The 131,639-nt window shown below is 45.7% G+C and overlaps 2 protein-coding genes and 3 non-coding genes across 5 annotated transcripts; all 5 read right to left on the bottom strand.

Moving 5' to 3' along the window:
• Positions 1-12,307: 12,307 nt before the first annotated feature.
• On the bottom strand, positions 12,308-17,381 carry HSPA8 (heat shock protein family A (Hsp70) member 8). Its single transcript, XM_077788003.1, has 9 exons — positions 17,204-17,381; positions 16,150-16,359; positions 15,493-15,698; positions 15,256-15,408; positions 14,614-15,169; positions 14,137-14,339; positions 13,653-13,851; positions 13,178-13,410; positions 12,308-12,799 (listed from the first exon to the last, which is right to left on the bottom strand). The coding sequence occupies exons 1-9, from the start codon at positions 17,364-17,366 to the stop codon at positions 12,614-12,616; spliced, it is 2,109 nt and encodes a 702-aa protein (XP_077644129.1). The 5' UTR covers positions 17,367-17,381; the 3' UTR covers positions 12,308-12,613.
• LOC144247429 (small nucleolar RNA SNORD14) lies at positions 13,007-13,103 on the bottom strand. The gene has a single exon (XR_013341139.1). It is a non-coding gene; the product is annotated as a small nucleolar RNA SNORD14 (small nucleolar RNA).
• On the bottom strand, positions 13,927-14,023 carry LOC144247428 (small nucleolar RNA SNORD14). The gene has a single exon (XR_013341138.1). It is a non-coding gene; the product is annotated as a small nucleolar RNA SNORD14 (small nucleolar RNA).
• LOC116184460 (small nucleolar RNA SNORD14) lies at positions 14,408-14,504 on the bottom strand. Its single transcript, XR_004149229.2, has one exon. It is a non-coding gene; the product is annotated as a small nucleolar RNA SNORD14 (small nucleolar RNA).
• A 7,520-nt stretch (positions 17,382-24,901) lies between the features above and the next one.
• Positions 24,902-80,663, bottom strand: CLMP (CXADR like cell adhesion molecule). The gene is given in 9 exon segments (XM_021541631.2): positions 24,902-25,228; positions 28,036-28,177; positions 30,145-30,267; positions 31,603-31,770; positions 33,484-33,685; positions 34,592-34,749; positions 79,548-79,592; positions 79,595-79,909; positions 80,605-80,663. Coding segments are annotated over 8 exon segments (1,221 nt in total). The 5' UTR covers positions 79,695-79,909; positions 80,605-80,663; the 3' UTR covers positions 24,902-24,945.
• Between the last annotated feature and the right edge of the window lie 50,976 nt (positions 80,664-131,639).

Raw genomic sequence — 131,639 nt, 5'->3', positions numbered from 1 at the left:
AGGAGATTTGGGGTGTTTGAGGCCTAAAAACAGGTAATTTGGGGTGCTTGGGCACCTAAAAAGAGGAAATTTGGGGTGATTGAGGACAAGACCAGGAAATCTGGGGTGCTTGAGGGCCTAAAAACAGGAAAATTTGGGTAATTTGGGACCAAAAAACCAGGAAATTTGGGGTAATTTGGGACCAAAACCCAGGAAATCTGGGATATCTGAGGACCTAAACCAGGAAATTTGAGTTGCTTGAGGACAAAACCAGGAAATTTGGGGTGTTTGAGGCCTAAAAACAGGAAATTTGGGATGCCTGGGGGCAAAACCAGGAAATTTGGGTTTCTTGGGGACTAAAAATCAGGAAATTTGGGCTGCTTGGAGACAAAATCAGGAAATTTGGGGTGCCTGGGGAGCCCAGGCTCTCCCTGGCAGTGCCCAGCATCCCCTCATCCCCCAAAACAGGAGAAGGAAATTTTGCAAATTGAAGTTTGCAGAGGTGAGGACTCCCAGAATTCCTCAGGGACTGACACCGAAATTCCAGGTTAAAGCTGCTGGGGGTTTATTTTTATTTTTTGGCTGGCAGCCTCATTTTCCCCCCATTCCTGGCACAAAAAAGGTGATTTCTCCACCTTCTTTTATGAATTAAATCTCTTCTATGAATGCCTTTTAATGAGAATATTTTCCATTTGATTTTTTGTCGAGAATGCCTTTTAAATGAGAATATTTTCCATTTGATTTTTTGTCAAGAATGCCTTTTAAATTAAAATATTTTCCATTTGATTTTTGTCAGCTGCTCAATGAAAATTGGGAAGAAGCAGCTAATTACAGCTCTCCTAATTAAGCTCGTACAATAACCCCATAATTATGCCCATATTTATCACCTTGGTGCTGGACACTTTAACCTGTTGTGCTTTGCAATTAGCCAGGGGCTCTGAGGTTCTCTCTCTTGGTCTGGGTAAAAATTTGAATTTAAAGCGTGGAAATGAACTCTGTGCTTATCAAAGTGTAATTGGGGTAATTTAGGAGGGGTTTTGGGGAATTTAGGAGGGGCTTTTATCAGCAGCAAGGCCAGGGCTGGGTTTAAACACAATTAAAATGTGTTTTATTAACGAGGAGTTGGTGCAACGCTGCTGAGCAGCACAAAAAAATTTTTTTTCCAAAAAAATCTTGGAGAAAAGCTCCAAAAATCCTGGAATTGCAGGCAGAGCAAAGTGCAGGAGATGCCAGCCCCTTTTTTTAGAAGCTTTTGCTTTATTTTTACGTGCTGGGGAGGATGCTTGAGGAGTAGGGGCTGAAGGGAAGCGTTTTCCTTCTCCTTTAATGGAGAAAAAAAGTGAATTTATAAGGAAAAAACTCTCCTGGGCTGATATTTGCTCAATTCTATCCATGCTGACTGCCAGGGGGAAAAATCCCTTTCCTTCTGGTGCCTGAATGACCCATAAATCCCACTTTTCCCCCACTTTTTGCCCAAATTTTCCCACTTTTCCCCACTTTTTCCCGACTTTTCCCCCACTTTTTTCCCACTTCCCCCCCCTTTTTCCCCCTCTTTTTCCCCCACTTTTTTCCCACTTTTTCCCACTATTTTCCCCATTTTCCCCCACTATTTCCCTACATTTTCCCCACTTTTCCCCCACATTTTCCCCACTTTCCCCCCCACTTTTTTCCCACTTTCCCCCCAATTTTCCCCCCCTTTTCCCCCACTATTTCCCCACATTTTCCCCACTTCCCCATCCCTTTTTTCCCCACATTTTACCCCCACTTTTTTCCCACTTTTTTTTCCCCACTTTTTTTTCCCCACTTTTTATTCCCCACTTTTCCCCACTTTTTTTCCCCACTTTTTTCCCACTTTTTTTCCCACATATTCCCACTTTTTCCCCCATTTTTTTTTCCCTGTTTCTCCCATTTTTTTCTGGGAAAAGCCAATTCCCAGCAGCTCCCTGGAGGCAGCAGGTGAAGATCCTCTGCAGGGAGACCTTGGCTCCTGCAGCCTGAGGGGTCAAAGGAGTAAGAAAAAGGATTTTTTTTCCTGCTAAAATATTCACATTTCACGATTTATGACAGTTGGGGTTACAGGAATAATTTGATTTCTCAAAGCACTGTAAGAATTCAACGCTCCTGGGATGAAAAATTGGAGAATTCTTCTTTCCCCAAAAAAAAGAAAGGAAGGGAGCTGCTTTTCCCCAAAGGAAAAAGACTAAAAACCACCAAACACCCAACAAAGTTGGGCTTTGATTTCTGGATCCTTTTCTTGAAAAAAAGAATAAATTAAATCTGCACAATGAGACAGCAAATGGGGTCAGATAAATGGGTTTTATCCAGCAAAGTCACCTCAGTGGAATTGTGGGGATCATCCGTTTTTTGAGGACAAATTGGGGAATTTAGGAGGGGCTTGAGGAGGTTTTTGAGGACAAATAGTGGAATATTCTGGGTTGGAAAGCACCCACAGGGATCAGCCCCAAAATTCTAAACCAACCCCACAGTCAGAGATTGAGGAGGACTCGGTGCCACAGGGTTGATTAATTGTGAAGAAGTTCATGGTGGGAGATAAAAATTCCAGAAATCCGAGGGAGAAGGTGATTTTTGTGCTAAACCTTCCTGGAAATACTGAGAAATTTGTGAAATCCTGACATTTTCCTGCTCTGAAATGAGGAGCACCCAGCACTGCCCCCACTTCCGAGGCCATTTAGAGCTGATTTCTTTCTCCAGGCTACAGAGCCCACAAAAATCAAGCCATTAGAACCTTTTAAAGGCTTTCTTGCCACAAACTAAAAATATCCCTGGCTGACAGATGCGAGCTGTCAATAAAGAATTTAAGAACTCAGTATGGAGAGTGGAAAGAGTGCAAAGTCTTGATAAACATCTCAAATTGGGTCTTACTCAGTGGGAAATAAGTAGTTTATAGTGGTAATTGTAAAGGGCATTTTACATGGAATCAATTAAATGAAAATCTTTTAAACCCTTTTTAAAAAGAGACCTTTTTAAGTTAACAGGTGATTTTAATTGGAACCATGGGACTTGCAGCCCGGGAGGTGGGTTGGGGTTTTTTTTTTGTTGAGGAGGGTTTTTTTTATTATTATTTTTTTGGAAGCTTTCAATATAGGGGAAAATCGATCCACTTCCATCAGCATCTGAACTCCCAGAGCCCTGCAAGTTGAGGAGTGAGGCTGAGCAAGAAAATTACAGTTTGCTCTGGTTTGTGAAGCTTTTCCTCACCATTAAATGTGTCTCCATCACTCCCTAATTGTGAAAGGAAAATGTATCAAGGATTAATTATTTTCAGTCAGAATCCTCTGTCATAACCTACTGCAAAACTTTAGAGCTGTTTCATGTTTAAATTTGAGTTCAAACACCACAGCTGACACAAGCAGTAATTCCATGTGAGTAAAATTCCAAGAACTTTATTTATCAATCCCTTTCCCTACTTTTTAACCACCCTGAAGATGCTCTGCAGGATTATCTGGAGCAGGCAGGGAGAGCTGGGTTTGATGTGTTGCAGAGAGTTGGGAAGGGGAAGAATTCACCAGATTAAGAAACAATGATTAAAATATCATTTCCTCTGAGGGAAGGAAGTTTTTGTGCTTGTGGAATTTGTCCCTCGTTGCCTGCTTCAGATAATCCAGAAGCAGAAATTTACTGGGTTAAGTTGTGAGTCTTTTATTCCTCAAAAATCAACTTCAGCTCCTGAAAGTCCAAGGGAAACGTCCGCTGTGTCTCATTCCAAGAGCTCAGCTCCAGAGGGAAGGAGAGGCAGAAAATAAATCACAAAACCTGCATTTGTTTCCCAGCTTTGGGTGGGCAAAAACCCTTGAAGCAGCACTGAGAAATTCCCTGGGGGAAAAAAGAACAAAATCTCAAAGGAGCACTGAGAAATTCCCTGGTGGGGAAAAGAACAAACCCCAAAGGAGCACTGAGAAGTTCCCCAGGAGAAAAAAGAAGAGAATCTCAAAGGAGCACTGAGAATTTCCTCAGGGGGAAACAAAAAACCCTCCAAGGAGCACTGAGAAGTTCCCCAGAGGGAAAAAAGAAAACCCCAAAGGAGCAGCGAGAAGTTCCCCAGGGAGGTCCGGAGGGGGAGAACAAGGACAGCCTGATGGATCAGGGAGGGAGGGATGCCTCAGGTTTAGATTTTCTATTTTTCACATTCTGTGCTGCTTCAGTGTGTAATTCTGAGCTTCACATGAGGGGATGCTGAGCTCTGTGCACAGAGCAGGGACACAAAACAATTCCTGCTCCAGCTGGGCACCAAGGACAAATGATCCAAACCTCAGCCCAGGAGCACAAACACCGTGGGCTGGAGAGAGAAAAACAAGCAGGATGGGACTGATGGGCTGGAGCTGGAATGGGACAATGAACTCCAAGGTGCCAATGGAGCAGAACTGATCCCAGGGAGAGCCCCGGGAGCGCTCGTGCATTTTGGGACCATTTGGGTTCATTTTGGGACCATTTTGGGACCATTTTGGTTCATCTTGGGTGCAGCCCTGGCTGGGCTCTGGAAATGTGGAAAAAATTCAAACTCTACAGTTTTAATAAAGATTTGTAGGGAATGTTTATTTACAGTGTTGTGGACACGTGGGAATTCATTGTCCTTTCATGGACACGCACCTTTTGAGAAGTCTTGATCTTTTTTATTACTTTGACTAATTTCTATATGTATAGAATTTCACAATATGTTTGTGCATATTTATTTTGTTGATTTTACATTATACTTATAGCTAGTTACACTTGTATTTAGTTTTTGTTAGAAAGTATAGAAAGAACTCTTGGATTACTCCTCCCTGTTTTAAGGTTCGAGGAGTCTTTTTTACCTCTTATCTTTTTAGTGTGGAAATTTGTATTTTTTCTCTTTAGCTGGGGTAGTTTACTCAGTTTAAAGCAGTACATTTCACCTAAATCTCAATAGATTTTTACCCCGTTAAATTTTCACTCTCTCTCATTCTTGTGCTGCCCAAGGCGGATCCATGGAGGAGATCCTTTTAATGAATTGAATAAATTTATTCTTTATTCTATCCAGCTCTGTTCTAGCTCAGCCTGCACAAGGAGGGGAAACTGAGGCACGGCCAGCAGGAGAGGCAGCAGCATCCATCCACGCCCTGCATCCCCAGCTCCTGGCACCCTTCCTCCATGGAATTGCTGTGCTCCTGGCGTGCTCGGAGTGATTAGAGGCAGTGTGAAGTTATGGAGTGGGGATCCAATCCCACAGCCCTCTTTGGAGGGGTGAGCGTTCCGCAGGTTTTTTTCCCTGCCTGCGACAATCTGCACAAATAGGCTTTTAAATTAAGCAGTGATTTGGAATATAAGTGAGTGCATTTAAGCTGCTAAGAGATGGAAAGATCCTAATGGCTGAAATATTTGTCATATCACAAATAAACTGGCTGGATCGGGAGCCACTAATATAACTAATTTTTACCAAATCCTTCACTGCTCTGTGAGAGAAAATGAGGTCAGCACAGGTTGAGGCAACAGCAAATGAGCAGCTGCCAGGAGGCAGCACAGAATACTGATAAAGGACTCTGCAGGAACTGCACTGCCTGCCCACAGAAACTGGAATCACTTTGTTCAAATTAAGATATAGCTTCTTCCAGAGCATCCAGGGCTTTCATGGAAAGGTGCCAACGAATGCGGGCTCCAATGGATCTGGAATACAAATGCATTCCAGAGGCTCCCCACGCCTGGGCTCATCCAGGTTTTGTCCAGAGGTGTGATTTGGGCTGGGAGAGAGGGCACGGTGCTCCCCACACCCTGGGGCAGCTGAGGAGAGGCCCTGCCATTCCCACAGCTCCTCTGGAACTTCCCAGTTCCAGGAATTAAACCCTGACTTCATGTGCCGTTCACGAGGAGGAGAAGTGAGGTGAAGAGGAGCTCACAGTTCACTTTAACGGGAAAAAACCAAGCCCAAATCCCACAAAGATTGTGCTGATGTTCGAACTCAGAATGTCCCTCAGACATTTTTGGAGGTTCCAGGCCTTGGTCAGAAGCATTTGAGACCCTGGCAGGCAGCTGGAAACAGCTGTGATTTTGGGTTTGAGCCATGGAATGAGTTACCAACTTTGGAGGTGGAACAAGCAGTCACAAAGGATTAGATAGGAGAGTAAAAGTAGTTACAAAACAGAGGGGAATTTTTTAGTATTGTACAGGGGGGTTTTAGCACCTGTACAGGGGGATTTTACTTCGTACATGGAGGTCAGAAGTTCTAAGATGGAGGAAAGTGGGCTGATCTTGTTCTTCCTCCTTCTTCTTCCTTATCTCCATGTTCTTAATGATGCTGGCATTTATGGATTCATTTAGAATAAAAAAGCACTTTATAATATAAGTAGTAAGTATTGAGAAAAAACTATAAACATATAATATGTAATATATCATATAAAAAATAGCAACAACCCTAGGCAAAGGGAGAGAAAAAAGAGACAGCAAACAGAAAAAATGTCAGGGTGTGTGTGTGTCTCTGCCTGGGCCACTGACCAAACAGCTGCAGCCCAAGAAAACAATCTTTTAGATAACTTGCAATAAGCTGCCTTAAGACCAAACAACAAAAAGCTACAGAATTTTTCTTTAAAAGCACAAATTAGAAGAAAAACTTTACCAGCACGTGAAACCAAGTCCAAAGTTCTCCCATGCCAGGAGCAACTCCTGCACTTCTGGAGGGTGAGGAGCCAAGAGGAGCCCCCAAAGTCCCCTGGGCTGGGCCAGTTCTGGGTGCTCATGTGGAGAAAAACAGACCTTGGGAGAAGGGAAATGCTCCTGCAGCAGCAGCCTGTGCTCCCAAAGCTGCCTCAAACCCCCGGGACCAGGGAAAAACAACAGAATTGTTTGTGCTCTTATACAGGATTCAACAACACTTTGGAAGGGGAATTTTCTCCCTCCTTTACAGGCATGAACAGCCTGTCTGAAAGTGAGGAGGATTTTGGTCATAATTTGCCCCTCTCATCCCTAAACCACAGAAGAGTTAAAAACCCTAATTCCATGGGTCACATGGGAAACTGAGGCACGGAATGTGTTCCAAAAGAGTAATGGAATATCCTAAATTGGCAGGGACTCACAAGGATCGAGCCCAACCCCTGGCCATGCACAGACACCCAAACAACCCCACAAAATCCAGATATCCCTGGAGCTCGGGCAGCCCCGGGGCTGTGCCCATGCCCTGGGGAGCCTGGGGGAAGAACCTTTCCCTAAAATCCAGCCTGACCTGCCCAGGCCCAGCTCCAATCCATCCCTCCAGGTTCTGGTGTAAGGAAAGAGCCTGAGCATCTCACCCCTGTCACCCCAGCAGGGCAAAACCAGCTCTGAGGTGGGTCCAGGGTGTCCTGCTCTTATTTGGGATGATCTGATGTCAGAATCTGTGGTATTGATAATTCTGAGACTGTAGAAAGTCTCTGTCTGTCAGCCCCCTGCCAAAGCAGAAGCCATAATTGGTCTGTGCTGGTTTCCAGGTTGTTTATTCTGTTTATCTCTCACATGTTCTGCTGCCCTGCCCAGCTCTGTCCTGCAGGGCAGCGTGTGGGGCTCTGCCCTCAGTGGGATGTGACAAACATTAAATACCAGAAACTCCCTGGGCTGCATTTACAAGAACGGGCCAATATTTGTCACCTACGTTGGACAGTGTGTCCCCAGCCTGAACCAACAGAAAAATGCCAACACCACAGTGACACATGGAGGGCATGAAGAAGGAGAAAAAGGACAAGGCACACCCAATTTCCTCCATCTTGTCCCTTTGGACCCCTCATCTAGAATCCTAAAATTTTACTTTTGCACCCGTGCCACACTTAATTATTACTGATATCAAACACTCAGAGCTGGTAATTCATCCTGTAAGATTGAAAACTCTTTTCCATGGACAGAGATCACAGCCAGTGTCTCTGGGGGCTCTGTCCAGGGGGGTTCTGACCCTGCCAGGGTCCCAGGGCAGCCAGAGGGAAGCTCTGGGTTCCCACAATCTGCAATGCAGGATCACTGGGCTACAACCCCAAATCCCCGTGCCAGGGCAGAGGGGCTCTCCTGGGATCCATCCACAGCGAGGGGCACAGCGAGCACTTGGGAGCATCAGCCAATTTCAGCAAAATAAGCTCGACATGGATTAACAATTGCAACAATTCCTAAATGGAGCAGGAGAGGGGCTCATATTTGATAACCATTAAATGGTTTAATGAAATAATTATAACCCAGAGCCCTGAGCCTGGCCAGGATCAATACCTATGAGCTCTGAGCAGCAGCCTGACCCCAGCGCTGCCGCCCTGCCAGCAGGCAGAGTGGGGCTGGAAATGTGATTGACACTGAAGTTGCATTAAACCCCCCCATCAAGGGCAGTAATAGATTAAAGGCCGCTGTGGCACTGCAGTGGGCTGGTCAATACCCTTTATTTCCTGCATCAGCCCCAATTTTGCCACCCTCCCCGGTGCTATTAGTGGGAGTCGATGCCTGGTGCTGGCAGAGCTGCATTAATGCAGGCTCACAAAAGCAGGGAGCGTGGCATTATCACTTCACTCACTTTCAAATTACAGCCTAATGCTGTCTGCAGGCAGCTTGTGACACGTTAACACTCGGTGTGCTTTGCTGGGGCCGGGCTAAATATTTCATGTGGAAAGATTGCAGGGAGATTTGATGAGTGAAATAAGTCCTGCCGCCCGGTGGGAAATCATTCCCGGGAAGAGAGGCAGGCATCGGTGGGAAATCAGCAGGGAAGGGATGGTGGTGATGAGGGAGAGTGGAAGAAGAGCAGGAAGGAGGAGGAGGAGGGTGCTGAGTGCTGTGGGTGCTGGGTAAAGAGTGGGGTGAATAAACCCACGCCTTGGTAGGTACAGGATGAGGAATAAACCCATTCCTTATTAGGTACAGGATTAGGAATAAACCCACACCTTGTTAGGTACAGAATTAGGAATAAACCCATTCCTTCTTAGGTACAGGATTAGGAATAAACCCACACCTTGTTAGGTACAGAATTAGGAATAAAACCATTCTTGTTAGGTACAGGATGAGGAATAAACCCATTCCTTGTTAGGTACAGAATTAGGAATAAAACCATTCTTGTTAGGTACAGGATGAGGAATAAACCCATTCCTTGTTAGGTACAGAATTAGGAATAAAACCATTCTTGTTAGGTACAGGATGAGGAATAAACCCATTCCTTGTTAGGTACAGAATTAGGAATAAACCCACACCTTGCCCCCAGGTACCAGGATAAGGAATAAACTCACACCATGTTAGGTACAGAATTAGTAATAAACCCATTCCTTGTTAGGTACAGGATTAGGAATAAACCCATTCCTTGTTAGGTACAGAATTAGGAATAAACCCATTCCTTCTTAGGTACAGGATTAGGAATAAACCCACACCTTGTTAGGTACAGAATTAGGAATAAAACCATTCTTGTTAGGTACAGGATGAGGAATAAACCCATTCCTTGTTAGGTACAGAATTAGGAATAAACCCACACCTTGCCCCCAGGTACCAGGATAAGGAATAAACTCACACCATGTTAGGTACAGAATTAGTAATAAACCCATTCCTTGTTAGGTACAGGATTAGGAATAAACCCATTCCTTGTTAGGTACAGAATTAGGAATAAACCCACACTTTGTTAGGTACAGGATGAGGAATAAACCCATTCCTTGTTAGGTACAGAATTAGGAATAAACCCATTCCTTCTTAGGTACAGGATTAGGAATAAACCCATTCCTTGTTAGGTACAGGATGAGGAATAAACCCATTCCTTGTTAGGTACAGAATTAGGAATAAACCCATTCCTTCTTAGGTACAGGATTAGGAATAAACCCATTCCTTGTTAGGTACAGGATGAGGAATAAACCCATTCCTTGTTAGGTACAGGATTAGAATTAACACCTTGTTAAGTACAGGATTAGGTATAAACTCATTCCTTGTTAGGTACAGGATTAGGTAAAACCCATGCCTTGTTAGGTACAGGATTAGGAAAACCCCCACACCATGTTACGCACCAGGATTAGGAATAAACCCAGACCTTGTTAGGTACAGAATTAGGTAAAATCTGTGCCTTGTTTGTTACAGGATTAGGAATAAACTCACACCTGGTTAGGTACCAGGACTAGGTATAAACCCACACTTTGTTAGGTACAGGTTTAGGCGTAAAACCACACCTTGTCCCCAGGAACCAGGATTAGGAATAAACCCACACCTTGTTAGGTACAGGATTAGGGATAAATCCACACTTTATTGGGTACTAGGATTAGGAATAAACCCACATTTTGTTAGGTACAGGATTAGGGATAAACCCACGCCTTGCCCCAGGTGCCAGGATTAGCTGTCCTGGTGCTGCTTTTAAATGCTGGATAATCCCCAAAAGTACATGGAACACGTGGATGTGTCCAGGAAAACTCTGTGTTTCAGTGATTTTCTGCTGTGGCTCATCCCGTGCCACCCCTGAGGTGCCAGCCCCACCTGAGGCACCCCGGGCTCTGGCTGGCAGGGAAAGAAATCCCTGATTTGCTGCTGCCCTGGCTCAAAGCCACCGGTCCTGGCTTGTCACCTGTGCATGGACTGCTGCTGCAGCACGGCTGAACATTGCAGCTGAACAAAAAAACTGCAGCCCCGGAGGCATCGGGGATGGAAAAGCAGGGACAGGAGAGGGAGGCTCAGCAGGGCTGCTGCACTCCTGCCTCAGCCTCATTGCGTCTTTAAATCCCTCCTGAAATGAGAATTTCCAACCACAATCTCAGACTGTGCCTTTCCTTACACCCAGCCCTCACCTTTCCCGATGGGTTTTTTAAATTTTTTTTTTACAGGTTTCCTTTTTTTTGAGAGTTTCCTTGTTGTGATAAATGCAAAAATCCCATCAATTCGATATTTTCACTCATTTGTTCACCTGCTGCCCTGGCTCAGGTGCTGCTGTCCCCTGTGTGTCCCCAGACCCTCAGCCTGTGCTGTGCTTGGATTTTTCCTCTGAGCCCCTGTGGGTTTGCACCAGAACTCTGGCAGCCCCAGATCTCCCTTCCCCCACTAAATACCCCAAACCAACATTTTCCAAACCCCATTTCCACCCCGTGGCCCTCAAGGCAACAAGAACCTCACACACTATTAATGGGAGGTGCTGCTCTGGATCATATCCAACGCCATAAATATTTTGGGGTGATGTTATTCATACCTAGAGGGGCAACCAAAAAAAGGGACCCAAAAAAGTGACATCCCAAAAACAAAAACAAAGGGACTTTGCCATTCTATGGGCAGGTGCTGCTATCTGGTGGCCCAGCACCAGCAGTGCCAGCAGGGTCCCCAAACCAAAACGTATTTAATCCCTAATTTCCCTCCCTGTTTTGTGTGATTAATTTAATTTTTCATCACTCCCTGGTTGTTATTAGGGGATTCTCAGAGCTGGTATGGGGACACCAAGGGACAGCCCTGCCTGCCAAAGGCACCTGGATTGGGCTGGGAGAGTGAATTTCTGCAGGATTGTCCAGAGGTGTTTGGGATAAAACAGGGATGAGCACTCCGGAATGTTTTTGACCCCAAATCAGCCCAGGGATGCTTCAGATCATGCTCAGTAAGGAGGGGACACAGGAATTTTGGTGATGCATCTCAGCCTGCCTAGGAGCAAGGAAAGAATTCCATGATTAAGTCTCCATTTTCCCCATTAAATTTTCATGTAAATCTCAGTGCTCAGGCACCAGCAGCTCTGAACAACCCAAAAATGAAGGTGAACGTTTGGAATTTGAGGGATCAGGTTTGCCCTCGGGGAGGGGAGGATTTTGCTGGGATCCCGGGGCAGGGGAATCACTGTGGTGCCCCACACTGGGCATTTGAGAGGGTCCCCAACACAAAATATTTTCCATCTCTCCCAAGCTCCTTCCAACTGGTAGTGCTCTAGGAATTTTCTGATTTTAGTTTCATTGGTCCTCCACTGGTATTTATATATATATATAAGTAGTATTTATATATCAAGCAGTGGGATTTTCTTATAAAATATTACAAGACATTGCCCATTATTCCTGAAAATTCAACTCAGTCACCTCTGAACTGTCCTGGAAGTTGAGATACTTCAACTAGTTTTTATTCAAGAAGTACTAATGATCCAGTATTTTTGTACTTTCAAGATTTAACTTATAGGTTGGACTTGACCTAAAAGGTCTTTTCCAACTTAGTTCTGAGATTTCCTGCCACAAGTCAGTAACAACGTAGTTTCAGTTCTCTCAAAAATCCACTAAATGCTGAAGCACCACCTGGTTCAAACTTCTTTTCCCACTGCAAAACCCACCTGGATCACGCTCAGTTCAGCACCAATTATCTGTGTTTAGAGGTTTTATTTCCCTGTATTTACACTGGTCAGTTGGTACAAACAAGTGAGGCAGAGACAGTGTGATGCCCATTAAATAGTTTTTATTCTTTAGGACATGAACTGCATTTCCACTCATTTACAGTACTGTAAAGTGCAATGGTATTCATCTCCCACCTGTGCACATTTTCAAGTATTTAAAATGCCCAGAAAAGAAAATGGTTTTGTTCAGTTTTGGATTTTTTTCTCTTTTTAACAGCAGCTGAGTTATGGAGTTTTTTAATCTGGCAAAATAAACCCAGATGTGCCTACAGGATTGGGTCCTTCACTCCAACCCCCAGCTGGGGGTTTCCTCCAACACTAACTGCTAGTGGAATGCATTTCCAGGTGTCCTTAGTCCACCTCCTCGATGGTGGGGCCGGAGGAGGCTCCCCCGGAGGGAGGAGCTCCACCCCCAGGGAATCCTCCAGGCATCCCCCCGGGCATCCCTCCTGCGCTCTGGTACAGCTTGGTGATGATGGGGTTGCAAACCTTCTCCAGCTCCTTCTGCTGGTGCTCAAACTCCTCCTTCTCGGCCGTCTGCAAGGGAAAGAAAACAAGGGCTCAGCTGCTTCTGCTGCCGGGCAGAGCCCAGGAGGGAGGCAGCACTCCCTGGGGCACACCCTGCAGCAGTTCTGGGCTGGGTTAAATTATTCCTGCTTGGTTTGGCAGCTCACACTGCTCCTGAACAGCATCATCCCGAAGGCAGGAGGGATAAACCCAGCTACCTGTGCTGCCCAGCTGTGGTCGCTCAGACATCCAAGGAAGGAACTTGGACCAACACCAGTCTTTTGACTTCTGGTGGAAACTACGAATGGCTTTGGAGTCACTTTCATCACAGCAACCAGCGCTTCTCCTCCAGCCTCACTGTCCCCGTGGCTCAGCCTGACCTGGAGCTGAACACAGCGTCTGACATACCTGGTTCTTGTCCAGCCAGTTGATGATCTCATTGCATTTGTCCAGGATTTTCTGCTTGTCATCGTCAGAGATCTTGCCCTGGAGCTTCTCATCTTCCACGGTGGCTTTCATGTTGAAGGCGTAGGACTCCAGGGAATTCTTGGAGGACACCTTGTCCCGCTGCTTCTCATCCTCTGCCTTGTACTTCTCTGCCTCCTGCACCATCCTCTCAATGTCCTCCTTGCTCAGCCGGCCTGCAGAGAACACAAGTCATGAGCATGGATTGTGCTATTTAGGGAATGATCTCCAATTCCCAAACACTTTAAATCTAGGGAGGCAGAAGAGGCCCCAGAACATTAAATCCTTAAATACTGTAACTTAAAAAAAGGCTGACAGATACAAATCTGATTAGAGGCAAATTCTGACTGGAACAGCAGGCAGAGCTTGGCAAATGCATTTTTAGTGCTCTCCCATGCTCAGGACAGCAGGTCCTTACCCTTGTCATTTGTGATGGTGATCTTGTTCTCCTTGCCAGTGCTCTTATCCACAGCAGACACGTTCAGGATGCCGTTGGCATCGATATCGAAGGTGACCTCGATCTGAGGGACCCCTCTGGGAGCAGGGGGAATGCCAGTCAGCTCAAACTTGCCCAGCAAGTTGTTGTCCTTAGTCATGGCACGCTCTCCTTCATACACCTGAGGAGAAAAAGCATCACATTATGTCACTGAAGTTTTAATGGGTTATTGGATTATTAACCTGAAGGGATGTGGTCGCTCAGACATCCAAGGAAGGAACTTGGACCAACACCAGTCTTTTGACTTCTGGTGGAAACTACGAATGGCTTTGGAGTCACTTTCATCACAGCAACCAGGAATTTCCAAATTACAGGAATTTAACTCCTCTGGCCTAGGAATTATTCAAGTACCAAGCAGTGAAAGCACTGACAGTGTCCTGTCCCCGCCCCAGAGCTCCCTGCTCACCTGGATCAGCACCCCGGGCTGGTTGTCAGAGTAAGTTGTGAAGGTCTGGGTCTGCTTGGTGGGGATGGTGGTGTTGCGCTTGATCAGGACTGTCATGACCCCTCCGGCTGTCTCAATGCCCAGGGACAGGGGAGTCACGTCCAGCAGCAGCAGGTCCTGCACGTTCTCGGACTTGTCTCCAGACAGGATAGCAGCCTGCACAGCTGGGGGAGAGACACAGCGTTAGAACCCCTGCAGGACATACCCTGTGAGCCGTGATGGTGCACAGGGCTCGCTCAGACATCCAAGGAAGGTACTTGCACCATCACCAGTCTTTCGACCTCTGGTGGAAACTACGAATGGCTTTGGAATCTGATTCATCATTGCAAGTCCAATGGGAATTCCTACAGCTTTGCCAAGCTCTAGTGATCGGGGTGGAAAACCCAGTGCCTACACCACTTTGTACCACCGAGAGCTGCAGAGTGAGCGATCAATTACCTGCCCCATACGCCACAGCCTCGTCAGGGTTGATGCTCTTGTTGAGCTCTTTGCCGTTGAAGAAGTCCTGCAGCAGCTTCTGGATCTTGGGGATGCGCGTGGAGCCCCCCACCAGCACGATGTCGTGGATCTGCGACTTGTCCAGCTTGGCGTCCCTCAGGGCCTTCTCCACGGGGTCCAGGGTGCCGCGGAACAGGTCGGCGTTGAGCTCCTCGAAGCGAGCCCTGGTGATGGAGGTGTAGAAGTCGATGCCCTCGTAGAGGGAGTCGATCTCGATGCTGGCCTGGGTGGAGGAGGACAGGGTGCGCTTGGCGCGCTCACAGGCGGTGCGCAGGCGGCGCACGGCGCGCTTGTTCTCGCTGATGTCCTTCTTGTGCTTGCGCTTGAACTCGGCGATGAAGTGGTTCACCATGCGGTTGTCGAAGTCCTCCCCACCCAGGTGGGTGTCCCCTGCTGTGGATTTCACCTCGAAGATGCCATCTTCGATGGTCAGGATGGACACATCGAAGGTGCCGCCGCCCAGGTCGAAGATGAGGACGTTCCTTTCAGCACCAACCTGCAGGAAACACCCACTTCCATTACTCCATTCCTACTACTACTGGAGTAAAACACCTTACTCACTGGGCAGTGACCCCTCCATACCTTCTTGTCCAGCCCATAGGCAATGGCAGCTGCTGTGGGCTCGTTGATGATTCGCAGGACGTTCAGCCCTGCAATAGTTCCAGCATCTTTCGTGGCCTGGCGCTGGGAGTCGTTGAAATAGGCTGGGACAGTCACTACTGCATTGGTAACAGTCTGCAAACACAGCAAACAGCTCATTAGGGATGGCAACCCTCACACAGAACTGCTCACCAGATTTCCCGTTGGTCCTGGACTCACCTTGCCGAGATAGGCTTCTGCGATTTCCTTCATTTTGGTTAAAACCATGGAAGAGATTTCTTCTGGGTAGAAACTCTTTGTCTCGCCTTTGTACTCCACCTGCACCTTGGGTCTGCCAGCATCGTTCACCACAGTGAAGGGCCAGTGCTTCATGTCAGACTGCACCACAGAGTCATCGAATCTGCGCCCAATCAACCGCTTTGCATCTGAAAGACAGGATTTACACATTAATAGCAATCATTCCTAACTAAACTTTTAAATTCTTATTAAAAATACACGAAATCCTATATCACAACCCTTAACCTTGTATTATTATTACCTTGTTAAGACTTAAGATGGCAAACACCAAATGCCATCTCATCGAATATGCAAACCCAGCGCTATCAGCTCTGAAATACTGAGCCATAAACCATGTTAAGACAACTGGTTAAGATTAAAAACTGACCACCCTGAAAAAACCTACTACAGTGCAAATATTTTTCCTGCCTCTGATAAATTTTAGCTTTTACCAATGCAACTTTATTCTGGCTAAACATAATTTAGATATATTAATATCTATGCAAGGTTTTTTAAGTTTTGCTTTTAGTAATTCACACAACTAGAAAAAAAAAAAAATCTGTTGAATCACTGAAGAGCCTGCCAACCCTGCAGCCTTACCAAAGACTGTGTTGGTTGGGTTCATGGCCACCTGGTTCTTGGCAGCATCGCCGATGAGCCTCTCTGTGTCTGTGAAGGCCACGTAGCTCGGCGTGGTGCGGTTGCCCTGGTCATTGGCAATGATCTCCACCTTCCCATGCTGGAACACGCCAACACAGGAATAGGTGGTGCCAAGATCAATCCCGACAGCTGGTCCCTTCGACATCTTGCCTGGAAAAAAAAAAAAAAATTTTTTAGGGCGATTTCATTTTTAAAATATTTTAGGGCAGGGTGGTGGGGGTAGGAGCAGCGTGGCCTAGTGAGATCCCATTACAAGGGGCGGTAAGTGGATCCTCCGGCCGCTCCGGGAACTGCGGCTGATCCCCGGAATTCCAGCCCCGTTATCCCACGTGGCCCCGCCGCGCACACCGGGTGCATTCCCCGCCTCCGCCGCTTGGCGTCCCCCGCACCACGCGGCTGGAGACTCCAACTCCCAGCGCGCCCCGCGCCGCCCGCGCCGCGTGACCGCGGCGGCGGGGCGTGCCCGGGGGCTGCCGGGAAATGGAGTCCCCGGCGGGCGGGCCGCGTGTGCCAGCTCAACCACAGCCCCAGCCCCGCGCGACTCCAACCCCCCCTTCGCCCGGGAGCCATCCCCTCCGCATCCCACACGCGTCCGCTCCCCTCCCCCGGGCGCTGCAGCACCCGGCACCGCCCCAGGCTGCCACCCAGCGAGGTAAGATGGGCGCTGCGTCTCCTTGAGCCGTCCCCTCCCCCGTCTCAGCAGAAACTAATGGCCGGGGGGGGGGGAGAGAGAAAGCGGACCGCCCGCTCTTCCCCCCCCCCCTCCCGCGGCACATTACATTTAGCAGACAAGCCTGCTAGCACCAGGGAGAAAAAAAACAGCACGCAGCGTCCCAAAATGGATCAGTACCCGCTATCCCCTCCCTATCCCCGCAGCACAATGTCCCCTAAGGGCACAAAATCACTCGGGAGGGCGCTCCGCCTTTCCCAAGGCTACCCCAAAGCTGCCTCCCACACCCCCGCAAGGCAGCCGCGTCCCGACCCGCCCCGTTACCCGCAGTCCGGCCCGGTCGCTCGTTCCCACGCTGGACAGGCTCTCGGCTCAGCTCCGGCTCGCTCAATGCCCCGCGACCGCCGCGCCGCACTTTTATACCCGCCCAGAACCTTCCAGAAGGCCACGCCTCCCCCGCACGGCTCTGACCAATCAGCGCGCGCATCCCGCCCCTCCGCTCACCGGTGATTGGTCGCTGCCGTGCGTGACGCACGCCGGAAGGGGGCGTTGCGCGCCGGCCGGGCCCGCGTTCTCGAACCTTCATGCGCTTTCCCCGCGCCCCCCCAAACCCCGCGGTGGGCGCGGCTTGCGAGCGCTTTGCCCAATCAGAGCCCGCACTGCCGGTGACGACACGGGCTGGGGGGCGTGGCGGGTGGAGCTGGCGGGCTTTTTAGCCAATGGGCGCGCGGCGCGCCAGCTCTTTCTTTGCATATTTCGCAATGGGGCGGGAGGGGCCAATGGGCGCGCGGGAATGGCGGGTGATTTGCATAGAGGGCGGTGGAGAAGGAGCGCGGAGGGGAAGCGCAAGATGGCGGCGGCGCCATGAGGGGCGGCCCCGTGAGGGGCGGCCCTGGCGCGGCCCCGGGGCTCCCCCCGTGCCCGCCGAGTCCCCTCCTGCCCCCAGCGCTGCCGGCAGCCCCCGTTCTCCTGCCCGCAGCCATCGCCTGCCCGGTGCTTAGTGCCCAGCGCGCCCCCGAGTACAACACTCCGCATCCTCCATGTTCCCTCTGCAGCGCATTCCCGCTTCACCCCGCGGGCTGCGCTTTGGGGACTGGGGCTGCTAATTCCACTGAGTAAAAGCTGCCCCAGCCCCGCCAGGCTTTATAATCTGTGAAAAATGCCTATTTTATGACTGGCTTTTCGCAAATCTTACAATGATTATTATATGTGTAATGTTAGAAAGTTATGCTGTATTAATTCCCTTAAGTAGTGCGTTAAATATAGTTTTAAGTTCCAACATATTGTTAAAATAGAGACTATGTATGTGGGAGGAGTTTGTTGGGTTTTTTTTTGTTTTTTTTTTAGAATGACATGCTCGCTTCAAAAAACATCTAAATCTTCCAAAGAAAAGGAATTTATGGTTTTCTTATCAGAAGCGAATTTCTTCAGGCCTTGCTCAGACTCGAAGACACCACAGAGATTAAAAGAAACAGTTAACATACAACAGACAAGAGTTTCTTATTTTAAATAGGATGAATGCATAACCATGAAGGATATATGAATATGCAGCAGGCTATTGCTTTTAAAGTTATTCTTTTGTCCATAAAGTATCCTTCTCATAACATAGTGTCCGAGAGCATCTGGATGTCTATAATTATTTACTTTTTATTGTCTTATAGCTGTCCTAATTCTAAACTTTATTGCTCTAATAGTATTATTTTTATAACCATTTTATTTTTATTAAACTTTTAAAATTTTAAAGAACCAAGTGATTGGCGTTTTTCCACATAATCCATCCTAAATGTTCTCATCCAGCAGCAGCAGGCTCAGTCCAGGCTGAGGACAGGGTGGCACCCATGGGTGCCTTGGGGGTAATCCGGCTCCCAGCGTGGATTTATTTATTTGGAGAGGGAAATGGGGGGAAAACGGGGTTTTTTGGTGTCCTGAGGGATGAGGGGAGCTGGGCAGAGGTTGGGAATCAGCTGAGGTCACGCTCAGGGCTGTGGCCTGCAGCCAATGTTTGCAGGGAATAAAGGCCAGGGAGGCACTGGGAGCACAAACACAACCCCTGAGTCCTGCCCAGGCTCTGGGACACACGGGGAAAACAAACAAGGAACTTTCCATTTTAATGGGTAAAAACTTCGCAAAAAAGCATTTCAGCTTCTCCCAGGTTGACTTCAGACAAAAATGCTCTTGGTGTCACTTAAAAATCCAATCTGGGGACACAGGAACGGGTCCCTCAGGCTGCTCCTTGCGTGTGTCTGTGATAATTCCCGTGTGCAAGCCACATCCTGGGATGAGGGTGGCACCGTGGCTTGTCCTGGCACTCCGGGGTGACCACGACGAGGGGATGTGACGAAATGCCAGCCCACAAAACCCGTCCCACACCAGAGGCACTGGGCACACAGGAGTCACTGCTGTCCGGCCAGTTTGTGGCTCCTGTTCTTGCTCAGGGTGAAAAACCCAGCGGGGATTTTGGGGTGGCATCCAAGGCGTTATGTGTGGTAGATATAATCCGTGCCATTTCTAATATGATCTATGTGATATTGAATATTTGTTGGGAGTATGTACGTTTGTATTAGGAGTACCCCCACCTTCACAGGCGAAACCTGGTGTGTGTTGAAACCTGATTTACAGGTAAAAGGATGTGGCTGGCCAGGAGATGGGGATGAGCCATGGCTGGAGAGATACAGGGATGCCCAGGCGCTGATCATCACATGAAGGACCCGGGATGGATCTCATGGAAATCCTCGGGCAGATCCATGGGAATGCAGCGTTCCGTAAATTTCATTAAGGGATTCAACAGCTCCGGACACTGAATTGTTCTTCCTCATCACCAAAAAACAAAATCTTAACCTATGGACTCTGAATAGAAGAAAAGACTGATTGCTGAAATCTTGGCCTCAGGTGGAATTTTCCCTATAAAAACCACTTGTGCCAGGATGGAGGTGTGTGGGCACAGAGGAAACCTCTGCTGAGGCTGACTCCTTGTTGCACACCCAGAGCTGACCCCGGGCTCGGCTCTGTTCTTTCCTTGTGGCTGGCTGGATAGAATTTGATTGCAAAATAAATATTTTATTTTTTCATATTAATTTGTGTCTGGACAAATTTTCATTTCTAACAAAGGGGTGGCTCTGGAGCTGGAATTTGGGTGTAGAAGGGGCTCTGTCTCTGGAGGTAAGGCACAAAGCGTGGCACACACACGTGCAAAGCACACTCCACCTGCCCAGAGCCCAGCCTGCCCTGGTGTTCTGCTCCGAGGTTACTCCAGGGATGCTCCTCAGCGTAACTCACACCGAGCCCACCACGGCGCCCTGGCTGTTCGCCCTTGGCGGTGGTTTTTTGGGGTTGCTTTTTTTAAAAGCAGGGGCAGGATTTCGGCAGGAGCTAAGAATAGCAGCTTGGGCTGCCACGGTGACATTTAGACGTGCAAGGGGAAGTGCCTGGGAGTGCGGGGAGGAGGGCAGTTTGCAAATGACTCATCCCACCAGAAATTAGGGGCTGTTAAACTGGACAAAAGGAGCTCATTGACTTGATATCACATCAATCAAAACCTGGCAGGCTGAAGTATTTCCTTTAAGTATTTAGCGTGGAGTTGTTTTTTTTTTTTTTTAATTATGGATTGAAGCGTTATTTTTGGGAGTGAATTTAGTGTTTCAAGGATCTAGCACTGCTTCTCCTTTCAGTGTTCAAAACAGAACTGGGAGGAGAAGGGAGATTATCAAAGGCATTCCTCCTGCTCACCACAGCAGCACTTATATTTATATAACACTTGCATTTGAAAATCACCCTTTTCCAAGGCCCTCCCTTCCCTTTCCCACGGGGTTCTCCCCCTCTCAGCGTGTCAGGACAAACTGCTCCCGGTTACAAATAACCCCAAATTCCTGATCCTGTACAAAAGTCTGCAAGTGCACAACTCCTCTGGAAACGTGTGTCACCTAATCAGGGTTTTTAATGTCATCAACTCCAATGGGACGGGAACAGTTTGCTCTTGAATTAGGGACAGGACACACCTGTGAGCCCACCGTGTTGTCTCCCTATTTTGTTTTAAACGCTGCCTGGTTATGTTGCAATTTTTGTTCCAAATTTCAGCAAGGAGAATTACTGATGTCTGGACACCTCTGCAAAACACCCTGGGGGTGTGGGGGGAAGATGCTGAGAGAAACCAAGCCCAGCACTTTTAGCTCCCCTAAATCCCAGCGCCAGCTGCTGGATCCCTGTGAGCTGCCTCCAAAGGTTGATCTGCAGAGATCTGAACGGGCTGAACGCAGCTCAAGGTTTCCTCATGAGGAGAGCCAAGCACATGGGCAGCTTCAGCAGGAAGGTCACAGCAGGGCGAGGATGAATTCACCACGGCTTGTTGTGCTGGCATTATTTATTTACCAGGCTGGCTTCCAGCAGCACCTGCATCCTCAGCCAAAATATCCCAGGTCATACCCCAGATATATCCTAACATCTGGGGTCTATCCCCGGATAAAACCACATTGACTTCCATGCATCACGCAGGGTTTCACATATTTTGTGAAATGTCACCTAAGTTAGTCTCAAAAGTACCCAGGGAAAAAAGCCCAGCTTCCCCACGCTTCCCATGCAAATATGCACAGTCGCCTGCTTAGCTTAAAAATGGTATTTTTAACTCCATCCTTTTTTTCTTCCCCCTTGGATTCAGCTTGACAGCACGAAACCCATCACACCACAGAAAATGGCACTAGTTGAGTTGAGCTGCAGCTCCTCAGCTGCAGCACCTTTATTTATAAAACAACCAACCAAAAAAAAAAATTATTAAAGCATTGATTCAAAGGAATCAATAATAAATATTTGCTTTCCTCTGAGTTGTTCAGACACAGTACAAGTACACCAATCATAGCAGGTAGCAGAGATGGAAGCTTAGTTTAGCTGCTGAGAAACAAAAAGCTACATAACATGGTCGGCATTTAATCACACAATTAATAGCTGGTATATGACAGTAAGTGCTTTAATACACTATTTTACAAACAGGGTTTGGCTTATTTGCTTCCCTTGTGCAACTCCTGACGGGCTGGAGCTTGGAAAATAGAATACCTTTGGAATGATCCCTTTCTCCTGCTCCCTTTGGTGATGAACTTTTCCCTTCCCTGTGAGTCACTGAGGTGTGGGCTGAAGCAGATACCTGGACAGCGCCTGCATCCCAAAAATTCTGTTTCCATTCTGTCTCCAGGGCTTGGAGCAGCCAGGATGGATCCCCCAGAGCAGGCTCAGCCACTGCCCCTCTGCGTGACCATCCCCAGAGCTCACAGCACCAGCAGTGGTTTCACAGCAGGAGAGGCTGCCCAAAGGCTCCAGGATTCCTGCCAGGGCCAATTCTCCTCCCTCCAGGCTGCAGAGCCTCCTCTCTGCTAATTACCAGCCTGGGCTGGGACTCCAAGCTGCCCCAGAGCCTTTGGCCAGCTCAGCTGGTGGAAGTGTCACACGCTGGGTTTGTGGTGAGGAAAAACTCCTGGCTCCCTGTGCAGGCTCAGCACAGGGAGTGGTCAGCACAGTGAGCACCCACAAGCTGCTTCCACCCTCCTGTCCCCACTTTTGGGATTTTCCCAGCACCTGAACCTTCAGGGCTCAGGAAAAAAAACAACTGCAGGGGAATCCCACACACACAGAGCTGCAGTGTGATTTTTCAGACTAATTTTTCCCACCCTGCTGGTCCAGGGATGTGCTGCTGGAGCATCCAGGGTGGAATGATAGAATATCCACCACCAGCAGCTGGCACGGGAGGAGCAGCTTATCAAACACCTCGTACCAGGTCTCCCTTATTAAAACTGGGAGTGTTTTCCCTGCACAGCATCAGTAATTTGTCCTGCCAAGGGTTAAATCTGGGGTAGAGAGAGCAATGGGATTTTGAGTGACTGCTCCTAGGAAGAGAAGTTCTCACATAGTGTAGGGCAAGTTTGAAAACTCTTCCCCAAATGGAAGTAGCCCAAACTGGGCTTGGTTTTGATCAGGTTGTCAAAAATCTCAAATAAAGAATTTAGAATTCTGGGTCTCAGTCAGAAGAGGAGATTAATGACAATCCTGGTGTGAAAGAATTATAGATCTGTGGTACATCTCATCCATCTTCTTTAGGCTCTTTCCACAAATTGGAGAATCCCTTTCCCTCCCTCCAGTGGGGAAAAAAACCTCAAACACCCTCATTTTTGAAACAGAAAAACACCAGTCTAGGAATACAGGAATCTAGAACCTACAAGCTCAGTGTCTTGTGTGTAGCAGTGGTCAGAGCCAAGTCCTTCAGAGGAAAACATCAATGACAGAATTCTGCATCTGTCCCTACCTCCCCTCCTCTCCTAACTTCATATTTTGTGGAAACGCTTAACCTGGTTGCTCACAAAAAATCTTTTTTACAATTCTTGCCATCTTTTTAAGAGTCTTGCTAAAGGTTTAAGCCTCAGCTCCGGCAGCATTTGGTGTAGGAGTGGGACAACACACGCAAAATGTCCTGAGGGGAGCAGCTTTTGTGCTTGTTTACCTGTGCCAGGTGTGATTTCCTCTGGCAGGAACCTTCAGGCCTTCCCTGGGGCTCAGCTGGGCAGTGCTGCTCACTCAGTCTGGGGAAGGACTTTCCACAAAGCTTCTCCAGCACAGCTCCCCCAGACCTGGCCAATGACTGAGAGCTCTTCCCAATGTTCCATCCAGGCTTTTTGGCACTTGGGGGTCCTCCCCACTGGGTTCAGTGCCCAGTTCTCCCCTCCTAAGGCTCAGTAGCCACGGGCACCCCTCCAGTGGCCCCTGTGGCTCTGCAGGGCTGCCCGTGGAAGCAGAGCCAGCCTCCCGGCCCCAAGTTTATTCAGCAATTAAAGCACCTCTGTTTCCTTGATGGAAAAGGTTCTTTCTCTTTAGTTCAGACACCTTAAAAGTGCATTTCTTGGCCTTTGGGAGTGATCCTTTAAGTTCCACTTTAGTTACAGCCTCCGGTATGTCACCGAATGCAGAAAATGTGAAGCACCTGTCAGTTCCCTTTGAGGCTGGACAGCCTCAGCCTCAAAATTTTCACTTAAGACAACACATCTTGGAGAAACTTCTCCAAAACCAGTCCAAGAGATGTTTCCCTGCCCACAAAACCTCTCTGGAATATTATGCATCTTTAAGTCTTTGTTGATCCCTTTTAAAAAAATAATCCTGAGGTTTGGCTTCTTTTCACTCACAGTTTCACTCGACAGCACAGCTTTGCTGTCGTAGGTTTTAAATCTCAGCGTTTCATTTTCAAAGGAAAAAAAAACAAACAAAAAAAGAAAAAAAGATGATTTAAAAAGAAGCTCCCTTTTCGTTCCAATAAATCGTTCTCAAGTGTGTATCAGCACCTCGGTGACGCTCAGAAAGAATCGAGTGGGAGGGCTTCTGGTGGTGTGGAGAATCCCGAGTGAGGAGGATGAAGGTGACGATGAAGAGGGCGAGCTGCCCGAGCGATGCGAAGTAGCCGGGGCTGTGAGAGGTGGCGCTGCGAGCCGGGGATGCTCCGAGCCGGAGGGATGCTGCGGGGGATGCTCCGGGCCGGGGGATGCTCTAGGCCGGGGGATGCTGCGGGCCGGGGATGCTCCAGGCCGGGGGATGCTCCGGGGGATGCTCCGGGGGATGCTGCGGGCAGGGGATGCTCCAGGCCGGGGGATGCTCCAGGCCGGGGGATGCTCCGAGCCGGGGGATGCTCCGAGCCAGGGGGATGCTGCGGGCAGGGGATGCTCCGGGGGATGCTGCGGAGCTCCGGCCCGGGGATGCTCCTGGCCGGGAATTCTCCGGAGGATGCTCCGAGCCGGGGGGATGCTGCGGGCCGGGGGATGCTGCGGAGCTCCTGGCCGGGGATGCTCCTGGCCGGGGATGTTCCGGGGGATGCTCCTGGCCGGGGATGCTCCTGGCCGGGAATGCTCCGGGGGATGCTCCGGGCCGGGGGATGCTCCTGGCCGGGAATGCTCCGGGGGATGCTCCGGGCCGGGGGATGCTCCAGGCCGGGGGATGCTGCGGAGCTCCGGGCCGGGGATGCTCCTGGCCGGGGATGTTCCGGGGGATGCTCCGAGCCGGGGGGATGCTGCGGAGCTCCGGGCTGGAGGATGCACCGGGCCGGCTCACACGGTTTGGAAGGCTCGGCTCTGCGCTGCCACCATCGCTGCCACCTTCACCTGGCCGCAGTCCCCCCTCCGCAGCTCCGGCTCCCTCCTCTCCGCCGGCCGCTGGCCGCACTGCGGAGGGGTCAGGTGCGGGGTGGCCTCGGTGGACAAAGTCCGCTGGCTGCGGGAGGCACTGTTGGCGGTGGATCTGGTGGAGGAAGAGCCCGAGCGGGAGCTGCGGGAGCCGGAGGAGGAGGAGCTGGGTTTGACCAGGTGCGCCTTGGGTGCCTCGGCATCTTCCCTGCGAGGGAGGGAACACAGCGATGAAACAGCGCGGGGATGCTCGGGTCACCCCTACGGATTGATGCGGGGGGGAGCCGGGAATGCGGGAAAGAGGGGGAAAAGAGGGGGAAAAGAGGGGGGGAAAGAGGGGGAAAAGAGGGGGAAGAGAGGGGGGAAAGAGGGGGAAAAGAGAGGGGGAAAGAGGGGGAAAAGAGGGGGGAAAGAGGGGGGAAAGAGGGGGAAAAGAAGGGGAAAAGAGGGGGGAAAAGAGGGGGGAAAGAGGGGGAAAAGATGGGGGAAAAGAGAGGGGGAAAAGAGAGGGGGAAAGAGGGGGAAAAGAAGGGGAAAAGAGGGGGGAAAAGAGGGGGGAAAGAGGGGGAAAAGAGGGGGAAAAGAGGGGGAAAAGAGAGGGGGAAAGAGAGGGGGAAAGAGGGGGGGAAAGAGGGGGAAAAGAGAGGGGGAAAGAGGGGGAAAAGAGAGGGGGAAAGAGGGGGGAAAGAGGGGGGAAAAGGGGGAAGAGAGGGGGAAAGAGGGGGGAAAGAGGAGGAAAAGAGGGGGGAAAAGGAGGGGGAAAAGAAAGGGAAAAGAGGGGGGAAAGAAGGAGGAAAAGAGGGGGGAAAATAAGGGAGGAAAAGAAGGGGGAAGAGGGGGAGAAGAAGAGAGAAAGAAGAGGAAAGAGAAGGGGTAAAGAAGAGGAAAAAGAATGGGAGAAATAAGAGAAGGAGGAAAGGAGGAATAAGAAGACGAGAAAAGAGAAGGGGGAAAGAAGAAGGAAAAGAAAGGGATGATAAGGGGGAAAGAAGAGGGAAAAGGCAGAAAGAAGGTGGGAAGAGGGGGGAAAGAAGGAAGGAAGGAAGAAAGGAAGGAAGGAAGAAAGGAAGGAAGGAAGGAAGGAAGGAAGGAAGGAAGGAAGGAAGGAAGGAAGGAAGGAAGGAAGGAAGGAAGGAAGGAAGGAAGGAAACCACCCCAAAACCATCTCAGGGCCACAACGGACGGACAAGCAGCCTTAATTTATCACCATAAAAGATAATTTTATTAATTTATTAATAAATTTTCTTTATTACCATAAAAGCATATGCAAATTATTCATAATACTGGCATCGCAAATATGAGAGAAAACAGTTGGTTGACGTCTGTGCTAATTTGCCAGGGAAAGAAGGGGGGACTTTAATACCCTGCAATTTGTCCAAACTCTGCTCTGTAACTTGATGGATTAAAGTCCCCATTGCCCTGCAGAGTGTTGGTAAATGAATTTGGAATAAACACACGCTGCTCACGGCCGGCTCTGTGTGTGTGCAGCGAGCACCGAGTGTCAGAGCAAACAGGTTGAGCTGTCTGCTCTGCAATCCTCAGCCAGAACCACAAAGGGCCTGAAACAGGTTTTTCCACCTAAAACCAGCCCTGTGGGTAGGGAGAGAAGCGCCAAACCGGGTCCTGACAGGGAGAGAGAGGAGGAGGGCGAGGATGCAACAGGCAGGCGTGAAAGGGTGGTACAAGAGAGGCGCCAAGTGAAAAGGCAAGGATAACAAAAGGAAAAAAAAAGGGGGAAAAAATCATCAGAGAACGCCTTTGTGCCGGCAGACTGGGAGTGATCAGCAGCTGAAGGGATTGTGGAAGGGCAGAGATGTCACACAGATAAACGTAAAGATGGATCAAGGGTTTATTTCTTGGAGGGCAGCAGCAGCAGCTCGAACTCGTTCCTGGAAATAGATCTTTGAGTAGATCTTTGAATAGATCTTTGCAGCGCTTTCCTTCCCGAGGAGTTCAGGCTGGCTTGACTGGAGCCCAGATTGAGCTTAGGGGAGATGAGCAGGGCAGAGATGAGCTCCAGGAGCAGGAGTCGGCTTCACCGTGCTCCTGCTCCCCTCCCTGCTCAGCCGGGGTGAAATCCGGGGCAAGTTGTTCAAAAAGCTCAGGGAAGGATCAGAGGTGTCTGCCAAACTGTGTGCCAAATTGGAGCTGCCATTGAAAGGAAAAAAGGGGGAAAGAAGGAAGGAAGAAGAGGGGAAAAGGGGGAAAAGAAAGGGAAAATAAGGGAGAAAAGAAAGGAAAAGAAGGGGGGAAAGAAAGGGAAAATAAGGGAGAAAAGAAAGGAAAAGAAGGGGGAAAAGAAAGGGAAAAGAAGGGAGAAAAGAAAGGAAAAGAAGGGGGAAAAGAAAGGGAAAAGAAGGGAGAAAAGAAAGGAAAAGAAGGGAGGGGGGAAGGAGAAAATAAGGGAGAAAAGAAAGGAAAAGAATGGGGGAAAAGAAAGGGAAAATAAGGGAGAAAATAAAAGAAAAGAAAGTGGAAAGAAGGGGGAAATAAGGGAGTAAATTAGGTGGAAAGGGAAAAGTGGGAAGGAAAGGGGAAAGAGGAGAAGGAAGAGGAAAAGAAGGAAGAAAGAAGGGGAAAAGAGGGGGGAAGGAGGAGGGGAAAGAAGGGAAGAAGAGGGGGAAAGAACAAAAAAAGAAAGAAAAGAAAGAAGGAAAGGAAACCACCCCCAAACCCTCTCAAAACCACAACGGACAAGCAGCTTCAATTTGACACCATAAAAGAATATGCAAATGTTTCGAACTACCGAAATTACAAATGTGAGAGAAAAACAGTTGGTTGAGCTCTGTGCTAATTTGCTGGGGTGACTTTTAATCTGATTTTCTGGAAAGTCTTCACGAAGATTCTCACCGTCAAAAAATTTGTCAGTGACATTTCACGGAGGCTTAAAAAGCTTTTTCCGAGCAACCTCTGCAGACACTTAAAGCTGCTTACAGCTGGCTAAAACCTGGGTGCAAAGGCGTGGGAGAGCGCAGGAAGGGAGTGTGGGAGGTGGGATGAAACGAAAGGCGTTACCTGATTTCATTCGGTGCCTCCTCTTCCTCGTATCTCTTCTTTTCTTTCCTCCTGATGGTCAACCTCACCACCAGGAGCAGGAGGGAGAGCCCCACCACCACTCCACACACTGCCCCGGCGATCATGCTGATGTTCTGTGCGTCTGTTGTCCAAAAAAAAACCAAATTTATCGCTGAGCCCTTGTTGGCGTGGTCAGGTTCTAGTCCTCCCTACAAGTCCCAGCACTGGGGATAACTCAGGACAGAAGGCTGGAGATGATTTTTTTTTTTGGGTGTGTCTCCACACAGAAGTTGAACCAGTTCATCCCCAGGCAGGGAGTGAAGCAATCGCCTGTGCAAAGGTGAAAGTATGGGTGCTGTGCCCTCAGCTGTGGGGCAGAGTTGAAATAAGGAGGGAAAATCCCTTTCTAACAGCGTAAAAATACAGAAAATACAAATACAGGCCAGCCCCCATGTGAAACACGGCGCCAGGCTGCACCCAAGGCAGGGGAATGTTTGATCTGTTCACATATTGTTTTCCCCTTTAACTCCCCGTGAATAATTACAGCCTAATTCTGGCATGAATTATTCAAATGTGGAGGAAAAGTGACCTGGCTGAGGCACACAAAGCAGGAAAGGAAACCATCCTGGGCAGGGCTTTGTTCATCCAAAGCAGCCGAGATAATGAGAGAACATTTCCCATGGGTTATGGGCCCTTGCTGAGAGTTTATGACCTTTTCGGATAAAAGTGGTCAGGCTGGGCTTGGCTGAAAGTTGTTTCCTTAAACTCAGTCCCTCAGGAGGGTTTAGCAAAGCCGAGGGAGGTTTTAAACCAGTTCAGTTCAATTGCCATAAAAGCTGCCTGGACGCTTTCACTTCACATGCCCGAGGCAAACCGGTTTTCCTCATTCCGTATTCCAGTTATTTCAGGCTTGGCCGGGCAGAGAAATTCCAAAGCTGTGGAATCTTCAGGAGGAGACTTCTTTTATCACAGCAGGCCCAGCTTTGAGAGCTGCAGAGCGGCATTGTTTGGCTTTGGGTGATAACCCCCACCCTTTTCCTGGTATGTGAGGGACACCCTGCACACACCCTTTGGGGTTAATCAGGCGACTTTGCCCTCTGCTGTTCAGGACACAAACGACTAAACTATGTCAAAAGTTGCTTTTTATCCTGCAAATTCGTCCCTGTCCCAGCCAGCCTTTCCAACTGCCTTTAGATATTTTGCTGTCCCAAGTGCAGCAAATCCATAATTTGGAGAGAGAATTCATACCTGAGAGTCATGCAATCACTCCAGAACCCCTCACTTACCATTTTCCCTGCTTGTGTTTCATGAATCCTTCTGAAAAATCAACTTTTCTAAGAGACCCAGACATCTAAAGTGATAAAACCATCATCTGGAATCAGGCTGTGTGATGTTATTTTAGGTGAGGGCTGCTGTGTGAATCAAAAATGCAAGAAATGAGAGTTATTTTATGGGATTAAAGTATGAAAGGGCAAAGGAGCAGCACAGAATTTTCCAGGTGGGAGAGCTGGGAAGCAGCCGGTCCCGGTTCTGGCTGGAAGGAGGGAGGGATTTCTCTTTACAAACTGTGGTTCTGCTGGGAGATAAACCCAGCCCTGAGAGATAAAAGAAACAAAGGGGAAGATCCCATTGATGAATAGGTGAAAAGAATGAGAGAGATTTGTCTTTGCAAACAAACTGTCAGCTGATAAATAAAATTGGATGCTGAGAGACAAAAGGAAACAATGGGAAGAAGCATAAATTCCATGGGAATTCCATTGATTGGAAAGGCAGGGCAGATGACGGTTTTATCACTTCAGACGTCTGGGTCTGTTAGAAACCTTGATTGACACAAGGAAAAGGAAAAAGGAGGGCTGTGTTAGAAGGGGCTGTGTGTTAGGTGATTTGGGAAGTCTGAACCTCTCCAATATCTCAAACAGTGGGGAAGAGAAAGGGAAATGTGGCCGGGAAATTGGGATTAAAAGGAGGCCGTGCTCTCTACAAATTGTAGAGACCACAGGGAAATGCCCCATGGTTTGTCCCTTTGTTGGGATGAAGTACGAGGAGCCCTCGGTCTCGTTTTTGGGCGGCAGGGAGGAGGGCTGGGCTCCCTGCCGGGGCGGTACTTACGCTGCACCATCACCCGCAGCTCGCAGCTCTCCTGGCCCGCCTCGTTGGTGGCCAGGCAGCGGTACAGCCCCGTGCTCAGCCCGGTGAGGTTCTTCAGCAGCACCTGCCCGGGGTTCGAGATGTCTGCGAGGGGAAAAACCACGGGAATGAGCCAGCGGAGCCGGGAAGTGGCAGCTGCGGGCAGGGCACAGGGGCACGGGTGGGTGTGGGGGGAAATCAGCGGCAGGGCATGGCGAGCGGGAAGGGAAGGAGAAAGAAGGGAGAAGGGGAAAGAAGGGGAAAGGGAGAAAGAAGGGAGAAAGAGAAGGAAGGGAGAAAAAGGGGGAAAGAAGGGAGAAATAAGGGGAAAGGGAGAAAGAAGGAAGAAAGAAGGGAGAAAGTAAAGAGAAAGAAGGGGAAAGAGAAGGAAGGGAGAAAAAGGGGGAAAGAAGGAAGAAAGAAGGGAGAAAGAAGAGGGAAATAGAGAAAGAAGGGAGAAAAAGGGGGAAAGAAGGAAGAAATAAGGGGAAAGGGAGAAAGAAGGGAGAAAGAAAAGGGAAATGGAGAAAGAAGGGAGAAAAATGGGGAAAGAAGGGGAAAGAAGGAAGAAAGAAGGGGGAAAGGGAGAAAGAAGGAAGAAAGGAGAAAGAAGGTGGAAAGGAAGAAGGAAGGGAGAAAAAGGGGGAAAGAAGGGAGAAAGAAGGGGAAAGGGAGAAAGAAGGAAGAAAGAAGTGAGAAAAAAGAGGGAAATGGAGAAAGAAGGGAGAAAAAGGGAGAAAGAAGGGGAAAGGGAGAAGGAAGGGAGAAAAAGGGGGAAAGAAGGAAGAAATAAGGGGAAAGGGAGAAAGAAGGAAGAAAGAAGTGAGAAAAAAGAGGGAAATGGAGAAAGAAGGGAGAAAGAAGGGGAAAGAGAAGGAAGGGAGAAAGAAGAGGAAAGAGAGAAAAAAGCAAGAAAGAAGGGAGAAAGAAGGGGGAAAGTGAGAAGGAAGGGAGAAAAAGGGGGAAAAAAGGAAGAAAGAAGGGAGAAAGGGAGAAAGAAGGGGGCAAGGGAGAAAGGAGGGAGAAAGGTTGAGCATCCCCCCAGGTGCAGCCGCAGCAGTGGGAGGAGTGTTGGAGCATCCCCGCAGTGATCGCAGAGCTGGGGGAAGGGATGCCCGACTCACTGACTGGAGCTGGGGGAAGGAATGCCCGACTCACTGACTGGAGCTGGAGGAAGGAATGCCCGACTCACTGACTCTGGAGCTGGAGGAAGGAATGCCCGACTCACTGACTCTGGAGCTGGGGGAAGGAATGCCCGACTCACTGACTGGAGCTGGGGGAAGGAATGCCCGACTCACTGACTGGAGCTGGGGGAAGGAATGCCCGACTCACTGACTCTGGAGCTGGGGGAAGGAATGCCCGACTCACTGACTCTGGAGCTGGGGGAAGGAATGCCCGACTCACTGACTCTGGAGCTGGGGGAAGGAATGCCCGACTCACTGACTCTGGAGCTGGGCGGGAGGGGCTCGGCTCTCTCGTCCTCCTCGCTGATGCGCTGCCAGCGGTAGGAGATGGGGGCCGTGCCCGAGGCGGAGCGGCACTGCAGGGACAGCTCCTTCCCTTCCAGCATCTCCCCCTCCAGCCAGCACTTGGGCTTGGAGGGTTTCTCTAGAAGGAGAAGACAGGTCATGCCGTCACAGCAGAGTTTGCTCACTGGGAACCCTTCATTTGGCATTTAAACATCTTCCAAGAGCTGCCTTCCCTGGGATACGTTAAGGAATCACACCAGTGATGGCTTTTAGGGGAAAACGAAACCCCCTGATGGTTTTTAGGGGAAAACTAAACCCCTTCCCTTCGTCTTTCCTTTCCTTTTCCTTTCCCTTTCCTTTCCTTTCCTTTCCTTTCCTTTCCTTTCCTTTCCTTTCCTTTCCTTTCCTTTCCTTTCCTTTCCTTTCCTTTCCTTTCCTTTCCTTTCCTTTCCTTTCCTTTCCTTTCCTTTCCTTTCCTTTCCTTTCCTTTCCTTTCCTTTCCTTTCCTTTCCTTTCCTTTCCTTTCCTTTCCCACTCTTTTGCCTCATGATCACTTGCATCAGTGCAGCTCTATCATCACACTCTTCACAATTTCCTCACCATTTCCAGAACATCTTTCCCTCCCTTCCCTTCTTTCTGCCCACAGCAGCTGCAGGATCCTTCCAGGGATCACAGTGTGTGAAAAGCAATGAACTGCAATCAGGGAGGGAAATGCCACCCCCAGCTGCTCATTTGTCACCCCAGCAGGTGACGGCCAGCTGAGACAGGGCATCAGCCTGCTTTGGGGGATGAGATCAGAGCCATCATTTGGAAAGAATGGCTTTGCATATTTGTGCCTATTTGTGTCCTAATTTGCTGCCAGGAAGTGGAGAGATGAACAGAGGAACAACTTTTGCAAATGACACCTCTGGAAGCACTAAGCAGCAACCTACTGGAGACATAATCAGATGGGAACCTTGATATTTTCATGGTGCATGAGATGATCCTTGTGAATTTGTTTTAGGGTTCAGTACTTAGTTCAGTGCTATCACACCAACCTCAAACTAGTTTTTTAGGCTCTTCCTGTGGCCAAAAAATGCCAAGGCAGATATAAAGTTGAGCACTGAAACCCAATCTTGAGGTGTCTTTGTATATTTATACCCTCCTGAAACCAATCTCTGCCCAGGAGGTGAGTCTGGATTTCTTGGTCTCCCTTTAGGAGAACAAGTGAAATGTACATTTTAAGGAATTTAGAGATTTTAGAGGAGCTAAGATTTCAGTGAGAAATAAGCCTTACTAGAGTTAATTAAAATAAATGAGTAGGCCTTGATGAAGTTAAGAGTTAGTAGTTAACTAATAACTGATTGCTTGTCAGCACAATGTTGAGTTAGCTGGGTTTATAATGAAGAATATAAACTGACAAAGAGCTTTTAGGAACATCAGACAATTGTGGCCTCCTCTGTTCCAAAACCAACTGAAGACAAGGAATGGGAGTTCTACCAAGAGTTCATTTGTCATATTGGCATTGAAAAGGTGGAAAGGTCAGAAGGAGGAAGACTTCATTGACTTCCTCATTTTGGGACCCCTCCCCATGGAAGGGACACCGACCCATTCCAAGGAACAAACCACGCATGCTGAATGGCTTTTGGAGTGATCAGCAGAGGAAGTGAGGAATGGGATGTACCAAAATGATGAATATGGATTTGTATTTTGGGTATTCAACACTTGGATGGATAAAAGGGCTCTGTAACCACCTGGAAGCTGCGGTGTGGATTTGGGAGCGATCCCACACACAATAAACACACACTGTCTAACTTTATCGGTACTAGATCAATATCCATATTTTTAATAAATCACAGGCAGCTGTCCTTACCCACAACCTTGAGGGTGATGTGAGCCCACTCGTACTGCCCGGCGTTCTTGACCTTGCAGATGTACTTCCCTGCATCGCTGGACTGCAGCGAGATGATCTGCAAGGATGCATCTCCAGCAAGGAAATTGGAGGTGAAGGAGACTCGGCCCTTCTGCTCCTCGTTCAGGTCATCATAAACACGGCCTCCAGAGTAGGTGATCACCTGAGCAGCAGAGCAGGCACTGAGTTATTGTTTGATTTTCTCATTCAACAACAAATCCGAGCGTTTCCAGGAGCTGCACAAGTGACTTGTCAAAGGTCACACAGGAAGCTTGGAGCAGGGTGTGAAAGCAAACCTGGGTTTCTATGCTGAGAATGATGCAAAAAGTGGATTTATTTCTGCTGGAGGTTTATATTGGGCACTTGTACAAGTGTAAAAACAGGCGTCAGTTTGTGCCACAACACGTCAAAGCAGTCTGCAGGTTTGGCTGTGCTAATTTAGGTTGATGCAGACCTCATTTTTAAAAGGACTAAGCTACTGTTTAGTCTGTGTCGTGCTGAAACCAAGGATTCGAAAACTGGGCCTGCAAAATCCAAGGTTACTTTAAAAGCCTGAAGAGCACTTCTGAACTCGATCTAATGAAGACTGACTACATTAAAACAAACAAAAAATATTGTAACTGAACCTGGTCTGTGTTGGATATCAAATAATTGTTCCACATTCTAAATCTCTCTAAATCAGCTCTGGTTTCCAAACCCTGCTCTCATCACCAGAACAACCTGCAAAATTCAGCACAGCAGTGCTGTTAAATGGAGGGCTGGTGGCGTGAAGGCAGGAATAAAGTGATTTTCTCAGCAACCCTGATGCTGTAGAGCCAGGGAAGGGTGAAATGACTTGCATGATTTCGGAAGGTAATGGAAGTTTATTCAAAAGCACTTTTCTCTTTTATAGAGAACATCATGAACATTGATTCCTTTGGTCTTGGAGTAAAAACATTTCACCTGATTGGTGCACTGGGCTTAGGTCAGTGTGGCAGAACATATTGATACATGAACAAACAGACTTTTTCCCTGGCTGAAATCTTTCTTTTTCTCCCTGACTGGAGTGAGGGTGTGCACACAAACCCACCGCTTTCTGCACGGTCTCGGAGATGTGCAGCAGCCACTCGATGTCCAGGCTGCCCTGCTCCAGCAGCCCCAGGCGGTGGTGGCAGGGCAGGGTCACGTTGTCCTCGGCCACCCTCTTGAACTCGGTCTGAGCCTCGCACAGCCAAACGGAACAGGAGGCTGGAAGGCAAAATAAAATTCCATTTTCAAAGTGGTCAGAATGTGGAAGAGGTTTTAACAGCAATTCTGTCAGCCAGAGAGAAGTTTGAGGAGAGAATCCACCTTTACACCTGAAAGAATTCTCTACCAAGGTCACTGACATAGAAACCAAGAAAGAAAGGAGGATAAATAAGAGATATATGAGAGATAAATAAGGGATAAATAAGAGATAAATGAGAGATAAATAAGAGATAAATAAGAGATAAATAAGAGAAACCTGAAGCTGCCTATTCCAATGAGCACTTTGTTTGTCTTTCCTGACCAATGAGTAAAGTTTAAACTGAAGAGATTTGTAAGAATGTATAAAAATCATGCATGCTGTAATAAAAACAGGTGTGAAGCCTTCTGAAAATAGAGTGTTGCTCTGTGTTGTCTCCATCTCAATTATGACACCAGGGTATTGTAAATGCAGGTGAACCCAGTGGGAAGAAATGCTGATGTCTGACTCAATTCAGAAGGCTGAATTATTTCTTTATTATAACTATGCTAAAATACATTAATATACTATATAAAAGGAGGATACTAAAACTACATACTATTTTTTCTGACTCTAACTCTCACACAACTCGTGCCCCTCTCTGAGAGCCCAGCCCCAGGTGGGTTGGATTGGCCACCAGGCTCAAACAATCCTCACCAGAATCCAACCAAGCATCACCCCAGGGAAACAATTCTCCAAACACATTCCACATGGAAAAAACAAGAAGCAGAAACAGAAATTGTTTTCTCTTTCATTTCTCTCTGTGCACCTCTATGAAGAATCCTGAGAGGGAGAGAAATGTGCTGCCACACCAGGGTACACCTCTGGAGGGATTTTTTGCTGGATTTTTCCTCATTTTCTTCACAGCATCCGAGCGAACAGCCCAGCTCTGCTCCCTGCACAGAGCGCAGCTTTAATGTGAGGATTTCAGGAGCCATCTCTGCAAACCCAGAATTTATTGTCACCCTGATCCTGCAGCAGGAGCAGATGGCCTTGCACTCGGAGCTCTCGGTGCTCCCACACCCCCTGCACACCCCAAATTTCACACAGCCTCCCCGGCTCTGCCTCTCCTTTAGTGTTGAAATCTCCTGATGCTAAAAGCGTCATTGCCACCCAAAAAGGCTCCACTTTATCCCTTCAGCAGTCTGCCAAAGGCTTGGAGTCGCTGCCCTAACACCAGGTGATATTTGTGTATCTCAGAAATAAGAAATATGTATAGCAGAAATTGATATATATTAGAAATATTATGTATGATAGAAATATATATATCAGAAATATTATATATATCAGAAATGTTATGTATGTCAGAAATAAATACCAGAAATATGTATATCAGAAATACGATGTATGTCAGAAATAAGAAAGCAGCCTGGGAAGAAGAGGGTTAAACTTACGAAAAGCGTAGAATTAGTAGGATTGGGAAGAAACTTTGAATAGCAATGCCACGAAAAATAAAAAATAGAGTTGTCAGAAATAGTCTGTCAGGATGTAAAAAAGAATACAAAGGGAAGTGCCGAGCGAACCCGCTAGAGGGAAGCAGAGCCCTTGGAATGTGAGACAAAATCCCGCAAAACGCCCTAAAAAGCGACCCGGGAGGTGCTGCGGGGCGGGGATTGGGATGCTGAGAACAACCTGCTCCAGCTTTATCCTGGATTGGGATGCTGAGCAGTGGCTGCTCCAGCTTTATCCTGGGTTGGGATGCTGAGCAGTGCCTGATCCAGCTTTATCCTGGGTTGGGATGCTGAGCAGTGCCTGCTCCAGCTTTATCCTGGATTGGGATGCTGAGCAGTGCCTGCTCCAGCTTTATCCTGGGTTGGGATGCTGAGCAGTGGCTCCAGCTTTATCCTGGGTTGGGATGCTGAGCAGTGGTTCCAGCTTTATCCTGGATTGGGATGCTGAGCAGTGCCTGCCCCAGCTTTATCCTGGATTGGGATGCTGAGCAGTGCCTGCCCCAGCTTTATCCTGGGTTGGGATGCTGAGCAGTGGCTCCAGCTTTATCCTGGGTTGGGATGCTGAGCAGTGGCTCCAGCTTTATCCTGGATTGGGATGCTGAGCAGTGGCTGCTCCAGCCTTATCCTGGGTTGGGATGCTGAGCAGTGGCTCCAGCTTTATCCTGGATTGGGATGCTGAGCAGTGGCTCCAGCTTTATCCTGGATTGGGATGCTGAGCAGTGGTTCCAGCTTTATCCTGGATTGGGATGCTGAGCAGTGGCTCCAGCTTTATCCTGCACCCACACGGAACCAGGCACAAATCCACCAGCACCTCTTGCCTTTGCCCATCTCCCACTCCTAAACGTGGACTCAGCATGGAAAATTCAAACTCACTTAAAACCGCCCCAGGAGAGCAGAGAAAGGGAAATTCCCGGGTCAGGGGTCAAAATCAAAAATTCCCCAGCCAAATTCCCATGGGGCAGCGATGCCCTTTGCCTTTGGAGTGTCAATCTTTGCAGGGCACTTGAGTTGTTCTGCAGTTTTGGTGTTCAAGACAAAACCCTAAAATTGTTGTTTGTTTTGTTGTTTCTTTTTTCCCTGTGAAATGAAGTGGAGGAAATATTTTGTTTCCTGGGCCAAATATTGCGAAAGTTGCTGAAAATTGGGGAAGTTCAGAGCACTGGGAAGTCCCAGTGTGACTGAACACAAAATCCTGGGAGGACACAGCAGGAGCACAAGAGGTTCCAGTTCCTCAGGCTGGATTTATTCCTAGATTTTTAATACTATTATATACTAGAATATACTTTTTAAAGAGTGGATACTGAAATTTCAAGTGAAAAACAGACAGAAAATTGACATCAAACATGACTCTCCCTCATTTTTTCCACTTCTTCAGGACCAATTTTAGAAAATTCCTTCTATTCCTGCTCCCATTCTTAGATCTGCCTCTGAATTACCATGAGCATCCCTCAGCTGCTGAGATTTGGAGATTTAATTTCTCCTCCCCAACCACTTTATCAAGAATTCTCATCCACTACATGAAATACCCAGAATTTTAGGACAGGTGGAGCCTTGCCAATGCTTCAGCTCACCTCCAGTGAAAGCTCCCTCCCAGCCACATTAGCTGCTTTCTTTAAAGGGAAAAATAATCCAGTTTATCACTGGATTCTCTGCTCCCAAAGCTCCAGCTGCCAAATAGAATTAGAATTCCTGCCCAGGACGAGCCCAGCTTTTCCCTGGAGCCGGGGCTGCCCTCATTAGCGCCACATCACTGATCAATAATCTTAATTTAGGCACCACAACAGGGACATTCACGCGACATTTGCGACGTTTTCCAAGCCCTGTGGAGCTCTGTGGGTTCATGTACAACCTCGCAGGTGTTTTGAGTTTTTAAGTTTAATCCTGCTCGAGGTTTTTTGTGTAAAATTCGAAATTTTCTGTGAGATTATGGCAGAGTTTTCGTTCCTTTCTGGCTTAGACAGGCTGGGTTTAGCAGAGCTTACACTTTAGAGGGATTCTTGCTGCTCCCAGGAATTCTCTGTGGATTTGAGGAGGAGCCCTGTGCTTACAGACTCATCATCTAAACAGGGAGAAAAACCAGGGATACATCCAGTGGAATGGATGTCTCATCCAGTGACAAATTCCTACAGCACCCTGTATTTTTTCAAAGAATTAGAAATAATTTGGAGCTGACTCATCACTGAAACAATAACCAAACTCACACACAGTGCAAACTGTTCCTTAACATTATTATTAGGAAAAAAAAAATCTTATTTACAACCCCCTGATTTATCAATGCCTGAAAACTCCCACAGGAGTTTAAATTTTGCAGGTTCTCTAGACGGGAGTGTCACTTTATTTCCTATGTTGAAAGGAAGATAAAACAGCCTATTACAGCAACCCAACATAAGAGCCAGGTGTAGAAATTACCCACAGAAAAACCCCAAAAGACTTCAACATGAACAAATCTCACATTTTCCACAGTTTGAGTAGGGTCTTGCTGCAGAAAATAGTGATTTAGGTGTAGAAATGTGCAGGAATTTATGGCACAGGAGAGAAAAAGGAGCCAGAAACAGATGCAGGTCCCTTCTAGGTTTCATTATTCCAAACATTCCCTGAAGTTGTATTTGCGTAGGTGAGACCTTGCAAGGAAAGTCCAAATCAATGAGATTTTTAATAAGTAGATAAGGTTTGAATAATTTTCATGGTTAAAAGTTGAAGTTTCATTTAAAGGATGGCGCTGCCCAGCACACAGGGCCGGGCTTGCAAAGGGATTTATTTATTTATCCCTGCCCTGTTCCAAACCTTCCCCCACAGAGCTCCCCAGCCCTGGGTGGCCTCAAGGGCTGGATCCTGCACACAATGGATGAAAAAAAAGGGATGATTTTCCCAGAAATCACGTCCAAAAGCCATGGCACATTTCTGCAGGCTCCGCAGTTCTTGCCCACCAAACCCTCCAGCCCCTTCCACATCCTGTGGGCAGCTCTTTGTGCTGTCAAGAATTTTTGGGAATCGCTGCTTGTGGCTTTGTGCAGCTCCCTCCCCTGACTCCAGGAGGAGGTGGCATTGCTTTTCCTGCTTATTCCAACTCTTTTTTCTGTTTTGTTTTGTTTTGTTTTTAAATGCTTTGGGAAGCTTTGGGTGGTGTCCAAATCTGAGGTATTGATGGTTCTGAGATTGCAGAAAGTCTCTGTCTGTCAGCCCCCTGCCAAAGCAGAAGCCATAATTGGTCTGTGCTGGTTTCCAGGTTGTTTATTCTGTTTATCTCTCACATGTTCTGCTGCCCTGCCCAGCTCTGTCCTGCAGGGCAGCGTGTGGGGCTCTGCCCTCAGTGGGATGTGACAAACATTAAATACCAGAAACTCCCTGGGCTGCATTTACAAGAACGTGCCAATATCTGTCACCTACGTTGGACAGTGTGTGCCCAGCCTGAACCAACAGAAAAATGCCAACACCACAGTGAGACATGGAGGGCATGAAGAAGGAGAAAAAGGACAAGGCACACCCAATTTCCTCCATCTTGTCCCCTTTGGACCCCTAATCTAGAATCCTAAAATTTTACTTTTGCGCCCGTGCCACACTTAATTATTACTGATATCAAACACTCAGAGCTGGTAATTGATCCTGTAGGATTGAAAACTCTTTTCCATGGGCAGAGATCACAGCCAGTGTCTCTGGGGCTCTGTCCAGGGGGGTTCCTGACCCTGCCAGGGTCCCAGGGCAGCCAGAGGGAAGCCCTGGGTTCCCACAGGGTGGCACAGCAGAGACCCTGTGTGAGCATTCCCTGCATTGTTCCCAGGACAATAACTCACCCCACACCCTCCAGACCATCCTCTCATCCCTCCCTGGGTTGAAAACTCCAAGGAAAAGCAAGAAGATTTTAATAAATCTTTCTTGCTGTTGAGATTTTAGCAGCAAGGAAGATTTTAATCAAGCCCAAAGCCCTCCAGACATGGCCCAGGTTGACCAGGGGAAGGACTCAAAGGAGTTTTTAGCCCTCTCAGCCCCTTCTGCCTTGCACACATGGCAGAGTTTAAATTAAAAAAAAATAAAATATGGACAACAGGCTGGATCCCTCAGCAAAGATGTCAAGCATGAGGAATTCCTCAGAACTCGTTTCAACATTTGAAGGAGTTCTCATTGTGAGTGTGTGTCATAAAAGGGGTTGAATTTCAGCAGAATCAGCCCTTTGAAATGGGTGCAGAGGGAGGCAGCAAATGCTGAGTGAACCGAGGCTGTGTTTGGCCTTATCACGAATCCTGTCCCCCCAAAGCAGAGTTTTCATGCCTGAATCCCTCCAGGATCTCACATTTTCATGTCCATGCTGTGCTGAAGCCCTGAGAGTTTCCATACCCATTACAATGATCTGTATGTACACACCCCCCACATATCCCAACATCAAATATACATTACCAGACAAGCAGAATCAAAGGGGAAATACATGCTCTGCTGGCGTTTTTATTTGTAGGCAAATTCCCATCCTAAAAGCTAAAGAGCTTCCAGACTTAAATCTTTCATTAGGTTCAGAAGGTTTGAATTAGGGAGCAATGCTAAAAATAGATTCTGCTATTTAAAAAGTAATAGGTTGTGCTGTATCACTTAACTGCTGGAATTAGGAGGAACAGCCTAGAAAAGATTCTGAGAATCAAGATAAAATAAATTCACAATAAACCTTTGTAAACTTAGCCCAAATCATACCTACACCAAGCTCACTTAAAATGTGAATATCCAGAACAGGTTTTCAAAAATTTCAGCTTCTTCAGGAACATCTGTGCAGTTTGTCCTTCAGGAACACTTTTTATTATTTATTTTGGCTTTTTATCAAAGATGAGATTTGCAACAGGATACTCCTGATGTCCAGGAAGGAGGAGTAATGCAACCTGTGATTTTTCCTGCAGCTCCAGAGGTCAGGAGTGACTCAGGAAACACTTGGAATCTGCTGCTGAGGGAGCAGCAAGGCAGGAATTCCAGTGGTACCCACAGTTTGTACCCTGTCTGAGCAATTCCCAGTCACCTGTGATGGTTTCCTTGCCTGCTTTTGTCCCCTAAGCTCACAAGGTTTGCTGCGTGCAGGTGTGACAGGAGCAGCAGCAGCCCTGGTGCCAGGGCACATCCCATCCTCCCTGCACAGGAGCTGTTCCCTGCAGACAGGGCTTCATCCCTCGGATCCTCCAAAAAATCATCCTCACATCCCTGCCACTCCCCTGAGGGAAAATGGGATCTTTCCAAGAAGGAAGGCTGGATTTTAGGAAAAGGTTTTTTACAGAAAGGGTGATAAAGTTCTGGAATGGCCGCACAGGATGGTGGAGTCACCACCCCTGGGTGTGTTTAAACAAGCCTGGAGGTGGCACTGGGTGCCAGGGTTGGGTTGAGGTGTTGGGGCTGGGACTTGATGATCTTGAAGGTCTCTTCCAACCTGGTGATTCTGTGATTTGTGAATTCCCTGTGGTCCTGACTCACCCATTCTTCCTAAAATCCGGGCTGTTGGAAGAAAACGCCTCAGTTCATGCAGAAATCTATGTGAGAGCTGCTCTCAGCCAGACCTGAACTGCTGAAATACTTCATTTTAATATGTATGAAGTATATAATACTTCATTTTAGCCCAAGTAAGCAAGAACTTCCTACTTAAATCAGTCCAGAGAGAAAAAACACCCACAGAACTACACCAGAGTGTTCCTTCAGCTGGACAATCCTTCATTTGCCTCACTGTTTTGTGCTAAAATCAAAGTGTTTGAAAACAGGATGTGTCTAAATTAGGCATGTGCAGGAATAATGTGTTTGGGAGTTAAAAACAAAGAGGACAGCCCGCCATGTTGCAGCTCTGAACCACTCCCTCATGCCAGGAATTTAAGATGTTTCACATCTGTTGGAGTCTCCTGTTGCTGGAGTCTTATAGAAATGATTTACTAATTTTTTCTGTGAAAAAAAAACAAGAGCTTCCCCCCCCCATCCAGTGCTAAGGAGAAAAACCCTGAGTGTTTTGCAATCAGCAGATTCAGACTTTTAGCTGCTGGAGCAGGAGGCTGACAATGACTTTTATGGCCAAGGAATTCCATCTCCAAGTCTGGATCTGCCAGATTTGCAGGGTGTGAGTGGGGAGTCGGAGCAGTGGAGCGCTGAGCACAGCGCAGAGTACACCATGCTCCAGTATTTAAGGCTCAGTGGGCCTTAAAATTAAACTCTTGAGAAAGCACAAACATCTTCCCCCGCTGGTGCTGCCCAGCACTGGTGACACACACCACACACGGAGCCGTTTGTGTCCCCTTGGACTCCCTTATTGTGAGTGCAGGTGAACACAATGGGAAGAAATGCTGATGTCTGACTCAATTCAGAAGGCTGAATGATTTCTTTATTATAACTATACTAAAATGCATTAATATACTATATAAAAGGAGGATACTAAAACTACATACTATTTTCTCTCACTCTAACACAACTCGTGCCCCTCTCTGAGAGCCCAGCCCCAGGTGGGTTGGATTGGCCACCAGGCTCAAACAATCCTCACCAGAATCCAACCAAGCATCACCCCAGGGAAACAATTCTCCACACACATTCCACATGGGAAAAACTAGGAGCAGAAACAGAAATTGTTTTCTCTTTCATTTCTCTCTGTGCACCTCTATGAAAAATCCTGAGAGGGAGAGAAACGTGCTGCCACACTCCCTTCCCCAGATTTTGCTGCGGGTGAAGCAGGACGGAGGGAAAGCTGCATTGTTTCATCGCAGAGTTATGAGCAGAACCCAAAAAAGGTCGACAGCCCCGCTCATGCTCAGCCTGAGCAGTCACCCTGACAGCATTTTCAGGCCAAAATAAACAGCAGGCAGCGTCTCCTTGCAGACAGCTCGGTGCATTCCTCGCACGGCGAGGGGCGGCTGGAGGCGGCCGCAGTCTCCTGAGGGCCATTGAGGCAGCGCCCTGGGACCTCTGCTCGCTGTGTTCCTTGGCTGGCACAGCCACACAGGCCAAGGGTTGCCTTCTCCCCAGAGCCCCAGTGCTCCCAGTGACCACGGCCGGCCCCAGCACGCTGCCTGCAGCCGCCTCCCGTCCGCCCGCGGGGCGGAAGCGTCCCAAATTGGACAGACACCCCTCCCTGAGGTGGAGGAGAGGGGTCAGGGCAGCCCCATCCCCATCCACACAGCCCTGCAGAGCCTCTGGAATTGGAAGCACATGTGCCGGGGCCGGGGGAGCTGTGCAAGCACAGCGCAGCCCTGCACGCGGCCCAGCTTCCAAGTGGTGACGTGAGGAGTTTGGAATTGAGGCTGCAGAGGAGGGAGCAAAAACCAACATTTCACAGAGAAAAACCTCTGTTTTTTAGAGCTTTGCAACAGCAGCGAGGCTGGAATTGGGCTGGTGATGTTTTACCAGCAGGAATGTCAACGGTGCCCAGCAATCCTTAACTTGGAAATCTTGGAAAGGGGTGTGGGATGGCTGTACCAGCACAGCATCAGTGCACGCCCTGTGTGAGTAAATTCACTCTTCCTGGTGTCTAAATGAGGTGGTTCATCAAATGCCCCCAGAGGAAGGGTTCAATATTCCTCAGGGAAATCTTCAGGATTCCCTTATGGATTAAAGACAAGCAAAAAACAAATCCTGCAGTACCCAGCGACCACAAGCAACTAGAAATCCTACCTGCAATAAGAAAGCAAAATTCTGCCTCTGAAAATGGCAGAGTTAACTTTCAGCACCGACCCACATGGAATCCAAAATCTAGAGAGGCTTGGGAATGCAGGGAAATAAAGCATGGAAGCCTTCCCTTAGCCAAGGAGCCTCCCAGGCAGCCAGCAGCTCTGGATGTGCTTTCCTTGCCCTCATTGCACTTCAAAAATTCCAGCGCAAGCTGGAGATTCTGGCTTTCCATCCCTGGAGGCTCAAGAACAGAAAACAAGGCCCCAGCACTGCATCTCCCAGTTTAGTGGTTCAGGGAGTGCCCGTGCACAGAGATGTGTGAAATCCCTTTGCCTTTGGTCCAGGTAATTTTAGCAGGGAATTGGTCCAGGTGTCTCCTGCTCACAGCAGCAGCTCAGCCAAGCCTTTCAGTGGTGCAGCTTGGCAGATCTCAGACTCCTGGAGGGAAGAAGCACCAATGGCTCTCTGATATTCCCTTTTTTTCTCCAGGCATTTTTGGGTTTCTTTGTGTACCTTAAAGATTTGGAGGCAAGAAAACCTAAACATTCCATCCCTAAACATCAGAAATTTCACTCCTTTCACCTGGTTTCAAAAGGATTAAGAGGAGGAAGACGGTTTCAGTGATAGTTTCAAGGATTTCTTTTGTCTGAGGAATATTCTTAGGCCTCAGTCTCCCAGGGAATCTCTTGTTGCTGTCAGTTCAGGAACACACAAATGAAGGCATACAGAAATGAAGTTCTCTGCCCAAGGCAGACACGGAGCAGAATCCAGAATACAAACCCAAAGAGACAGCAACAAAACTGTTTTCAAAGCAGTATTTGTCCATCAGATCTTTCCTCACCCATTTTGAAATCCAGGGAGAAGGTTGCATCAGCTGAGTCTGAAAATTGAGGAGATTGGAAGAGACTTGAGAGATTGATAAAGATTCCTCATAAAAATGTTACTGTGCTGAGGATTTCCTCTCCCTTTTTTGTCCTTTTGCATCAAGGTGTAAGATTTTAATAAGAAGGCAGTGAGCTGGTTGTGCTTTTCTGCTGCTGGAAATTCAGCTTGTTCTAAACTTGCCCAAAAAGGGACCAGGAAACTCAAGGTATTCACAGGTGAGCTTCATCCCTCCCAGCAGGAGGGAACTGAGGCAACTGGGGAGCTCAACCAGCCCAGTTTGTTCCTTTGGCTCCATTCCCTCTTGTGATCCTGGAAATGCAAACGACCTCATGTTTACATCTGCAAACCCCACAAAATTTCCTTTCCTGCGAGGAATTTGAATTATTGCAATTTGCTGTTCCAACGGGTTCATTTTGGCTCTGGAAATTTGTACATTCCTGATGTTCTGGAGGCAGAATTGCCACGAGAAGCCACTGAAATCTTTGGCTGCTCTCTGCAGCTTTCCCCCCGATCCCACTGCCAGCAGGGTTTGGTGCAGTTTTGAGGCTCAGCCTTCCCTCCCTGCTCTGCCCATCTCTGTTACCTCCACGGGATGTTCAGCTGTGGGCTCCTAATTGCACCTAACAGGCTCTGACATCTCACTCACCCACTACAAGCACCACTAAGACGATACAAAAGGAATGCCTCATGTATTAACACTCTGTCACTTTTCATCTCCACTCAGCCTCCCAGCCTCGGCCACAGCTGCCCTAAGGCACAAAATGAACAGCAGCAGCTCCTCCCCATCACCCCCAGAAGTTTTGTAAGGGAGATGTTCAACCCTGCAAGGCTTCAGGGATGGAGCCAAGGTGCAAACTGCAGGGGCTGAGCAGCAGCAGCTTCGCTCAGGGTAGGGGTAGTCACGCTGATGCCTCTTTGGGCTACCTAAAAACAGAGGCCAGACAAAATCAAGAGAATAAAAATCTGTTATTCCTTCAGGTCTTCAGGTATATTTAGGGCAGATGAAGCCCCCCAAGGGGCTACACCCAAAAATGGACTCGTGGGTTTTCACCCTTTTATAAGTTTGGTCGATTTGCATATTGAGGTTTAATCTGCCAATTCCAGCTTCAGCTAATGAAGTCATTTAGCCCAAGTTTGCTCCCCAAACTCACTTTTGTTTCCATCTCTGGCCTGAGGCAGTGAGGTGTCCTTGATTGCCAGGCCTGGAGAGGAATTGTTGTGTCTGCCCCAATGGGGAAGCAGCAGCTCACACTGGATATGGAGTTTGGAGTTCTACACTAAAGAACTGCAGGTTACAAATAGATGGAAAATATAAAATCTGAAATCCTAAGGCATCAACAGTGTCAATCCACTGCTTGCAGCCTCTTTCTCCTCAATTCTATTGTAGGCAGGGTCAATTATTTTGTACTAATCCAGAGGTAAGAAAATGAAAGGAAACTCATTCTTCAATCCTCATCTTCCACTGGCTTCAGTATGAACCAGAAACTCAAATTAAGGATCGAGTTTTAATTCTCATCACTGAGGTTCAGCTCCCTCCCTGCACTTTCCCTGGAGTTTGGCACAGCCCTGTACCAGCTGCAAGCAGACTCTGTGAATATGAACAGCTTTTCTCTCACTTTTTCCACTCTTGGCAGGGTTTGAAGCATCTGGACATGACATTGAGCTCTGAGTGGAGGTGGAGCTCTGAATCCAGTTTGTGAATCAGCACTGCCAGTGGGGATGGCTGAGGAATGCAAACCCCACTGGAAAGGCTGGAAGCTGCATTTTAGGGAGCTGGGATCTCACAGGGAATTCACTGCAGCCCTGCACACCCTGCTTGAGCTCACACTGCACCGAGCTCAGCCTCACCTGGCCTTTGGAGAGGCTCCAAGTGATCCCAAATTCTTGCCCAACAACACTTACCAGTCAAGGACTGGAGTGAACACTGTACCCCTGAGAAATTAAAATGAGACAAAACACAATTTGGAAAGAATTCTCCCTTTCCAAAGGGGAACACAGCAGCTTTTTAAACTGGCAGCACTGCACAGCTGCTGCAAGTGATCCCAAAATCCTGAAATTCGAGGAAACTCAGACACAGGAAACAAAGAAATGTTGTTAACACAAAGTATGATCGATTCCTGCATGTCTATATAAGTTTATGTGTTTGTTTTCTGTGACCCAAGGTGTTCTCCTGTAGTGAAAAAAGCCTGAGGGGGATTCTGCTCCCCACCTCTGGCAGCTGAGGATGCCAAATTCCAACTGCTGGATCCATTCCACTTGACAACAGCCCACAAACCTAAAAAGGACACGACCATGCAAAACAAAAAGTGCAGCAACACTGCTGCAGCCTAAGAAACAGTAAAAAAAAAAAAAAAAGAAGAAATAGTGATTTTTTTTTCTTCAATTCTGTTAAAATTTTGGGAGATTTGAAAACTTCTGGGAAATTCTGTTTGTTGGTTGTTTATTGGTTGGCTTTGGGGTTTTTACTTATTTACTTAGAAACCTGTGCAGTTTTAGTGTAGATATACCAAAATCCTGATCTTTAAAAGTTCAAAGCACAAGTTAAGTCACCAAGTAAGATGCTTGAAAAAGTCATAAGGACTAAAGCAGAAAGCAGCTCCATTTCCTTTCTCTCAGAAAGACTCTCAGATTACAACTTTTCAATTCCAATTTTAGCAGCCTGTCAAAAATCCAGGTGGGAAGGCTGAAAATATAGATTTGATATTCCTCGAGTTAAAATAAAAGCTGCAAATTGTTGGAGGGGCCAGAGAGGGATGATGTTGCAGAGGCAGGGAGCTCAGCCCAGCGCTCTGAGCTCACTCCTGGTGTCACACCCGACACTTTTGGTGTTGGGGATGAGCTTGGGAAGGGAGCAGCAGTTCCTCCCTGCCCACCACGGGCTGCCCTGCCAGCAGCTGAGATGTTACATGGATTTTTCATCTTTGCAAATACCAAGGGTCCTGCAGAGCCAGCGGGTCTGTGCAAGACCAAGGCCATGTGATTTATTAAAAATACAGATGTTGATCTAGCACCGATATCCAGCTGTGACGGACAGAAGCTCTCTAAGAGTTTAAAGTCAGTGTGTGTTTATTGTGTGTGGGATCGCTCCCAAATCCACACCGCAGCTTCCAGTTGATTACAGAGCCCTTTTATCCATACAAGTGTTGAATACCCAAAATACAAATACATATTCATCATTTTGGTACATCCCATTCCTCCCTTCCTCTGCTGATCACTCCAAAAGCCATTCAGCATGCGTGGTTTGTTCCTTGGAATGGGTCGGTGTCCCTTCCATGGGGAGGGGTCCCAAAATGAGGAAGTCAATGAAGTCTTCCTCCTTCTGACCTTTCCACCTTTTCAATGCCAATATGACAAATGAACTCTTGGTAGAACTCCCATTCCTTGTCTTCAGTTGGTTTCAGAACAGAGGAGGCCACAATTGTCTGATGTTCCTAAAAGCTCTTTGTCAGTTTGTGTATTCTTCATTATAAACCCAGCTAACTCAACATTGTGCTGACAAGCAATCAGTTATTAGTTAACTACTAACTCCTAACTTCATCAAGGCCTACTTATTTATTTTAATTAATTCTAGTGAGGCTTATTTCTATCTAAAATCTTAGCTCCTCTAAAATCTTTAAATTCCTTAAAATTTACGTTTCACATGGCTGGGGGCGACCCCGAGCGAAAAGATTCCGAGCGTCGCGCCTGCCAAAATGTTCCTGTGACCTTTTGCTGGGAAAGAGCAAAGCAGCTCCCTGGCACAGGGCCCTTCCTGCAGCCAGGGATGCCCCGAGTGAGGCAGAGCCCTTTGGAAGGACAGGAATTGGGGATCAGCCTAAAAAACCCCTGGCTGAGAGCTACAGCGCGTCATGGAGCCCTGGAGAGGCAGCACGGAGCTTCCAGGATCTGAGCAGGGCTTGGAGAGGAGGAGGAGGAGGAGGTGAAAATGGGATTCAGGCAGCAGCTGGAGCGTTCTGCTGATGGGATGTGAAAAGGTCAGGATCTGATGGAAACCCTCCGGGAAGGTCAGAGCAGTGAGGCCGGGAGGAACGGGGGTCTCAGGAGCAGCCCCACCACCAGGCTGGGGCTCCATCCTCCTTCCCAGCCCATCTCCCACGCCTTGAAACCATCACTTATGGGAGTAAATCACTTGCACTCCATTTCCTTCACAGTGGAAAAATCCCTTTTTTTATTCACACAACTCATACAGATTTACAGACCTCGTGTGGTACTCCAATCGGTCAGCAGCTTCCTTGCCAATTATTTTTTATTAACAAGTTGTTTTTCTGTATTGATTGGTCACTCAAACCCCCAGGGGTGTACATGCAGGAAAAGTTGTTTGTGAGAGGTAGTTTTCATTTTTCTTACAGTGTAAAACCAGTTTATACAGGTGCTGGTTGTTTTTCACCCAGGAATAGATTGTTATGCTAACAAACTGCTCACACCAGCATTGCTTTCACGTGGGAACTTGCAAAGTGCCAGCTGGCCTTAGAAGAAATGACAGGCCAGCCAGATTTTGTGAAGCTTTTCTTTGTGATTTTTCTACCTTACTGCAACCATCACCGTGTCCTGAGTGAGGCTGAGGTCCCCACCAGGCTTGACCAGCTGATTTCTGATTTCCTCAGCACCAAGAAGGTTTTTAGCCACAGCCCTGAATTATCACGAAGCTGAAGAAATATTGGAAAGCTCTGGAGGAAACACCAACCAGACTGTACCACACCATTCCCTTCGTGGGAACAGCTATTTTGGATTTTGTTTGATCCAAACATCATCGTTGAGAGTCACCTTTTGAGGACAACAGATTAGCTGTAACACCTGCCATAAAGTGAGATCTCAGTTTTAGGACTGCTTTAGAACATCAGGGCAGAGAAGTCAGAAGGGACCTCCTAAGAAGCTCCAATCCAAAATCCTGCTCCGAGCAGACACTCAGTCCCTTGATGCTCTTTAGCTGGGCTCATTCCAACATTTATTTCACACTGGGGAGCCCCAGACTGGGCAATGTTTTAGCTCAAATTAAAAGAGAACTTGAAGCCCTGCTGCACAAGCTGGGTTTCCTGGACAAGCTGCAGCTTCTCTGCTCTCACTTCTGTCCTTTCCAATCTGTGTAAGAAAAGCTGCAGTGCCTCGGGGGGGAATGTGTAAAGCTGACAGAGGGAACAAGAAAATGAAAGGAATCAGAGCCAGACTTCTCAGAGGTGGATGAGAGAAATCCTAAACAGGGGAATCCCAGTCAGATTTTAGGGAAAGAAATCACGGTGAGAGCAGTCAAGCACTGGAATGAGGGCTCAGAGGTTGTGGAATCATGGAATGGGGGGTCACAGGGAGTGGAATCATGGAATAGGGGCTCACAAGTGATGGAATCATGGAATAGGGGCTCACAAGTGGTGGAATCATGGAATAAGGGCTCACAAGTGGTGGAATCATGGAATAGGGGCTCACAAGTGATGGAATCATGGAATGGGGGGTCACAAGTGGTGGAATCATGGAATAAAGGCTCACAAGTGGTGGAATCATGGAATAAGGGCTCACAAGTGGTGGAATCATGGAATAAAGGCTCACAAGTGGTGGAATCATGGAATGGGGTGTCACAGGTTGTAGAATCATGGAATGAGGGCTCACAGGAGGTGGAATCATGGAATAAGGGCTCACAAGTGGTGGAATCATGGAATAAAGGCTCACAAGTGGTGGAATCATGGAATGGGGGGTCACAGGTTGTAGAATCATGGAATGAGGGCTCACAGGGGGTGGAATCATGGAATGGGGGGTCACAGGTTATGGAATCATGGAACGAGGGCTCACAGGTGGTGGAATCATCATCCTTGGGGCTGTTCCAAACTGGACTGGCTGAGCTGGTGTGAACTGGTCCTGCTTCGAGCCAGCCACCCTCAAAAACCCCTTCCAATTCACTGCCCTGTGTTCAATTTAACCCTCAGCTCCAAGTCTGGAGTCAGAGACAGATCCCTGAGAGTCAAATCCTATTTTTAAACCTTCGGCTTTCACTGCAACTCCTAAACTGCCCCAAAGAGCACAGAAAGCTCTTTCCCCACTGCAGAGAAGCCAAAATCAGAGAATTTCAGAGCAGAGAAATTAGAGAGTCATGGAATTTCAGCAGGGACAGCCCAGGCAGCTCCCAGCAGGGAGGAGGGGGCTCCCCAAAGAGCTCCAAACTCAGCCTGGGTGGTCTGTGGGGTAGCTGAGCACAGAATGTGAGGAATTCAACCTCTGTCCTGCTGAAATTCGATGATTTCAGCCTCTTTTTGTGCTGACAGTATCTGTGAACAGCTCCCAGCTGTCCCCACTTTCACTCCAACTTTCAGACCGGTTGTTTCCTATCACACAGAGAGAAAAATAAACAAGTGAGTGATCAGATCCACCACCTGATATTGTTTTATGATTTTGCAAGTACAAACTTGCACATATTGGGTTTTCCCAATATTTACTTGGGCAGCACTGAAATTTCAAGGTGCCAGAAAAATGACTGTTAATAAATCATGAACTGGCCACAAAGCAGCACAAAAAGGGGCACAGAATGTGCAAATATTAAGGTTTCACCTTAGTAGAGTATCTGATATCATTCAAAGCTTTAATTTGGGGAACTGAGGCAAGAACTGGGGAGCTCAACCAGCCCAGTTTGTTCCTTTGGCTCCATTCCCTCTTGTGATCCTGGAAATGCAAAAAAAAAATGCCAGGTTTGCATCTGCAAACCCCACAAAAATCTCCTTTCCTGCAGGAAATTTGAATTATTGCAATTTCCCGTTCCAACTGGTTAATTTTGGCTTTGAAAATTCCTGATGTTCTGGAGCCAGAATTGCCATGAGAAGCCACCACAATATTTGGCTGCTCTCTGCAGCACTCATGGGGTTTTTTTGCTGTGGGAAAAGCCAATTTCTGTAATAGGAGCTGACCCAGCTTCTCCCCCTTGCTTCAAAAAGGCATTTTCAGGGAGAAGAAATCCCAGATAAAAGCACTGAGCACTCTGGGCTTTGCTGTTCGCCCTCACCCCTTCATCCCCTGCTGGAAATCTCCTGCACCTCTGCAGAACACCCCCAAAAAAGCTCATCTCTAACTGGTTTTTACCTCCCAAATCTGGGAATTTTTGATAACTTCCCAGGGGGGATTTTTGGGATGTCCTGTGCAGGGCCAGAGGCTGGATTTGATGATCCTGATGGGCCCCTTCCAATTCTAAGCCTCTCTCAGGGATGTAATACCAAAGATAAGCAGAAAATTGCCCAGAAAAGGAAATACTGTGTTCATATTGTCATTATTTACTGTTTTAAACCTCCTTATTTTCACTTTTCCTTCTTGGATGAGCAAAGACATCTCACAGTGCCACCTGGACAGCAAAAAAGGACAAAAATCACAACTCCCCCTGCTAAAACCTCTGTGTTCTCTTCACTGAAGCTCCCAACTCTCCCTGTTTTCAGTTTGCAAGGGAAAAAAACAGATGTTGAAAACACAGTGGATAAGTCAGGATGCAACAAGACTGACCAAGGTTGGGAGGGACCCAACGTGTGGCAGATTTTGGGCTAAATCTACAATCCACAAGGAAACCTTTCACCTGGCTGCTTGCAGATTTCAGTCCCCTAACCACGAGTCCAAGCTTTAACTCCAGATTCATTTATGGCCCAGTCTTTCTGCTTTAAAAAATTACACATTTTATGGAGTTTCTGCGAGGTACCTGTGGGAAAAAAAGCTGTACACCCGCTGTGCTGACATCCAGAGATTGGCATCTTACACAGCCCACAGTGGGAAGGGAAAAAACCCCAAAATCAGCTCATTCCTCCTGGTTTCCAGCTAGGAGAGTGAGTGAAGCCAGCCCTGAGCTCAGGCTGTGAGGAGGTACCTGGCTTCCTGCCCAAAACATCCCTTCCTTTTTCTGAGGCCCCTCCAGCTCCACATGGCTAAAAAAGGCAGCTGGAAAATGTCCTGGAAGCAAAAAAAAAATCTGCATTTCTGCCTCCCTCCCTGCCTGCCTGCAGGGAACAGCTCTAGGTGAGCTCTGGGTGAGTTCTTCCCACTTTGGAAGAGGTTTTGCACAGTTCTTGCCCCCAAAAATATGGAATTAATAATTATTCCTGGCACTCCCATACTCCTGGCTGTAAAATCCAGGTGTCAGGTTATAGCACAGCCCCTGCAGCTTCGAGGAACTCTGAAAAAACCTCAATTTCTTTTCACTCCGTGCTGGTGCTGCAGGAGTTGAGCTGACAGCTGGGAATATTTCCTCCTGAACCTGGCACTGTTGTACAGGGACAAAATATTTCCCCATTATTACTAAAAATGGCAACAAAAAATGGCACTATTTACACTGCAAGGGCCAAGGGGGGTTGGTTTGGGGTTTAGGGGTTTCTTCTTGTGAGTTTTTTCTGTCTGGAATTGTCACAGCACAGGGAACAAAGGCTCCACACCAACGCCAGCAGCTCTGCTCCAAGATCCCAAGGATGGATGAGCAAAATGATCCCTTCTATCTTCATCTCACAATGCTGATTAAGAACCCAAAATTATCCTTTTTATCTTCATCTCATGGTGCTGATCAGGAACCCAAAATGATCCATTTTATCTTCATCTCATGGTGATTAAGAACCCAAAATGATCCTTTTTATCTTCATCTTCTGGTGCTGATTAAGAACCGAAAATCATCTCTTCCATTTCATCTCATGGTGCGTATTAAGAACACAAAATAATACTTTTTATCTCCATTTCATGGTGATTAAGAACCCAAAATGATCCATTTTATCTTCATCTCATGGTGCTGATGAGGAACACAAAATGATCCTTTTTATCTTCATGTCTTGGTGCTGATTAAGAACTCAAAATGATCCTTTTACTCTTTATTTCATAGTGCTGATGAAGAACCCAAAATGATCCTTTTTGTTTTCATCTTGTGGTGCTGATCAAGAACCCATAATGATCCCCTCTATCTTCATTTCATGGTGCTGATGAGGAATCTGAAATGATCCTTTTAATCTTCATCTCATGGTGCTGATGAAGAACCCAAAATGATCCTTTTTATCTTTGTCTCAAGGTGATTAAGAACCCAAAATGTTCCTTTTTGTCTTCATCTCATGGTGATTGAGACCCCAACGTGGCCATTTCTGTGCCAACCCTGAATACCTGACACAGATTTACTGGACAGGGACTGAAGGAGCTCTTCTACCTCCCATTCCCAGCTGGAGAATTCCAAAGAAATTCCTTCTCCTTTGCCACCCAGCGCCCTCCAGGAGCTCCCAATTTTGGGTGCAGAATTCCAAGAAAATCCCTTCTCCTTCCCTCCAGGAACTCCCAGTTTTGGGTGAAGAATTTCAGGGAAATCCCTTCTCCAGCCCCCTCCAGGAACTCCCAATTTCAGATGGAGAATTCCAAGGAAATCCCTTCTCCTTCCCTCCAGGAACTCCCAGTTTTGGGTGGAGAATTCCAAGGAAATCCCTTCTCCTTCCCTCCAGGAACTCCCAGTTTTGGGTGAAGAATTTCAGGGAAATCCCTTCTCCAGCCCCCTGCAGGAGCTCCCAGTTTTGGGACCAGTGGTGGGGAAAGCAGTTACATAAATGCTGCAGGAACTGAGGGGGAAAATGAATGTCAAAGCTTGCTGGAACATGAACCCGGGAGCCCTGTGGATTCAGTCTCTAGCATCCATCAAACATGATTAATTTTAATGTCACAACATTTTAATGTCAATTACTTTTAATGTCACAGCTTCCTATTTACTACCGCAGCCACATTTCCGAGCTGATACAGAGATTCCCCCAAAGAACTTTTAAGTTAAAATAAATAAACAATTCAGGATAAATGCTACAAACAAGCCTCCCTGTTTTTGGAAGGATGTGGGGAATCTATTCCAAAGACATTAAAAAATAGAGCATCCGAAGCTTTCACGTTTAAGGCCAAATTACTACTTAGTAAAAATTCTCTTCTGCTCCTTTTTCTGGCTAAAAATGTGGCAAATTCCAGATGCCAGCTGGAGATGTGGCTTGATATTATTTGCATTAGCCTAGGGTATCTTTTATTTAGGTGCTGCATAAAGAATATCCAAGTTGTGATTGTGGCATCTTAAAATTTGTGTGCAAGAAGAGACACCAGGCAAGTTAAGACTGATTAAGGAACTCATAAAAGAGAATTTGAGACTTAAAATTTTCAGGTTATCGAGTGGCTGGGGAAAAAAAACAAACAGCTGAATTTTTTTTTAAATTGCCAAGGGTATATTTTATTTAGGTGCTGTATAAAGAATGTCCAGGTTGTGATTGTGACATCTTAAAATTTGTGTGCAAAAAGAGACACTAGGCAGTAAAGACTGATGAAGGAACTCATAAAAGAGAATTTGAGACTTAAAATCTTTAGGTTATCAAGTGGCTGGGGGAAAAAACAGCTGAAAAACCAAACATATGAAGGTTTTTTGGAGTGCCAAGGATATATTTTATTTAGGTGCTGTATAAAGAATATCCAAGTTGTGATTGTGGTACTTTAAAATTTCTGTGCAAAAGGAGACACCAGGCAAGTTAAGACTTTAACTTTAATCCTCCTTGATGAAGGAACTCATAAAAGAGAATTTGAGACATAAAACCTTTAGGTTATTGAGTGGCTGGGGGGAAAAAATCAAATATCGGAAGTTTTTTTTTGCAGTGCAACTCCTCACAATTTCAAACCCATTTAAATGCCACCCCTTTAGCAGCCTGGACTTTCATTCCAGTTCCTGTGGCTTTCTATTTTTCCTCAACTTGTGTTTGCTAAATGTTATTTTAAAAAGCTGGTGAGGTTGACAAAGCCTCAAACTCCCTGGGGTTTCTCATGAGAACAAAAGCAGCCTTGTGGATATCTTTAGAACAAATTATAAGATTGAGGAGAAGTCAAGCCTCTAATATGAAACTGAGATGGGTCACAAAAGATATTTGAAGAGACAAACTAAAGTAAAACAGGAAAGCGAATCAGACACCTGCATGGCCTTTTTTAGAGTCCAGGAACTGACTTGGTGCAGTCATTAAAACAAACTTCTGTACCTATATTTTCCTTTCCTTTTTCCTTTCCTTTCTCCCTTTCCTTTCCTTTCCTTTCCTTTCCTTTCCTTTCCTTTCCTTTCCTTTCCTTTCCTTTCCTTTCCTTTCCTTTCCTTTCCTTTCCTTTCCTTTCCTTTCCTTTCCTTTCCTTTCCTTTCCTTTCCTTTCCTTTCCTTTCCTTCCCTTTCCTTATGCACGAGGCAGATTTAGCTCAGAATTAACTGGGATTTTAAGCCCATAACAGTTCAATGGGGCCTTCTAAGAGCACAACTTAAGTCTCAACCAATAATCAAACTGCAAGAATGAAATGCATTGATAGATCTGCAGCAACAGATCTGTCAAAACAGAACGGGTGATTTGGATGGAGTTTCTGCAGTTTTTAGTGCAGCAGGGAGCACACAACATCACCACAGTGTTTGCAGCTCCAGCAGCATCTTTTTCTGTGAAACAGAAAATTGAAACAGAAAATTACTTGAAATTTGGTTTCTAGCCTGCATTTGCCAAAGTTCCAGCTAGCAGAGCTAAAATTCCCATTCTGAAGAGTTCTCAGAGGGCTCTGCAAAGGCAGCAGGGGCTGTCCTGCTCCCCGGAGCTCAGCAAGGACCAGCCCCAGCTGTCAGATGCTGTTAGGATCCAGGGCTCATTAAGAACTCAGGCTGGAATTTCCGTGACTCAATGGGTTTAGATTCCCTGAAAAGAGGGAGGATTATCCCAGCACTCTCCATCTGGGCTGAGTGCAACCCAGCCTGGGGCTCACCTGGACACTCATCTGTGGCAGGAACATTCTTCTCTCTTTCAGGGTTTTTCATAGAGGTGCACAGAGAGACAGAAAGAGAAAACAATTTCTGTTTCTGCTCCTTGTTTATCCCATGTGGGATGTGTGTGGAGAATTGTTTCCCTGGGGTGATGCTTGGTTGGATTCTGGTGAGCATTGTTTGAGCCTGGTGGCCAATCCAACCCACCTGGGGCTGGACTCTCAGAGAGGGGCACGAGTTGGGAGTTAGATTTGGTAGTTAGAAAAAGTAGGTTTGTAGATTTAGTATCTCCTTTAAATAGTATATTAATGTATTTTAGCATAGTTATAATTAAGAAATCATTCAGCCTTCTGAGCTGGAGTCAGACATCAGCATTTCTTCCCACCACATTCACCTACATTTACAATACTTATCCAGGAATATTTACCTTAAAAGGTAATAAAAACGTGAGCAGGTAAAGCAAGAGGTGCCAGAGAGCAGAATATGACAAAACCCTGTGTGTGTGACAGCAAGCACAGCCTGGAGCCATCCCCAGCCTGCCCCAGCTCCCATCCCTGGAGCTGCTGAGAGCTGCAGGGACCTTTTCCTGACCCAGACTAAGCAAAAGCTCTGCAGGCACCAGCTCCTAAACAAAGCCCCACATTCTGATTAATTCTGATTATTTACACATCTCTCGTGTCCTCAGGCAGCCAGGGACTGAGAGCGTGCCTGGGAGGCTGCAGGGAGAGGTGGAGGGCAGCTCCTCACCCCAGGCTGCACAAAACTCCCCCAAAGCCAAAGCTCCAACCCCTCCAAAGCTTCCTCAGACTGGTTTTGTTCCAGCTCCTCCATCACTTTGAGAAAAGCTCTTTTCTTTACACAGCCAACATCAGATCCACTCAAATGCAGCAGTTCAGATCTATAAAGTCAGCCAGAGTCTGTAGTTTTTATTTTCACTCAGATGTTGGCCATGAAACATGAAAAATCTGAGTCAGCTCAAGTTTCCCCCCCAGTTTGGTTCCCTTTTTTCCATGGCAACCTGGGTCCATCCCATCAAGGTTAAACAGTATCCTAATTTTTATTCTGAGCACTCAGTCCTTGAAATCTTTTAGAAGACAGATTTGGAGTTAAATGAAACAGTTTAATAAAAGACTATCAGCAAAATGCTAAAATAAACCATTAAATAAAAAATAAATTAAACAAAACAGTATCAGCAAAACCTGAAATATTTTCCTTCCCCACAGCCCTAGAACAGCAGGAGCAAAAGTTGAATTTGCATTTTTTTAAAAACTGATTTAAAATCTTGTAAAGATTCCCACCTTTCCTTTCTGGAGAATTCTAATGCTACAGGGCAGGGGCTGTTTCCAAAACTGGCCTCATTGGTGGCATTGGTGGATGTGGTGCTAAGCATGGACAAGGCAGAACTGGACCCATTTTCTTCAGGAATTAAGGAAATTAAACCAAGAAATGGAAAATCCAACAGCTGGAAAACAGATTCAAAGTGCTTAACTTCTGTTCAGAAATAGATTTCTGTCTGTTGAGCCTATTTAGGAGGCTCAGTGACAAGTGAAATTTGATTTATTTCTTCCATAATATCAACACATGCTTCCCCCCCAGCTGCCTAATAATCAACAATAAATTCCCCATATTGCTGTGATTCCACTTAGGGGTTTTCTTCCACCTCCTTCCACCTGATCCTGGATTATTCCAGAGTGAAACAATCATTAAATCAAGCACTGTTCTCCTCTAATCTGGAGTTCCTGGCTCCTTATTCCTGAGTTTTCTGCTGGGCAGGTGTGGGAAAAGGATTTGTAGAAAATTCTCAAAGTCTGACAGAATGTTTCTGTATGCAAACTTTGAGACAAGAAAAGCTGACTTAGAAATGCCACGGAATAGGACAGACATTGTTGAGAGAGAAATAGACTTAAAAACAACTTTTAAAGGCTGGTTTTATAAAAAAAAAACTTTGGAGAATTAGATACATAGATACTTTGGAGGAGAAAAACTATGAAAAATTAATTGTAGTAGGATTTACAAGGGGTAATTTTAGATTATTGGTTTTAAGGCATTTACAGCATGGAATAACCAAAGCTGATAGGCCAAGAAACAATTACAGTGTAATTAAAACACAATATTGTGTATTGGGATTAGGAAATAGCTGACTTCTGATTGTGATAATGTGAATTATAACACCTGTATTGTCTCACCCTTCTCATGAGACTGAAAATGGAATAAAAGTTTTTCAAATGCCTCTCAGCTACCCCATGTCTGGGAAAGGGCTTAAGCCAACAAATTGGTGCCTCACTCATAGAAACTTAAATTACTGGATGCTAACAGGAAAAGGAATATTTAAAATAACTGGACACAAGCTAACAGGTTAAGTGAATAGGGAAAGGGGAAAAGGAAAAGGGGAAAAGGAAAGGGGGAAAAGGAAAGGGGGAAAGGAAAGGGGGAAAAGGAAAGAAAAGGAAAGGGGGAAAAGGAAAGGGGGAAAAAAAGGAAAGGGGGAAAAAAGGAATGGGGGAAAAAAAGGAAAGGGGGAAAAAAGGAAAGGGGAAAGAAAAGAAAAGAAAGAAAAGAAGAAAAGAAAAGAAAAGAAAAGAAAAGAAAAGAAAAGAAAAGAAAAGAAAAGAAAAGAAAAGAAAAGAAAAGAAAAGAAAAGAAAAGAAAAGAAAAGAAAAGAAAAGAAAAGAAAAGAAAAGAAAAGAAAAGAAAAGAAAGAAAGATAGCTGCAGATCAGAGCAGCCCAGTCTCCACCTGGCCCTCATGAACACCCAGAAACAGCCCCAAAGTGTCTGCCAGGCAATATTTGACATTTCTATAGAACCAGCCAGCCAGATGTGCCCAGCTGTGGGCTCCTCTGGATCCAGGGGATGTTGGGGTGGCTGGGGGTCCCAGGCAGGACGGGCTGTCCTGAGCAGCCCTGGGGTGGTGCTGAGGCCAATTCCCTGCTCAGAGCTGCTCCTGGCATCCTGCAGGATCCAAACTGCTCTGGGGGATGTGAGCTTGCTCAGAAATGTTTTATTCAGGCTGTTTATCCTCAAAAGAGCGTTTTCCTTTTAGATTCAATTATCTGGACTCTGTTTATTCTAAACACAGGAGACAGGACTCAAGCATTTCCTCTTTTAGGAAGTATGGTTGAGTGTATTTCCTACAAAATTTATAAAGAATTCAGGCAAGGGCTTGTGTGGCTCCTTAAGATTTCAAAGCCTTCTTCCCTAAATGCTGAAAGAGCTGCCTGTGCCAGGGCACAGCTCCATCCCAGTGACACGAAATCCAAATGCAAGCAGACAGCAGCTATAAGCTCTTTGGGAAGGGCAGCCTGATAAAAACCATAATCAAATTATTTACCAATACTCCCCATTTTGTCTCAAGACCAGAAATTCCATTATATAATGAGACATTTCCCTTTCTTTTTTTTTTTTTTTTTACAGCTGGGGAAGCTGAGGCTCCAGAAGGAATTGTTAAAAGCACCGTAGGACTGGGCGTGAGGTGAGTTAATCCACAAGAGAATGAGATGAGTTAATCAACAACAGAATTGAATTTTAACAGTGAAAATTTTCATTCCAGTGGATGACAGAGTCACCATTGGAAGTGGAAGAAAAACCACAGATTTCTGTCTTCCCATCTCGTCTCCTTACAAAGAATTCTGACTTTTTTGCTATAAAAACCCCATGCTTTAAACCATTTCCCATGCTTTAGTCAGCGCTGCTCCTGCAGGAAGTCTCCAGCTCCACCTGAAGCTCCAGCACAGTGTCTGCTCAGGTTTTTGGGACACCTGAAGGCAGATCCTGCTCAGAGCTCCTCCTGCTCAGTTTTTTGGGACCCCTGAAGGGCAGATCCTGCTCAGAGCTCCTCCTGCTCAGTTTTTTGGGACCCCTGAAGGGCAGATCCTGCTCGGAGCTCCTCCTGCTCAGTTTTTTGGGACACCTGAAGGGCAGATCCTGCTCAGAGCTCCTCCTGCTCAGTTTTTTGGGGCACCTGAAGGCAGATCCTGCTTGGAGCTCCCCTGTCTGAGCACCAGGAGCACGGCCCAGCCCCTGTGCCCCGGGATGTCTCACCTCCCCAGCTGCCCAGGACATTTTCCCTGGCATCTCGTTCATCTCTTCTGCACAACTCCAGGATCAGGGAGGCCAGGAGGAGTTGAGCAGTGGCTGCTGTTCAAAGTGGCTGATAAATTCCATTTATGTGCTCCATCCAGCCCTGCCTGCGTGCTTCCAGCAGCGAGGGAGGCTTTTGAGGCACTCCCATCATCACTACCTGCCCAATTACTGCTCTGAGAACGCACGGCGGGCACCAGCAGCTGCCCGTGCTGCTGCTCCACCAGGGGAATTCTGCCCGGTTTATTTTTAATTCTGCCTCATAATCAGGCCCTAATTTTATGCATATTGGCTCAGGATATTTTTTCCCCTTTCTTCTACATTGTCAGTCTGCTTGTCACATCCTTGCTGAAGGGGATTCCTCACTCAGTCCTTCTCTTGCTGGGGTAGGATGGCCTCTTTTGCTTGAGGAAGATAGGCTCTGACAGTGCTGACACAGAAAAAGAAAGCCCCTGAATGATTTGAAACCATGAGCAGAGCAGGAATGCAGAGCTGCTCCTGCCCTTTCTGTGGGAATCCAGGGCTTCCCTCTGGCTGCCCTGGGACCCTGGCAGGGGTCAGGAACCCCCCTGGACAGAGCCCCCAGAGACACTGGCTGTGATCTCTGCCCATGGAAAAGAGTTTTCAACCTTACAGGATCAATTACCAGCTCTGAGTGTTTGATATCAGTAATAATTAAGTGTGGCATGGGTGCAAAAGTAAAATTTTAGGATTCTAGATGAGGGGTCCAAAGGGGACAAGATGGAGGAAATTGGGTGTGCCTTGTCCTTTTTCTCCTTCTTCACGCCCTCCATGTCTCACTGTGGTGTTGGCATTTTTCTGTTGGTTCAGGCTGGGGACACACTGTCCAACGTAGGTGACAGATATTGGCACGTTCTTGTAAATGCAGCCCAGGGAGTTTCTGGTATTGAATGTTTGTCACATCCCACTGAGGGCAGAGCCCCACACGCTGCCCTGCAGGACAGAGCTGGGCAGGGCAGCAGAACGTGTGAGAGATCAACAGAATAAACAACCTGGAAACCAGCACAGACCAATTCTGGCTTCTGCTTTGGCAGGGGGCTGACAGACAGAGACTTTCTACAATCTCAGAATCATCAATAACTCAGATTCTGACACTTTCCTCCCAGAACCCAGACCCAGCCTAATCCCAGCTCCTTCTCCTCTCCCAGAGCATCCCAGAGCCTTTGATCTTATCAACCTCCCCTTCACCTGCTGATAAGATTATCAGTTCTGGTAACAAGACCACACACAGTGTCCCCTCCATGAATTAAAGCTTTCAGAGGCACAGCAGCAGTTACAACCAAGCTGAGACATTAAATCACCCAGAGAAGAAGAGAACTGGCTCTCCTCACAGGCAAGAACATCCCAAACTCCTAAATCCAGGAGTTTTGAGGCAATTAACTCTCACTGCCAGGCAGATCCCACTTCCAGCTAGGAGACATCTTTTCCAGAGTATTGAGTGCGCTTTGTTCCAACCCCCACACAGATATTTTAGAAAAACAGAATTTATTTGCTTTTTAGTCTTTGGAATATTTTCCCTCCTCTGTTTTGCTTTTACAAGACTATCATAAAAAATGAAGCAGCATTTAAATCAGCAGCAAGGATGGAAGAGCAGTGCTAATTCTTGCCTGAATCAGCTCCATCCTTGCAGGAACTGGAAATTAATTTCCTTTCCATGGGCTGAAGCTGCTCCTGAGCTCGACTTGCTAAACCAGGAGCTTTCAGTGTGGAGAGAGACAGAGACAGAGAATCCCAGAGCCCAGCAAAGGCTTCTAAAAGCCCCAAACCCCCAGGAGAAGAGGAGCACACAGAGTTAAAAGAGCTCCAGCACTCTCCAGCAGCAGCCAGGAGCTATTGGAGCTCTGCTTTCTCTGGGCACGCTGGGCTTTCCACGCTGCAGAAAAGGAAATATTGAGAGGACCTGAAAACCACCAATCACTCGACTTGTAGAATTTTTAAAACTTGAATCATAATAAAATGGTTATAAAAATAGCAATACAATTAGAGTAATAAAAATTTAGAGTTAGGACAATTATAAGATAATAGAAAGTAAAGATTATGGAGACCTGGATGTTTTTGGGCACTGAGCTGCCAAAACCATGCCTTGTGAACAAAGGAATAACCCGTAAAAGCAGCAGCCTGTTGCATATTCATATATCTCATACATGATGCATAAATTCCTTGCAAATTAAGAATTTCTCTGCTTTTTGTCAACTTCTTCCCCTTAATCCTGGTGGTTCCATGAAGATGGAGAGAAGGTGGAAGAATGTTTGTATTTTCTGATAAGGAGGGGGTAACTCTTTGTGTCCTGGGGCTGTTATCTCTGTGTGAAGAGTTTCTTGATTATCTCATCCCTTTCTTGAGCTATTAAAAATTATTTTACATCGCAGAGCTTCTGTTTTAACATTGTGTTAGAACCTAAAACTATATTTTTACACACTACTTAAGAGAATCAATACAGTATCGCTTTCTAACATTATACATATAATATTCATGGTAATATTTGCGGAAAGCAAATCATAAAATATGCATTTTTCACAGGGGACAAGCCCGAGGGCAGGAGCTGGAAGGAAAAGCTGCAGGCAGCAGCAAAGGGATGCTGCACACATGGGTTTGCATCACAGGGTGGGGGAGAGGCTGGCAGGAGTGGCACGGAGGGGAAAAACTCCTGCACATCTCATGTGCCACTGCAAAGGGATAAAAAAGGTTTGCATTCAAAGGGTTCTCCTCGGGGAAAGCGAATTTTATTGGCCAAAATAAAGGATATTCTGCCCAGCACAGCCTCTGTGAGGTGATGGTTAAAAAAAAAGGTGTGAAGGCACAGGAGTAAATCACTCACAGCAAAAAATTGGTTTTTTTTAATTCACTTAAATTCACTGAGGTGGGATAGAAGAGACCCTAAAAACCCCTAAAAACCCTACAAACCCAGCAGGTTGTGCTGTATCAGAGCAAACAAAGAACAGCTCAGAAAGCACTAACAAGGCAGGGAAATGTCAATATTGCCTAACTGGCTAGTTAAAATCATTCTACATGCATGAATAACCAGCTTTTGTTGTCAGCTTTGTTTTATCCCCCCTGCGTGTTTTTGGCTTAAAGGTGTTTGTCAGGAGGAAGGGAAGGAAGTAAAGAGTTCATTTAAGCAAAATATCTTCAGTGCCCAGCTTTTGTGCAAGAATTTATGCTCTGGAATGCCACAGAGAGATGCAAACCAGGTGCACCAGAACCAGATGCCTGGCTCATTCCAACAGCAGGCAGGGAAAAAAACAGATTTAAACCTGGTTAAAACTTAGGATTTCCATAAAACATTTGATCTGCCGTGTTTTAAGGAGCACCGCAAACAGGCAAAGAAGGAATCCCTGCCTCAGAGCACTTAAAATCCGGAAAAGTAGCAATATAGCCAGAAAAGTAGCAATATATCCAGAAAAATATCTATACATCCAGAAAAAAATGATCTATATATTCAGGAAATATGCAATATATCCAGAAAAACATTCAATAAGGCCAAGTTTTCTCCATTCACATCGCAGTTTTGGCTTCTCCTGTGGAGGATATGGAGAGGGGAGGATGCCTGGGACAACCCTGCAGCCTTTTCCTAATGGGAATGCATTCCTGGATGTCCCACTGTGGGAACCCAGAGCTTCCCTCTGGCTGCCCTGGGACCCTGGCAGGGTCAGAACCCCCCTGGACAGAGCCCCCAGAGACACTGGCTGTGATCTCTGGCCATGGAAAAGAGTTTTCAATCTTACAGGATCAATTACCAGCTCTGAGTGTTTGATATCAGTAATAATTAAGTGTGGCACGGGTGCAAAAGTAAAATTTTAGGATTCCAGATGAGGGGTCCAAAGGGGACAAGCTGGAGGAAATTGGGTGTGCCTTGTCCTTTTTCTCCTTCTTCATGCCCTCCATGTCTCACTGTGGTGTTGGCATTTTTCTGTTGGTTCAGGCTGGGGACACACTGTCCAACGTAGGTGACAGATATTGGCACGTTCTTGTAAATGCAGCCCAGGGAGTTTCTGGTATTGAATGTTTGTCACATCCCACTGAGGGCAGAGCCCCACACGCTGCCCTGCAGGACAGAGCTGGGCAGGGCAGCAGAACATGTGAGAGATAAACAGAATAAACAACCTGGAAACCAGCACAGACCAATTATGGCTTCTGCTTTGGCAGGGGGCTGACAGACAGAGACTTTCTACAATCTCAGAATCATCAATAGCTCAGATTCTGACACCAAATAATGGAAGCAGAGGAAAAATTTGGGCCCAAGTCCTTCAAGAAGAAGCCCTGTGTCATTCAGCATCCCAATGTGCAGAGCAGAGTTTGGAGCCTCCCCCCTCTAGGTCACACCGAGTGAAGTGGCAGCTGCAGAATTGTGATTTTTGTCAGCTCCGGGGGTAGCCTCGGGCTAAGAGGAAGGAGCTGACAAAGCCAGAAAAGCCAGGATGCATTTGGCACAGCACGGGAAGCCTCTTTGCCCATTGTGAAAAAGCACTAATTAATTGATTTTTTAAAATTTTAAAAGTTGAATAATAGTAATAAAATGGTTATAAAAATAATAATGTAATTAGAGTAATAAAGTTTAGAGTTTGGACAATTATAAAACAATAAAAAGTAAAGAATTACGGACGTCTGGATGTTCTCGAACACTAAGTCACGAAAAGTATGTTTTGTGAACAAAGGAATCACCCTTAAAACAATACACTTGTTGTATAATCATATATCCTTCATTATATTCATATATCCTTCTATTTAAAATAAGAAAATCTCTTGTATGTTATCTGTTTGTTTTAATCTCTATGGTGTCCTCGAGTCTGAGTAAGGCTTGAAGAAATTCGCTTCTTCTGATAAGAAAACTATAAATTCTTTTTCTTTGGAAGATTTAGGTGATCTTTGAAGTGAGTATTTCATTATTAAAAAAAAAAAAATTCTTCCCATATACATAGTCTCTATTTTAACATTATGTTGGAACTTAAAACTGTATATAACACACTACTTAAGAGAATTAATACAGCATAACTTTTTAATATTACACATATGATATTTACAAAAAACCAATCATAAAATATGCATTTTTCACACCACTAAGGCAGGTGGAACAGGCTGGCTGGGCTCTCCAGCCCCATTTGTGCAGCGGTTCCAGAGCACTCTGCAGCTCAGGAGGGAGAGGCTGCGTGGTCTGAGTGCTCTCCCTCTGACAAACGCAGCATTTTCAGCTCTCCAGTGCACCCCCAAAACCTGGTTAAAGAACACCCCGAAGTGTCACCTCCCTTGGTGTGACCCACACTCACAAATTCCAGAGCATTAATCCCTTAAAACACTGGAAATGGTGACACTCAGAATAAACAGGCATTTAAAAATGAAGCCTGAATCACTAAATCGTGAATCACTGGCAAAATCCAGGCTGGAACCTCAACATCCTGAATGCTTCTTGGACCAGAAGACACTCACCATTGCTTCATAAAACAAAACAAAACAAAAAATCATGGCATTTGTCAAAACAAAAAGCTCTGCTTTGTGTGGATAAAATTCCCTTTGTCGCCAAGCAAGGGCTTGAAACAATGGGAACAGGAGAGGTTTTGCCCAGAGCAGAGCCCACAGACAAAGCTGCACTGTGGGAACATCTCCATGGCATTGGGTGGATCCAAACAGCTCCTTGGAGATGCTGAGCCCCGGGGGAGCAGCTCCAGGCTGTCCCAAAGTGCCACCTCGGTGCCACCTCGGTGCTGGGCACGACCTCACCCAGACAGAAAATGCCAGAGCAGCAGCAGAGCTGATGGCCAGGAACCCTCTGGAGGCTCCACACGGGCAGGATGAAAATTGCTCAGGTGGAATTGAGCCCCTGAACGTCACTGACTGTCACAGACATTCTTCTCCCTCTCAGGATTTTTCATAGAGGTGCACAGAGAGAGGAAAGAGAAAACAATTTCTGTTTCTGCTCCTTGTTTTTCCCATGTGGAATGTGTGTGGAGAATTGTTTCCCTGGGGTGATGCTTGGTTGGGTTCTGGTGAGGATTGTTTGAGCCTGGTGGCCAATCCAACCCACCTGGGGCTGGACTCTCAGAGAGGGGCACGAGTTCTGAGTTAGATTTAGAAGTTAGAAAAAGTAGGTTTGTCGTTTTAATATCTCCTTTAAATAGTATATTAATGTATTGTAGTATAGTTCTAACAAAGAAATCGTTCAGCCTTCTGAGCTGGAGTCAGACATCAGCATTTCTTCCCACTGTGCTCACCTGCATTTCCAATAACTCACAAAGGATTTGTGGGCTGCTCTGTGCTCAAGTGACAATAAACATTATTTCAGTGTCACAGCAGCGTCCATCCTGCTGCTTGTCCTTGCAGGAAGGGATGGGGCTGGCACAGGTGGCTCCCAGTTGAAACAGAGATTTTTGGAGTACGCTTGAGTTAACAAAATGAATTAAGCATTTAAATTTTAGCTTGTAAAATTATGTGTTGAATTTTAACCTTTTACTTAAGAAACCTTTGCCGTGGTACAAAGGGCATGGGAAATGCAAATTTCTGAAGCTTTTCGCATGAAGAACAATACCAGGGATGCAAAGAACCCAGATAAAGAAGCTCCTCTGCCTCCGAGCCTGTCAAGACTGACAGATGTACTCAGATAAGCACCAAAAGTACACCTGCAAAGAGGAAATATCACTTCACAGTGACACCCAACACCTGCAGCCCTGAATAAACAAAAAAAGCCAAACTCCCAGCACCCACACAGCACCAGGGGGTGAAGGCAGTGAGAAGCAGTCACCCAGCCTGATAAATCTAATTCCCACTTTAAAAGTTAAAAGGTTCTCACATAAAGTTAAGAACCTTTATGCCACATAAAGCTACATTTCATTTGCTGCTCTTTTAGAAATGTTCAGGCCCAACATCCTAAATGAACTCAGGTTCTAAAAAATTTGGTTCCAAACACCACACCAAGCTTGCTGCTCATCCATTTGCAGGATGTACCAAGAGTAAATAAACAACAATGCAACATACAATTAGTAAATAAACATTCATGCAATGTCACTGGTAACGTGCAAATATGTAAATGGTAAATAAACAGTAATACACCATTCAAATTGTAAATATTCATTAATACAGTATTAGTAAAATAAATTATTACAATGGGAATTAAATATGAATACAATGTTAATTAAATCTCCTTCTTGCAGAGCCCAGCTCTTGCATCAGGCTGAAGCAAAGGAAGCAAAGAGCTGCAACCCCCCTGCACTCACAGAGCCCACCCAGGGTTTGGTGTCCCTGGGAGTCTCCCAAGCTCTCCCAGCAGATTTTTTTGTGACCCTGGACAAAACTCTCTTCACCAAATTCTGTGTTTTGGTGTCCCTGGGAGTCTCTCAAGCTCTCCCAGGGGATTCTTGTGTTCCTGGGGGAACTCACTGCACCAAATCTGGGCTTTGGTGTCCCTGGGCATCTCCCAAGCTCTCCCAGCAGAATTTTTGTCTTCCTGGGCCATACTCACTGCACCAAATTCTGTGTTTGATGTTTCTGGGAGTCACTTTTGCTCCCCTAAGAGATTCTTGTGTCCCTGGGCCAAACACACCACACCAAATCCTGGGTTTGGTGTCCTGGGAGCCTCCCAAGCTCTCCCAGCAGATTTTTTGTGTCCCTGGGCCAAACACTGCACCAAATTCTGTGTTTTGGTGTTCCTGGGAGTCTCCCAAGCTCTCCCAGCAGATTTTTTGTGTCCCTGGGCCAAACACTGCACCAAATTCTGTGTTTTGGTGTTCCTGGGAGTCTCCCAAGCTCTCCCAGCAGATTTTTTTGTGTCCCTGGGCCAAACTCGCTGCACCAAACCCAGGGTTTGGTGTCCTGGAAGTCACTCAAGCTCTCCCAGCAGATGTTTTTGTGTCCCTGGGCCAAATCCACTGCTCCAATTCCTGGGTTTGGTGTCCCTGGGAGTGTCCCAAGCTCTCCCAGCAGATTTTTTGTGTCCCATTTTGTGTCCTGCTCTGCAGGATCAGCTCCTGGGCATGTCCCAGGAGGGCAGGGAGGTGGAGCAGGCTGACAGTGCCAGCCAGAGCCTGGGAGAATGAAGCAATTTCCTCACTATTGCTCAACAAGGCAGGATCCAGAGCAGCACTGCCAGACACCAGCCTCACTCCAGCACACCCAGCCCGGAATTGCAGCTCCAAACCTGCCTCTGCACCTCTCCCCGCAGAGCTGCGGGAAATGCCGCTTTGTTCGGGAGAAAGGGAAAGAAAAAAAGGGAAATATAGAGCCCTGATGTTGGAGAATGTGGCTCCTTTTTTTCCTCTTGTCCCTGGAATTGTGATTGGAAATAATTGGAAGTGTCACTGGAAGTAATCAGAAGTGACAGTCCCTGGGCTACGAGGCTTTTGCTTCAAGTCTAACGATCCCCCCGCAAAACAAAACCTAAATTTAAACAATGAAGTCATAAAGTGATTTGCCTTCAAGGTTGAAAACCCTGCAATATTTTTTTTTAATAATAATAATAAAAAAAAAAAAAAAAGAAGTGCCTGACTGTGGTTCAGTTCAATATTCCAGGCTAGCTGTGTTAGATGAAAGCACAAACACACACAAAAGCACCCCGTGATTTCTGCCCTACCTGGCCAATAAAATTCCATATCTCTGTCAAACATTGCTGTGGCCTTTGAAATTCTATCAAATCTGTAAGGAAAACCACAGCCTGAGTAATCTGTGACACTCATCTAGCACCCAGCTCAAATATTCCAAATACTGGAAATCCACCTAGTTCCAATATTTTGCTGAAGCACAAAGCAAATGGAATGGAGTAATTATTTTCTTTTTTTTTTTTTTTTTTTTTACATTTCTGAAAAGGCCTCCTAACAGCCCATCCAGGCACTTAGGGAGAGAATCTGTTCAAAACACCTCACGGCCACAATACACTCCATGTATTTGTTAAGAACTCATTTTCCTTTTTTTCACATGCAGCATGAAGTAATTCAGAGCCCAGGATTTCCTTTCAGGGAGATTTCTCTGAGAGCTCAGCAGCACTTCACACCACGAGTGGAGTTCCTCAGCACAGTGGTACTAAAAAATCCATTAATATGTGAAAATCTCTTGGGGGAGCTCCAGTGACTTCCAGGAACACCAAAATTTATCACCATTAATATGTGATAAATAAATGAATATAAATAAATATCTTACTAGGAAATAAGACACTAGATAAATATCTGACTAGAAAATAAAGCTAAGTATTTTAGTTTGGATTCAGCTGTTTGTCAACGATGTGCACATCACTACTGTGCCCACATTTGGGGGTGTATCAGGAGGAAAATCACTTTATGTTAAGTTAAATGAAAATGAATTTAAGTTAGATATGTTCCATCACCATCAGCAGCACTTGTGGGAGTTTCCCCCTGTCTCAGCTGTGTTTTAAATGTTTTTTGTGCAACGTGGAGCGAACAGAAGCTCTCCCTTGGAGTGACCCCTTCTCTCAGAGATTGGAGCCGTGCTCATCCCTTGCCTCTAACCCTGCACGCTCCATTTCAGAGCAGCCTCCCTGCTGCCAGGCAATGGCACAAAAACCCCCAATCCTCCCTGGCCTTTTCCCTCCAAAGGCAACTCCACTGCCAGAGCCCACCCGGGGTCGTGTGCTGGAAAAGTCTCTCCTCCAACCCGAGCTTCCAAAGAAAGGCTCAGCAGTCTCTGTTGTTCGGGCTCAAGGCAGTTTATTGCAAGTTATCTCAAAGATTTTCTCCTTGGGCTGCTGTGGTTTGCTCACAGCTCAGGCAGAGGCACACACACACCCTGACATCCTCTCTGACCCTGACTGCTTCTTCTCTCCCACCCAGGGCTGCTGCTGTCTTTTATATGGTACATTACGTGTTACATGGTTACAGTTTTCCCCAATGCCTGTTACCTATATTAAATGGTGATTTTCTATCTTTTATATGGTACATTACGTGTGACATGGTTACAGTTTTCCCCAATGCCTATTACCTATATTAAATGGTGATTTTCTACTCTAAACCAATCTGTGAGTGCCAACATCACCAAGAACATGGAGGTGAGGAAGGAGAAAGAGGGAGGACAGGGCAGGCCCAAATCCCAAATCCATCTTAAAACCTCTGACCCCCATGTACAAAACCAAAACCCCCTGTACAGCACTCAGAAATTCTTCCCTCTACTTTGTGACTACTTCTACTCTAATATCTAAACTTTTGTGACTTCTCGTTCTTCCTGCAAGGTTGGTAACTCATTCCATGTTTCAAACCCAAAATCACAGCTGTTTCCAGCTGCCTGCCAGGGTCTCAAATGCTTCTGACCTGGGCCTGGAACCTCCAAAAATGTCTGAGGGACATTTTGAGTTCCGACACTCCACTGCAGGCATTAAGCTGAGCTCCAACCTTTCCACCCCGCCTGCTTTTCCTGCCACACAAAAAACCATCCTGGCAGCTCCCCAGGAGGAGAGAGAGAGGCTGGGGTGGGTATTGATCCTTGTGGGACAGCAGCTCTGACACCCTGGGGCTGGCAAGTTCTCAGTTAAACATTTGCCTTTTTTCAGCTGCCAAATGATTTCCTGAAGTAAAGGAAGGAGCAGGGGAGGACAGGGTGGGGGTTTTTTTGGCTTTCTGTCACATCCAGCACCTTAGAGCTGCTCTGTCCTCTTTACAACTTGTTGCAAAGAAGAGCCAGAGCTCATTGAGGAGTCAGATAAATAAACCAGGGTGCCAAGGTGTGGTTTAGGAGAGCCTGGCCGGGTGCCCATCCTCCTTTTCTAGGACTGGGCTATTTCTGGCAAGAAGGAGCAGTTTTATTCTGGGTTGGTGTGGGAACCCAGAGCTTCCCTCTGGCTGCCCTGGGACCCTGGCAGGGGTCAGGAACCCCCTGGACAGAGCCCCCAGAGACACTGGCTGTGATCTCTGGCCATGGAAAAGAGTTTGCAATCTTACAGGATCAATTACCAGCTCTGAGTGTTTGATATCAGTAATAATTAAGTGTGGCACAGGTGCAAAAGTAAAATTTTAGGATTCTAGATGAGGGGTCCAAAGGGACAAGATGGAGGAAATTGGGTGTGCCTTGTCCTTTTTCTCCTTCTTCATGCCCTCCATGTCTCACTGTGGTGTTGGCATTTTTCTGTTGGTTCAGGCTGGGGACACACTGTCCAACGTAGGTGACAGATATTGGCACGTTCTTGTAAATGCAGCCCAGGGAGTTTCTGGTATTGAATGTTTGTCACATCCCACTGAGGGCAGAGCCCCACACGCTGCCCTGCAGGACAGAGCTGGGCAGGGCAGCAGAACATGGGAGAGATCAACAGAATAAACAACCTGGAAACCAGCACAGACCAATTATGGCTTCTGCTTTGGCAGGGGGCTGACAGACAGAGACTTTCTACAATCTCGGGATCATCAATACAATGGATTCCAGGTTGATAACCAGTGCAGAGCTCCAGGTTCCTGTTGCTCTCAAACACATTTTACCCTGGTGGGGCCAAACCCAAAGGGACAGAGCACAGGGGTGGCTGTCACTGCCCCCAGGAGAGAGGGAGATGGAGGAGCTGGAATTTTGCTCTGCTGGCTTCTCACACATTTTCCATTGTTGTGCTTCCTGCCCAGCCCTGCCCTGTCATTGGAGGCTCGGCTCACAGACCTCCCTGACCTGGCTTCACCCTTGACTTTTTTGCTGGGCTGCTTCTGTAAACTGAGCATTCCTAAAAACAAATGAAGACACAGCTTTGGGGAAAAAACAACAAAAAAACAACAACAAAAAAAAAACCCACAAAAAAACCCCCAAGAAAAACCCTAAAACCACAACAACAACAACAAAAAAATACCTCCCCCAAAAAAAGCAACAACAAACAAACCAAAACCAAACAGTAAAAATAACCAAGACAGACCCATTCATCTTTTCATCAAAGCACCACCAAGCTCCTTCTGCACCCAGTGCAGCCCCTTCCGTAGCAGAATAAAACACATTTCAGAGTGTGTTTTATTGTGCAGCCTGGGCTAACAGAGGGAATTGTTTAATTAGGAGTTTAAGGTGCGTTTTGATTAAAATTGTGGGGAAAAGGCACAGAAAGCAGCTTGCAGCACCATTTGTAGCATTGTAACACCAATTTTATTGCTATACACGTGATTTTAGCGCAGTGTAAGGAGGATTTAGAAAGAAAAGATTCCCCAAATACATTTAAGGCTGTTGAGGGAGACTGTTTTCTGTTCTGAAAACAAATCCCAAAGCTGCTGAATCCCCTACAACACCCTGTGTTTGCCTGGAGGAGAACAGGGCTGCTGCTTGTGATCCTGAGGATAAACACCAGCATCTCCACTGGCATTTCTGGCAAGGAGCTTGTGCTGCTCTTACACAAAATATCCTTCTGAAGTGGGCCCCCCAAACCAAACCACTAATTCTACATAGAAGAGACAAAGCCAGCGTGGGTACAAAGGCAAAACACCACTTGTTTTCCATGGGAAATTCAGAAAAGTTGCCTTCCCTCTGGCTATACTTGCCATAAAAACGAATTTTTCTCCACAAATCTGGCTGCTTTTCCTCACTCTGGCAGGTTAGTTTTTCTCCCTTTTCTTCCTCATGGTAAAAAGTCATTTCTGGATAAAAAAAATCCTCCACAATAAAGTTTTTTTGGTTTTAGATTATAAAAATCCTAAGTATTTCATATAAAACAAAGCACCACTGGAGAAAAACAGGCAATTTATCACCAAGTGTCTCAACAGCAAATATTTGATGCAAACCATCCCCGGCTGTGGAAGAACTGGAGTGTCTCAGAGGAGTGTTAACCCTGATATTCTGCCAGAGAGCAACTCAATTATGTGTGGCTCTTCTGAATTCCCCCTGGGGCGCCAAATGGATCCTCTGCTCTCCTTTATTCCCTCTCCTCAGGTACTCCCAGGGCAGTGTGCTAATAAAGACCTGGAATTAAACCCACACTCCTCCAGCAGCCTGAATATCTCACACAGCCCATGTTTTGTCACCTGCTCTTGGAATTTGAGAGAAATTTTGACCAATTCCACAAAGCTGCCCTGGAGAGAACAGTCCTTGTTTAAAGCTCCCTGCATTCCTTCAGGAGCCAGTGACAAAGGGGAGGTGAAATCAAGACACAAAATCACACACAAAACCTCTTCTCCCAGCTGCAGGTTGGGATTTTTTTTTTTTTTACACCACTCCTGAGCTAAGATTTGTGCTAAATGTTACCAAAAAAAGCGAGCAAAGCCCTTGTACCACCAACCTTCAACACCATGGAACAGTCAAAGGCAAGAGAAGGAGCCAAAGAAAATGAAAATATATCATATATTTACTATTTTCCAGTTATCACTGAGAAATTCTGGAAATGTCTGGAAAATAAGCAGAAATCAGCAGTCCCTAACCTTTGTTTTGGGCAACCTGGAAACAATCTCCTTTGCTTTCTACTATTTCTGGGAAATCAGCAGGAATAAAGGTCCACATGCTTTGCTTTAAGCAACATAAAAACTGTCTATTTTGGTTTTTACTGCTGGGAAATCAGCAGGAATAGCGATGCACAAACTTTGTTTTAAGCAACCTGAAAACCCTGCTTTGGTTTTTTACCACTTCTGGAAAACCAACAGGAACAAAGCTTTGTTTAAAGCAACCTGAAATCTGTCTCCTTTGGTTTCTGGGAAATAAAAATCCACAAACTTTGTTTTAAGCACACAGAAATCTGTCTCATTTGGTTTTTTGGGAAATAAAGGTCCACAAGATTTGTTTTAAGTATCCTGAAAACTGTCCTCTTATTTTTTACCACTTCTGGAAAACCAACAGGAATAAAGATCCACCAGGTTTGTTCTAAGGAACCTGAAAATTCTCTCCTTTGTTTTTTGGGAAATGAAGATCTATAAGCTTTGTTTTAAGGAAATGGAAATCTGTCTCCTTTGATTTTTGGGAAATAAAGATCCATAATCTTTGTTTTAAGCACCCTGAAAACCCTCCTTTGGTTTTTTACCACTTCTGGAAAACCAACAGGAATAAATTCTCCTTTAGTTTTTGGGAAATAAAGGTCTACAAGCTTTGTTTAAAACACCCTGAAAAGTCTCCTTTGCTTTTTGGGAAGTTAAGGTCCACAAGCTTTGTTTTAAGGAACCTGAAAACTCTCCTGTGGTTTTGGGGAAATAAAGGTCTACAAGCTTTGTTTAAAGCAAGCTGAAAACTCTCCTTTGGTTTTTGGGAACTAAAGGTTCATAGGCTTTGTTCCAAGCACCCTGAAATCTGTCTCCTTTAGTTTTTGGGAAATAAAGGTCCATGAACTTTGTTTTAAACACCCTGGAATCGGTTTCCTTTGGTTTCTGGGAAGTAAGGGTTCGTAAGCTTTGCTTTAAGGGACCTGGAAGCTCCTTTGGTTTTTGGGAAATAAAAGTTCACAGGCTTTGTTTTAAGGAACCTGGAAACTCTCTCCTTTGGTTTTTGGGAACTAAAGGTTCATAGGCTTTGTTCCAAGCACCCTGAAATCTGTCTCCTTTGGTTTTTGGGAAATAAAGGTCCATGAACTTTGTTTTAAACACCCTGAAATCGATTTCCTTTGGTTTTTGGGAAAAAAAGATCCATAAGCTTTGCTTTAAGGAACCTGGAAACTCTCTCCTTTGGTTTTTGGGAACTAAAGGTTCATAGGCTTTGTTCCAAGCACCCTGAAATTGGTTTCCTTTGGTTTTTGGGAAAAAAAGATCCATAAGCTTTGCTTTAAGGAACCTGGAAACTCTCTCCTTTGGTTTTTGGGAAATAAAGCTTCATATGTTTTATTTTAAGCACCCTGAAATCGGTTTCCTTTGGTTTCCACCACCCCAGGGCAGCAGCATCCCACCAAGTTCCCAATTCCCAGTGCACTCACCGAGAGCACTTCTCTAAAAACCAACTCCCCCGGTGGGTTTTGCTTTGCTGTGGCCCAGGCCAGGAGGGTTTGGGGAGCAGGATGCCAAGTTCAGGGTTTGCTGTGCCCTCCCAGCAGGGATTTCACTTTTCAGGGGAGGGTTTTCCAGCAGAGCAGAGCCCCGGGCAGCCCCAGCTCCGCATCAGCTCGGATTTCCCAGCTACCAGCCGTGGATACCTGGGCAAATGCCGGCTGTCAGAGGCAATTCCTCACTGCAGTGGCCCTGCAAGGAGCTGCTCCCAAACCTTCTCCCTGTGCAGCGAGCCGGGAGGAGCTGGGGCCCAGCACAGCAGCGCTGAGAGAGATCCCCGAGCTCCGAGCGCAGGGCCAGGTGAGCTGCTCTGCAGGGATTCGGCTCTCAGCAGCACCCCAGAGTGACAGCCCGGACTGACGGACTGGACAGACAGACAGACCGGACTGACAGAGAGCCCAGAGTGACAGCCCGGACTGACGGACTGGACAGACAGACAGACCGGACTGACAGCCTGGACTGACAGACAGCCCAGAGTGACAGCCCGGACTGACGGACGGGACAGACAGACAGCCCGGACTGACAGCCTGGACTGACAGACAGCCCGGACTGACAGACAGCCCGGACTGACAGACAGCCCAGAATGACAGACCAGAGTGACACACGGGACTGACAGACAGCCCGGACTGACAGACTGGACTGACAGACAGCCTGGACTGACAGACAGCCCAGACTGACAGACAGCCCAGACTGACAGACCAGACTGACAGCATGGACTGACAGACAGCCTGGACTGACAGAGAGCCCGGACTGACAGAGAGCCCAGATGGACTGACAGACCGGACTGACAGACTGGACTGACAGACAGCCCAGATGGACTGACAGACCAGACTGACAGACTGGACTGACAGACAGCCCGGGCTGACAGCCCTGACAGAATGACACCCCAAACTGACAACCCAGATTGACACCCTGGACTGACACCCCAAACTGACTGACACCCCGGACAGACTGACACCCCAGACAGACTGACACCCCAGACAGACAGACAGACAGCCCGGTCCGCCAGCCCAGCTCCCGCGGGCTCACGCCACCGCCGCTGCCGCGCTCTGTGCTGGCCCCAGCACGGCAGGAAGGGCGCCGTGCCCACTGCAGGGCGGCAGCGAGGGGCGAGGGGCTGGCCTGGCACATCTCCAGCTTTGATCCACAAAGGCAGCAGCTCCTGCAGGCAGGGCGCTCACCCCAGCCAACAGCTGGGAAAGCACCAAAACCAGTGAGAGCACCAGAAACCAGTGACAGAGCACAAAAACCAGTGACTGAGCACCAAAACCAGTGACAGGGCACCAAAACCAGTGACAGAGCACCAAAACCAGTGACAGAGCACAAAAACCAGTGAGAGAGCATAAAAACCAGTGACAGGGCACCAAAAACCAGTGACCGAGCATAAAACCAGTGACTGAGCACCAAAACCAGTGACAGAGCATAAAACCAGTGACCAAGAACCAAAAACCAGTGACTGAGCACCAAAACAAGTGAGAGAGCACCAAAAACCAGTGACAGAGCACCAAAAACCAGTGACCAAGAACCAAAAACCAGTGACAAAGCACCAAAAACCAGTGACCAAACACAAAAAAAACAGTGACAGAGCACCAGAAACCAGTGAGAGAGCACCAGAAACCAGTGACAGAGCATAAAACCAGTGACAGAGCACCAAAACCAGTGACCAAGAACCAAAAACCAGTGAGAGAGCACGGCATGCAAATGATCACCCCTGTGAGATGTTCCAACCACGAGAAAAATCAGCTTTTTCCTTAGTTGTTGGGTCATTAAAAATGTTCATGATTGACTTGGAGTGGGGTAAAGGCAGAGATTTCCCACCCCATAAAATTTAAACCAATTTGGGAACACATTTCAATGAAAGCATTGGCTACTTCTTTACTGGGTGAAAAATGCAACATCGTATTATGAACTTTTTGCACTCTGAAGTGAAGAACCACTTCAAAATTCTGCTTTGGAAGGGTGCAGAGTGTTACAAAGGGAGTTGGTGACACTTGACTCTCACTCCTCAGCTGGCCACAGTCGTGTCAAACTCACAGGGCCACCTTCCCCTGCTCAGCCTCTCCTGGCAAAGTGAGCTCTTGTCCACACTCAGCCAAGTCTTTCATCTTGTCCTGTTTTTATAAAGTCTCCTGCAAAGAAATTGCCTCCTGTTTCCTGTCTCCTCACACAGCTGCTCGTGTGCCCCAAAGAGGTAAACAGTGGAAAAGACAAGATTTGTGTATATTAGCCACGTTATTGGGATGTTTAATGATGAAAACACAAACTTTCCTCTCAAGGCTTCTCTAAAACTGGTTTTTTTCCCCACATTAGTCTTCACTTTATCAGAGAAAAGAAAACAGCAAGACGTCACAGGCAGTTCTGTAGATTTTTACTGCAGAAAATCCAGGCTTTAGCCAGCAAATCAGACTCCCCAGCCTCCTTGTGTTCAGGAGGATCCAGGAAGAGGGAACTACAACATTTCCTTACTTTTCCCTGGACTTGCTGCTACTGTTGGTGAACGAAGCTGGACAAGGAGCAGAAAGACCAAATCCTCTGCTGGCAGGGCAGGTAAAGCTCAGGGGGCAGCTCAGGGACCACTGCAGGACCAGGAAACAAAACATTGCAGGTTTTGCTCTGAGTTTGGAAGACAATTCTCCCCTCACCTGTTCTTGGACAGGAGAACCTGAGGAACCTGACTCCAGGTGAGGGCAAAGTGTCTTTTCCTGGGCATTCCTGTGTTCCTCTCATAGTGGGGATGCTGAGGACGCATTGATAATTTAAATTCTCCATCCCAGGAAGGCTTTCTGCCTTCCCTAGCAAACACCTGTCTTGTAAACCAAGCCAATTGATAAAGTTTTGTAGATAAAAGCAGCAAAGGTAAGTAGTCATATTACACACAAACCCACGTTTTCTGCAGCAACAGTTAGTTCCTTTCACTCCAAACCTTCAGCATATTGGAAAATGAACAGGATCAAAGACTGCAATTCCCGTTGTTTCCATCAGCAAGGTGAGCAACCAGCCCCTCTGTGTCCCAAATTTCCACAGAGCCACTTCCCAAGGGCTGAGCTGCTCCAGCCCTGCTCTCTCAGGCACTCCCCACCCCAGGAGAGGCACAAGTGGCCAGGGCAGATGTGCAGGCACCCCCAGCACGGCCCTGCAGAGGAAACCTGTGCTGGCAGCAGTGCCCAGGGCAAAAACCACTTCTCCATTTACCAGCAGCTGCACAAACCTTGTGTTTGATCACCAAACCTCCCTCTGCAGTCCACATTCCACACCTGGGAGCCTTAAACTGGGTTTTCCCCGCCACAATCCCACATTTTTCCCCCAAAAATCCCATTTCCCACCATGTTTTCCCCAAAAAAATCACATTTTCCCCCCATTTTTTCCCCAAAATTGCCATTTCTTCCATTTTTTTCCAAAAAATCCCATTTTTCCCCCCAAAATCACCTTGTTCCCTCGTTTTTTCCCCAAAAATCCCACTTTCCCCCAGGAGGGGGGCACAGCTCCCTGCTCACCCCTGCAGGAGAAGGAGCCCCTCACACACCTCAGGGCTGCCAACTCTTTTCCCTCCAGCTTTGCTTTCCCACCCTCGTTTTCCATTCCCTGCTCCTCTCCTCCTCAACAAATCAACCTCTCTCTTTTCTCTCCCTTTTCTCTTCCCCTCCTTTCAGCAGCCCTTTCTCTCCTTCCCCCCTTCTTGCATCCTTTTCTCCCCCAACTGCTCCCTGCTGCACTCCAACACATCTGTTTCTCATCTTAGGCAAACAATAACCCCTTTTTCTTTTCAACATCTGAACGCCGAGTGCCCAACAATTCAGCACAGTTACACAAACGTGACACTCTGCCTGAAACAAAGACATTTTATTCACCTTGTTTTGCCCAAGAGGTCCAAGCCCCTCTCTCCTTTATCCCTGAAAAGCGTTGCTCTCTTCAAACAAGAAACACACATTTCCAAACGAGTCTGTTTGACCGACACTTTTAAAAATTAATCCAGATAATCAGAGATCTCTGGCTGTCAACCTGCTCATAAAGTGACCAGAAAAGGATCAGAGCTCAAACACCACTGAAATTACAGTTTTCCATAAAAGTTTCCTCGTTACAAACCCCATCTCACCAGAAATGGATTTCAGGCACACGGAGCAGCCTCGTGGAAGTTTGATTAAATCAAAAGCGTGCAACAGCAAAAAGCCAACCCCAACCTACCTAAAAAGAGGATTGGAAATGCAGACATTCCGTCTCCCAGCAAGAAGGAATTTTCCTCCCTTTTTTCTTCCTCTCTCCCAAGGACGGCAGGCAGACCTGCAGAGGATTCAAAGGACCGCCTCTGGAATGCACTGAGGGTAATTGCATCCATGTGCCAGAAAAAGAACCAACTTCACTCTTTCTTCCCTCCTGCTATTCATCCCCTGCTCCATCTTCCATCCACATCCAACCAGAGATTTTTATTTTTGTTTGTTTTTGAGGGGATGCAAATTCAGGGCCCTGAGAGTTTCTGGGGGAGAAAGAAGCAGAGGCAGCACGGCGAGGACTTCACATCCACAGCAGCACAGAACAGTTTTGCCTGTCTGGAGAGGAGAGAAGCAGGGGGAAAACACTGAGCTCAATGTTCACCACATGGCTGCCTCCCACTAGAGCCCCTCCCTGCCATCAGCTGGGATTAATAGTGAAGACCAGTCATGTGGGTGAGGTAGAGCTGATTCCCAGCAAGAATACAGATATTTAACAGAGAAACGAGAGGGTTTCTCCAGTGGCAAAACAGTTAAGTTTGGAGGCAGCAAAAAAAAAAAAAAAAGAAGAAAAGAAAAAAAATCAGATTCGACACTCAGGGGTTGGAGGGAGACTCTTGGAAAAAGCTCCTCAGGAGGATAAACACACTCTTGTGGATGCATTAGCTTTGGGCTCTGTTCTGCCCTGCAAATTGGGGGTTTCAGGCTCTCGCTGGAACCCTCGCTCTGCCTGCTGCATGGTTTCCTTTCTGTGTTTTTGGAGAGAAAGAAATCCCCTAAAAACGGGTTTCATTTCACGTCGTAGCTGCGCTTCAGCGATGAGGGCAGAGCTCGATCAAGCAGAAATTGGTGCCTACGGGCTGCGAGTTTTAACTCCCTCCCAAGGGGCATTTTAAGGCACACAGAGACACCTTTACAGCCCAGCTTCAGCTTCACCCTCGTGCAGGGGAGCAAGATTTTAAAATTACCTCAGGTAGCCCATAAGGAAACCCCCAGCCCACACAGCAGAAGGGAAATAAAGCAGATTGACCCACCTCGGTGCCTGGGAATAGAGAGCAGAAATTCCTCCCCTCAGAACAGTTATGAAAGTGTTTGCAAAGCCTCGAGGAAAGCAGCAAACCATGGGCAAGGCTGCCAGCCTGTGGTCTGGGACATCACACTCCAGTTTTCTGAGCTTTCCTGCCTTTTCTCATGTAACTCCACCCAGACACCATTCCTCTATACTTTCCCAAAAAAATCAGGGCTAAAATGCTGCTCAGCAATGAAAACAAACCTTGTGCAGAGCCAGGAGCTGATCCTTTTGGCCACCTTCAGTTCAGGATATTGTGGTTTTGATGAAATACAGAAATATTTGTGAAGCCCTCAGCGAGGGGCAGAACTCTTGGGAGCTCTGAAGGAATTTGGTGCCTTTGGTGTTGATGAGCTCTGTAGGTATTTATGGGAAGATAACAAAGATCAAAACCTAGATCTTTGAATCCTAGAACTGAAATCCAACCCTAGATTTGGATAGATCCAGAAAGAATAAAAGGGATAAAAATCATCTTTCTGCATCCAAGTTTCATCCAAGTTTTGTTTGCCCCTCCCGGCCTCAGATGGAGACAGGAGCAGCATTTGGCTCCTCCTCTCCAGAACTGATTTTCTCTCTTTATCACAACGTTTTAAACATTATTTTTATCTAATATAGTCTGATTATCCAAATCTGATCTAGATTAGATGGATATCAGAGTTCCCACAGAGCAGCTCTGTCCATCCCACATAACCAAATCCCAAGGTTCCTCCAGAACTTTTCCTCACAGGCTTGACCAAACCTGCTGCTGGTTTCCCTAATGAATGCACCTAAAACCCCCTTGATTCTCAGAGCAGGACAGGAATCAATGAAGAAAAATTCATTTTTTCTGCAGGCCAGGCAGCACTGAGCTTGTCTCTGTGCATTACGAGTGTGACAGAAGATGTCCCTGGCTCTGCTGTGAATTCCCTGATGGATTTAATAGGATCAATTCCTCCCCAGGGAGAGGGAGAGGAGTGCTGGCAGCCTGCACTGCCTGCCTAGCCTCCCCCAGAGAAAACTTCCTTTGGAAATAAGGTTTACAGGTTTTAAACTTGATTTAAAAATAAAGTTTTGTTTGCCCCTCTGTCCTGGTTTGGGGAAATTTTAGGAGAAAACCTCTAAGGGGGTTTCCTCAATAAAAACAAATTCACATCCCACGGGGCTGGGGTGTGCAGGGCGAGGAGGGTGGAGGGTGGAAAGGGAGGTCCAGGTGCATGAAAAATCTCCTTTTCTTCATCCTCATCCCATTCCACAGCCCGTTCCCACATCACCTCCTCCTGTGGGGTGCTCTGGGGATTCTCCCTCTGGTTTTGGGCTCCTGCAGCAGTTGCAGTGAGGGCAGGAGCAGGGCAGAGGTGCTGCTCACCCACACATCCTCTGCTGCTTCTGTTCTGGGGGAAAAGCTCCTCTCTGCAGCTCTTTGTGCTTCCAGAGGGGAGGAATTCCTGCCAGGAGGTTTGGGACAGCTCTCAGCTGCTGCTCCATGGGAGATGGATCAGGAATTCTCACCAGGAAGAGCAGGGGATGGAAAGCTGATGTTGGAGATAATCATTAAAGCAAAAGGTTTTGTAAAAAACTGTGATAAACTGAATTATCAGTGTTTCAGAGTTCCTGTACTGCTGTTGACAGAACGCAGCCTTTAAGCTCAGATTAAAACACCTGGCTACAAAAATCTGCAGAAATCCTCCTGGGCCACAGAGCATTTTTTGTGGAGCTTCCTCAGTTTCAGCCCCTTGAATTTTGGATGACCAAACCTTTCAGAAAACACACTCCCTTAAATCTTCAATCTTCAATCTTCAATCTTCAATCTTCAATCTTCAATCTTCAATCATCTTCAATCATCTTCAATCTTCAATCTCAAATCTTAGAAGTCTCCCATCCCAGCACAGTTTTCCATGGTTTTATGCCCCACCTAGCAAGTGTGGGGACTCTTTCTCTAATCCCAACTGATCTTTTTTGTCAATCAAATTTATCCTTTTCACTTTGCTCTTCCTCCTCCAAGGAAACTCTTTGAGCCTGAGCTGTCCCCCAGTGCTGCAGAGCTGCTCATTCTCCTCTCAGTGGTGTTTTAGTGTCCTCACCACCCAAAACTTATCCAAAAGCTGCATTTTCTCCCCAAAACTCCCACTATTGCTGCTGACTCCTCCCTGGTGCTGATTTGTTTTTGTCTCTTCTCCAAGATTCCCTGCATCAACTTCCCTCACTCGGTTTTAATGATCTGAGCAGCTTCTTGATAAAGTCACTAAAAGAACAAAATTCATTCATCACTTTGAATGTCTTGAGCAAAAAACCCATTTCTGTTCTGGTTTTGGGGTTGCAACTGAAATAAAGCACCAAGAACACAAAGGGAAAATAAAAACAACCCAAATGGCACAAACAAACCTCAAAACAGACAACAAAAAATGTTAGGGGAGAAATAAAACCCTTCACACACATTTCTTTTCACAATCAGCCACTGGAGGAAAGGCTGATTTGTATTTTTGTATTTCTATTTGTGACTTTGTATTTGTATTTGTGGGAGCCAGACCCTGCTTTGTAAAGCAGTTGTTGTTGAAGGAGCTCTCCTTCCTCAGCCAGGCTTCAATAATTGATTAAAAAAGCACAATTATTCATTTAGTATCAGTAGGAAAACATCCCTTCAACGAGGCTCAGCACTCACAGTGTCAGGAAATGTATTTGAAGGAAAAACCAACTGAAAAGCTCTTTAAAGCTCCAGCTCAGAGCCTCGGTACAGAGCTCCAAGGTTTATTTTTCTTTCTTTGAGGGGAAAACACCCCTATTATTTTTTATCGTCTTATTTTCCTCTCTGAGGCTGTAACTCAGTAGAGTCAAAATAAATTGTTCCTCACCCAAAGAAAGAGCATTTTTAATCTCCTAATTTCACGCTGATGCTTCAAAAATAAAGAGCTGAGCACAAACCTGTTACACTGAATCTTTACTAGAAAGCAAACCAGGTCAAAACCTACAAGGTTGAATTTTTATCACCATAAAATCTTGAAATATTTGTACAAGACAAGACCTCTGTTTACAAGCCACGCTCTAAGAACACTCCTGAGAAGAAAGCATCACCCACTGGTCTAAAAAATGCACCAAGGCATGATAAGCAAACAAGAAATTCTCTTTTTCTTCAAGTTTCAGGCTCCAGCTACAAGGAAAAAAGTGAGGGTGCAGAGGAATGCAGGTGTGGGGTTCAGGGGATTAAACAGGGAGGGTCAGGGAATAAGTGACAAAAATAATTAATGACTTGTAATCTTGAAGGCCTTAATTTTTATTCTAATTTATTCATTAATTGAAATGTAATAATAATAGAAAGTGTTGGAGGAAAAGCTGAATAAACTGGCCAGGAAGAGGAATTTATGTGGAAGTAATGGCTCTGAAAAAGACAAATTGTTTCTTTTAGTGCAAGGTAAAAATCCTTGGATTTTTTTTAACAAGGAATTACTTCTTTCCTAAGTGTGCTGGGGAAGGATTTGAGTGCATAAAGTGAATTTAATTGAGAGTAAAATAGAGGAAAACAGAAAGAAAGAGGCTGAAGAAGGACTGAAGAAGGGGTCACCGGGCCTAAAGCTCAGCTCAAGGAGGTTTGGGTGCCTGAGGAGTTTTTCTTGGGTCTCCTGAGCATTATTTCTCTTATATTTGTCATTTACTCTGTTGCTTCTCTTGAATTTCTCTTTTATTCAGTTGTTTCTCTTATATTGGTTATTTATTCCATTGTTTCTCTTTTGTTTGTCGTTTATTCAGTCGTTTCTCTTGTATTTATCATTTATTCAGTTGTTTAATATTTCTCATTTATTCAGTTGTTTCTCTTATATTTCTCATTTATTCCGCTGTTTCTTTTGTATTTCTCATTTATCCAGACAGCGAATTAAATCAAGAATTAAATAATTAAAGAAGGTGCTCCATGGCGTGGTGCAGCTTTCTGCCAGAGAAATGAGGCAAGACAAAGATGCTGCTCTACGTGGTGCTGCTAAAATCCCTTTTCCCAACGCTTTATTTCAGTTTAGATTGCTATATAAAATACACAGCATTTTATATTGCTATAAAATGATGTAATAATGAAATTATTTTATTTATTGAGTGGCTGTACCTCTGCATTTGGGGCTGGAGGTGGCCCTGAGCTTTCCTGCAGGCCCTGACACTGACACCCAGCACCTGCCAGCTCTGCTTTGCCATTTCCCTTCTCTCTTCCTTCCTTTTCCCTCTATATTCCCTTCACACCTCAGCACAGTCCCTGTGGGACCTCTTGCACAACTTCTCACAGCTGATTTTCTATTTTATTTCTTAAAATCCTTAAAAACACTTTAAAAAGGTTAATAAAATCTGATCTACAAAAAAAAAAAAAAACCAAAACAAAACAAAAAAAAAAAACCAAAACCGAAACTAGTAAGGTTTTTTGTATTTTTGTTTTTTTTGTTACCCTAACAGCAAATGCTTCAATATTTTTAAATCAAAGTGTCGCAGCTACAAGGTGATTTTTCAAACAAATATTTTGATAACTTAAATGTAAATTTGAAGCTCCTTGTGAACAGAATTATAATAATTCCCTACAATTAAAAATAAAATCACTATATGCTTCTGAATTGCTCTTAGGTAACTTTTGTCCAAGTTCTCCCTTCTAAACTCTGCTCTGGTAAACAGCAGAATGAAGTTTACATTCCTGACCACTTCCATCACAGGATGCAATTCCTGGGACAGGCTTTTGCCAGCTGCCTGTGGAAAAGTAAATCCTTTGCTTTGCTTAACAGAATGTGAAATGTTTTGGCTGAAAAATTGTTTTATTCTTAATATTAGAACATATTATTTAGAAGAGGTGCCACTGAAAAGAAGCATCTTTGAAAAAAGAGAAATGAAGGGGAGATCTTTGTGATTTTTCCTATCAGTGTCCTGAGCCCCAATCTGATTCTCCTTTATTTTTCATTTATTCCATTATTTCTCTCATATTTGTCATTTATTCCGTTATTTCTCTTAAATTTCTCTTTTATTCAGTTGTTTCTCTTGTATTTATCTTTTATTCGGTTGTTTCTCTTATATTTCTTATTTATTCAGTTATTTATCTTGTATTTCTCATTTATTCAGTTGTTTCTCTTGCACTTCTCATTTATTCAGTAGTTTCTCTTTTATTTGTCATTTCTCTTGCATTTCTCATTTATTCAGGTTTTTTTCTCTTATACTTCTCTTTTGTTCAGTTGCTCCTGTTGTATTTCTCATTTATTCATTTGTTTCTCTTGCATTTCTCATTTATCCAGTTGTTTCTCTTGTATTTCTCATTCATTCAGTTGTTTCTCTTGCATTTCTCATTTATCCAGTTGTTTCTCTTGTATTTCTCATTTATCCATTTGTTTCTCTTGTGTTTCTCTTGTATTTCTCATTAATTCAGTTGTTTTGCTTGTATTTCTCATTTATTCAGTGGTTTCTCTTGCATTTCTCATTTATCCAGTTGTTTCTCTTGCATTTCTCATTTATCCAGTTGTTTCTCTTGTATTTCTCATTCATCCAGTTGTTTCTCCTGTATTTCTCATTCATTCAGTTGTTTCTCTTGTATTCTCATTTATTCACCCTCAGGGAAGGGGAGGGGAGGATCCAGCAGGTCATTTCCCTGTGGGATGGTCCCACACCCCTGCCCTCTCCACTCCTGCTCTGTTTAATTGTGCTGCTCACCCCAATGCCACTCCTCTATTTAATCACTGCAATTACTGGAGTTCTGTTGCACTAACACATAAAGGAGGACAACTCTGACTTATTTCTTCTACGCTTTCCTGAAATCCCTGAGATTTTTGCCTAAACTCAATTTTTTGATATTTAAGGAACGTACCTACAAATGGGAAGCCTCCAAGCTGTTAAAAAAATCGCTGTATCCATTATCAAATCCTGATTTTCAGCCTGGTTTTAATGAGTTTGCTGTCCATATGTGACGTTCTCTCTTTCACACAGCCCCCTGAATATCAGGCTAGCCCAGAGATCCGAGGCTGTGAGGGGAGGAACATCAGGAGATGGCAAAGATTCCCAAAAGAGGCTCTTAGCCCAGATATGTTGGTTCAGCTCTCTTTATTCTGTGGTGTCCAAGGGGAGAGCGGGGCAAAAGAGAACAGGAATTGTCAGGGTCTGTACAGACTTTGGACAGGGTGGGCTTCCCTGGCTCTCCCGCTGGGGCAGGAAGGAGGGTCCAGGGTTATCCGAGCAGAGTCCCAGGGAATGGGGAAGGGGACACAGAGTCCATGAGCTCACTGTGACACTTACGCTCCAAATCCTGCAGGGACGGCCGCAGCCCCACGCGCAGCGGTGCTGTTGCCCGCTCATGCATAGCTGAGCTGCATCGTCCCCCAGCTCCGTGCTGCAGCTGCTCCAGGCCAATGTCCTGCGAGGTGATGTTTAAATCATGCCAGCTAAGATCACCTTTTAACGGGTCTCACTGATTTAATGTGAAGGGCAAGGAGCGAGGGCTCCCAGAGCCGCTCTCTGGGCTCCTGTCGGGATCCAGCCGCGGTGACACCGACCCTGCCTGGCTGAGGGACACTTGGGAAGCTTCCAGCTCACTCCCCAAACCTCTCCTGACAGCCCCAAGTGCACCAATCCAAGCCTTTAAACCCAGAGGACACCGGAGAGGAGAGAGGAAATCCTCAATGAGCACAAGGGATCTGTGATGGTTTCTTCTGACATTGCTGCTCTCCTTGTGGTCTTTGGTCGTATCTATTATAAACACAGGCAAACCCAATGGGAAGAAATGCTGATGACTGACTCAATTCAGAAGGCTGAATTATTTCTTTATTATAACTATGCTAAAATACATTAATATACCATTTAAAGGAGGATACTAAAATTACATACCATTTTCTCCGACCCTATCTCTATCTCTGACTTAATGAGAACCTATCAAAAAAAATTAAAGGAAAAAGTACATCAACGCAAACTTTTTCAGAAGTTTCTAGTTCTTTGACTTTTTTTTTACTATGTTTGTATTTATTAGTGTGTGTGAATTTAGCACAAAAGAAGAATACCTTTTCCCTATGCACAGCATATCCTAAACTGTTTGAAAACCCTTAAGGCTTTTCTAATTTAGAATTACTTTGACCTATAAATTTTGGTTTAGGGGCAAAGGTGAGGTGCTGTTTTGTTTTTCTTAGTGAGCATATCCCTGGACTATGAAGCACTGCTGGGTTCTTGCAGGTACTGCCAGATGCAGAGACACAGGTTAACCTGCTCCTGCTTGGGCTCGAATAAACAGACTGAGGTACCACATTCTCCTTGCAAGGACATTCCTGACAATGTGATAGGCAACTAAAGTCCACTTCAGATCTGAAAAAGAGATTCAAAATATGCCAGAATTAAAATATATATATTTTAATGCCATCAAGAAAATCAATGTTACCCCTTACCTATATTATTTTTAAAGTCAGCTTAATTAGCTGATTCTATCTCTAACTCAACTCGTGCCCCTCTCTGGAGTCCAGCCCCAGGTGGGTTGGATTGGCCACCAGGCTCAAACAATCCTCACCAGAATCCAACCAAGCATCACCCCAGGGAAACAATTCTCCACAGACATTCCACATGGGAAAAACAAGGAGCAGAAATAGAAATTGTTTTCTCTTTCATATCTCTCTCTGTGTCAGCATTCAGGAGCACACAGAATCACAGGATATGATTATCTGCAGGTGCTTTTATTGGGAGCTCTGGGAATCAGAGGTCCAGACCCAAATCTGACTCCGACACGGCTTTCGAGCTGAACGTATTTTATATTCTATCCTTATATAACTTACATATTAATTATTTAACTTATATTGTTCTATTGTATACATTGACATGAGTTTCTCGTGATCTTTCTTAGGTCCCTGACCACAGTTTCTCATGATTATTCTTATGATTAAACAGTAATTATATTTAATTACTAAGCAATAATCACATCTAACAATTATGTAATTTATCATGTACTAGCTACACAGGTGCAGTGCTACAAGTACAAGTTCTTCATGTGCTGAGGGTGTTTATTTTTCCAGGACCTACTAAACTTATTTTTCCTTTTAACCCTAAATCCCCATGATTTTAAAACCCTTTTACTATCATGTGCACTTCTATGAAAAATCCCTAGAGGGAGAGAAATTTTCTTGCCACATATATCCCATAAAGTTTGTCTGTACATTATTGCATCTCTGCTTTTTTGGCTGCTGTTACTCTAAGAATGAATTAATCAGAAGTCTCTGGATGCCAGTCTAATAAAAGTGCATGAAGATGGATCATGGGAATGACCTGAATGCATAGGGGATTTATTGTATGAACATGAGAAAACACATTGGACTGTTCGTGACTAATATTTTTGTTTGATTTATGGATTCTGTCATCTTTTATAATCCTCAAATTAATAGAAAACATAAGAGTCTTAGCTGTACTAAAACAAACAAATAAAAAAAACCCCAAAAACCTTTCCACTGGTAAACTTTATCTACATTATTTTTTCAAGCATTTTGAAAATTCAGACATTTGAAATTTTTGAGCCGGGTTATGATTTGCTGAAATAATAAGGGATCCTCTGAGAGTACATGTTATTTTCTTTTTTTTCATTTGCCATAGTATGTGGCCCTGGTTTTGTGATGGTCTCAGAAGTTTCCCTGCCTTTGTTTGAGGAGTGGATGAAATCCAGCCCTCAGAAGAGCTGGAATAGCTCCCATGTGATGTGCCAAAATCTCCTCTCCTGTCTAGCACTACCCTTACAATAACCTTCCTGCTCAATGCTTCGATTGGTTGCTGCTTCAGATATGAAGGAAGTGTTCCAAGGTGTTTGGGTTTTTTTGGAAAAAAAATTGTGAAATTTGTCATTTCAGGCAATTCAAGTCAAATAATTAGACTAGAAGTTTTAATTCAAGTTTCATTGGAACTACCTTAGGAAGAAATATATCAAAATGCAAAGCTGTTGAGTTGCCATCCCTGGATGTATTTAAAATATGTGGATGGGGCACTCAGAGACATGGTTATGGAATAGCGAAAAGGAATAAAATAAAATAAAAGGGAAAAAAAGGAAAAAGTGGAATAAAAAGGCAGGAATACAGCAGGAAGTGTCTCATCTCTTCCCTCATGGGTTCTCTGGGCTCTGAGCAAATTGTTTGGGCATTGGGGCAGCCTGGAAGAGGCAGGGGTGGGGTTAATGGGAATATTGGGATAACTGGGAGAGGCAGGGTTGGGGTTAATGGGAATACTGGGATAACTGTGAGAGGCAGGGTTGGGGTTAATGGGAATATTGGGATAACTGGGAGAGGCAGGAGTGGGGTTAATGGGAATATTGGGATAACTGGGAGAGGCAGGAGTGGGGTTAATGGGAATATTGGGATAACTGGGAGAGGCAGGAGTGGGGTTAATGGGAATACTGGGATAACTGGGAGAGGCAGGAGTGGGGTTAATGGGAATATTGGGATAACTGGGAGAGGCAGGGGTGGGGTTAATGGGAATACTGGGATAACTGGGAGAGGCAGGAGTGGGGTTAATGGGAATATTGGGATAACTGGGAGAGGCAGGAGTGGGGTTAATGGGAATATTGGGATAACTGGGAGAGGCAGGGTTGGGGTTAATGGGAACACTGGGATAACTGGGAGAGGCAGGGGTGGGGTTAATGGGAATATTGGGATAACTGCTCAGGCCAGGCAGCGGGGAGCAGCTCCTCCCTGCCAGGAGGCAGGAGCTGGGCAGGATCTGCCCCTGCTGCCCCTGGCAGGCTGCTGGCTGCTCTGCTTTCACAGAACATCTCTTCTGGCAGCAGATCTATTTCTCTTCTCCTCTCTGAGGCTCTGGAGCCAGGTTCCTGCTGGAATTCTCATTTCAGATCCGTGTGTAGGACTGCTCCATCCAGTGCTTTCATGTTCTGAGGGAATCCCAGTCCCCCTTTTTTTCTTCAGATGGGGTTCATAAATCACCCTCAGGAGTCCTGTTCTGCTCCTCTCTTCCTTCCACCTCCTGTGACCCTTCCTGGTTCAAGGGTTTGGAACAGCCCTTGCCATGCTGTGCATGAATCATTAAATGAATATTCATTATTAAATGACTATTTCTCCAAGATCTCCCTGGCTATTTGAACCTGGGTTTCTACGGATCATGAGGAGTTTAGTCAGAGCAGAAAACCAAGATGAGTTTGCTCCTGTTTCTTGGCAGCCAAATTACAATAGCCCAGCATCTCAAAGGAAACCAATTTTTTCTAATGGTCCCAGCAGAAAGGCAAGAGGCAGAAGGATCTTGGTCCCCTGTGCACAGAAATATTCATGAAGATGTGGAGATTGCTAGACTGGAGTGAGAGCACTCCATCAATAAATAAAGAACATCAGTATCTTATCACATTCGAGAGGAAAGAATGACATCTCTTTTGCTTGCATTTCCTTCTATTTTGGAACATTCAAGTTATAATATTCAGCTCCAAGTGGCACTTGGGGCACGGTTCTGGATTGAAAAAGGGAATTTGTGCTGTGCTAAAGGAATCCATTAGGCTGAGAGGGGGCTGAGCAGCTGTGTGAGCCTGCCCTGAACCCTCTGCTGGGCTGTTGTGCCGAGTCAGGGCACGCAGCCCTGCCAGGCTGGCGACTGCTCTCGGGGCTCCTAAGGCCAGGGAGACCCCGAGAGATTGAAATGAAACATAAACCTCAAGGAATTTTGAGATTTTAGAAGAGCTAAGATTTTAGAGATAAGCCTCACTAGAGTTAATTAAAATAAATGAGTAGGCCTTGATGAAGTTAGGAGTTAGTAGTTAACTAATAACTGATTGCTTGTCAGCACAATGTTGAGTTAGCTGGGTTTATAATGAAGAATACACAAACTGACAAAGAGCTTTTAGGAACATCAGACAATTGTGGCCTCCTCTGTTCTGAAACCAACTGAAGACAAGGAATGGGAGTTCTACCAAGAGTTCATTTGTCATATTGGCATTGGAAAGGTGGAAAGGTCAGAAGGAGGAAGACTTCATTGACTTCCTCATTTTGGGACCCCTCCCATGGAAGGGACACCGACCCATTCCAAGGAACAAACCACGCATGCTGAATGGCTTTTGGAGTGATCAGCAGAGGAAGTGGGGAATGGGATGTACCAAAATGATGAATATGGATTTGTATTTTGGGTATTCAACACTTGTATGGATAAAAGGGCTCTGTAACCACCTGGAAGCTGCGGTGTGGATTTGGGAGCGATCCCACACACAATAAACACACACTGTCTAACTTTAAACTGTTAGAGAGTTTTTGCCCATCACAGCTGGACATTGCTACTAGATCAATATCCATATTTCTTTAAGAATTCACATTAATATACTATTTAAAGGAGATATTAAAACTACAAACCTACTTTTTCTAACTTCTAAATCTAATTCACAACTCATGACCCTCTCTGAGAGCCCAGCCCCAGGTGGGTTGGATTGGCCACCAGGCTCAAACAATCCTCACCAGAATCCAACCAAGCATCACCCCAGGGAAACAATTCTCCACACACATTCCACATGGGAAAAACTAGGAGCAGAAATAGAAATTGTTTTCTCTTTCATTTCTCTCTGTGCACCTCTATAAAAAAGAGAGAAGAATGTGCCTGCCACACCTCTCCATAATTTTCCAGTTTGGAGCAGCTTTTCCCTGAGCTCCTGTGTGGAAAGGGGGCCCCAGACAGGCCAAAAAGCTCCTCCACGAGAGGCCATTCCTCAACTTTCTAACTTTAAACTGTTAGAGAGTTCTTGTCTGTCACAGCTGGATATTGCTACTAGATCAATATCCCTATTTCTTTAATAATGCAGAAAAGAGTCTTTGCTTCCCTAGCCGGACACAACCAAAGAGGGAGCCTCGAATGCTTCTGATTGTGCTTTCAAGGTTTAATTCTTCTTATCTAAACATTCTTTCTCTGACCTGCCGAGCTCTGGCTAGCAAGGAGGCCATGGCCATCTGCCCTGCCCTCTCTGTTTTCCTTTTATATTAAAACTTACGTATGTAGGTTTACAATTTCTTTACCAGTTCCTATCATTTATGTTGGACAGTGTGTTTCTGCCTTAAACCAACAGGAAAGTGTCACCATCACACCAAGACATGGAGGACAAGAAGGAGAAGAAGGCCAGGACACACCTAAATCCCTCCATCTTGACCCCTTGAATTAGATTCTAAAAATTTCAAAATTTTCCACCCTGTATTAATTCAACTACCACACTGCTCAAACCCTTGTGGCTTGTAACTCCTCACACAAAGTTGGCAGTTTTTTCCATGGGCTAAAATCAAAGCCACAGGTGTTTCTGACTTTGTGCCAGGAATGGGAGCTCTGGCAGAACGGAAATCCTATTGTTTTCAGAAGGATCAAGGTTTTTAAAAAGTAATTAGACCAGTACTAATTAGATGAGCCTTATTTACTGTGTTATCTGGTAAAATCTTGCTCTAGTCCTGCCGCAGCTGCTCTATTTTGTACAAGGTTTTTTCAACTATTCTGTTACTGAGTTTCTTCAAGAATTCCTTGTTCCTCCCAGATTTTCATGTCTGTGTGATCTGGTTGTTGTCTAGTAAGATTTAGGCATCCTTCAGGCTTTGGACTGAGCCCTAATCAGAAATGCATCACCTCCGAGGCAGCACTGTTTTAATTTGGAATTGTCTGCTTTCCTTGCAGGTATCTGCAAGTATACCTTGCAGGTATCTGCAGGTATCTTGCACAGCCCTGATGATTCTGTAGCTCCTTTCTGAGGAGGAATTCTGCCCTGTCACGTCCCCAGTCTCTGCTGGGCTGGAGATTTTGATCTCTCCAGGAAACTGAGGAGGGAATCCAAGTGTTTCCATGTGATTCACTTCTAATCCAAATGTATTTCAACCTAAAGCTGAGCAGTCTCTGTACAAATGTGGAATATTCCCAATCATTTTCTCTCTCTAGGAAGATCTGATAGATCCTTAGATTTTTTTTTTTTTTTCCCCCAGTTTGCAGCACAAAAAAAGCTCTGGAAGTGCAGACATATAGAAGAAGAGGAGGCTGTTCATTTATTATTACTGCAGCCTGGGCTGGGGAAGGCTAAAATCCACAATCCTATAGATTTGGGAACAAACCAGAATTTTCCTGAGGAAATTCTCTCCTTGAAGATGAAAAAGGGCATTTAAAAGCTGTTAAATATCTGTGAAATGGAAGTTCCTGTATTGGAATCTCTTCCAGCTCCTGAGAGGGTCTGATTGTTGTTGGGAAGGAATTTCTGGGAGGGAGGGAACAGAGCTTGCCCATTCCTGGAGAGGAGAATCCCATCAGGATTGGGTGCTGGGCTCCCAAATCCCCCCTGAGAGCAGAAATCCTCTTCTTTTCTCTTCCATCTCCTGAAATGATCTGTGTTTTCTTGTGAAGGATTTCAAAGAGGACACCCTGCCTCATTCCTGGTGAGGAGAATCCCACCAAGATTGGATGCTGGGCTCCCAAATACACCAGGAGAGACAAAAATCCTCTTCTGTTCCCTTCCAGCTCCTGCAATGAGCTGCGTTTTCTTGTAAAGGATTTCAAAGACATCCTGCCTCATTCCTGGCAAGGAGAATACCACCAGGACTGGGTTCTGGGCTCCCAGATCCCCCCGAGAGCAGGAGAGGAGAATCCCACCAGGAATGGGTGCTGGGCTCCCAAATACACCAGGAGAGGAAGAAATTCTGTTCTGTTCCCTTCCATCTCCTGACACGGGCTGGTTGTTCTTGTGAAGGAATTGCAGAGGGCACAGGAGAATCCCACCAGGAATGGGTGCTGGGCTCCCAAATCCCCCCGAGAGCAGAAATCCTCTTTTGTTCCCTTCCAGCTCCTGCAATGAGCTGCGTTTTCTTGTGAAGGACTTCAAAGACATCCTGCCTCATTCCTGGCAAGGAGAATACCACCAGGACTGGGTTCTGGGCTCCCAAATAAACCAGGAGAGGCAAAAATCCTCTTCTGTTCTCTTCCATCTCCTGACAGGAGCTGGTTGTTCCTGTGAAGAATTTCAAAGACACTCTGCCCTGTTCCTGGAGAGGAGAATCCCACCAGGAATGGGTGCTGGGCTCCCAAATCCCCCCTGGGAGCAGAAATCCTGGCTGTGGGCGCTGTGTGCAGCTCCCCCGTGGAGGATTTTCCCTGGCAGAGGAGGAGCTGTGTGGAGCAGGGGAGGGCTTTGGCAGCAGCTCCTGTTCCCAATGACTTTACCTGAGGTAATCTTTTCCGCCAGGCTGGCTCTGACATTAAAAATGGAAGAGGCCAGGGACATTTTCCACCCAAAGCTCAATGGAAAGTGGCAGGTGTCAGATTTTTGCAAATTTCTTTCTCTTAACTCAGTGGCTTTTGCTGACAGGGACGTGAAGGCTCCAACCTGGAAAATCTCCAAACACAAACATTTTTTTTTCGCGACCGACTTAAAATGCAAAATATTTTTAAAAGGTGGAGGGGAAGGGAAAGGACAGAGAGGTCAGGAATGGAAATCGCTCAGCGTGGGGGAGAAATGTGCTTTGTGCACTGCAGCAGTCACTCAGAACATGGTGCCTTTGCCAGGAATAGGGACCTGGGAGCAGGATTTTCCTTCTCCTGTCACTGGAGCTGCTCAGCCCTTTGGCTCACCCTCCGGGCTGACCAGCAGCACCTCCCTGTGTCTGCTGGATCCAGCTCCTGCATCCTGCGTGTGAGATGATGCTCGGCATCACTGCTCTGCCCCCAGATGAGGAACAGATGCTGCAGGAGAGTGGATCCCATGTTTGGGTGACTCATTTCCTGCTCCTTGCAGATACTCGACAGCTCTGGCTTGGGCAGCACTCGTGTCTTTTGTCACGGCGATGAATTTCAGGGAATTAATCAACCCTGCAAGCCAGGCTGGATGAGATGGAGTTTTTTAGGGTTGTGAGCAGGTAACAGTGGCTGTGCTGTGACTGTGCAGAATTCGGGGGGTGAAGGGCAGCTCCAGTCCCTGGGGAACATCCCTTTAGCTGCTGGCCAAACCAGCTCAGCCTTGGCAGCAGCTCCAGGCAGCCTCTTGCAAGGAGTGTGCAAGTTCCCACCTGGGAGGGAGTGCTCCTCCCTCTGCAGTGCTGCCTTAGAGGAAGAAAATCAAATTTTGGAACTGTAGTTTAAGGGATGTATACCGCTGAGCTGTAATCTGGAATTTTTCTGGCTCCAACTCCTGTGTATATGTATAAAACTGAGGGAATTTTTCTGGCTCTATATGCAGGAGAACTCCTGTGTATGTGTATAAACTGAGGTGTAATCTGGAATTTTTCTGGCTCCATATGCAGGAAAACTCCTGTGTATATGTATAAAACTGAGGTGTAATCTGGAAATTTTCTGGCTCCATATGCAGGAGAACTCCTGTGTATGTGTATAAACTTAGGTGTAATCTGGAATTTTTCTGGCTCCATATGCAGGAAAACTCCTGTATATGTGTATAAATTTAGGTGTAATCTGGAATTTTTCTGGCTCCATATGCAGGAAAACTCCTGTATATGTGTATAAACTTAGGTGTAATCTGGAATTTTTCTGGCTCCATATGCAAGAGAACTCCTGGTTATATGTATAAAACTTAGGTGTAATCTGGAATTTTTCTGGCTCCATACGCAGGAGAACTCCTGTGTATTGATTTTTTTTTTTTTTTTTTTTTTTTGAGGAAGCTGCTTTGCTTAATAACCAGCAGAGTTTACAGCTAATTTCTGTACACTGCCTTAAGAAACTGGAAAAAAATTTCAAACTATTTTCATTCAGTAGAGCTGGGGAAATGAAAAATAAACCAAATTATTTTGATCTGCTCTATGTACAGCTCCATTTTTTATCTCCCTCCCCTCGCCAGCACTCCTGAGGAATTCCACACAGCATAAACAGAGTTTTGATCTGAGTCACTGTGTGCTCCTAACCCTGCACTCAGATGAGGTGGCCGATCTCCCTCTGCCTGGACCGAGGATTCCTGTGCACAACTGAACCCCTCGAAGCACCTGGTGTGTGTTTTTGTGCTGCATTTTTGCTGTGCTGGAACAGTTTTCCACGCTGAGTGGAGCAGCCCTCAGATGAGCTGCGATCCTCTGCTCGTGGAAATCTCTCCCTTTTAGCTCCAGTCCGTGTCCAAAGTTGAGCTTTGCATGTTCTCTCAGCATGTAGCTCTGAATTATTTATGTGACCTTCAAAAAGCAAAGGGAAAAAAAATAAATTAAAGGAAAAAAAAAAAGAAAAAAGAAAAAAAAAGGAGGAAAAGCCAGTTAATGGAAATGCTTTCAACATGCAAATATCTTTCCCCAGAACATTGTGTGTCCCTTTGGAGCTGAAGACAAAATAACATGTCTGGGAGATGATGAAGCAAAGAAGCTCCTGGGGAGATGAATTGCAGGAAGTTGTGCCCTGCTGTGTGAGCAGCGGGATGCTGGGTGGTCTCACCCAGGGGAGGGATTCTGGCACTGCAGAGGGTGCAGATGGAGCCTTTCCCTACTGCTGCATCCCATTGCTTGCAGGGAGAGGGAAACAGGGAAAAGTTCATTTTCTGACACAGGATCACTGATGTTGCTGTGGACACCTGAAGGAAGGGGTTTTGCTGACACAGAGGACAGGCCATGGTCTGGCCTTGCCTGATATTAGCCTGGAGTTTAAATTGATTTTGGACTTTCAGAATAAAAGGATATTAACTCCAACTTTTCTATCACATTTACCTGGCTGTTCTGACCCACCAGGATGGATGTGACACTTGTGCTCTGCTCTGGTTCATCAGAGGGTGCTTGGCCAGAAAGTGAATTTAATAATCCTTGGGGTCTTTTCCAACCCTTCTGAGCTTTTCCTGCACCACCACCCATGTTTGGCAGGTGATTTTGATCCCTTCACTGAATAACTGGAGTTATGATTCCCCTGAGTTTCAGAAAGGGAGGGGAGCCAGAGTTTATTTTGAATTCCACCCAGAGGAAGGTTGCAAAAAGCAGCTGTGCTTTCTACCATCTGCTAGGAAATCTGGTCTGTGCTGGGGCCTTCTGCTGAGACAGATTTCACCTGTCCAGGTGGTCATAAATGTGATAAAATCTCTTTTGTGCAGCTCACTCTTCCTTCCCCTCTCCTGTATTCTGTTCAGTCACTTCCAAGTGAAAGCTTTGCTGTTGTTGAAGGGTTGAGGATGGAGGGATGGAGCAGCAAATATCCCAAATATCTTTGGGAATCAAAGAGAGCTCTGGAACAGAGCCCAGCCCTGCTCAGGGGCAGGTGCTTTGTGGTTTGTTCTGTTGATTGATGCCCTGAGAGTGGCTGTTCACTCCAAGCTCTGCATTGACAGCTCTGCAGCCCCAGTTCAGCCATTCCTGGAGATAATTTGGCAGCAGATCTGACAGGACCTGGCTGCAGAAAAACCTGAGGATGCCTGAGGGGCAGCAAGGGGCTGGAGTTATTTAATGGAGGAGGGAGGCAGGGGAATAATTTAATGTCTCCTGGGCTGATCAAAACTGTGATGCCAATGTGAATTTAAAGCTGGGTGTGCACCTCAAAGATAGGGTTTCCCCATGTTAGGTGGGAATTTTGGACTTGGAACAATCTTCTCCCCTTTTATTTCATTGCCCTCAGTCTGGCATGAGATCAGAACTCCAAGCTGCTTTATCCAGCTGTGTCTTGGCATTAACTCTTTCTGCCTGACAGGTGATTTTGGGAGAAGGGATGCCCTTCTCTTGGAGCAGCTTTTTGGCATGTTTGGGTCCCCCTTTCCACGGGAGCTCAGGGAAAAGCTGCTCCAAACTGGAAAATGATAGGGAGGTGTGGAAGGCACATTCTTCTCTCTTTCAGGATTTTTCATAGAGGTGCATAGAGAGAAATGAAAGAGAAAACAATTTCTATTTCTGCTCCTTGTTTTTCCCATGTGGAATATGTTTGGAGAATTGTTTCCCTGGGGTGATGCTTGGTTGGATTCTCTAACTAAAATCACTAAAATTTTTGTCCATCACAGCTGGATATTGGTACTAGATCAATATCCATATTTCTTTAATAATTCATATTAATATACTATTTAAAGGAGATACTAAATTCACTCTTGTAAAATCTTTAAATTCCTTAAAGTTTATGTTTCAAATGTATTATAGCATAGTTCTAATAAAGAAATCTCTCAGCCTCTGAACTGGAGTCACACATCATCAATTCTTCCCAGCGGGTTCCGCTGCATTTCCAAAGGGAGGAGGAATGAGGAGAAGCCCCCGGCCTGCCTTGCAATAGGGGAAGGATGTAGTGAGGTGTGGGAAAATTTCAGTAGCTGAAAAAAAAAGGAATTTGAAACAGATGTGGAAAACCTGAGCAGGTTTTGGGCCGGGTTTTTGTCGTTTCTTTGCAGGGCAAGCTCCCCCTGCACCTGTGCCAGGGCTTTGCCATCCGTGCGTGTGCCCACGCCCGCCTGGCGCTTCTCGGGATGTTTCCCCTCGGCTGGAAAGGTGCTCGTGGTGATTTGGGAATGCAGACCCGCTCCCAGCTGCTGTTTTGCACGGTGAAGTAGAAAATGTCACCTTGTTTCAGCTTCTCCTCTGTCACATCGATTACAGCGGGCCTGCAGAAGGGCAGGGTGATCTTTAGCAGCACAAACTCGGCATTCCTGCAGCTTTCATGCTCCGCAGGAAACCCTTGGGATTCTTCAGCCTGGCTGGGAATATCCCCTGGAGTTGAAATAAAATAAGGCCACTTATTATTTTTATTATTTATTTTGTTATGATTCTATTTATTTATTATTCTATTTATTTATTATTCTATTTATTTATTATTCTATTTATGTATTTATTATTCTATTTATTTATTGTTAGTTTATTCATTATTAGTTTTGCTCAGCCTGGCTGAGAATATCCACTGGAGTTGAAATAAAATAAGTCCACTTATTATTTTTATTATTTATTTTGTTATGATTCTATTTATTTATTATTCTATTTATGTATTTATTATTCTATTTATTTATTGTTAGCTTATTCATTATTAGTTTTGCTCAGCCTGGCTGGGAATATCCACTGGAGTTGAAATAAAATAAGTCCACTTATTATTTTTATTATTTATTTTGTTATTATTCTATTTATTTATTGTTCTATTTATTTATTATTCTATTTATTTATTATTCTATTTATGTATTTATTATTCTATTTATTTATTGTTAGCTTATTCATTATTAGTTTTGCTCAGCCTGGCTGGGAATATCCACTGGAGTTGAAATAAAATAAGTCCACTTATTATTTTTATTATTTATTTTGTTATGATTCTATTTATTTATTATTATATTTATTTATTATTCTATTTATTTATTTATTATTATATTTATTTATTGTTAGTTTATTCATTATTAGTTTTATTCAGCCTGGCTGGGAATATCCACTGGAGTTGAAATAAAATAAGACCACTTCTTATTTTTTACTATTTATGTTGTTATTATTTTATTTATTTATTATTATATTTATTATTATATTTATTAATTTTATATTTAGTTATTATTATATTTATTTATTATTATATTTATTTATTACTGTATTTATTTATTATTCTATTTATTTATAGTTAGTTTATTATTAGTTTTGTTCAGCCTGGCTGGGAATATCCCCTGGAGTTGAAATAAAATAAGACCACTTTTTATTTTTTATTATTATATTTATTTATTATTATATTTCTCTATTGTCATATTCATTTATTATCATATTCATTTATTATTATATTCATTTATTGTTAGTTTATTTATTATTACTTTTGTTTGGGTTTTTTGTTATTTTTCTTATTAGTTCTGTTAATCAACGATAAATTCTCTGTTCCTCCTAGTGCAATATTGATGGATAACTCACCCACAGAGGTGTCACTTGTCCCTTTTGCTCAGAAAAACCAGGTGAAGGCGAGGACTGATTTTAACTTTGATCTCAGCTTTGTATCAGCTGAGGGTTTTGAAGGTGAGTTTAACTCAAGGGTGGCATCGCCGTGGTTGGATTTTCAGGAGTTAGGACATGTTAATTAGATGTACTTAATGAAGGCTTTTAAATTCCCTCCTTCTGTTAATTTGGGTGGGGGTGTCTTGGTTTGAAAAGACAGGAGTCTGTGAAGGAAGGCAAAAGCCTCCTGTGAAATGGAAAAGGCAAATCCCCTCCCTCTGAATTGCCACAATTTCAAAATTAAAAGGCACTCAGGCAAAGATATGGGATTAACAGTTCTTTACTAGGAGAAAAACTAAATAAAAATAATAATAATTTAAAAAATATAATTAGTACAAACAAAACTAGTGCTGGAGTCAGAACCCTGACACCCTGAGGAGTCAGGGTGTTGGGAACAGTCCAGTTCAATGGTGGCTGCTCCTCCTGGAGGGGCAGATGGAATGCTGCTGGAGCGGGGATCTGGAGAAGGATGGAGTTTTCTCTGGAGTCTGGGGATGGAGGAGATGGACCTGGTCTTCCTCTGGGGATCCAGTGGGGAAGAAGCTGCTCCTCTGGGAATCCAGTGAAGTGGATCCTCTGATGTCCCAAAAATGCTGATTTTCTGCAGGTAGGAATGCTTGGCTCCTCCCTCTGGGTGGAGCATCTCCCCATGGGATGATGGAACTTCACCAGCCATGCAGTGAGTCATTAATGGCCATGAACAGAAGATCTCTCCTGGAGGGAGACATTGCTCTTGGAAGAGATAAGAAAACTGCCCAACCTCCAAGAGATGGCAATAGAATCCATGCTGATCCTACAAGCCAGGACAGGGGGTGATTTTATTTTCATTAAACACCTGCAGGAAATGCTCTGCAGGTACTGACATCACTAAACTGCTCCTGGGAGAGGGGGAAAAAAGGGTGTTGTTTTGCTAAGTGGAAATTCAACATTTCTCAGCGCTCCAACAGAAAAAATGGAAGCGTTTTGATCATTTGGAGATGGAAATAGGCAAAAATCTGAGGCTTGGAGCGAGGGACAGGAAGATGGAAGGCAGGGGCCTTTTCCATCATTAAATATTGAGGCAGATGTCAAAAGCAATGGAAGTGATGAGGGCGCTTCTGTTGATGTTATTGTTATGAAAATTAAGGCTGGAGAGGAGATGCACAACGGGAGCAGAGCTCTGGGGCACCCCAGGCACAGGTTAATTAAAGCTGGATCCAGGCAGCAGCTGCTGCTAAAACAAAATATTTCTATTCTAGAGACTGAAGTGGGGCTCGTCCCATGCCTGGCTGTAATTTGATTTTTAGGGGCATTGAAGAGCCTCTCTGAGCTCTCTGCTGCGCTCTGGGAATGCAGAACAGATAATCCGACTTTTTTATTTCTTTCTCCGTGTCGGTTCAAAGGAAAAGTTGGGATTTAAAAGCTGTTGTGTTGGGTGAAAAAGGCAGCTCCCAACTTCCACCAAAGCTCGGGGGTTGCGTGTGACCACTGGTTAATGGATTATGAAATAATTAATCATTGAGCCTTTATTCTTTTACAAACGGTGCCACCTCGTGGGCTCGGCCGGGAGGAAGGGCTGAAATCCAGGGAGCAGGGGATGCTCCCAGCTCTTTAATTCCATTTTACAGCCTCCCCTCGCAACAGTTTTCTTGTTAACAATTTTTTTTTATTATTCCTCTTTCCAGCTTCTCACGGCTGTAGCGAGACAAGAGCTGTTTGGTAGATTTTAATTTGCATTTTTCAAAGGAGTTTCTGGGAAATTCTATCAGATCCATATCAAAGAAATGCAGTGCCAACTTCAGCTTGTTAGCTGGAAATTTTAATAACACAGACACTGGGCACTGGGTCTTTGCTGAAGATTTCAAAGTGATTTTTACCTACTTTAATCAATGTAGTTCAATCCCACATCCAGCAGAAATGGATAAAAAACAAGGCATAGAGAAAGAGCTCCTTGATATTCCCAACATTTGGGTCTGTCCTGAAACACTTCCACTCCTCAGGATTGATGAGATGCCTTTGAAAAATGAAATAATTTGATTTTTCTGCACTGTTCTTTCAAAAATAAATCAATTTGTGACAAGAATGTTTGCATCGCTGCTGTGACTTCCAGAGGCTCCTGAATTCCTGCTCGGTTCTCCAGCTCTGTTTTGGGGAATCCAGAACCCAAAACTGTTTGGGAGGGTTTTGCTCCAGGTTGGAATCAGGTGTGACCCTTCCCAGCAGGGATTTGTGCTCAGCTCCCACTCAGGATGCACAAAAAAAAGATGGGAAGCACAAATCACAGGGAAAAATGAGATGTAGAAAGACTCAGAGCCTCAATAAATCCAGGACAGGGAGGTTTTGCCCATCCAGGATCCACAGCTCCGTGGGATATGGAATATCTGCATCCCTGCAGTGTCTTCCAGAGGCTCTCAGGGATGCTCTGGGAAGCACAAATCACAGGGAAAAAATGAGATTTAGAAAGGCTCAGAGCCTGAATAAATACAGGACGTGGAGATTTTACCCACCCAGGTAAAATCCATGCAGATTTTAGGTAAAGTCCTGCAGATCCAGGTCTGCCCCATGGATCTGCAGCTCTGTGGGATAAGGAACCTCTGCATCCCTGCTGTGACTTCCAGAGGCTCTCACTCAGGGATACTTTGGGAAGCACAAATCACAGGGAAAAATGAGATTTAGAAAGGCTCAGAACACGAATAAATACAGGACATGGAGGTTTTGCCCATCCAGGATCTGCAGCTCTGTGGGATAAGGAACCTCTGCAGTGACTTCCAGAGGTTCTCACTCAGGGATGCTCTGGGAAACACAAATCACTTCACGGATGAAAAATAATATTTAAGAGGGCTCAGAGCCTGAATAAAGAACAGACATCCCATTTTTAAAGGAATGGCTGTGTGGATGCTGTGACTTCCAAGGCTGCTGAGCTGCCTGCTGATCTCCTCAGCTTTTTTGGGAATGTCCCAACAGCTCGAGGCTGTCCCGTGTCCCAGCAGGTGGAGCCCCTGCCCAGCTGGAATCTCTGGACCTTCTGCAAAGTGGAACTTAAAGCTAACCCTAACCCCAAATAATAAAAACATCCGGCATCAATGCGCGTATTTTTTTATTTTAATTTCACGTCTCATGGAAGCTACAAGGACTTGTAAACGTTTTTGTTTCTTACACACACCAGACACTTGGGTTTAAGCTGGGTTAAGCTGTTTCCACCTGGCTATTTCTGAAAGCTCCAGAGAAAAGCAAAGAAAGACAGCCAGGAAATGAAAAGTGCCTTGCTGGGATGTTTTTCTAGAGCGGTACATTGCTCTGATAATGAGCTGTGAAATGTAGCATGTAACATTTCCAGTCCTGCCCAACACACCTCGGGAAGCAAAAAGTCCAATAAGGGTTTGGGGCAAAAAGTCCAATAAGGGTTTGGGGCAAAAAGTCTGGGAAGGGTTTGGGGCCAAAAGTCTGGGAAGGGTCTGAAGCAAAAAGTCTGGAAGGGTTTGAGGCAAAAAGTCTGGGAAGGGTTTGGAGCAAAAAGTCTGGAAAGGGTTTGGGGCAAAAAGTCTGGGAAGATTTTGAAGCAAAATGTCTGGGAAGGGTTTGAAGTAACAAGTCCAGGAAGGTTTTGTGGGGCAAGGAGGAAAGGGCAGGAATTAAAGCTCATTTCTTTGCAGGGGCTGATCCAGGAGATAAAGGAATTGCTGTATGGGATGAGCAGTGATGAAAAAATACAAAAATGTCCTGGCAAACAAAGCCAGTGCTCCTAAAGTGAAAACAGAAGTGGTTCTGACCAGAGCCTGGTGCTTCATCCCTGGAATTCAGGGGAGAGGATGCAGGAAGCTGGATCATGATCTAACAACTCTTTATTAAGTCTGCACATGTCATCCCACATTAAAGCTTAAATATGTTTCTCCCCAGGCCTCCAAAGAAACTTAATGCCTTTCCCCAGTGCTTTTATCTTTCCTTTCCCTGCACTTCAATTATGAACATTGCTGCTTCCCACAGCAAAAATTTTTTTCTAGGTCATGATTTTTATCAGGAAGTGGAAGTTAAGCAAGGCTAGCCTGGGTTAACAAGTGAATAAAGGTTTTTAAATGAACCCCAGAAAGTCTGAGGATAGATTATTTATGTTGGCACTTCTGAATGAAGTATTTTTGCTTTATTTCAAAGATTTTTGTCTTGTCAGCTGGGTTATTTCACCCAAAGGAAACATTGGTTGGTCTTTGTCCTACAGTGTTTGTAGCCTGCACTGGTGCTGTTTAAAAAAACCCCTTAGTGCTGCTGTGGGTGCAAAATGTGCTCCAATTTTGGTGCCAAGTGCCAGGGTTTGGTCTCTGAAGAGAATTCCTGCAAACCCAGGAGGAAGATGCTCCTGGAATGACCATTCCCTGCAGAGGGACACAGGGACAGATGGCAGGGAAGCCTCAGCTGCTCCCAGATGTCCCAGCAGTGTCCTCCAGCACTCTGCAAACACCTGACAGAAACCTGGGCTCTCGTCTGTGCTGGGTGCAACAAAAACCCTGCAGGCAAACCCAGGAGCCAGGACTTGTGCACTGAACAAGGTTCATGCAATCCTGTGCTTTTTGGGCAAAAGTCCTTTGAGCCAGAGTGGCTGGGAAGGGTGTGAGCACCAGAGGAAAGCAAATCTGAGCTGGAAGGTAGTGATGAAGAGATGCTGTGGGTGTGGATCAAAAATGGGGGAAGAGCTGACCTTTGCACCCCAGAATTTTAACATTAAACTGTGACTGAGTCAGAGATTCCCACTAGGACAGACCTGCCCAGCAGGGATTTTGTGTTCTTTCCCAGGGGGACACAGAATTCCCCACCCTGAGCTGCCAGGTGTGTCACACTGATGCCTCAGGTTTAGATTTTCTATTTTTCACATTCTGTGCTGCTTCAGTGTGTGGGTCTGGGCTCCACGTGAGGGGATGCTGAGCTCTGTGCACAGAGCAGAGACACAAAACAATTCCTGCTCCAGCTGGGCACCAAGGACAAATGATCCAAACCTCAGCCCAGGAGCACAAACACCGTGGGCTGGAGAGAGAAAAACAAGCAGGATGGGACTGATGGGCTGGAGCTGGAATGGGACAATGAACTCCAAGGTGCCAATGGAGCAGAACTGATCCCAGGGAGAGCCCCCGGGAGCGCTCGTGCATTTTGGGACCGTTTTGGTTCATCTTGGACTCATTTTGGGACCATTTTGGTTCATCTTGGGTTCATTTTGGGACCATTTTGGTTCATTTTGGGACCATTTTGGTTCATCTTGGGTGCAGCCCTGGCTGAGCTCTTGTGCTGCCCAAGGTGGATCCAAGGAGGAGATGCTTTTAATAAATCCCTGCTTTATTCTTCAGCTCTGCCCAGCTCTGTTCTAGCTCAGCCTGCACAAGGCATCAACACTACCCTGCCTTCAGCAGCTGACTAAAAATCAAGATGCTTCTACAAAAGTGTTTTGGGGTTGCATTTGGGGGACAAGATCAGTAGAAATCCAAATTTAACATCACTTGCTTCAAAGTCCCTCCTTATTTTTCAGACCACCTGGCTAGGTTGGGCCCCGTGGATTTTTTATTCAAAGCTTCTCTCCTCCTCCAGTTTTTTGCAGAGCAAAATGTAGCAAAGCTCATTCCCTTTTCTAGTCCAGAGAAATAAACTCGGATCAGGCATGGATCTGCTGAAGGAGGCTGGAAGGGCTGGAGCCTGTGACAGAAAATTGTCAAGGTAATGCAGATTTTCACTGCACTGATGTGATAGAGCTTCATTCCCCCTACTCAGCCTGAGGAGTGCGTCTGCCTTTTTTTTTTTTTTTTGCCTTTTTTTTTTTTTTTTTTTTTTCTATAAAAAAGGAAATTCAACCTTTTTTTTTTCCCTATAAAAAAGGAAATTCAGCCTCTGGGAAAGCACTGGCAGTGCTTATGTAACAAAGCCTAGCAGGGCACAGCTGCAGCAGGAACACAAGTCTGGGTAATACCAGCAAAAAATTCATCCTTCTACATTTGATGCATCCCCTGTAGCTATGAAAGGATGGTTTGGCACGGATTCCTCCTTGGAAGGTCCATAATTTGCCATAGCACTGGAAATAATTGGGATTGTTCCAGGCTGGCAGACCTGCTGCTGCCACAAGGAGTCAAAGCAAGGGATGAGCTGCTGGCCCTGCCTGCCACAAGTTCTGCCCCCCAGGGCTCCAAATCTCCTCCTGATTTTCCTCCTGCTCTCTGGAGACTGGCTGAACACATTTCCTCTTTGATTCCAGCAGACACAGCTTTATGCTTCTTGCCATCCAACCTCCTGTCGGCCAACAGGCTGCTCTGGGTCTCCCAAATCCTGAAGGAAGGACGGTGAAAAAGTGAATTTTGGCAAGAAGTCTCAGAGTGACTCTGCCTTGCTGGAACCCAGGGCACTGGGAATGTTTCTCTGCCTGCCCTGAGATGTCCTGACCCCCAGGAGAACGCTGCTTTTAACCTTCATCCATGGGGAAATCTTCCAGGACTTTGGGATGAATTGGAATCTACGTGTGGGAAATAGACAGTAGTACAGCTCATCACAGGATGAAAAACTTGGAGTTTTGGGATTTTAGTTTGGAGGTGGATGAGAGAAAAAATGAAGCATTTTGGGCATTGTCTGATCTCCTTCTTCATCTACTCCATTTTCTGCAGTGTTGGGGGCACAGAGCGATTGGTTAGAAAGAGCTGCAATACAGATGTTAATAGAGAAAAGAATTAGTTATTGGTAGAAAGGTAGAAAGAAAGCTCGTTCTAAGAGTTAATTGGACAAAACAGCTTGAAAAGACCTTGAACCCGAGTGTCTGGTGACTTTTGGTGCCTTCTCTTTGCACGCTAAGTCTGAGATGTAGACGGCGTGCAGAACTGCTTATAAAGAGAGAAAAATAAACAAAACCTAAAGACAGAAAAAGCAAGAGTCCTGTCTGGTTTTTCAGAACTTTTTAGGGGGCATCCATAAGGGAGGTTTCAACACTGCCTCTGCCTTTTACAGACAGCTGACACTCGTGTTCTTGCAGCATTTCACCCAGAAAATGACCCTGGGGGAAGATCAGTGTGGCCTGAGTGTGCATAAGATCATGGAAATGGAACCTAAAAGTAGAATAGAAAGTAGAGGGTGAATAAAAACTTGTTACGTGGCCTCTGTGTTTTCCTGGTTTAGGTTTTAGTTTGAATTTGTCACGCTGAAGGGGAAATATTGGCAAATGCCAGCACATCTTTCTTCCCCTCACCCAGGCTGTTTGCTGATAGATCCTGCCAGAGTGATTACTGTGAATATTTTACTTTACTGATTGATCCTACCAGAGTGATTACTCTGAATATTTTACTTTACTGATTGATCCTACCAGAGTGATTACTGTGAATATTTTACTTTGTTGATAGATCCTGCCAGAGTGATTACTGTGAATATTTTACTTTAGTGATTGATCCTACCAGAGTGATTACTGTGAATATTTTACTTTACTGATAGATCCTACCAGAGTGATTGCTTGAATATTTTACTTTGCTGATAGATCTTCCCAGAGTGATTACTGTGAATATTTTGTTTTGCTGTTCAACAGACTGAAATGCTATTACTGGATGAAACTGTGCAATATTAACACTTTCCATTGGGTGAACAAGGAATAAATAATCTCAGCCTCAGATAGTCTGGGTCTAGATAACAGAAGACAGAATTTGCATGTAAATGTCTTGTACTGGAAAGCTTAAAATTCAAATCCTGCACTTCATCCTGGAGGAACTAAAGGGGATTTTTCCTGCCAGGCTTCTCCCGCTTTTTTATTGAGACAGACAAGTGCTTTCTCTCTCTCAATTCTCCCATGTAAGGGCTTGTCTCTTGCATTGGATTAGTAGAATCCTCAGATTTCATATCGAGTTTTCTCTGGCTCCTACTGAAATAATCCAATCTTTATCTCCAGAAGAAGCGAATTTGCTGCTGCTCTGGATTATTTGTCCCAGGTATATTGTGTTAAGGAATAGATTTCTTCAGCTTGCCATAACTAAGGCTGGCATGCCTCTCTCATTACTTTTTTATTCAGTTATGATGTGACATTCACATCCTCTGGAGAGACAGACAGAATTCTGTCTCTCAGGAGAAGCACAGGGAGAAGAAAAGGAAACAATCTTTGTCTCTGCTCCTTGGTTTTCCCCATGTGGAATGTGGTGTGGAGATTGTTCACCTGGGTTGGATTCTGGGGAAGTTGTTTGGGGTCAGTGACCAGTGGGACCCAGCTGTGCTCTCAGCAGAGTCACGGGTTTGTAGTTAGTTAGATGGGTAAGTAACAAAGCATGCATGTTGGAGTTTGAGGAATAAAGAATTTTAAAAGTTTTTGCCTAATTATGTCTCTTAGAGTTTGTGCAACAAAGAGGTTTTAGGGTTTTTTTTTCCTAAGCATGTGTGTTGGAGCTTGAGGAATAAAGAATTTTTAAGTTTTTTTTGCCAAAACACATGTTTCGGAGTTTGAAGAATAAAAAATTTTAAAGGTTTTTTGTTTGTTTGTTTTTCTTTTTTCTTTTTTTGCCTCAGAAGATCTTGGATTTCAAGGAATGAAGAATTTTTAAGGTTTTCTGCCTAAGCACGTTTTAGAGTTTGAGGAATAAAGAGGTTTTAAGTCGTAAGGACTTGAAGGAATTTTAAAGTTTTTAAGATCTGGGGGGTTTGGCGTCTCTGTAGAAACCAATTTTATTCCTGAGGCCAGGCTGGGGAATGTTTATTGTGGTTTTATTCCAATAAAAGAAGGGAATTTGGAGCTCTGAAGGCAGCTGCTGTCCCCATATGCTCCCTGTGATTTCTCCTCTCACATCAGAATTTTCACCTCATTTTGAGGAGATAAGTTCTGCTTAGCAGGAGCAACACCCTTGATATCCTGCTGCTTTTCCACTCTCTTTGTTCTTTTTGCTGCTGCAAAAATCTTTTTTTTGTCCTTTTTTTTTTTAATGAAGGTTTTGTTTGTGGAAGTGCTGGAAAGAGGGAGGAAATCAGAGCTAAATTTGGCTGCTGTGTTTATCCTTGTGGGGCGGGTTTGGGATGGAGCAGACACTCAGAATATTCTAAATGGCTCTAATAAAACCAACCTCCATCCCTGAATTCTCCCCCAGGGCCTGCCCTGCTGATGGAGAGCTGTATTAATCTCCCATTTATTATTTAACCCCCAAGCCCTTGAAAAGAATCCTTGAAGCCTTGTGAACTTTTATATCTCTGCTATTTTCTGTTTACTGCTGCCTGCCTGTGCCTGATGTAATTGAAGAATTTCAGATTTCTGCTTTTCCTGGCCTCGGTGGCAATGACCACAGTGGAGATGTTGTGATTCTTTTCTCAGCCTGACTTTAAAGGAAAAGTCCTCAATTTTGGCCATTACTCTGGGAAAATAACTTGAATTCTGGCTCAAGAGGGCAGCTCCTAATTCTGCCCTAAACTGGGATTTATTTTTTCCTTCCCCAATGCACAACAAAGCAGAATCAATTTTTTGTGCACCGAATTTAAACCTGGAGCCTCACCAGGTTTTTATTGGTGCAGAACTTGGCACAGAGCTCTGTCTTTTCTCACAAAAAAAAAAAAAAAAAAAACAAAAAAAAACCCAAACAAACAAACAAAAAAACCACCAAGAAGGTAAAATTTGACGATGAAGGGTTGGACCTAAAGCTGCCAAATGCTGAGGTGTGATTGAACATTTTTTTTTGAGCAGATTTTTGTCATCCTCCTGGATAAGTCCAGACAGCTCAAGCTCCAAAGGGAGATGGGGCCCTTTTTCCTCAGGTGTGTTTTATGTAAATCTTTTTCTTGCTGGAAATCTTGGAAGGCCCTGGCTGGGTTCTAAACCAGGCTTGATCTTCAATACTGAACCAAATTTCTCAGGAAATGGGAGAGTGAAGAGGTTCCTCAACAATGCAGGAGGTAATTCACTTAAAATCTGAGTGTTGGAATTTATAGGAAGAGAAAAATCCTTTTCAGATGCAGATTGATGAAAAAGATTTGATTTGATCACCCCAAGGAGCTGAATTTAGGGGGCCAACACATCAGATTAGAATTGGAACGTGTGATTTCAGGTTTTTCACCCAGCCAGAAGTTGAAAATAGGTAAATAAACAATCTTATCATATCAAAAAGGGCCGTGTCAGCCTTGATTGCCTTCATATCTGTGTTTATTCTCCTTGTGGAAGTGTTGAGGAGTGCAAGGGGAGCTGATACTCAGGAGTTTCACTGAGTTCAGAGTAAGGATAGAGGCATTTACAGCACACAGGGTTTAGATAAAGGGTTTATTTCCTGAGAAAAACCACCTCACAGCTATCACAGCCTTTGCTGCCAAGTCTGTTTTGCCCAGCCCTGTTGGCTTGAGGCCTTTTCTTGGTTTTTTGGTTTTTTTTTTTACCTCCAGTTACTCATCTGGACTTTTTTTCCTTGTTTTAAGTGGTGGCCCCAAATAAACATGAGTTCAGAGCAGTGGAATTGTTCACTGGAGAAATTCAGAGTATTCCTACAAAGAGTGTTGAACTGGACAGAATATAAATCTGTTAGAAGTTTTCTTCACGTCTGTCTCAACCTCCACAACCTGAGGAATGTTCAGTTCTTCTGTGGAAATTCTAAACCAAGAATGCTGCATGGAAATGGTTCAGAAGGAAAATTAATATTTGTGTGTTTAAGTTCTCCACGGCCTAAATGTGCTTTAATTTCTCTGCTTCAACACTCACAGGTACTGAGACAAATTTTGTCTTCTGATTGATTTGAAACGAAATTTGGTCATATGGCAAAAAAACACAGAAGGAAATGGGAACAAAGCCTGCGACCTGCTTCTTTAAAAGAAGCACTGGTTCTCAGGAAAAAACATCCCATTTCTGAGGAGCTCCTTTTATGTTTGTGTAGCAATTACGAGCTGACAGATTGTGAATTCAACCTTGTGAGCAGCTGAACAAGCTTTTTATTTTTCTGTGCAGCTGCTTGAGCAGTGTGACTTGTACAATATGGGCTAGCAAAAAATAGGGATTTTGGGGTAACACTGTCCAAGAGCAGGGTGTGAGTGCACTGTGCATTGCCAGGAGAGGAGTGAATCCTTTTTCCTGGACACTGGATTTACATTTCCCACCCCTCCCCAGCAGGGACAATTCTGCCCAGTGCCCAAGGGGATTGAGTTGATGTCCAATGAGCTCTTAAATCAAATAAAATCACTTGGTCCCCATCCCAAACACCACAAGCTGCTCAATTCCTTCTTGAATTTCCTGTCCTCCAGGGCTCTGCTTTCCTTTCTCCCTGCTCCAGTCCTCAAATTCAAATTTATGGGTGCTGGGAGGGGAGATAAATCCCACTGCTCTCTGTTGGAATCTGAAATACAGGCAACTCTCAGAATTTTGGGTCCATAAGCTAAAGCTTAGGGTTAAACACAAGATTTTATTTGAGATTTGAAATCTTTAGAAAAGATTTCCAAACTTAAGTGTTAAAAGCAAGAATGTAGGTTTATCATTTAAAGCAGAAACATGTTAAGTAGAAGAAAATTTAGGGTTTAAGAAATAATAAAAACCTAGAAGTAGGTACAAAAATAAACAAGAAGTTTAAAATACAATACTATAAGTTTGTGTCATAACATGGTTAGCTAAAAAAGCTTACACTGTAAGTCCATAAAACAAAATATTTAAAAATGAAGTCAGAAACATAAATATCCTTGTTAACAATATTTTATTAATCAACAAATCCTTAAAAAATCTTATAACTAGAAGCCTTGTGACCTTCTAAACCATACAGTAAAAATGTAAACCCAACTCACCCTTCTTACCTGTACAGAAAACAAGAAAAATAAACCACATCATCTAAAATAAACTCAGAAATCCCACCTCTAACCCGTTCAAAATTCCTTCCAAAATCCCCAGAGCTCTCTTTCCAGATGGGATGAGAGGGCTAAATTTCATTTTCCCTCAGGTCTCCCTGAAGAACTTGCAAATTCTTTTTATTTTTTTATATTTTTTTTTGGCTTTTCCCTCAAATTGGCAGCTGCAGAAGTGAATGGCAGCAGTTCCTGGCTGGGGCTGGAGCTGGGATAATTTTGGAGTGGAGCTGGGATAATTTAATTTAGGAGTGGAGCTGGGATAATTTAGGAGTTGTTCTTGCAGGGCTGAGCTTCCAGCTGTGTTCCCTGCTTGCTGCAGGACAGAAATCAACGTGTGGCCCTAAAAAAATGATGTATGGAAAGCAGAGCAATGGGATAACTGGGAGTTCTTCAGCGGGGGCAGGGGCTGGGTCCTAAATTCTAATCCCATCTCCACCGATTTGTTTTCTGCCTTTATGGGGTGCTGCACTTCTGCCTTGAAGGGCTGCAGCATTTTGAGACAATTTAGGTGCTAATTCTGCTCAGAGAATAAAGAATACTCTGGTTGTGCGGTGATAAGGCAGTTTTTGAGTGATTTTTTTACCATTATTTTTTCCCATTATTGTTTTTTCCCTTGTTAAAACCCACATACTTATTCTTTTGTTGCTCTTGAGTTGAGTCTTAGCAGAAAACTCAATATTTGAGGGGAATAAACACAAACCTGTTGTGCAGACAGACTTAATCCCGTGTTTAGGTGGGCTCACTTAAATGTTTGAGGTTTGGGTTTTTTTTTTTTTTCCTGTTTGTGAAACTGTTTTTCTTTTGCAGCTTATCAACATCCACATGAGTCTTTGAGGTCAAATTCCTTTCTCAGAAGCCCAGGGCTGGCTTTGTGTTGACTCCCTGCTTTGCAGAAGAGAGATTAGAGCCTGGGGGAGGTAAAACAGGGCACAGATTTTTTTTTCCCTTTTTCCTTTTTAGATGTGAAAACAGGCAGGTGGAAACCTGATGTCCAATTTCCTGCTGGCTGGGAGCGCAAGAAATGTGATTTTTGGTGCTGTTGCTGAATTTGTTACTTCCAAAAGCCACCGTGTCTGCTCCCGTGGAAATCCCCGTGTAACTCTGTCACCCTCAGAATATTTTGAGCTCTGCACTGACAGCTCCCTTCAAGGATGTTTTTCTGAGCTGGCAGGCGATGCATGAAGGAGTTGGCTCCTGCAAAGGGTCAGCTTTGCTTTTTATAGAGGAGCACTCAAAGCAAGAGGGATGGAGATAACCGAGCAAACAAGCTGGAGTGAGGGCTGTGTTTGAATAATGGCTCTATTTCCCTGATAAATTCTGGCTCCTCAGCACCATTTTTTATTCAAGTCTGGGTAGACTAACCCAAAACTCTGATTAAAATGTGGATTTTCAGGGTGGCTGGGTGGTTTCTTGCAGACAGATTGTTTTGCCTGCAGAAGAGAGTGAGGGATGCTTTACACCCCCAGTCTGCTGAGGAGCCGTGGGGCTGTTCTGTGCTTTTTGTAAGAAGTCCAAGCCAAGATTTTCCTCAGTGAGACACCAGGCATGGAGCTGTGTTATATTTATTATATATCCTGGATGCTGTGATGGGTTTCACACTGGTTGTGCTCCTGAGAGGACAAATTCACAGGAAAAAAGTTAATGAAGCAAATTTTCTGGATTAACAGCTCCAGGGAACAACCTGAGTGAGGTGTTTGGGGTGGGTGTGCTGCTGGTTTACTGTGTCAGTGCTCTACAGTGCACAGCACTGGTGAATCTCGGCGGCTTTTCAGCATCAAATCAGAGCAATGTGGAAATTCCACCCTCTGTCAAGTGGGATTCTCATCCTGGGGATTAGGGGAGACTCTCTTTTCCACCAGGAGGAGCTGTGGAATATCAGATTTTCCATTTCTTTGTTCTGCCCACGAGGATGCCAGCAGCTCCAAGGGGTCAGGCTGGGCAGGGTGAAGGATCCTCCTGCTCTGGCTCTGCCCGGCTGGCACTCACTGCCTGAGATAAGCTTGGCAGAGCAGACAGGACCTCCAGCCCCAGCCTGTGCTGGCCAAAGTTGTTTTTCCAGGACATCCCTAGCTCCTGTCTGTTCAAATCCTCACAAAACGTGGCTGCACCCAGCCATGTGCCCCCACAGGCATCAGAGAACAAACGCTGGAGTTTGCCAGTGTCTTCAAACTCTGAGGTTTGCTTTGAGAACAAACAGCAGAGAGGAAGCTCTGAGTTTGACTCTTGCAGGGGAAGGATGTGATGGTTGGGGTTTGCTTTGTGAAGATTTTTTTCCATCTGCTGCCTTCCCCACGTGTTTTATTTCCCTGGCCCTGGTGCGTCTGTGGTGTGAGTTTAGTCCTGAGGAAATGTGCTTTGTAATTCGAATCTTTTCTTTCTCTGATTAGCGTGGGCTGTGCCAGCCTGCTAAAAACCAGACTGTTTTTGTACAAACTCTGACACTGTACAACCCCTGAGACTTGGCAAGCCCAGGATGGGAGCTGTTCTTTCTGTCTCAGGTGTTCTACTGAGCTGTGGTTAAAAGCAGGACCAGGCAGCTGAGCCTCAGCCCCCACAATGGATTTTGATTCATTACAGTTAATGACAGTTTGGCATCCAAGTCCCCAGGGTGTGTTTTTAGGGAAGGAATATTTGGTCATTGCAGGAAATGAATTTGTAGAGAATTTTTAAAGCTTGACCGAAGGTTTACATAGTATGTACATTTGTACATAAACTTTGAGATAAGAAATATTGATTTAGAAATGTTATAGAATAGGATAAACATTGGTGAGAGATAAATAGAATAGGTCTTGTCATTGAATTAAGGCAATGTGCAAGGGGAAAGTGGTCACAGTGAGGGAGAGAATCAGACAGAGCTCTGAGCTATGTTGGCAGCAGGGCTGGTGTGCTCCAGTGCAAGTGCTTCAATGCTGGAATGGACCTGATTGCCCATAACCTGATCTGCTGCAGCATCTGTGTCTCCTCATGCCAGTTCTGCCAGGCACTTCTCAGGTGTTGCCCTCACCCCTCTGATTCTGGGAACAGAGAAATCCTCAAACTCACCAAGAACTGTGCTCTTGCAGCAGATGGTGGGCACAGATGCTCAAAACCTCTCTAATACTGCTGTGAGAGGAGGAAATACCAATACTCAGACACCTCCTCTGTAAGATCCAAGCCGCCTTGCCACCTCTGTGTTTGGGATTCCCTTGGTCCAGGCACCCCCTTTCCAAGGCACCCCCTCGTTCTGCTGATAAAGAGGCTTTTTCTACCTTTCCCATCAGGGTTTTTGGGGGTTTTTAAAAGAGAGGAACGCTGCTTTAACACCTTTTCAACCTCCAGCCTGCCAAACCCCCACCTGCTGTGGAAGAGGCGCGGCTGCGAGCGCCTGGATGGGCGGGCGCGGAGGGAGCATCCCCGGAGATGCGGGAGCCCCGCTGGCAGCGCCGCAGCCCGGCGAGGGTTAACAGGCATTTAGCAGCTCCGAGGCGCCGTGCGGGCGCTCTGCATGTCCTTGGCGCTGGGATGAGCTCCGGCACGGGGGGCTGTGCTGCCTGGGCCGCCTCTCATCCCCCCGGCGCGTCCCCGCAGCCCGGAGCGCATCCTCCTCTCCGCGGTGGGATGCCCCGCTGGCCGCTGAATGAATGAGAGGCAGGTGAGAGCCGTGTTCCTGCTCCATCCTCACGGGGGGCACTGCCACAGCATCGGGAACCGCGTGAGAACCGAGTTCCTGCTCCATCCTCACTGCCACAGCACCGGGAACCAGGTAAGAACCGAGTTCTTGTTGCCATCCTCACTGCCAGAGCACCGGGAGCCGGGTAAGAACCGAGTTCCTGCTCCATCCTCACGGGGGGCACTGCCACAGCATAGGGACCCGAGTAAAAACGGAGTTCCTGCTCCATCCTCACTGCCACAGCACCGAGACCCGGGTAAGAACCGTGTTCCTGCTCCATCCTCACGGGAGGTTCTGCCACAGCACCAGGTGAGAGCCGTGTTCCTGCTTCATCCTCACGGGGGGCACTGCCACAGCATCAGGACCCGAGTAAAAACCGTGTTCTTGCTGAGACCTGAATGACGGGCACTGCCACAGCACCGAGACCCCGGTAAGAACCGAGTTCCTGCTCCATCCTCATAGGAGACACTGCCACAGCACCGGGTAAGATCCGTGTTCCTGCTCCATCCTCACTGCCACAGCACCGGGACCCGGGTAAGATCCGTGTTCCTGCTCCATCCTCACTGCCACAGCACCGAGACCCCGGTAAGAACCGAGTTTCTGCTCCATCCTCACTGCCACAGCACCGGGAACCAGGTAAGATCCGTGTTCCTTCTCCATCCTCATAGGAGACACTGCCACAGCACCGGGTAAGATCCGTGTTCCTGCTCCATCCTCACTGCCACAGCACCGAGACCCCGGTAAGAACCGAGTTTCTGCTCCATCCTCACTGCCACAGCACCAGGAACCAGGTAAGATCCGTGTTCCTGCTCCATCCTCACTGCCACAGCACCAGGAACCAGGTAAGATCCGTGTTCCTGCTCCATCCTCACTGCCACAGCACCAGGAACCAGGTAAGATCCGTGTTCCTGCTCCATCCTCACTGCCACAGCACCGGGACCGGCGCTGGTGCGGAGCCAGGCGGGGAAATGAGGGAATCAAAAGTCCCAGTCTCCGGGGAGCGGCCCCTCTGGAGGGTGCAGTGGGAATCCGGCGCTTGTTGGGAGCATTGGAGCTGCTGCGAGCCACTGGTAAAGCTATTAACATGGACCGAGGAACAGGCTGTGATGGGGCTTTCGCAGGGCATTGGAAATTCGGCGACTTCTGGCTTTGCTGATCCCACAAGATTTCAGTGTCTCAGACAGGAATGGGAGCGTTAAAATCCTCCAAACCAAGGGCTGGCACAGGAAGGATGGGGTGTTCAGACAACTCTGATAACAGGATTTTTTTGGACCTCCTGGATATTCCCAACCACTTGTGCAGCTACTCAATTCTAAACCCAAACCTTTCGCTCTGCTCCTGTACCTTCATTCTGTGGCGGTTTTCCTCTGATTCTCTTTTCTTGAGCAGCTTTTCTGTCTGTCAAGTATTCCTAGCTTCCTTCTGGAAGTGCTTGCCCTGGAAATAGCAGCTAGATGGGAGTTAGCAGGCTCAGGTTGGTCCAGACCTCACCTTTGAGTTCTCAAAACAGCTTTTGCCACAAATAGCATCGGTGGGACCACACTTTTTACAGCCAGTCGTTGGTGTGCTTTCAGAATGAACTCAAATATATTATAAAATTCACACAAATATTGAGAGGAGGCATTGCTTAGAGCAATAAACAGTTGCCAAAAATCCTTGGCTGGAGTTTGGGCTGAGCCTAGCCCAGGATTTTGGCCAGGCATTGATTATTCTGTGAGCACACCCAGCTCCAAATGCACACCCAGCTAATCTCATTAATAGTGATCCTCCTCAGGAGCGGGCGTTAGGCCTTGAATAAAAGATGGCACTGTTAATCTCGGGGTTTTGGCCAGCTGGGATTCTCTGGGTGCTCTACAAAAAACCTTCCTGAAATATTAGCAGTGTGCTGTCAAAGTGTGGAGGGGATGCAGGAATTGCAGACTTCCCACACTGCTGGGATCGGGATAGAAATGTCACACTGAAAGGAAAAAGCATCACCTGAGATCTAGGAAACATTCCCTCTTTTTTCTTTTTAATCTTTCCCACAGCTTCATGCCCTGTTGCTCGGAGCAATTGCAAGTGTGCAAATGGAATGCCAGAATGCTGATTGCTGACCAGAGCTTGTCTTTTATTTATCTTAAACCAAATTTCTAATTTGATATATATAATCCATTATGCTTCTGTGCATTTTTCATGAGAACAGGCTGAGGCAAGGAGGGAAAAAGAAATTTAAGGTCAATATGGAGATATCAGGTGCTGTTACCATCATCTGCTTTTGACCTTTTACACACAAGAAGCCTGAAACGATTGGGTAAATGTTAAATAAATAAGAGCTTTTTACATAATTTCATTTATTTATGAATGACCCTGATCTGCAGCTTGCTTTATCTGGAACTAGATGAGATCTGAATAGTTATTATTTGTTTATATTTTGTAAATATAAACAGCAAAGCTAGAGTTTAGTCTTGGCAAACCAAAAGTTTGAGCCTTGAAGCTGCTGTTGCCTTTTCTCCTCCCTAAACATGGAAGCAGCAGAGTTGAATAATTCAATTTTTGGCCTATCCTGAAAAGAACATTGCCTGGACACCTCAGAGCACCAATTTGCTTTTGCGAATGGAGATATTAAAATTCATCTGCCAATTTATCAGCTCCTGGCTGGGAAGGCAGAGATCAGGGGCTCCCAGAATAAAGAACATCAGGAGGGAGCACAAATGGAGCTCCTGAAGGGTCTGGGTGTGCCGAGGAGTCAGGGGGAATTCCTGGCAGAGAGGATGGAGGAAGAAAATGATGTAAAAATATGTGGATGTAGCAGTGAGGAGCCTCGAAAGAGTGGAAAAAGTTGGATTTTTTGGGAATATGTGGAGTTTGCATCATTCACTTTCCAAACACCACCCTGTGCTGCTGGCTCAGAGTCTTCATTCCTTTTAATTGGACAAAATAAAGAGGATTTTGACTCTTCAGTTGAGAAGCAGGAGCGTATTTGGACCCCTGGTCAAGACCAGGATAACGAACAAGTGAATAATAGAACAATATGTAATTGTAAATTTCATTTAATATTACATTTAATATTTAATAATAGACAAATATGAGATATTTTTGGAAAGGCTTTGGAAAGCAGCAAACACAGGAGTGACTCCCTGGTGTCTTCAAAAAATTCTGAGTCCTGAAGGAGACCCTGAGGAACAGAAGTGCAACACCTGAGAGGGAATAATCCTGTTGTGGTTTTGCTAAATTTCTGCAAAACTTCCGCTTATAAAAGACAAAAAACTGGCAGTTGAATTGCCTGTGAATAATGTGGATTTTAGGCAGTGATGTGCATGTGTGAGAGGAGAATTTAAGCCCTGAGTTTGATCTATTTTACAGAGAACTCAAAGCATATGTTGCTCTTTAATAACATGAAGAATTTAGAAATATATCTTATTTAACAGAACTAGAACTGTTCACACTCCACTGTGGCTTTTGGGGTGTTTTCTCAGTGATTTTTTTTTATTCCAAACAGATTTTCAAGCTTTTCTCTTGGACCAAATTTGATTTATGGCCATGAGGGCTGAGGTTGCTGGAGTTGTGGGCTTGTGGAGTTGGTCAAGTAAAAAAAAAATCTTCAGTTGGTTTGGGGATGAGGAGAAATATGAAGCAGCAAAAAGTAAAAACACAGTAGGAAAAGAGGAGGGAAGAAAGCACAGCAACCCCATAAAGAATTGTCACTTTTCAGAGGTTTTATGTCATGTTTCATTTTTTGAACCAAAAAGTAAAATTGCTGATTATAACACCATGATTTCCAATTTTTTATTCATTTTTTTCTTCCAATTTTCCATTTTTTATCTTCCCCCGCTCCTGCATTTTGGAGCTCACCTGGAGCTCACTTTGCCTGTCCCCAAGGGTTGTGGTGCACAAGTTTATTCCAATTCTGCCCTGGAATCAGAGCTGCAGAGTGCAATAAACATCCATGCTAATGAGATGCAAATCAGGAACTCTCCTGTGCTTCCATGCTCTGATAAATCTTCATTGAGCATGCAGGTGCGGAACGAAGTTAAAAACATTTGGGTTTAGTCCTGGAGTCTCTGAAATAAATGATTTCCTTACAAAACTCGAGTGGGTCAGGTGTGCTCTCACTGGGGAATTCTCTTTCACCCCTACAGATGAACAAATGTTTATTTGGAATTATTTGAGGAGTTCGTTTGAAATTCTGGCCTTCATCCCAAAAGCCTGGGGTTTGTCCCTCCATGAACAACAGGACCCACCCTGCTGCTAGAGGCCGAGATCTGTGCTTTAAACTTTAATTTAAAGATAAAATTAATTATTACACAGCAAAAAGGGAGGCTGGAGCTCTGCCCCTGCTCCACTGAAGGGCAGGAAATGGCTCCTTTAGGGTTGGGCATCTGATGATTGTGTTGGTGATGATTTTGGGTTTTCTTTAGGCACTTGTTATTTGTCCTGGTGCTGATTTTGGGATTCATTTAGGGTCAGACACCTGATGGCTCTGCTGGTCCTGATTTTGGGGCTTCCTTTAGGGTCAGACAGCTTAAGATTGTGCTGGTGTTGATTTTGGGGTTTCATTTAGGGTCAGGCACTTGATGATAGTGCTGGTGTTGATTTTGGGGTTTCATTTAGGGGCAGGCACTTGTTGACTGTCCTGGTGTTGATTTTGGGGCTCTCTCAGTGCTCAGTGAATGGAGCTGTGCCTGGGGCTGCCCTGGAGGCTGCTGGAATGACAAACACAAAACATGTTCTGCTGTTGTAGTGGGAGCCAGACTGGCACTACAGCTTTTCCTTCCTCCTGCTCTCCTCCAGATGTCCTAAATTTGCCTGGTTTAGGCACACTCTCCTTTCTTACTTGCAGCTAAACCAATGAGTCTGTAAGAGCTAAATCCTCAACCCTTTTCCTTACCTTTGGATAATTTGGGACCTCTTGCAGGGCCATCCCCATGTTTGGCTGTGGGATTTGGCTTGAAACCTCTATGGGAAACCCCACAGAGGTCCTACAGCCCGTGCCAGTGCCTGCTGATTTCCTTTTCAGAGAATTATTATATCCCAGCTTCTTACCGGCCCTGGGTTTGTGGGATTTCCCTGCTGCTGCTGTGGGGTCTGCCCTGGTGTGTCTGAGGGTTCTCCTGAGGTGCTGTATGATCCAGCTCTGCAATTCCAGCCCCAAAAACGGGGGTGGTGTGTCCCACGTGGTGTCTGCTGTCTGCAGACCCAGCAGAGCTGTTGTGTTTCTCAGCCTCTGCAGCTCCTGAGGAGGCACAGTTTGATCTCTATCAGCTCTGTGCTGTTCCCAGCACTTCTCACACCTGCCCACGCCTCTGCATCCTCCTCCCCTGGCTGCCTGGCAGGATGGGCACCAAGGAATTGGGTTTTTAGAAAGGTTGGTGACACCTGGCTGTGTAAACCAGGTGAATTTTGAGTGACAATTGTAAAGGAAGGGAAATGTCCTGCTTTGGGTCAGGCTGGTGACACCTGGCTGTGTAAACCAGGTGAATTTGGAGTGACAATTTTAAGGGATGGGAAATGTCCTGCTTTGGGTCAGGCTGGTGACACCTGGCTGTGTAAACCAGGTGAAGATGCAGTGACAATTTTAAGGGATGGGAAATGTCCTGCTTTGGGTCAGGCTGGTGACACCTGGCTGTGTAAACCAGGTGAATTTGGAGTGACAATTTTAAGGGATGGGAAATGTCCTGCTTTGTGTGGCTGCTGCTGACCAGGGAAACTCGGGGCTGGAGGAGCTGGAAGTCTCAGATCTGCTCCCAGAAGAGGCAGGAGGGACAGATGGAGGTGCCCATGTTGTGTTCTGGCTTTGTGCTCTGGTGTTTTAGGCTTTTCTATGACCCACCCCCCAGTTCTGAACCGCTGCCCTGAGTTTCTCCACCACCACCTCCTCCTGAAGCAAACCTGCTGCTGCTCCTGTCCTGCGCCTGCTATTTTGGGAGCGTGAGAAATGCTACTCACTTTCAAAGCATTTAAAAAGGTTTATTAAAATCTTAGCAAAAAATACAACAGGCGACTGAATAGAGGAAATATTAGAGAACTGGGAGCAGAGGATTTTCCTACCATGTGCTCACCCACACAATGGATATTTTGCCTTTTAACCCTTTAGCCTCTCTCAGAGTCTTGTAATCGACTCCTTCTTTGCTGTCCAGTGTCTTTGATGTCCTGACTACCCAGGTCACACCTTGATAACAAAACAAGGGAGGTGAAACATAACTATAATCCTATAAAACTTCTCTTAACATATCCTGACGTTCCCCCCCTCACACAGCCCCCTGAATATCAGGCTAGCCCAGAGATCCGAGGCTGTGAGGGGAGGAATATCAGGAGATGGCAAAGATTCCCAAAAGAGGCTCTTACCCCAGATATGTTGGTTCAGTTCTCTTTATTCTGTGGTGTCCAGGGGAGAGTGGGGCAAAAGAGGACGAACAGGAAATGTCAGGGGTCTGTAGAGACTTTGGACAGGGTGGGCTTCCCTGGCTCTCCCGTTGAGGCAGGAAAGAGGGTCCAGGGTTATCTGATCAGAGCCACAGGGTCTCGGGAAGGGGAAATAGAGTGCCATGAGCTCACTGTAACACCATCCATAATATTGACCTTTTAATTGTGAGAGTCAACTCATGTACCAAGGAGGAAGAGAGGCTGGAATTCCCATTTGGAGCTAATTCTGACCACCTTCAGCCCTCCTGTCTGCCGGGAGAAGCTAATGAGGGCGGGCAGGCTGCTGTGCCTGCCCGTGCTGTGCCGCTCATCGCTGTGACACATGGCACCGTGCAAAGGGCAGGGAGCCGGGGGCTGCAGAGCCTCGCTGCCCTCCTGCCCCCTGCAGCAAGGAGGGACCCGTCCACCCTGGCCAGCCTCAGCTGATGTGACAGGCTGGCTTCCCAAGCTTCCCTGCACAGGATATGGATGGCAGTGTTACATGTTAAAAAAATTGATCAAGACGGATTAATCATTAATAAAATAGATTTTTATTTTGTCGCTGAGATTCGGTCTAAGCCGTGCTATAAATGAATGCTCCAATTTATTAATTAAAGAAAATGTATGAAATGGTCCAAATATAAATTTAGAGAATAACAATGAAAAACCACTATCAAAAAAGAAAAAAAGGGTCAGGGCCAAGCCTGGGTATTGGTGCTGGGTGAGACATAGGTTTGACCACTACAGCTGAGGGTCTCCTGTGCTCCACACCACCCACCCTGTCTGAGTGATTCTTATAGGGTTTATTTTGCTCGAGGCCGGGATTTCAGTGACCAGCTTTTTCTTTCCATTCAAAGTCCCACATATTCATAAAGTTTTTTCTGTGTTGAGCTGAACAATTCAGTGTCCGGGAAGCGATGGAGTTACAGGAACTCGGTATTCAGATGTATCCCTCTGGGTGGTTCCAGTGATTCCAATCTTGGGTCGTTGCCAGTCAATCATTGCTTGGGAGCTCCTGGGTCACTTTGAGAAATGACCCATGACCCATCTGACCCATCTGACCCATCTGACCCATCTGACCCATCTCTGACCCATCTGACCCATCTCCCATCTCCCCATCTCCAACAGGCTACGTGTATTAACTTGTAAATGACATTTCCTCAGAGACCATTTTCCACATTTGTGAGACAACCCCCCCAGTGCTGACTTGTACATTTTCTTAATAATATAAAATATGACATACATATCATTCTACCGACGTGAATTAGCTTTATTACATAAAACATCCACAACCAAAAGGACAATGCCAAGCCCGGGATTGGCGCTGGGTGAACACAGGTCTGACCTCTACAGCATCCATCGGATCTCCTCTGTTCACCCCAAATCTGTCCCAGCAGTTCTTATACTGTCTATTCTCCCTGAGGCAGGGTTTTTTCTTTTCAGAGTTCCACATATTCATGTGGTTTCTTTTGTCTGTGTGGAGCTGAACAAAACCGTGATGTGTGCCCATCATCCAGTTACTGGAACTTGGCATTGAGATGTGTCTTCCTGATGGCTCTGGCTATCTCAATCTTAGACATTTATCGACTATTCCTCGAGTAATCCTCTTGGGTGTTCCTCGGATCATCTTGGAGAAGGGGCCCACATTCATTTGTTTGCAAATTAGGTCCTTCTCTCCTCGCCCAGCTGTGGTATGAAGCAATCTCCCCATCTCTGGCTTGGTGCACTAAAGAAACCTTAAAAGAATATTTCTTACCAGCATAACATATTTCATACATCTATTTCTCATAAGTCGGTTTCTCATAAGCACAAATTATCCAAAATACACCTAACAGCAGCAATGCAGGGGAGGAGGATGGAACCTCCCCCGAGCTTTGCTGAGCTGAGCTGAGCTGCAGAACCCAAAGTCAGAACCCAAACTTTTGGTGCCATTTAGGGGACTCTCTGCTCTTGGTAGGACAGGGAAGTGGAAGCCGAGGTAGGGGTGGGCTGAGTGGGAGATATCTGCAGCTCTTGCTCACATTTCCATTCCTAACGAGGTCATGTACAGCACCCATGCCTGGCTGGCAGGGCTCCGACTGTGCATGGCCACAGGTTTGCTCCATCCCAATTCTCTGTCCATGAATAGAGAGCTACTCTCACAAGAGAGAGTAATAAAATAAAATAAAATACTTCAAATAAAAAATTTGAAGTAGCTCTTGTGAGAATCTGGACGGTCAGGAAGGAGGGACTTGGCATAATCTACATGTTAGGTTCTGTGATGACACTGAAGAGATACGGAATAAATAAACAGGCTCCACAACCTGGGGTACTTATGAAGTGGGTATGTATTGTCAAGTGAGATAGATCTCCAAGACTTCTGCACTGAGCCTTAGTCTGACCCAAACTTTTATTTAGAAAGTTCCATATGCAATACATTGCACAATTTTTCATGCATGTTCAACTCCTGGCCCCGCCTGTCCTCGCCTCTCATGGTAAATAAGTCCACGCCCTTCTGGGCACGCCTGGTTTGCTGTGGTGGTCTTGTGGGGGTCTCTTGAGGCTGAAGATTTTGGTCTTCTTCATGGTTGAACTTTAGAACTCTTCCTCTCTGTGCTTTTAGTCCTTAGGTGCTTATCTGTGTACATCTGTCAGTCTTGATAGGCTTGAAGACAGGAAAGCTTTATCTGGGTTCTTTGCATCCTGAGTTCATAAGCTTCAGAAATTTGGATATTCTTATGTCCTTTTGTACTTATGGCAGAGGTTTCTTAAGTAAAAGGTTAAAATTCAGCACATAACTCTACAAACTAAAATATAAATGCTTAATTCGTTTTGCTAATTTAAGTGAATTCCAAAAATCTCTTACTTCAACACCACAGGAAAAACTCACTCCTGGAACTGTGTGCTGCTCTTTGTTACACTTTTAATTAACTCCGTGGCAGGGAAAATGGACAAATAGCCTCAAACATTAATAGATAATCTGTGTTGAAATAAAAGATTAATCAAGGAGCTGCTCTGGTGCCCTGCTGTGAGTGAGGTGGAGCTGCAGAGTCCAGCTAATGACTCGCTCCTTGCCTGAGGCCTCAGTCCCAGGAGGAAGCACTGCTGGGTTAATATTCTTTTTGTACCCAAGTGATTAATGATCTCTCAGCTCCCAGGATTTGCTGGCAGAGCATTTGCAAGCGCTAGGAAGCGAGGGAGATGAGTGAGGAATGCTTATTGCACTTCCCCAGCTGCAATTATCCACATGCAAGGCACCAACTCTGGGCTTGGGTTGCACTTTCCAGAAACTTCCCCAGCACAATTAATTATTGCAAGGGAGAGCTCAAATTCAGTTAAGTGATGGGTCTAAAAGTGGCTGCTTCTAAAAGAGGATCTGAATTTCAAGGTACAAGGAGTGGGTGCTCTTCCTGTGGGTATAAATATGGAAACAACTTGTTCTAATCTGATGTTGTCATGTCCATATTGAAGGGGACAGGACAATCCCCCTTTTTAGCTCCATGATATAATTAAAGATATTAAGGATGGCTCCTGGCAATGCCAGAGCCTTGCACCCCAAGTTTAGATCGCATTCTGGAACCTGGCAAAGTCGCATCCAGGCGGATTTTGTGACACCAAATCTGATTTTGTGACACAAAATCTTATTGAGAATTTGTGTCAGAAATTGTGGCCTTGGAGCAGCGACTGGGAGAATTGAAAGTGTGGTTTTGGTAGTCTCTCAGGGCTGGAAATGAGAAGCTCAAGGCACCTGTGAAGCCAAAAATAGGAACTTTCTGCCCAGTAAATACTTCAGGCAGAGGAAGAATCAGGCTGGAGCCGTGGGCTGCTCTGAAAACTCCTTTTGTTGGATGCAGCTCTGAGAGAATCAGAAACACGTTAATCTAAGGTGATTTCTTCTTCAGCAATGTGTTTATGGCAAACAAAAGGAGAAACTCACCCAAGCTATTTTTACTCCCAGCCTGTCTGCTGCCTGCTCCCTCCTCTGCTCAGTTTTAGCTCCTGTGCCCTCACTGTCCTTCCTCTGAAGCCTTTCCTCACACTTTCCTCACACTTTCCTCACACCTTTCCTCACACTTGGAACCTGCTTGCTCTGCATTTGCCTGCCAGGTGCAAACCCATTTTGTGTTTCCAGTTTTAGCCCTGAAACCTGAAATTCTGGGGAGGGAAATGACAGCTCTGTTAGGTCTGGAGCAGCATTGCCTTTCAGTGCTGGTGCTTTGTCCTAGAATTTGTAGTTCTGATGCTTTTTTATGCTTTCCCCCTTTTACAGATGAGGAAATTGGTAGAGAGAGCATTTAATTTGTGTAATTTCATGTTAAGGTGTCCAGAGTTTGTTCTCTTTGGGGTATGTGCCCTTCTTTTTGTGGATTCTCTTGGGATTTCCTTTGTGGGGTGCTTCAGAAGCTCACAGAAAAGTTAATTTAGGAATTCTTACCTGCTTTAGTGAGAGTTCTGAGATTTCACTCAGGCGGGAACAGAAATTGGATTTGCTGTAACTGCATTCTGAATCTTCAGAGCATAAATACTGGTAACTACTGAGGGCCTAATTTAACTAAAGAGCGAGAGATTAGTGGGATTAGCAGAGATAAAAATGAAAAGCTTGGAGACAGAAGTGTGCTCAAAACCCCTAAGCCAAACCAGGCAGGTTTGCCAGCAGCCCTGCTGGAGAGAATCTTTCTGGACGTGGTTTCATGACCAGGGCAGGTCTTTGATCCCACTCAGGACTGCAGGACCCTGGGCTAGAAAAAGCTCTGCAGGAAACAGGACACCGGGAAAAATTGGGAAAGCAGGATGGAGAAAATCAGCAGCTCGTTGGTCCCACCCATGTGAGTGTTTGCTGTTTTCCACGGTTGTGGTAGGGCTGGCCCAGCCCTAATGAAAATCAGGGAATAATGGCTCCTTTCCACCATCAGTTCCACCTTTTGTGCTGGAATGACACCGAATAATCTGTTTCAGATCACCAGGCTGGGAATTGCAAACTTTTATCTGGTTCCAGGTTTAACAAAATGCCTTTAATCCTTGTTTGTGTGTCAACCCACTCACCTCGCCTACCTTCCCACCCTCCACTTGGGCTGTGTTGTGACTGAAAGAAACATCCACATCATTGCCTTGGTTCATTTTTATTCCGTTTTTCCTTGCTTCCCTCCCTGGAGACTTCCTCAAACAACTGCATAGGCTGGGTGATGTTTTATCTCATGAGTCACCCAGCCCAGATGTACCCACAGAAACTTTTTATTCTAACCTAATTTATCAATTTCTCCTTGCTCTTCCTGATTTCTTTTTCTTTCTCTTCCTCTTCTCTTCTCTTCTCTTCTCTTCTCTTCTCTTCTCTTCTCTTCTCTTCTCTTCTCTTCTCTTCTCTTCTCTTCTCTTCTCTTCTCTTCTCTTCTCTTCTCCTCTTCTCTTCTCTTCTCTCTTTTCTTTTATCTTTTCTTTTATATTTTCTTTTTTTTTTCTTTCTGCCATTATTCTTTTCCTTTAATATGTAACTTTTCCTGCCTCTAGGGTGCCCAAAAAATAATTAGGATTTCACTTTGTTTTCTGAGACTTATGAATGGCTGGCAAGGTAAAATCAATAGAGTGGAACCAGTTCCTCAGGCCAAGCTAATTTTTAAAGCCATGTTCTTTGGTCCTGCCACGTTTGGCCAATTTCTTGTCACTTTTAACAGCAGAACCAATTATCAAATCTGAGATCTTTTCCCTTTACTCTCATTTTAGTCTCTACCTTTTCTTTTACAGGATGGGGGAACCAGTATGGGACATTTCCCTTTAATCTCATCTGAACTGAACATCTGCTCTTCCTTGCCTTTGCCAGGGAAAGCTTTGGGGATCAAGGCTGGATAGAGAAGGGGGAAATCTTAATTACTTAGTCTTAGAGCAGCTTAAGTGTTGAAAGAATTCTCCCCTGTGCCACAAGGAAGGGAAAGTTTAAAAAATGCCTGGTGTGGGCAGAGGCTCTGGGCTGCCTTGGTAGTCTGACAGAAGCTTCTGATTTTATTTTAATGAGACCTTGGGGTGCAGAAGGAGCTGATCTCCCACTTATCATCCCTGGGCGAGAGCAGATCGAGGCGCTGTCCCTAAAGCTTTAACTCCCAGCTTGTGTGAGGCAGGGCTGCTCTGGACAGGGAATGTTCTGGCCCCTACCCTGCTAGATCACCTTCCATCCCCGTTTTTGTCTGATTTTTAGCTGTTTGTGGCACCTCAGATCTGGAAATACTCTGCACCAAGTGCAGGCCCCGAGCTAAGGAGCCCTCAGAGAGCTCAGGGGTCTCTGTGCTCCTTTCCAAACCCTCCGAGAGCTCAGGGGACTTTGTTATCCTTTTCCAAACTCTCAGAGATCTCAGGAGTGACTCTGTGCTCCTTTCCAAACCCTCACAGGGTTCAGGGGTTTGTGTTCCCTTTACAAACCCTCAGAGAACTCAGGGGTCTTTGTGCTCCTTTCCAAACGCTCAGAGAGCTCAGGGGTCTCGGTGCTCCTTTCCAAAGCCTCACAGAGTTCAGGGGTCTGTGCTCCTTTTACAAACGCTCAGAGAGCTCAGGAGTCTGTATTCCTTTTACAAACCCTCACAGAGCTCAGGGGTCTGTGTTCCCTTTCCAAACCCTCACAGGGTTCAGGGGTTTGTGTTCCCTTTACAAACCCTCAGAGAACTCAGGAGTCTTGGTGCTCCTTTCCAAACCCTCACAGGGTTCAGGTGTCTTTGTGCTCCTTTCCAAACCCTCAGAGAGCTCAGGGTAACTTTGTGTTCCTCTCCAAACCCTTAGAGAACTCAGGGGTCTGTGCCCCTTTCCAAACCCTCAGAGATCTCAGGATTGACTTCATTCTCCCTTTCCAAACCCTCACAGGGCTCACGGATCTTTGTGTTCCTTTCCAAACCCTCAGAGAGCTCAGGGGTCTCTGTGCTCCATCTCCAAACCCTCAGAGACCTGAGGGGGTTTTGTGCCCCTCTCCAAGCCCTCAGAGAGCTCAGGGGTCTTTGTGTTCCTTTCCAAACCCTCAGAGAGCTCAGGGGTCTCTGTGCTCTATCTCCAAACCCTCAGAGACCTGAGGGGTTTTTGTGCTCCCTCTCCAAACCCTCAGAGATCTCAGGGCACTTTGTGCTCCCTCTCCAAGCCCTCAGAGAGCTCAGGGGTCTTTCTGTTCCTTTCCAAGCCCTCAGAGATCTCAGGGCACTTTGTGCTCCCTCTCCAAGCCCTCCCAATCCCAGGGCTGGGGTGAGCAGCTCAGGCCAGCTGGATGTTTACTATTTGTGTAGATAAGCCTTTTATCTCCTAATGTGTCTTTGAGTTAGGGCCCGGCTCTCAGGAGCAGTCAACATTTGAAATGTCAGGCCCTGGCTGGCCAGGAGCTCCTTGTCGCAAACATGGCATTGTCCTGGGGCTGGTGACATCCCTGGGTTCGTGAGGGGGGGATGGACAGGAGGAATTTTCATCAGAGATGAAAAGGAGCTTTTTAATCTCCTTAGCGGTTTACAGGACACTGTTGTGTTCTTCCAGGGGAGCACACTTGGAGCAGAGCACAGCTTATCTGGATGGCAGCTGGGGGACACAAAGCTCCCCCTGCTCCTGAGCACTCGGGCAGCTCTGCTGGAATCGATGGAGCTGCTCCTCTCCTCCAGGGATTTGTTTTTAATGTGCTCCCGGCGGGGTTCCTCTGTGCATCCTTCCATTCAATGTCTCCTCTGGCTGGCAATTCCCGAAACTGAGAGAGAACCGAGCAGCCAGGTGGGCTCCTGGCAGTGCTTTATGGGGTGTGAAGAGCAAAATGCGTGTGGGAACCAGATAAGGGATATCCTATACCCTATACTCTATATATTACATATATTTGAGATAATGGATATCATAATGTGGCTTATTGCTTCCTGCAAGCATCACAATTGCAGGCAGAAATAATTTTAAAATCGTTCTAAGTGCTGCTCCTAAGTTGATTGTATCTCAGACTTGTTGAAATGGCAACTAACAGCAAACAAAGCTTCTCAAATTTGGATGTGAAAGGGGAGATGGCTCAAGATCTGTTTAAACACTGAGCACTCAGGTTAAACACAGAAGGGTTTAGACTGGCACTGTAAGGACAGCACAAGAAACCTTCTGGGTGTTTAAAACACAAAATTGGAGAGGCTTTTGCTAAAGCTGGTGTCTTCAGTACCACGGCTCAGATTCCAGGCCCTTCAAACACATTTGTAACCCAGAGCTGCTGCGTTTATTGCTGAATTCACCTTGATTTTCACAGCCCCTTAAACCCATTCCTAACCCAGAGCTGCTGTGTTTGTTGCTGAATTCACCTTGCTTTTCACAGCCCCTTAAACCCATTCCTAACCCAGAACTGCTGTTTATTGCTGAATTCACCTTGCTTTTCACAGCCCCTTAGACCTGTTCCTAACCCAGTACTACTGTTTATTGCTGAATTCACCTTGCTTTTCAGAGACCCTGCAGTGGCTGTTGAGGCTGGTTGTGCCTCAGAGGCAGTTGAGCTCTCCAGGCTGGGCTTTTGCACCTTCCCTTGCCCCATTCACAAGGATTTCCTGGAGAGCAGGGATGGAAGGAGTTCAGCTCTGCTCTGATGCCAGCCTGTCGTCCCTCCATGATGGTTATTGATGTCTTTTATTTCTCCTGTTAGTCAGTGAAGGCCCAAACGAAATTATTCTGGGCTTAAATGATTCTTTGAATGCCAAGTGTAATTACAGCTGTGATGATCTGCTTACTAATGCTCTGCTCTCTCTGGAGACATCCCCTCTTCCTGAAGGGTGAGCAGGAAATGAGATTTGCTGGAGGCCAAAACCTGTAAATCCTGCCCACCAGGGAGTGTTTTCTTCTGCTTTTTTGAGATGTGATAAAACTTTAAATAAATGTGACTTGTGGCTACAGGAACTGTTTGGGGTATGGCAGTAACTGAGTCTCTGATTTCTGGCACAAACCCTGCCCACAGGGAGTGCTTTCTTTTTGGTTTTTTTGTTTTTTGTTTTTTTTTTTGAGATGTGGTTAAACTTTAGATAAAGCTGTGGGATTTGTAGCTAAAGGGAGTGTTTGGGGTCTGGCAGCACCAAGTCTCTGATTTCTGGCACAAGCCCTGCAGGAGGACCCAGGTGAGCTCGGTGCAGTTGTGATGTTCTTGAGGCAGGGACAGGCAAAATGACTCGCACGATTTCAGAAGGTAAATGAAAGTTTATTCAAAAGCACGTCTCTCTTTTATAGAGAACATCATGAACGTTAATTCCATTGGGTTTAGAGTAAAAACATTTCACCTGATTGGTGCACTGGGCTTAGGTCAGTGTGGTAGAACATATCGATAAACAATATGAACAAACATGATAATAGATTGTTTACATTCCTCTTGGACTTTTCCCAGACTTTCTCTTTATCCCAGACTTTCTCTTTATCCCAGACTTTATCTTTTTCCCAGACTTTCTCTTTTTCTCTCTGACTGAACTGAGGCTATCCCCACAGTTGGGGTTTACA

Source organism: Lonchura striata, chromosome 23, assembly GCF_046129695.1.
Source record: "Lonchura striata isolate bLonStr1 chromosome 23, bLonStr1.mat, whole genome shotgun sequence".
NCBI lineage: Eukaryota > Metazoa > Chordata > Aves > Passeriformes > Estrildidae > Lonchura > Lonchura striata.
The sequence above is the reverse complement of the archived record's forward strand: the minus strand, read 5'-3'. Positions and strand labels throughout refer to the sequence as shown.

Excerpts from the sequence above, each read along its gene's own strand:
- HSPA8 (XM_077788003.1), bottom strand. The coding sequence starts at position 17,366 with ATGCGCGCGCTGATTGGTCAGAGCCGTGCGGGGGAGGCGTGGCCTTCT. Across the intron at positions 15,409-15,492 it reads CAGAAGCCTATCTCGGCAAG|ACTGTTACCAATGCAGTAGT; the intron begins GTGAGTCCAGGA and ends CTGTGTTTGCAG. Across the intron at positions 13,411-13,652 it reads CACCATCACAAATGACAAGG|GCCGGCTGAGCAAGGAGGAC; the intron begins GTAAGGACCTGC and ends TGTTCTCTGCAG.